Here is a 144,179-nt window from a genome sequence, read left to right as displayed (position 1 = left end):
TCTTGCTAGTCACCCTCCTTTTGTAGCTTGTTCCATGTTTTGCGGCTGTACAGCACAGTATGAGGTGTGACCTGGTAGTGTTAGGGTGCTGATGTGAGCCTTGACCCAGTTCTCTATTACAGGACTGGTATCTACATTCTCCATACTGTGTGCGTTTACACTGCACACATCTTGCTGTTTATACATCTGTCATTGGGTAGCATTACATCTAGGTTCCTATCCCTTGTAGAACCTATGAAGGTGGGTTTGTGTTTTGAGACTTACCTATTCAGGGCATGCTGTGGGTACTGACAGCCTTTGCCAGTATCCATGGGGCATGGCATGATAGGTGCATGCCACCCCTAGCAGGTGGTGCATCATGTCAAGCTCGCATGTCTTCCCAGCCTGAAACACATTGGCTCCCTTTGACTAACTGCATTACTTCAGCCAGTTATTGCACTTGATCATCCCATCGTCATTTTGTGGCTTCATGCTTGGTGAGGGTGGATGTTAGTCAGGGTGCTCAGGTGTGCATATAGTACATGGTGTTACATTACTTAACACATGGCATTCATGCCTCAGGTGGTGCTGCAGGGCTGCCTCTGTCGGATGCGCATATTACACTTCCCTGTACATGTTTGTGAGCAGGTCATGTCATTTTAGGCATCCATGTTATTATTTGAGTGAGTCAGAGGGGGTATCATTCCCAGGGTTCCTACTGAGCCAGTGTATGTGCTATGCGTTGCCTCTTTGCCAAGGCCAGGGCATACTGGGCACGCCTCCTTCTGCCTACTGGGGCAGGCTCAGGTTGTTCCTCCTCCGAGTCACGCTCTGCCTGTGATGGCCTTGGCAATGGTGGGGGGCTGTTTGGCCCGGCCCTATGCTGGTCCTGCTGCAGCTGTTTTCGCAAGATCATATTATGTAGCATAGCACATACCATGACAATTTGGGTACATGTAGTTGGTGTGTACTGCAAGGCTCCACCAGATGTGTCCAGACACCGGAACCGTGACTTGAGCAGCCCAAACACACGCTCTATTACATTACGTGTTTGTGCGTGTGCCTCATTATGGCGTTCCTGTTCAGGTGTGTGTGCATTTCTGATGGGTGTCATCAGCCACGGCTCCAGTGCATAACCTGCATCCCCACTAGGTGTCCGTGTGGGATGTCCCCATTGGCAAATGTCTGGTACAGCTGCGTCAAATGCCAGATGTGGGAATCGTGGTAACTCCCAGGGCAGCCAGCACACACATTCATTATTATGCCCTGGGCATCACACACGACCTGGCAGTTGATGGAGGGAAGCCCTTGCGGTTAATGTAGGCCCTACCCGCTCACCGGCTGGTGCTTTGATGCGTATGTGCGTGCAGTCTATTGCACCCAGTACCTCAGGGTATTCCGCTATTTGCTGGAAGAGACGCATATTGCTGGCCAATACCTCACGGGCATTGGGGAAATATACATGATCACCGACATGTGCTGACATGGCATCCAGGAACTGGTGCAGTACCCTGGAGGCTGATGCCTGTGATATCCCCATCATATCGCCAGTTGGTCTCTGGAAGGTACCTGTTGCTAGTATTCTTAGGCCAACACATACCTTGGTTTCCACTGGGATGGGTTCCCCTCTGTTGGTTCTGTGTGTGAGGCGTGGCCTGCACAGCTCAACAATTTGCTGCAGGAGCTCTCTGTCCACTCTATAGCTCTACTATCTCCAGCTCATGTAACCCGTGGTAGGTGACCCTGGGCCTGTACACTCTTCTCCGTCTCCTCACTGTGGGTTGTCTGGCACCATCTGCATTGTCACCACCCTCAGCAAGTCGCCTATGTCTCATTATGACAGCTATGGCAGCCCCTAACATTTCTGCTCTGAGTTCAGCTTTTTCAGTTTTCACTTCTATTAGCTTACTCCTGTCTTGCAGTGTCTCTTAAGGGAAACATCCTGCACTACTGTTTGCAGAGTTTTAAGTGCTGGGCTGGGCTACTATTCTGCCTGTGTAATTGCCTGCTTCTAATTGTTTTCACCTGCTAGCTTCAGCAGTTATCCCTGCTAGCTTCCTATTAATTCTGTTGCTTCCTTTTTCCTCTCTGTTTCCTCAGGGGGGAGCAACGTGCATACCATCAGAAACACGCTCACAGTGGCTTACACGCGCGCACACATGCTTACACGGTTCAGAATCTACTTATTCGGGTTAAAACGCGCGTACACCCGCGCAAACACTGTTACACGTCTGCCAACAGCCTCCAACATACTCAGCCTGCCCTACACGCGCACACACCCGCGCAAACAGTGTTAAACATCTCCCAACACGCTCCCACATGCTCAGTCTGCCTTACACGTGCGCACACTGCCCTACTCGCGCTTCATGGCGCACACACGTGCGCATGCATGCCCAGCAAGAAACTTTGGTGTAGGTAACAGTGTACACCTTCCATTTCTTGACTTTCCATGACTTATCTAGTGGCACACCTCTTTCCATGATCTGTGCCTGTCATCTGTCATGTTACACTGGCCTCCAATGAACTGCATTTCTTTCTACCATTCCCCCCTGTGATGTCACCTATCTCCTACTCTATTCCTCCCCTTATGTATCTCTTACACTACTCAGACTGTGCTCATTTGCTATGTGACTGTGAGATTCAGTATCCTAACCCTCATTTACATGAGATTGCCTACTAATGCTTAGTTACATGTCTTAGACTCAGCTTCCCCCCTTAGCAACCACTACACGGTGGCCATGTTGTTTTTGGTCTGCTGGTCCCTGCATTGTCATTCCATGTATTGCATGAAACCCACATTTGTGGGTTTATAACCTTCATTTTCATGTTTTATACAGCGCAGCCCGTTTGCGCGGGGCTGCGCTGGGTTTAAAAAAAAATTATATTTTTATTATTTTGGCATCGGGTTATATTGCCAATGGCCACATATTTGGCCATTGGCATGCTGCCTGAGTCATATGCACCCTTTTTTTGGAGCTGACATGGCTCCGTTGTGGAATTTGCAGAAACGTACTCAGTTGTCAACTGAGTACATTTCTGCAGCTAAAACGTCTCTTACACGGACTGGTTTCTGCTTTGTGGATCGCTAATATACCTCATTTGCATACCTTTCGGATGCAAGTGAGGTATTTAGCATGTCCACGCCCAGTCCGTGTAAGAGACGTTTTAGCTGGTCTCTTACACGGAGTTTAGGGCTGTTCCTGGATCGCGAGGCTTGCGTGGAGTGTTGCACTTCTCTTACACTCCGTGCAAGCCTTCGTGAATCCTGCCCATTATCTTTTTAGCCCTTTTTGGCTGTAATTCATTGTTGTATGCCAGGGAAAATGATTTTAGTCCATCATAGTAGGTTTTGCTTCATTCCTATAGCCTTTAATTTTCTTAACAGTCAGAAGCGGAAACAAAATTAAGCCGTAAAGTCTTTAAACTTTACATCTACTGGCTTACAAGTATCCTATTGCTACATTATCTATGTCAAAACATTCATTGCTTTTAAGTGATATGATTCAGATATCATAAAGTTTCCTTGTTCTATAGCCACCAAATTGCTATGCTCTAAAATACAATTACCTTTCCTTTAAGGTCATTTTCAGACTCATTTAACAATTTTCATAACAGAAGTCAGACTTAGTAGTTGTACTAGTCTACAGTTTTAAGGATCCTTCATTAAGTCTATCACATGAATAGAGGATTAAGCACCACATGTTTGACAGTGTTTGAATGAAAACAAAATGATAAATAGGCACAGCACTGGTAGAACATTTCTGAGATGAAATGAAAAGCTGTTGAATTATTTCGAATCTAGGCAAGTTATTCTGCATGCACCCTACTGTAGTGCATAAACTGCTTTCTGAAAAATGGTAATCTTTGCCAGCTACAACCGAATTTGACAGTTTGACTTCCTGGTTTCCCACACTGTTTTCTCTCACCAGAATAAATACTTTTGGGGGGGGTCCTCTGATGTGTCCCTTTGCCATGTGTGTCTAATTGTTTTGGACATAAAGACCTATTGGGCATTAATCTATGAACAAACCTCTGACTGGAAGAGAGGAGAGCTGGTACTATCAAACTATAGCAAGCAGCATCTTTCCATTAAGCCCTACCTCTCTCTGATGTATAAGTCTAATATCACCTTGGTGGGTGTGCAATGGTGCCAAGAAACAATTGCTCAACCTCTGTGGTGACACATACCTGTTTGCCTACCTAGTTACGATAGCAGTAAATTCTCTTCAAATCCCTGGTATAATCACCAGGGCTTGTGAAATGATGGTACAGCATACCTCAAACCTTCCCCTTAAAAGATAGGTAAGCAATGCCTTGCCATTGTTCTCACACCCGGCTAGATTAATTAGGTACTGGAGCTGCTAACCATATTCTAAACAGAGTGATAATTAGAACATTTCCCTTCTTTCCTCAGTTTTTATTTATTAATAACATTTTGTCTCTGCAAGCATACTGAGTCCATTCTGCAGTTAAACACAGTAGTCTAAATTGATAAATGCAACTTGGGGACACTATGGCATGTCTTTTGAAGCTTCTGTTGCTGATTTAAAAGCTTTTATTAGAAGTACTGTAGCATATTAAAATGTGCTGCAATTAAATGCTTCAACAGTTCTCATTTTAAAGATTGATTTGGTCCTTTGCATGTCAGTGAAGTGAGTCTTTCATTTAATCTGTTTGGTCAGTTATGATTTTATAACTTCTGATTTTGCAAGTCATGTGTAGCAAGAGGGCATTTTCACAGTAAAAGCAGCAGCTGTGTTATTGGTGGTTCTGAGACTTATGCGAACAGTACTGTTGTTAGTTGTGCAATCTAGCCAAAAAAAAAAAAAAACAAAAATAGAGCATAGTATAGCTACATACCTGCAGCTAGGGGAAATATATCCCATACATGCTGCAGTAGCGTTGTCGCCTCACAGTAAGATGTTGTCCTGTTTGACTCTCAGCTAGACCGTCTTCTGTTTGGAGACATGCATGAATGGGCGTACCTTCATTGAAGGTTCTGCATCAGTGGCGGCAACTCGGTACATAAAAATCTTCTGCCAATCATTAGCGGACCGGAGTTCCGCTGTGGCGACCCCTAACCGGGAAAAGCCGAAAGACACAACAACAACAACAACTCAAGTATTGTATTAAAGTTTCACATTTTTATTGATTCATATAATAAAGGTTAGACAGTCTTCTCTTTAAAACTGATTCCATTAAGCACTCATATAACATTGTTTAGTCACATTAGTTGTGAGCTACTGCTGTTTTTTACAAAAAAAAAAGAAAAAAAATGCCACATTCGGAATATTTTCATGCAATAAGGCATTTGTTGGAGGATCCATTTAAGAAGTATCATGCCTAAAATTAATTTATTTCCCTAGATCAGCTATGGTTCCACACTACCTCTTTTGGGAGACAAACAACAGTTTCCTTCTTTTCTTCGCACTGTAAGCAATGTCACTGTTCAGGTGGTTGGCATCACTCAACTGATGAAGCACTTTAACTGGACATGGATTGGCATTCTAGCTTCTGATAATGACATAGGAAGAGATGGCAGTCAAGATCTTTTACAGGAACTTGCTAAAAGAGGCAGCTGTGTAGCTTTTGTAGAAATGCTACCTGCTTATAATTCAAAGAGCAGACTGCGTCAAATTGTTGAGAAAATCAAGGCATCATTAGTGAAAGTGATAATTGTCTATGCAACACAACTGTACCTTACACCATTGATGGAAGAAGTCACATTGCAGAATATAAGTGATAAAGTCTGGATTGCCCCATCTTACTGGGTAAATTCTTTAATTTTCCATGTCAAGGACTACTGGAAGACATTAAATGGCACTTTAGCTTTCTCGAGGTATAATCCAGAAATTCCGGGCTTCCAGGAGTTTGTGCACAACATTATTCCTTCATCTGCAACTGATGATATCTTTCTGGCTATTTTCTGGGAAACAATTTTTCATTGTAAGTGGCCAGTTGCCCATATCACAACTGTCACAGTAGCTGAAAACTTAGGAAATGCTGCAACATTTTGCACAGGTACTGAAAGCCTGAAAAAGCTACAGATGTCTGTATATGAGTCCTATACCTTCCAAGAAGCAAGCTGCACATACAATGCCGTGTATGCTGTAGCCCATGGACTGCACGGTCAATTATCATGTGATTATAAGGATGTGCCATCGCAGAATGAATCTAGTGTTGGTGTTGCAAACCTTCAACCATGGCAGGTAAGAAAACAGAAAACAGAATTGATGTATGTGAAGATCATGGCTATATCTGTTATGAAATGTCATAATAAGATGTAACAGCCGCATTACTTTTGCAACCTTTTGTTGACCAGGTTAGTCCCACCTAGCTCATGGTCTCATTTCAGGGAAGCCTTGAGGTGACATTTATGCTACCAGTCGAAATTTGGTCAAGGCATCAGGGAACTTCTCCTACTTTTTTGAATAGGTGCTGTGGGATCATTTATATCCACTAGAGCTACCACCAACTCAACATAATGGGAATGCACTTTAACATTTCATCCAAAGAATGACAAACTCAGGAGTGCAGCACCTCCTTTATGTTGCACTAAAATATTAGTAATCCACCTACCTGGTGTAGGAATAGAACTGACAGTTTTTTGTACCAAAGGCAAGTGTACTACTTGCAGTGCCATTGACACAGCAACAAGTGTCAACATGTTATAGTTCCTCACATTTAGTTAAAAGCCTGATATATAATTATATAATACATTATATTGTTAAAGATTGATTATACTAAAAAGATAAGCTAAACAGGCAACTGTATATAAAGGTAATATCATTTAGATATTATTGGCATGTCAGTAATACAGTAAATACTGCATTGTGAATGGTACAATGTATAGGGCTATGGTTGTAATACCAATGCTCAGATACTTAGTTGCACTTACTGCAGACTAATGTTCAATGTTGGAATAATTGGTAATGTCAGGACTCATCCCCTATGACACATCTCATTACTTTCTTGGAAAGTGAAACAGAAGCATGGTATTCTTCATACAAAACTTGTAACTGCAACCATGCTTAGAACATTATTCTTGCAAACCCTTTCTTTCAACATTTGTGTTCATCATTAGCCTTTGAAACAACCATCCTGAAATCAATGACACACATCAATGTGCAAGCTAGGGAGCCAGGTTACTAAACCAAAAGCTTTCTACAGTGTTGCAGATCACAATTTTCAGACAAAAAGTATTTTGAACATCCAGATAGCTACTCCAAAACATGGTCAGATAAATGTCAGCTTTCTACCATTAGAATTTGGTATTTTCAGCACTTGAGTCAACTTTTTAAAGTAGAAACTCAATAGAGTCTGCAGAAGCAAGAACACAGTAGAAGTACATCATGAAATGCATGCTTCCTTATACGCCCCTTGTTCTGTACTATGACTTTAAAATAGCCATATGGAAAGAAAGAAAGAAAGAAAGAAAGAAAGAAAGAAAGAACTTAAATAAGACAAACAATACTAGATTCTATAACTAGTTCATAAGTCAAACTAAGATGTCATATTTATGAAATGTAATACAACAAGTCTCTTTAGGTATGTACAGACAAAATAACTACTTAGTAATGGGTAGCCATGTCTGAGGGAAAGCTAACACCATTTTTAATGCGTTGAATCCCTGCAAACAGACTAAAAGTGACCAGTGTTCTAACTTGGTTAAAAAACTTAATTTCTAAATAAATGTGGTTTGGACTAACTCTTGACTATGTTTGACAACTAAGCCCAAATCAAGTTAGTTATTTCAAATGTGCACACTTTTATTGGCACATGCTAACATACCATATACTGTAAGTCTTAGCTGAATATTTATATAACATGCATGCATTATTTCCCTTCCCCATTTAAAAGGTTAAAGGCCTTTTTAAAAAAAATTAAAAAAAAAAGTTTTTTTTTTTTAAAAGAAAAAAAAAAACCAAATTTAAAAAAATATTTTGTTTAGGGATTTTGAAATTTTTTAAAATTTTTTTTAAAAAAAAGAAATAAGGCCTTAAACAAAAAAAAAAATTTTTTTGTTTTTAAATTTTTTTAAAAAAAAAAAGGGGGGTTTTAAAAAAAAAAAAAAAACAAAAAAAAAAAAAAAAAAAAAAAAACAAAAAAAAAAAAAAAAAAAAAAAAAAAAAAAAAAAAAAAAAAATAAAAAAAAAAAAAAAAAAAAAAAAAATTTTCTTTGTTTTTTTTCTTTCTTTTTTTTTTTTTTTTTTTTTTTTTTTGCCAATTTTTTTTTTTTTTTTTTTTTTTTTTTTTTTCCATTTTTTTAAAAAAAAAAGGGGAAAAAAAGTTAAATAAAAAAAATTGTTTTAAATTCTTTAAAAGTAAACCCCTTTGTAATTTAAAAAATTATAAACAAGTCTTTTAGGTATGTCGGCAAATTTTAACTTTTAAATTTTCAAATTTAAAAAAAATTTTTAAAATGTTGAATTTGCAAACAAAAAAAATTTCCCAAATGTTTTACTTTTTTTTAAAAAAACAAAATTTTTCTAAATAAATTTTGTTTGGAAAAATTTGACTTTTTGACAAAAAAAGGCCCAATAAAGAATTATTTAAATTGAAAATTTTTATTTGGTTGCAACAAACCAAAAATGAAATTTTTCTATATTTTTAAAACAGCTTTATTTAAAAAAGGGAAGTTTGCCAAATATTTTTCTTTTTAATGTTTTGCATATTTAAAAAAAAGCTCTTTGGGTTGAAAAGTTAAATTTGTAAGAAAAAAAATCAGGACCTAATTTTTAATTTTTTTTGGGGAAAACAAGAAATTTAAGTAAATTTTTCTAAATAATTTTTCCTTTGACTGTTTAAAAACAAGAAAAAAATAAAAGCCTTTTATTAGGGTTTTTGTTCGGTTTTAAAATCCCAAAAATAATTTACAATTTTTAAGTTTTTAAAACAAACCCAGGATCCTTATAAAAAAAAAAAAAACATTTTTGGGTCCTGTTTTTATTGGGTTGGAGCCAAGAAATTAGAAAATTTTCGCCCCTCAAAAAAAAAGGAAACCCGTTAAAATTTGGATTTTGGGACTTTAAAAAAGTACTATAAAGAATTTTAATTGATTTTTCTTCAATTAAAGGAGAATTTATTTGTAAAAGGCCCGACTTCCAAAATTTTGACATGTTTTTGTCAAGGGAGCAAAAAAAAAAATATTTTAAAGGGTTCCCCTTTTTGAAGAAAAAAAAAAAAATTTACTAATTTTTGAAACTCTTAAAAATTTTTAACTTATAAAAGGGTTAAATTAGAAAAATATATTAAAAGCTAAAACTTTCATAAAGATCACAAAGGTTTTGTCCATGAAATTAAAAAAAAGATATAATCTGAAACTATTAGATGCTTATTAAGGAAATATTTCCTTGTGATGAAAACTATATTTAAAAAATGCAACATTTTTCAATCTATAAAAGTGATTTATTTACAAAATTGAAAATCTGCCTGGAAGAAAAGTCCATTAAAATATAATCAAAACCCAATTAGGTTTGACGACTATTCTACTGGAACAGAGGAAAAAAGCTTGGCCATTAATAAAACTGTTAAAGCAGAATAACATTAAAACTCAGCTTGTCTTTCCTGCCAGAATAAAAATTCTATATCAAAATGAAATGAGGTCATTAAATACCTTGGAAGAAGCCACTGCCTTTATTAAGAACAATAACATTATTTCCTTACCTGAAGATATGGAATGGGCAGCTACATGATTGAAGAGGGTTACTGATAAATCTTCTTGGACTGATGTTAAAAAAAAAAGCAAAAAAAATGAGTCAAAGATTGCTGTTCCCACTAAATCTCTCAAAGCATCTACTGCAACTTGACTCTAATTTGTTTTATACTTACTAAATATTCAAATAAGGTATATCATGAAAGCATTTTTTCTTTTTTTTTTTCTTTTTTTTCATTTCTACCTTTTATTCATATACATATTAAATAATTTATTTATTCTTTTTTCATTATTAATAATAATAATAATAATAATAATAATAATAATAATAATACAATATTTTTTAGTTTTGAGTGTTATAACTATACAGTAAACTGTCTCTGCTTTTATGATCTTAAAATGACATGCTTTAGTTCAAATAACTAATAGTCTTTTTGCTATGCTAAATGCCTTTCTGATTTGTTGTATAGGTATAGTCACTGCTCAGATCAATTCACCTAAATTGTTTTTGGATGCACTAGATAATATGTCATATTTATGATTTACTATACATCAACAAATTTCTTCATTACACACACTTTGCGATTGTTTAGAGGGTAAATCTTGGTACCTGTATGAACTGGAAGCTATTTGCTGGCTTTTGACATAAATTGGGTCTCTCTCTGACATTTGTATGCCTGTATGCTTTATGGCACTAGGCTTTTAAATGGTTGCTATTTATGATTTATATAGGGTTTAATGTTACAGTTACTGTCTGCTTCCCATTCGCAACATACTTGCTTTATTTAATATGAATTCGGCAGAGAGACTGTGTTTCCTGGATTCTTGAAAGTATGTCTCCTCATATGTTCATGTAGTAGTAGCGGTTTACTGTTAACTGTCCATAGTTGTGCGAGTGTCTCTAAGATATGGACTGTTCGTGTTTGGTTTATCTGGTGGGAGCCAGTGTTACAGAAAATGATTTTGTGATTGAAAATAGAGAGTGATGACATGGATTTAATGGTCTGTTCAGCCAAATAAAATAGGTGCACCAGCTGGGCTGTGAAAGCCTTTATGCAATGGGAGAAGTATGTTTTTAGAATTCTTCCGAAAAGACTGTGATTGGATTTTGTTGGTTGTATAGGGCTAAGTTATTAGAGAGGATATATGACACTGATGTTTTTTATGTGTGTTGTATTGAGTCTGGAGATGGTTTGTTGAGTGTTGGGTGCTAATTTAGTGATTAGAGCTATCTGACGATCAAACCTTATGTTTGTTGCTGTAAATGAGCAGACTTTGTTATTCATTTAGAGTGGGGTTAGGAAACTATGCTGTGTAGTGTTTTGAGCAGGAAAATATTAATATGTAGCTTAAGAAGTGAAGCTTTTGCACTTAGCTCATGACATTATGCATTATCTGCAACCAGATCGTATTTCATTACATTTAGTGTGTACATGCAAGACTAATTGTGGATGTCAAGACTCTGAATGGTCAGTACAGAATAGTGGGCTTTTTCCGTATGAATTACGAGTTACACTGTCTGCAAACATAGTCAATGTTTCTGTTCAAAGTGGTGACTATATTTTTGTGGTCAAATATTTACAAAAATGTTATTTTTTCCTGCAAACAGTTAATTATATGCTCTATTTATAGTGAAAGTACTGGAATATTTATAAATAGCTCTTTATGAATAATAGCCAAAGTTCATATAGATTCATTTAACTCTGTATTTTTTCATATATATCTTTTATTTATTTTTTTACCTATGCAGTTAACAAGTGTTTAGTATAGTCTTAAACATATGCAGGAAATGCTTATGGCTAATGGCAATAACTGTAAGGATCCTGGAATAGAATACTATACTAAACCCTGGGCAATATATGTGTAAATAATTTGGATTTAATTATAATGCATTTAACATGATGAAGTTTTTACTGTATCATAGATACTATTTTATGTCTCAGATGTCATGTTCTCAGTAATTATAAAGTCATGGGGCAGGATTCACGAAGGCTTGCACGGAGTCTAAGAGTAGTGTAAGACTCCATGCAGCCTTCGAGATCCAGGAACAGCCCAAAGTCCATGTAAGAGACAAGCTAAAACGTCTCTTACATGGAGTGGGCGTGGATAAGCTAATCACCTCACTTGCAGCTGAATAGCATGCAAATGAGGATGATTAGCGATCCAGGAAGCCCAGAACAGCCCGTGTAAGAGCCGTTTTAGCTGCAGAAAAGTACTCAGTTGACAACTGAGTACGTTTCTGCAAAAACCGCAATGGAGCCATGTCAGCTCCAAATAAAGGGTCCATATGTGTCAGGCAGCATGCCAATGGCCAAATATGTGGCCATTGGCAAGGTAACCTGATGAAAATATATTAAAAATATAATTTTTTTTTTCGGCGATTGCCGATGTTTAAACCCAGCGCAGCCCCGCGCAAACGGGCTGCGCTGTATAAAACATAAAAACGGAGGTTATAAACCCACAGATGTGGGTTTTATGCAATACATGGAATTTCAATGCAGGGACCAGCAGACCAAATACAACATGGCCACCGTGTAGTGGTTGCTAAGGGGGGAAGCTGAGTCTAAGAGATGTAACTAAGCATTAGTAGGCAATCTGATGCAAATGAGTGTTAGGATACTGAATTCCACTGTCACATAGCAAATGAGCACAGTCTCAGTATTGTAAGCGTTACAGAAGGGGGAGGAACAGAGTAGGAGATAGGTGACATCACAGGGGGGAATGGTAGAAAGAAATGCAGTTCATTGGAGGTCAGAGTTACATGACAGATGTCAGACAGATATCATAGAAAGAGGTGTGCCACTAGATAAGCATGAGAAAGTCAAGAAATGGAAGGTGTACACTGTTGCCTACACCAAAGTTTCTTGCTGGGCGTGCATGCGCATGTGTGCGCGCCATGAAGCGCGAGTAAGACAGTGTGCATGCGTGTAAGGCAGACTGAGCATGTGGAAGCCTGTTGGTAGCTGTTTAACACTGTTTGCGCACGTTTTAACCCGAATAAGCAGATTCTGAACCGTGTAAGCATGTGTGCGCGCATGTAAGCCACTGTGAGCATGTTTCTGCTGGTATACACGCTGCTCCCCCCTGAGGAAACAGAAAGGAAAAAGGAAGCAACATAATTAGTAGGAAGCTAGCAGGGAATACTGCTGGAGCTAGCAGGTGAAAACAATTAGAAGCAGGCAATTACACAGGCAGAAGAGTAGCTCAGCCCAACACTTAAAAATCTGCAAACAGCAGTGCAAGATGTTTCTCTCAAGAGACACTGCAAGACAGGAGTAAGCTATTAGAAGTGAAAACTGAAAAAGTTGAACTCAGAGCAGAAATGTTAGGGGCTGCCATAGCTGTCATAATGAGACATAGGCGACTTGCCGAGGGTGGTGACAATGCAGATGGTGCCAGACAACCCACAGTGAGGAGACGGAGAAGAATGTACAGGCCCAGGGTCACCTACCACGGGTTACATGAGCTGGAGATAGTAGAGCGCTATAGAGTGGACAGAGACCTCCTGCAGCAAATAGTGGAGCTGTGCAGGCCACACCTCACACACAGAACCAACAGAGGGGAACCCATCCCAGTGGAAACCAAGGTATGTGTTGGCCTAAGAATACTAGCAACAGGTACCTTCCAGAAACCAACTGGTGATATGATGGGGATATCACAGGCATCAGCCTCCAGGGCACTGCACCAGTTCCTGGATGCCATGTCAGCACATGTCGGTGATCATGTATATTTCCCCAATGCCCGTGAGGTATTGGCCAGCAATATGCGTCTCTTCCAGCAAATAGCAGAATACCCTGAGGTAGTGGGTGCAATAGACTGCACGCACATACGCATCAAAGCACCAGCCAGTGAGCGGGGTAGGGCATACATCAACCTCAAGGGCTTCCCCTCCATCAACTGCCAGGTTGTGTGTGATACCCAGGGCATAATAATGAATGTGTATGCTGGCTGTCCTGGGAGCTACCATGATTCCCACATCTGGCATTTGACGCAGCTGTGCCAGACATTTGCCAATGGGGACATCCCGCACGGACACCTAGTGGGGGATGCAGGTTATGCACTGGAGCCGTGGCTGATGACACCCATCAGAAACGCACACACACCTGAACAGGAACGCCATAATGAGGCACACGCACAAACACGTCATGTAATAGAGAGTGTGTTTGGGCTACTCAAGTCACGGTTCCGGTGTCTGGACACATCTGGTGGAGTCTTGCAGTACACACCAACTACATGTACCCAAATTGTCATGGTATGTGCTATGCTACATAATATGATCTTGCGAAAACAGCTGCAGCAGGACCAGCATAGGGCTGGGCCAAACAGCCCCCCACCATTGCCAAGGCCATCACAGGCAGAGCGTGACTCGGAGGAGGAACAACCTGAGCCTACCCCAGTAGGCAGAAGGAGGCGTGCCCAGTATGCCCTGGCCTTGGCAAAGAGGCAACGCATAGCACATACACTGGCTCAGTAGGAACCCTGGGAATGATACCCCCTCTGACTCACTCAGATAATAACAGGGATGCCTAAAATGACATGACCTGCTTACAAACATGTACAGGGAGTGTAATATGTGCATCTGGCAGAGGCAGCCCTGCAGCAGCACCCGAGGCATGAATGCCATGTGTTAAGTAATGTAACACCATGTACTATATGCACACCTGAGGACCCTGACTAACATCCTACCCTCACCAAGCATCATGCCACAATATGACAATGAGATGATCAAGTGCAATAATTGACTGAAGTATCGCAGTTAGTCAAAGGGGATCCAATGTGTGCCAGCCTGTGATGACATGCTGAGCATGACATGATGCTCCACCTGCTAGGACTGGCGTGCACCTATCAGTGCAGGCCGTATGGATACTGGCAAAGGCTGTTGTTACCCACAGTGTGCCCTGAATAGGTAAGGCTCAAAACACAAACCTACCTCCATAGGTATCAGAAGGGATAAGAATAAGATAAGGGATAAGTCGAAACACCAAGATGCATGCAGTCTAAACTCGCCCAGTATGGAGAATGTTGATATCTGTGCTGTAACAGAAAACTGAGTCAAGGCTCACAACAGCACCCTAACACTACCAGGTTACACCTCATACTGTGCTGTACAGCCTCAAAACATGGAACAAGCTACAAAAGGAGGGTGAATAGCAAGAATTGTCAAGGATAACCACATCCCCATGTTGGTACCACAACAAGAAGCAGCATGGACTAGCCATGGTCAAGTAACAGTGGCTAAAACTGCCCCCCAGTTTATAGCCTGCTACAGACTACTGTCCCAACACCAGGAACTGCACCTGGCCTATGCTGGAATACATGAATATATCAAGTCCTCCAAACCACATTATATTGGGTGACTGAAAATACCCAGACATAGACTGGGAGCATTATACTAGCTCCAACACTGTAGGACAAAAGTTCATAGAATCCATAAAACAAAATGCCCAGGAACAACGTACCACTCCCACAAGAGGGTAAGCATACTGGATGTGATAATCAGCAACATGGGTACTGGATGGCAAGACGAGAAGTGTATTGCTCACTGGTAAAACCAGACCATAGAGTAATCACACTGGATATACAAATCCTGACCACAGTCCCTGGCCAGAAAACCACAGTGGAAAACATGTGTAAAGCAATATTTGCACTCCTCCAAACTGATGTGGAATCCATTAAAGGTCCTGTGCAGGTGCAAAATATGGGCCACACCTCAGAACCTGTAATACAGCCATTCCATGAACACTGCCAGGAATGCTTGGATTATGCAATCCTAAATTAAAACAAGACACAATGTCATACACGAGGCATCTGGCATGGTGGACACCAGCCATAACCAAACCATGCAAGAGAATGAGGAAGCTACTACATGATAGAGCAAACATAAACAATGAAGTAATCACTGATCAGTAGTATGGCAATAAAATATGTCCACACATACAATCCACTAAGGCCAGCCACAACAAGTTGAATCTGTGAATCCTGAGGCAATGTTACACCTGCCCCAAGTACACAGACAACCCCCAACTCCACCCAAGAAATATGTGAGAGATGCAACCATCTATCCAAACTGGAGGCTGAGCTCCCTCAACTCAGTACTCCCAAAACTAGTCAGGAGGAGAAGGTAACCACACACACCACAAACACAGTCCCACATAGACCTATCACAACTGCAAACCAAAGACATAAACACAGAAAAACATTCCCGGAGGCACAAATTACAAACACAGCACACCAACAGAGGCCTCTAAAGCAGACACCCAATCAAACAACCTCCAAACATAGCACATGCAACACATAGTACACAAAGCTGGTGTGCAAAACAGTCACAGGCCAGAAGGAGAAACAACATGCCTGATACAGTTGTAATAGGTGACTCCATAGTCAGACACACTGCTGTCCCACACACCAGACTGAACAAGGGAAAGGGTACAGTAAGCTGCCTGTAGGCTGCCACAATACGCCACATAACACAAGTATGCAGGTCACTCCAAAGCAAGTAGAAATATGATGCAGTCATAGTCCATGCTGGTGTGAATGACCTGAGATGTACATCCCTAGACTACATGAAAAGAGACATAGATGAGCTCTCTGATTATGTAGTCCAGGCCGGTATGACACTCACGGTTTGCAGCATCCTACCCTTACCAAGAATAATGCCACAGTACAAACACGGAATGATCAGTCATAGCAAGTGGCACACTTACTGGTGTCATTCCAAGGGGATCCAATGTCTGTCTGCTTGGGATGTCATGCTTGACAAGCCACGCAGCTGTTCCTGGGATGGCTTGCACCTGTTACCCCTGGGCATCTGGATATTGGATAAGGCATTTGCCACCTCCATAGAGCCTTTTGTAGGCAAGGCTGAAAAGACTAACCCACCACCCTAGAAAACATAAGTGTAAAGAAACATAAGGGTAATGCTGACCAATGCCGGATGTGTAAACCCCAATATGCATGCACCCAAGGCCATCCCCAGCATGGAGAACATCGATGTCTGTGCAGTGACAGAAACCTGCTGCAAGCCTCCTGACAGCACACCAGCACTACCAGGTTATACCACATATCATGTGTCATGGCCTCAAAACCTGGAACAAAACATAAAAGGAGGGTGAGTATCCATATTCAGCACAGACAGCCATATGTCCAGGTAACTGACAATGCACAAGGCAGTGGAGTCCACCCATGTGCAACTAACTGTAGGCAAGACTGCTGTACAGTCTGTAGCATGCTACAGACCACACTCTCACACACAGGAACCCCACCCAGCCGTCCTGAAGACACTGGACAGTATGAATGTCCCACCAAATACCAAACAAGGTACCACAAATTACCACATAGGTGGTAAACCATTATGTATGGAAGGAGTAATCAGGGACCTAGGGACACAAGTGGACAGTAACCTGTTATGTGACACTCACATTGCCAATGTGGCTAGGAAGACTGTCTACATTGGACACCGTATCATGAAAGGATTCACATCTACATCAACAGAGGTCATTGTGCCCCTATACTGTTCTCTTATCACACCCATAATCTAGTACAATGCCTCATATGGGATGTACCTTACCTGACACCTGCAGCAGTTAGAAAGACCTCAAAGGTACCTCACCAAGAGGATAAAGGGTCTCAAATATATGTCATATGCTGCCTGGCTGTAGACACCCCAGCTGAATGCAGTCACATACTGCCTACACAGAGGCATTGCATGCCTGTTGTACAAGGCCATGCCCAACACAGGAGTAATGGACATGCTCCACCCCAGAAAACTCAAAGCCATCGGAGCTGTGAGAGTGAGAGATGTCAACCTCAACAAATAATGAAATAGGATGTGCTGGAGGGATAGATACATAATCCAGAGGCTCCCCACACCCTGGACCAGAATCCCACTCCATGTTAGGCAGAGCCCCTCACTGACACTCTTCAACAGGAATCTTGCCAAGTGGATGGATGATTGTAGAGTTACACTGGGGGTCTTCACTGTGTCATGTCCAGACAGAGGCACAGCAAAGCAAATTATAAATGGCCATAATATTCACATAGCAAGGGGTGGCAAAAGCCACACACACTCTGGCTAGGCTAACAAATGCCCTAGGGTGGATAGCCTAGTATGAACCTATGAACCTATGAAGATACAAATTGTACAGTACACTAAGGATAATCCCAAGGCTTTCACAACTGATGGTAGGAACCGTGTTGGGAATTCACAGATATGCTCTGAATCACACAAATATCACAAACAACATACCAAACACACACACATATTGCCAACATACATCCTGACAGGTGCAGTGCAAACCCCAGAATGCAGAATATCTATCCCAGCAGACTGCTGGCCCCCTGACATTGCAGATGCTGAGGTAACAGCCAGCATCTACAAAGCAAAACACACAGCAGCAATGGTATGAGATGGTGTCCTGGGCTGAGTCCAACATGGACTCCAAGACGAATGGAATGCCAAATCACACTACTGCTCAATGTCAGCCTTACCACAGGATATGTACCCAAAGAGCAGTGTACAACAGTGGTCCTTCTCAACAAAGGTGTTTCCTGAATGGATACTGAAAACTACCACCCCAGAATCCTGAAAAGCTCGGTCTGCACAGCTATGGAAAGGATCAGCATGTACCGCAGACATAAAGATATTGGGGACCTACTGACACCAGACCCTACCCAGTGTGGCTTTCTTAAGTGCAGATCCTGCCCCTAAACATGTTTGACTCAATTGAAACAGTCACTAAGGTCATTGATGAGGGCAATGTGGTCCACACAGCATAGCTGGACCTTGCAAAGGCTTCTATACAATACCCTATGTGTTCATTATAGATAAGCTCACCAGCTTAAATATAAACCCGTATGTCAGTAGAGGGGTTGCAAACCAGACCAAGGACAGAACAGACATGGTCAGACATGCTGCAGCCATGTCAGACTACAAACCAGATATAACTGGCATCCCACAAGGCTTGGTCCTGGGATCTCCCTCGTCTGGTATATATGTCCCATAGGTACAGGCAAACATGGAAGGACTGTGTCTGAACATGTTTGCAGAGGACTACAAACTGCTCACCATATATGATCCACCAGCTGACACAAGCATCCCACAAAAGGGCCACATAGAAACAGACAACTGGTGCCATAGCCATGTCAGCAAGCTAATTGCAGAAAAGTGCATAGTCAACCCCTGTGAATATACAGTAAGTGCCCACCAATTACCACATAGGTGTTAACCCATTACGTAGTTAACATGTAATGAGAGACCTGGGGACACAAGGTGATAGATATCCTGCATTGGACAAACATGTGCTGTAGTGTTTACAGAAACGTACCATATACCCACCTAATCATGAAGGTTGTCAGCTCTAGATAAGGGGAGGTCATTGTGGCTCTGCAGTCATCCTTCATCAGCGTTACAATTGACTACAATAGCCCCTGTGGGATGTACCTCAGCAGACACCTCCATCAACCGTAAAGTCCCCAACAGTACCTCACCAGGAGTATCAAAGAGCCTGCACAGATGCCATGTGTTGCCTGTGTTGCTGGTATCAATAAACATGCTGCACCTTGTACAATCTGAATGGCAGTGAGTTATGCACATGAGAGACCTGAACTCCAGCACTGACTTACATAGAACAAGCTGTACTGCATGATCCATAACACAGAAGCCACCCCCACCCATGAGTGAACTCCCAGTACAGGCTACCCATAGAGTCACTTATCGATTTTCCACAATAGGAATCTTGATGAGTGGATGGGAGATGGTAGCTTTATCCTGGGTATCACTGTCATGTCACAGGTAGACAGAGGCACAGTATACTAACCATGACATATGTCATGGCAAACTCCACTTACAATGTGTGTCGAAGGACAAATACACTCTCCGACTAGCATTAGACATGGACTAGGGTACATTGCTAGTGTTTGCAAATGTACACCTATGTTGTGGAATACACTATCAATGTTGGACAAGCCTGGTTTAAGTAGTTCATATCTGAACAGAATGCAACATGGTCAGATGTACACAACTGGCCCCTAACCAGGCTGTTGTGCTCACTATTGAACTGTAAAGCAGTGATAGCACTAAAGCCAAGGATACTGTCCACCACAGTCAAAGTACTGAACCAGTACACTATACAGTACTACAGTGTTAGGTCAGTGTGAAAGGATGTTGACAACTGTATGCAAAGTATCCCATGCAAACCCTGCAGGCACAGTATAATCCTGTTGTGTTCACACACAAAGCAGTTGTACAGTAACTACACAACATGACACACAACATACAACCATAAATGGGTGATATTTGTTGAAGTTCACACTCATCTACAAATGTGGTGGGCTGCAGAGTTCAACATATGGAATGCTCACACTGGGCATGCTCACACACTTTGATAAATGAGACATATGTCAGACAACATGCCATGGGAAGGCTGAACTGGGCATGCTCACACACTTAGGCTAAATCTCAGTTTAGCAGTTGGCCACACATATCTGGTATTTTTACGTGTTATTCCAGGAACCAACCACATTACAGCAGTCTGCCCAGTGCACACAGTTAAATGACTACAGAGACATACGTGATATAGTGGATCCCTCCCATATGCAAACATCTTCTACAGATGCACAAGTTGTTCATACAAACAGGGAATGCTATGGCAATAAAGACGTGCAAACAGTCTATCAGCAACAAATAATGTGCATTTGACAATTAAACATATGGGTGTAGAGGTCAACACTAGGCTGTTTGCCCTAGGGAATGACAGCTTAGCTAGAGTGTGCTTGGCATCTGCCTCCCCACAGGATGCACATTCCCCTTTCTAAACACCGATGATGTCAGCACCCTATAAGTACAGCAGGAGAAAAACAACCTCCTAGTAATGTGAATAGCGCGCTCTGCTAATGTGTCCGTCTCAAGTGTCATAACATAGTTAGGTGGGGGTTTGAATCCTGCAAATGGCAAGTGTGTGTGTGTTTGGCTGAGGGGGGTTAGTGTGTGTGAGGGAAATGTCCCTTTTGGCAACTAGGAGAACAGACTACAGGATGCACATTCCCCTTTCTAAACACTGATGATGTCAGCACTCTATAAGTATAGCAGGAGAAGGGTAACCTCTTAGTAATGCGAGTAGCGCGCTCTGCTAATGCGTCCATCTCAAGTGTCATAACATAGTTAGGTAGGGGCTTGAATCCTGCAAGTGTGTGTGTTTGGCAGAAGGGGGTTAGTGTGTGTGCAATTATGTGTGAGGGAAATGTCCCTTTTGGCAACTAGGAGAACAGACTACAGGATGCACATTCCGCTTTCTAAACACTGATGAAGTCAGCACTGTATAAGTATAGCAGGAGAAGGGAAACTTCTCACTAATGCGAATAACGCGCTCCACTAATGCATCTGTCTCAAATGTTATAACAGAGTTAGGTAGGGGTTTGAATCCTGCAAATAGCAAGTGTGTGTGTTTGACTGAGGGGGTTAGGGTGTGTGTGATGGAAATGTCCCTTTTGGCAACTAGGAGAACAGACTACAGGATGCACATTCCCCTTTCTAAACACTGATGATGTCAGCACTCTATAAGTATAGCAGGAGAAGAAAAACCTCCCAGTAATGTGAATAGCGTGCTCTGCTAATGAGTCTTTCTCAAGTGTCATAACAGAGTTAAGTAGGGGTTTGAATCCTGCAAGTGTGTGTGTTCTTGGCAGAAGGGGGTTAGTGTGTGTGCAATTGTGTGTGAGGGAAATGTCCCTTTTGGCAACTAGGAGAACAGACTACAGGATGCACATTCCCCTTTCTAAACACTGATGATGTCAGCACCCTATAAGTACAGGAAGAGAAGGGAAACCTCCCAATAATGTGAATAGCGCACTCTGCTAATGTGTCCATTTTGAGTGTCATAACATAGTCAGATAGGGGTATGAATCCTGCGAATGGCAAGTGTGTGCTTTTGGCTGAGTGCGGTTAGTGTGTGTGAGGGAAATGTCCCTTTTGGCAACTAGGAGAACAGACTACAGGATGCACATTCCCCTTTCTAAACATTGATGATGTCAGCACCCTACAAGTACAGCAGGAGAAGGTATGTGGCATGGGCAATGACTGAGTCATATGTGTCCATGCCTCTGACCGACCTGCATGCTTGTGTTATGCGGTGGACCATAGTGCCCCACAGGCATATCACTGTGACTTTCACCTTGTCCAGCCTGGTGAGCATGACCATACTGTACCGGACAATAAAGGTAGCTAACACAACTGTGGCAGGTGTGTTGTCTAGCCGTACAGGCTGTGAGGGGCACACAGGATTTGTGTGCTATGTGTTATGTGTGATGTGTTCAGGCATAAAGTATGCCTGTGTGCCAGCTGCAGAGGTGTGTGCTGCTCAGGCAGGATGCTATTCTAAGGCTCCACGAATGGCCCAGTGTGTTCACGTGCTTGTATTGCTGTCAGTGTAGGTCTACATCAGACTGGTATTGTAGTCACTGTAGTATTGCATGCCACCTGACAGGTTATGCCAGTACTGGGTTCAGAGTGCTTAGTCCCCAGTTAGGCTATGTGGTTCCATCTCATACATGTGTTGTACGTCCATGTGTAGGGGAGAGGGTTGACTGTGTACATGTGGCAGCTGTGACATTGCCACATGACCCACATATTCCACAACTGTAGCATAGAGGTGACTGACAACTGACCTTTGAACATGCTACCATAGAATTGTGATTGCCATGGTGATTAACAGCACATAGGGCTAATGGGGAACAAGGTACATAGGTTCATAGGTTCATAGCGTCATACTAGGCAATCTGCCCTAGGGCATTTAAGAACCTAGCCAGAATGTGTTTGGCTGTCGCCATCTAATGTAAATATATCTTGCCATGCCCTTTTCCGAGGTTAGTATACTGTGCCTCTGCCTAACAGTGACACAGAAGTGATACCGGGGTAAACCTACAATGTCCCATCCACTCATCAAGATTCCTCTTGAAGAGAGTCAATGAGGGTCTCTTCCTAACCTGGACTGGGATTTTATTCCAGAGTGAAGTGAGCCTCTGGGTTATGAATCTGTCCCTCCAGCATGTCCTATTTATTTCAGTGCTGAGGCTCAGGTCTCTCAAGCGAGTATCCCGATGGGATTTGGATATTCTCAGGTGCAGCATGCCCATTAATTCCGGGTTTGACATGGTGTTATACATTAGGCACAGATCGCCTCTGAACAGGCGGTATGCCACTGAGTAGAGCTGGGGTTTATTTAACCGGTCAGCATATGGCATCTGTTTGAGTCCTTTGATCCTCTTGGTGAGGTACTTGTGGGGTCTTTCCAGTTGCTGCAGCTGTCTGGTAAGGTACATCCCGACAGGGGGATTGTACTCAATTATGGGCCTGATGAGGGATGAGTAAAGAGGCACGATGTCCTCCCCTGATGTAGATGTGAATCCCTTCATGATGGGGTGGGCTATATACAATGTCTTTTTAACCACTTTGGCCACATGGTTGTCAAATGAGAGATTGCTATCAACTTGGGTCCCCAGGTCCCTAATTACTTCTTGTGTACATAATGAAGTACCACCTATGTGGTACTTTGTGGGCACTTTGTTTTTGCCAAAGTGGATGACTATACACACTCTTGCATTCAGCTGGAGGCCATGGCTCTGGCACAAGTTGTCTTTTTCTATGATGCCCCTTTGGAAGATGCTTGTGTCGGCTGGAGAGTCGATTATGGCAGCCAGTTCGCAGTCATCTGCATATTTGGTCAGCCACAGTCCTTCCGTGTTGGCCTGTACCTCCGATAAATATATACCAAACAAATGAGGTCCCATGACTGAGCCTTGTGGGACACAACTCGTAACTGGTTTGGAGTCTGGCATGGCTCCAGCAATTCTAACCATGTGGGTTCTGTCCTTGAGCCAGTGTGCAATCCATCTAGTGACATAGGGGCTTATATTTAAGCTGGTGAGCTTCTCTAGAATGCCCGAGTGGGGTATTGTTTTGAAGGCTTTTGCGAGGTCCAGGTAGGCTGTGTGAACCACCTTCCCCTCGTCAATGGCCTTGGTGACTGTTTCAAAGAAATCAACCAGGTTTGAGAGGCAGGATCTGCCCTTAACAAAGCCAAACTGGGTATGAACCAGTGTCTGTAGGTCCGCAATATCTATATCTATGTGGTCCATGATGATCCTTTCCATAGCTCTGCAGACCAAGGTAGTGTGGCTTATGGGGTGATAGTGTCCAGGATCCGTTGAGGCACCACCTTTCTGTAGAGGGACCACTGTTGCTGTACGCCACACTTTGGACACATATCCTGTAGTAAGGCTGGGATTGAACAGTAGGTTTATGTTTGGTAGTAGCACGTCTTGGTGGTCATGTAGGACACAGCCCGGGACACTGTCTCGTCCCATTGATGCAGTGTGTATTGCTTTGGAGAGGGCGGCTCTTACCTGAGCATATGAGATGTCAGGGGGGCAGCACTCTGCTGGGATACATATTTGCCCTTTCAGTGTGGAGGGGGGGTGAGAAGTTTGCACTGAACCTGTCAGCTAGAATGTTGGCAATGTGTGTGGGTTTGGTGTTTCTATTGACATTATGGACTACCTCTGAGCATATCTGGGAATTACCACCCAGGTTCCTAACATAACTAAAGAAAGCCTTGTGATTATCCTTAGTGTCCTGTGCAATTTCTGTCGAAGCTGGCCTTAGACAATCTTATGAGTGCCTGTAGTTATTTGCTAATACTGATCAGTGATGCCTTCCCTATTTGTGAATTTGCTGTATCATTTGGTAGCTTCGTCCTTCTATTGTGTAGTTTGTTTATGGCTGGGGTCCACCAGACAGGACGTCTGCCTTTGGAGGATTGGGTCTTGGTTTTATTCGGGATCACATGATCCATGCATTCCAGAAGGCGTTCATAGAATGCGTTTATAGAGGAACCTGCGGTCTGGTCTGTAGTTTCAACAGGCCCGGGGGCTTTGAAGGTTTCCACCTCAGTTTTGAGGAGTGTAAATTTGCTTTAGAGAAGTTGTTCACTGTGGTGTTCTGGGCAGGGGGTGGGGTCGGGATGTGATTATCCAGTGAGATTAGTTTATGGTCCGATCTTACCAGTGAGGGATACACTTCTGGTCTGGAGCATAGAGTCCCCATGTTGGTGATGATCAGGTCCAGTATGTTTCCCCTTCTTGTGGGAGTGGTAACAAGTTGTTCCATAGCATTTGAGCTCATATATTCTAGGAATCTTTGGCCTAGGGTGTTGGAGCTAGAGTCATGCTCCCAGTCCATGTTTGGGTAGTTGACGTCGCACAATATAATGGTGTTTGGAGAGACCTTCATATTTCCACTGTTCACAGGATGGCCGAGTGCAGTTCTTGGGTGTGGGAGGGTGGTCTGTAGCAGGCTATAGCCTGGAAGGCAGTCTCACCCATTGTTAGTTGCACATGGATAGTCTCTGATGCTTGGTGCTTTGCCACCAACCTGGAGGTGTGGGTATCTTTGATGAATATCAATACTCCCCCTCCATTTGTGGTTCGTTCCACATTTTGGGGCTGAAAAGCATGGTGTGAGGTTAAACCTGGTAGTGCTGGTGTGCTCTCAGTAGCCCTGAACCAGGCATCTGTTACTGCACAGATATCGATGTTCTCCATGCCAAGGAGAGTTTCGGGTGCATGCATCTGGAGGTTTAGACTTCTGGCGTTGGGTAGCATTACTCTTAGTTTCTTATCCCTTGTGATACCTATGAAGGTGGGTTTGTCATTTGAGCCTTGCCTAACATAGGCACTATGGGGGTAGCAAGAGCCTTTGCCAATATCTGAAAGCCCAGGGGTGACAGGTGCAGGCGGTCCTTGCGAAGCAGGTAGTTCAACAGAAGATGAATATGTGAAGGTGTAGTGCCTGTGATTAGTTAGCAGTAGCATATATGACTGCTCACGTGGACACATGCCAGGTAAGTCATATGCACTGTGTCACAGGCAATGTACATGTGAACAGGACAAACAGTGACATCCTGTCAAGTGAGACATGGACATACATATAGTAAGCTATGCAGATGGCACTAGGAGTCCACAGAAGCTCTATAACTATGCATTGCAGGTGTGATCAGTATTCCAGGGTAATTGCAAGCAAACATGCATGCAAACAAAGCTACAGTAAACAGGGCTGCATGTAGTCCATTGTACAACAAACAAGCTGTACCAGTTCCAGTAGGTAACACTGCAAATATGCAGGCACTATGCACATGTACATGGAAATACACGGTACAGATGGCTAGGGTCCAGTCTCAGCGCACACAAGTGTACAGACCATGTACTGTCAGGATGTACAATAACTGGATGGAAACCCATGTGCTCATACCTGCAGTAATACACATGTCAAATAACAGACACTGAGCCTTCACTCAGTGGTTCCATACTTAGTAGGATGTATGCTACCTGGCCTGCCACCACAGTATCCCTGACATATATGGGGACTCTCCCTCCTGTGACAGTTAGTTTTGTGTGTTGGGGCTGTCTAACATGGTATGAGATGTGAGCTTGCAGTGCTGGGGTGCTCTTGTGTGTCCTGTAACAGTCGTGTAGTACTGCACACATATCAACATCCTCAAACATCTGCATTGCAGAGTCCAGTGTGGGCAACATGCCACTTGCAGTTTACATGTCCATCATTGCATATTACTACATTCATTACCTTATCCCCTGTGCTACCTATGTATGTAGCCTTCTGTTGACATCATTACCACCAGTATGCCAACATGTGCAGATGATACACTATGGTACTTACCATGGGTGTAGACAACAGTACATGACAATCACACCCTTACTGCATCAGGCATGCTGTGATATACCCACAATTAATTCAGCACACAGTACTGTTAACAACATGATACTATTACTACACATCTATGTGGTCACCCTGTGCATCAGCAACATGTTAACCTGTACCTGCACAGTTGTTACAGATTGCAAGAGGTGGCACAGTTTCATCATATGCACAGGGTGTGAACTTGGTATGCCTGAGTCAGCCACCGATACCACCGATTGACATGTATGTGTATGTGTGTTGGTGAGGGACAGCAGTAGAAGGTGGGGCAATGTTGATGCAGTGTGTGCATGTATGCAGCAGCCCTAGGTGTTGTCAATTCACATGTGTGTATGGATGCACACAGTTCCACCTCATGGCTGCCATATACTGGTGTTTGTGGACAGCCACAGACTGTACCTGCCAGGTCATACAGATCAGTGTCTCTGGCCATGGACACGGTACCTGTGCCTTGCAGGGGTGCTACGGACCATATCCGGTACCAACCCAGACTGGGTACTGTCATCAGAAGCAGGTGTTCGTTGACTGGACACAGATCCCTGTTGGGCCTGGCCAGAGCCACGTGCATGTGGTCTCCTGGGGCGGTCTGATGACAGCACAGACCCAGCATTGCTGGGGCTGCTGCTGGCACTACGGGGGCGGCCGCAGCCCTGTTGTCGTCCGCGACGACTGCCAGCTGCTGCTGTTGCTGGCATACGGCCACGTCGACGCCTCAACCGCTAACCATTGCCCTGGCTCATGGACATGTAGTTGTGGAACCGGTCTAATATGTCCCCACAACGTCTGTCTATGGCATCGGTGAAATCACGGATGGCAGCCGCAATGTCACGCATACTGTCAGTCAAGGCTGTGCGACATGCTGTCAGCTCCCTCAGACCCTGTCTGGTGTACCGTTCCATACGTGACTGTGCCTGCATGACAGCCCAAAACATAGCTGAGGTTGTAAGACCTCTGTGGGCACGTCTGACAGGGGCAGTATGCCCATGGATGCTCCCACGAGAATCCCTGGACATCTGTCTGTGTGGTACCATCTCTGGGCCATGCCCATGGCTGCTGTGTGGGGAGGCATGTGCCACAGATACCACATTACCCTGGTCAATGCCCACTGTATGCTGTCCATCACCTAGGGACATTGGTGACAAAGGGTGTATTGGCAGGATAACTGTGCGCATTGATGGGGTCGACAGCTGTGTACTGTCAATCGGCTGACCAATGGCGGACCCTGGCATACCTTCCTGTGCCATTACACAGATGTCATCATTATCAGTACCCATGGCACCTGATTCAGGTTCCCTGCTACATGACACCAGAGCAGCACCAGAACTTGTGGGAGGGAAACAGGAAACACAGTTTACAATGTCTACACATTACCAGTGATGCACACATGCACACATGCACAGGTGCACACATGCACACATGCACACATGCGCACAGGTGCACACTTGCACACATGCACACATGCACAGGTGCACACATGCACAGGTGCACACATGCACACATGCACACATGCACACATGCACAGGTGCACACATGCACACATGCACAGTTGCACACATGCACAGGTGCACACATGCACAGGTGCACACATGCACACATGCACAGGTGCACACATGCACACATGCATACATGCACACATGCACACACGCACAGGTGCACACATGCACACATGCACACATGCACAGGTGCGCACATGCACACATGCACAGGTGCAGACATGTACACATGCACACGTGCACACATGCACACATGCACACATGCACAGGTGCACACATGCACACATGCACAGGTGCACACATGCACACATGCACACATGCACAGGTGCACACATGCACACGTGCACACATGCACAGGTGCACACATGCACACATGCACAGGTGCACACATGCACACATGCACAGGTGCACCCATGCACACATGCACACATGCACAGGTGCACACATGCACAGGTGCACACATGCACACATGCACACATGCACACATGCACAGGTGCACACATGCACACATGCACACATGCACACATGCACAGGTGCACACATGCACAGGTGCACACATGCACACATGCACAGGTGCACACATGCACACATGCACACATGCGCTCATGCACAGGTGCACACATGCACACAGTTTCACACAATTGTACAGTACTCAGTATGCGTGATATCAACACACAGACACAGACACACCTACATGCATACAAAGAGCACTACTAAGTGTGCCAAATATTACTATTACTATCAAGACTATTACAGGAATTGTTAATGCACACTCACCAGCATGGATAGGCTGCATTGCTGTTACACCAGAGGGACCTGCAGACGTGAAGAAACTAATGTCAGTGGGCACAACTGTGCCATTGTTACTGAGTATGATACAGGTCAGTAGTACAACAGTCGCCTTTCACAGGTCAGCTGCTAATATTGAGGATATTACACTTGCACATTAAATACTATGGTGACAGCTACAAACCAAGGACACACCTCACACATGCATTAACTACCAGTGTACACAACAGTCAACTATACATATGGCATATTACCTGCACGTTCACTGTCTTGCTGCTGCTCCAGCCTCCATCATAATGCATGTCTGCTGCTGTTGTTGTTGCTGGCGGACTGGAGCCACTACACTCATGAGTAGTCCCTCCAGTCTGGTGAGTGGGGGATGTGTAGCCACCCCACCACCTGTGGCGACCTGTTGCCTGTGGATATCCGACGAACGCTGATGGACATGTGTGATTAAATCACTGCAGTGATGTCGCACCTGCTCATATGTCCTATTATGCATGCCTATGTCATTTACCCGACGGACCAGGTCTTGCCACAGTGCAGCCCTCTCCTGCTGATTCTGGTTGGTGCGGAAAAGAGTATTGCATAATCCCGCACCAGGCTCTGGTGTATCTCCTCATCCTCAGCTGTGGAGTAAGTGGGATTCCGGGTGAGCCATGTACCTGAGAAAGAAAATAACCTGATATCAGCAATATATGTCAGCAGAATTTGGCACACATACTACACATGCTACTCGACTGTTATGATACAACATATCTCACATATGTAGCATCTGTCTGTCTATTGGTGGATACACATGTAGATGGCCAGGTATCAGTGCTCAGCCAGCAACTGTGCAACAGTACCTGGCACACTCCATACGACATACTACCAAACCCCAGCAGTCAGAACACTGATTCAGGTCAAGAGCACCCCCTCACTCTGGGGGTTTGTATCTAGGTACTGTATGGCCTACATCATCAACTACTGTGAGCTGACCACACACTGATTGCCCTGGATATACATATCCCACCTCCACCACCAGCACAAACGACTATAGTGAATAACATTACAGATGCAAACTTTACACTTTGTAACAGTGACATGGTATCCTTTCAGCCCACTGGGCCAGTGGCAGATACAACCCACAATGCTGGCCCCTACACAATTGCTTTCTACAGACATCTCCGAGAATGCATGGATCATACAATCCCATATATGACCAAGACACTCTCCACAAAGGGACAGAATCCTGTCTGGTGGACCCCAGCCATAGACAGATTGTATTACAGAAGATGGAAGCTACTGCAAGACAGAGCATAATTCCATAAAGGGAGGGCATGTCTGAGCAGCACTAGTAAGGATCTATTTTCCATCATACAAACATCCATGGGCAACTTTGAGAGGGAAATCAAGAGGGACACTACAGATAACCAAAAGGCCTTCTTCAGTTATGTTAGCAACCTGGTCAGAATCCATCCTCTATGCCCATAGTTAGTACACAACAACAAATATTTCACTGACACCACAGATATTGACAACATTGTGGCAGACAGGTTCAGTGCAGGTGTCACCCCGCCTTCTCCCCAAAATAAGACATAGTTATCCCAGCTGACTGTAACCTCCCTGTCATCACAGATGTCCAGGTGAGAGCCGCCCTCAGGAAAGCAGAATACACAACATGAATGGGACCTGATGGTATCCCCAGTTGCATGCTACATAAACTCTGACAGGAGCTAAACACACATATAGAAGTGCTATGTAACACTAGCCTGACTACAGGATATGTACCTGTACACTGGTGCACAACAGCAGTGGTTCCACTCCACGAAGGAGGCACCTCAACATACCAATACAATACAACACAATACATTACATTACAATACAATACTATACAATATGCTATTGCCCCTGGGACTACAGCAGCGTATTGTTCTGCTACCCTGACCATTGTGACACATATGGTGTGATGGTACCTGCTGCTGTCACACAGTTACACAGGGTGACTCATATGGCATATTACCTATCTGACTAACATTCAGCAGGGGTATGTGTGACATGTACTCATGGGGAGTCTTGCTTCTTAACACTGTGTGGTTTATTGCAGGGTATGTCTTATCTGTGGGTAGGAACTTTTACCTCCACATGTGCTCTCTATTGCAGTGGCATGGACGACACATAGCAGTCATTTAGGTTGTGGATGGTGTGAGATGTTACTATGGTTGTTGGACATTTGTCATGGGTGTGACTTACGTATGTAAATCCGGGAGTGGTAACCTCTATGTGGGTAGTATATGTGTACTCTGTGGTGTTGTCAGTCACTGTGCATTGGTAATGTGTTTGAGTGCATTGTCACAGTGTTGTACTTGTCACTGTGTCCTTCTCCATATCTGTAGCTGTCATGCGAGGTCCATACCATGGCATCCATTATGTGGTGTGGAGGGGTACACCAACCTACATGTCCATAGCTGACACACCATGTCTGCTGACACATACCATGTGCAGGTATTCCAGGAATAGTGTGCCACTGTGAATATCATTGGGGCCACTATTGTACACATTTATGACCCTGTTCACCCCTGACACATGCAGTGGTGGGCAGCCAATCACATATCTGGTGGTTACTGGTGTAGGTGATTTGAAATGTGGTATGGTACTCCGGTTTTGACACTGGTGTTCACTAAATGCCTTTGTCACCAGGCACCTGTTGCAATACATCTGTACACATGTGCCTCACTCAGAATTTATATACATCTCTCTCTCTCTCTCTATATATATATATATATATATATATATATGTATATAGATATATCTATATGTATATATATATATATATATATATATATATATATATATATATATATATATATACATATATATGTCTGTATACATATACACATATATATATTGATGTACATATATTGCTATAGATGTGGAGAGGGGGGACACAGAGGGGGTGAGAGTGACAGAGGGGGTGGGACAGGGTGTGTTGAAGGTCGTCATATACAGTCATACCTGTAGATAGTCAGATCAGTCTGTCTATGTATATGTATCTACATATATCTATATCTGTATGTGTGCATTACATATATATGTTTGTACATATTCTATCTATCTACATCTGTCTATGTATTCCTACATCTCTCTCTATGTATGTATACATATATGCATATCATATATATATATATATATATATATATATATATATATATATATATATATATATATACACATACATAGATATGTTGACATACATACGTATCCATATGATAGACAGGTATATCAACATGTTTGTCTACCATACTGTATACATACACTAACATACTGCTAAACATACATAACTGTGAAACCTACTTTGTACATTGCACTACAACCTACAGTCAACCAACATTGATATGTGCACATAGATGCTCTCACATACAAATGTATGTACAGCCTTCACTGATAGTTGCTGTATGTCCCCTGCCCTTTACACATCTTCATATACATATGGATACAGATCAATGACACATATGGAGGGTTCACAGTATGTAGACCTTTATAGTATTACTTTACATTACCTGTGTTTGTCACAGCTGCTTGTGTTGTTGTCTGGTTCTCTCTCCTGCTGCTCCACTTCCCAGTTGTCAGGTTTCAGGTGGCTCTTGCTGAACAATTTGTTTGTGTCTGCTTAATTGCAATTTTCTCTGTCTCTGTCTCTGTCTCTGTCTCTGTCTCTCTCTCTCTGTCTGTCTGTCTCTCACGTCCTCCTCAGGGTGCAATGAAAGTACTGCATGTGTGGACTGGGAGTACAGCATACTTTTGTAGGTACCTGCATATGCCCATGTGATGGCCTCTGCACCAGTTGTTAGCCAGCATTTGCTAATTGCATGCAGCCAGTTGTGTACTGATTGCAGTTCTCACTGTGATTTCAGAACAGTGCTATAAAAAGGTATGTGAGATAGGAGTAGCCCTTTCAGATTTTAAGGGCAGGGACCATGCTGTTATGCTGTGGACAATGTTCTGTGAGTGTAAAGGTTGGTATCTCTCTCATATTTCCATTCCTCCTTTCATTTCTCCAGTTTCCTGTACTAACTGTGTATGTACACTGACATCTACAACTACTACTACTGTTAATGTGTGTGTGTGTGCTTTCCTTTCACTTTTGCTTGCACTTTGTTGCTAAGGCTTCAATATTTGCCCTTTACAGTCACTACTTGTATGCCTGCTAGGTGTCCTGACTGTAGTGTGCTGCTGTAGTTTTCCTATTTTCCATGTACATTCACACCTTGGAATGCTTGCTATATCTGCTAGGGTGTTACAGCATGCAGTGTGGTCTGGCCATGGTGTGGGCCTTGACATCTATTAGGGTATTTGAGTATGCTGCTGAGCAGGCCCCAGAGACTTTCAGGTTCTTCTGTTATCTGCCTCATGGAATGGTACATATCAGTGTGGTACACCCATTAAATTGTCTGGTATGCTGCAGTTGTGACTCTGGGTTAGCATGAGCATATGTATTACTACACTTATTCTGCCATGCAAGTGGTGAATACTTTCAGGACTCCATAGTTACCATTGCATGTGTTGTTACACCTTTCTGCCTACTGTTTGTACAATTCACATGGAGTCTGTGGGGCATCCCTATAAGTCATTCACTGTTGCTATGTCTAGGCTCTTAACTATTCAAATATGGTGGTGTCAGACCTGTCATGTGTACAGATATTTGAAGGTTATCCACATTTCTGCCTCATATTTTGGTCAATATCTCATGCACAGCTTTTTCTGGCAAATCACTCTGGGCTCAAGTCAGAATATAGTGACAAACATTCAAGTTTCAGACTTCATACCCTTCCAAACATCCCAGAAAATGCAGACCCTGTTACTCTCTGAACTGTCTGCGTTTGTTGTAACATTATTTGTAATGTGTCCCTGGTTTTGGGCCTTTGCTCCACATATTTTATTACTTTGTCTGGATATGTTCCTGTAAGAGGTTGTGGGGTATGGGCAGTGATTATCCTGCTGTGAGTATGTGTGTGGCTTGCAAGGTGCTATAGTGACATTATTACCTACTAGCTACCAACTAGCATGGCTGTTTCTGTTCACACACTACTATTATGGAAATCCACTAGTTTTGATAGTAATTCTAAATGACATGCTTTGTGTACTACACATCTATATTCCCTTTACATTCATTTCTACTATTACATGATATATTTATTTTAGCACAGTGTTCTTGTATAAGAGTCATGGCTTAGTGGTAAGTTATGCAGACTACTGTTTCCAAGGTCCTGGTTTCGGGACTGCCAGTGGGATTTTATTTTGCTTCTGAATTGACTACAAGACCTGTCAATCAAAGTGACTAAGGCACTTTTAAGCAGTTGTAACCGGGTTAGCGCTGGTTTGCGCGGAGCTCACACATGCGCACTGGCGTTCAGCTCCGCGCACACAAGTGCACACCCGCTTACAACCGCTTAAACGTGCTTACTCTTGCACACACCCGTGCTATTTTCTTTGAAAGAAATGAAAATGGGGAGACAGGAAAGTGGTGAAAAAGGGGTCACAAAGAGGGTAAGACAGTAGGGAAACAAGCTTGGGTTTTGCAGGAGGGATGTAGGTAAGGCCCATAGCTGCCCATTTCTTCATCAGCAACAGCTGTGCATATGTTTGTAATTTGGTGTGACATTTGATACCTTCCACCCCTGAGAGAGGTGTAAGGACAACAATAATACTTGTTGTACAGCCAATTGTAATTGATAGTTTCCATGTCTGGTAGACATATGTGCTGAATGGGCAGCTATGTATGCGGCGTAATTTTTTTGTGGGTACAGAGTGCCCTTTTTTTTTTTTCAGGTGAGAGTGGTATGTCAGGTGAAGGAAGTCGGTACAGCTGGGGAGGTAGGTTGGATAGGTAAACAGACAAGACAAACAAGACGCATACAGGGGCGGTGTATGACACGTGTGGGGGGGTTACACAATTGACGGGTACAGAGGTTTGGATATCCAGAGCCCATGAGCCCACAGATGGCAACAGTGGAACTGATATCCCCACCCATAGGCAGTTGCCACTGTTCCTTCACTGCCCAGGACGGGGCTGTGCTGGGGGCTGTGTAGGCCGGGCAACAGGCATGCCAGTAAGTTGTGCCACCCATGCCTCAAGCTGGCATAGGGGCTCGAGAACAGAGTCCCGAATCTCCCTACGCACCACAGTCCGGACGCTACGGAGGGTGAGTGGTGGTTCTCCTCTGGCCACACTTGCAGAGGGGGGGCGAGCCCCATCCCCTGCAGCACTTCCACCCGCAGGTGGCACAGGGCCACCGGAGGAGGGTCCAGACTGGGCACTAGTGCCAGGTGCACTCGCCAGCTGAGGTGGGAGAGGTGGGTCCGCTGAGACCCACCTTCCCTGTCGTTCTATGTTTTGCATTATGTCATGACAGTTTGGGTTAGTAACATACAATACCATTCGCAATTAGTTGTAACAGCATGCATTAGTATTCCCATTAACCAAGCACCCAGATATTCACACCATTGAACAGCAAGCATAACACATGCATAATTTGAACAGCAATACACAGTCCAACAACATGCAGGGTTGATTGATGGCAACAGGCCATCAGGTTTGGATGTATGAACAGGGCAGATGCATCAACGGACATGCAAATATTTAGGACCCATCAGGACAAATGTCCAGGGGTGTTAATTGTGATTGCACATACCATTTTCACGTGGAATGGATTATATGTGGTTATAGGCTGGGGTGAAGAAAATATTATTAACACCTTCGAATACCAATACATATGCTGTACATTTCTAATAGCTACAGATATATACACACTACTGTTCTAACTACAGTTTCCTATATGATAACTACTTCACTTTGGTGATAGGACTATTCATGCTACATCAATATACATTTTATTGTTATTCATATACGTTCATATCTGGCTTTGTTCAGCAACATCATCCTGCTACATTTGCTTTATATAGCTATAGACAACTGTGGATGTTTGATATTTCAGACAATCATACTATCTGCATATTGCAGACTGAGAGCAACATATCCAAATTTTGGGATACACATTCCAGCTGCAGCAACACTTTGGACACATTTTGCAGTTTGGTTCTACTTGTCACATTCATTTCATTCTGTACTGACTGCAGTATACTTTATACAGGGGTTATTACTACTTTATTGGTGGATTCATGACTATTTCTCACACCCTCTCACTTGTTTTCATTTTACTATTCAGGATGGTACTTACTTCTAGGTTTTATTGACATGTTTTACCTGTAGTTATTACAATCCTTTCCAGCAGTCTCACTTCTGTCATGTTTCAGTATTTCAAAAAACAAAACCAACACTTGGTGGAGAAAGGCGACAATAAATATCCAGAAGTATTCCAAACTCAGGTTTAATATCTCAGGTAAACGCAAGTAAAACACAGTAACACTCGTTTTCGTTACAAAGGTAACTTCATCAGACAACTTAATCAATTAACCTCTCACTTTATATACTAATGTCAATTAAAATGCCTGATCTAAACAATTAGATCTTAAAGAAAAACATCATGAAAATACTATGAAATTGATGTTGATGGAGTATATATATATATAAAAAATATATACTGAAAAAATATGTATAAATAAATACAAAAATATAAAAAATATATCAAAAATTTATTAATCTATGGAGATTAAAAAGAACTGGATGTTCTAAAATGAAATAAATAAAAAATATAAAATATAAACACATATTTTGCAAAATACATTATATAAAATATATCATAGCCTATATAGTAATAGCTTTTAATATTAATATACGCTTGATAGATATATAGTCATTTAATCCAGGCTCTTTATTAGCTTCCAACATAATTTGCCAAGAGGTCTCCCTCTGTTCTAATATTGTCTGCCACGGCCCACCCCTTGGATCCTGATGAATACTATCCAGCACAAAAAATAAATATTTTGCATTAGGACATATAGATGTGTGTTTGAACAGAGCATTGGTATTATTTCCTTTTAGTATGTCATATGTATGCTCATAAATTCTGCGTTTCAAAGAACGCTCAGTCTTTCCCACATAATATGCCGGGCAGATGGTGCACATAGCCAAATACACCACCCTTTGACTGTTACAGTTATAGTATGCTTTAGCCTTGATAGTTCAGTTTTTGGCAACAAGAAATACTTGTTCAGCATGCACAATGTATGAACATTGTGCACATGACCCACATTTAAAAGTACCTTTATGTGGTCTAGTAGAATAATATTGGAAGGGACCCTTTTCTAATATGTTCTTTATGCTGTTCCTTCGAAAACAGACCTCATATCTTTACCATGTAAGTTACACAAATCAGTGACTTCAGAAAAGGTTTCCCATTCTTTGGAAATAATGTCCCTAATATTGCTGGAATTAGAACTATACTGTGTAATGAAAGCCTTGGTAAATTCTGACTGATTGATTTCCTTGGTTGAATTGTTGTCACTCTTGCCTAACCCCAAAATTGGCCGAAACCTATCCTTTCTTCCATTTTTGACTTGTTCACAAATGTTACCTATGAAATCTCTAGGATAGCCCCTATCTAGAAATAAAAGACATAACTTATCACACTCTTTCAAAAATTCATGTTCATTGGACGTCATTCTAGAAATCCTAACGTATTGACCTTTGACGATCCCTCTCTTTTGGTGCATAGGATGTAGGCTGCCGTAGTGTATGTAGCTGTTAGAGAACGTCAGTTTTCTATATACAGAAGATCTAAATTTGTTGTCATTGTCAATACTAAGCATGACGTCCAAGTATTCGACCCTGTCTACAGAAACATTGTGTGTGAATGTAAGAAAATTGGTTGTAGTAGTTAAATATTCCATAAAGTCTGCAATAAGGCCATCTGGTCCTGTCCAGAAAATACAAATATCGTCCAAAAACCTAAAGTAGGCTACCCAGTGTTTACTAAAAGGACTGTTGAACACATATTTGTTTTCCCAGACTGAAAGTATTATGTCCGCATAAGTCGGAGCACAATTCGCTCCCATGGCCACCCCTGATGTTTGTTTGTAATATTCACCCGAAAAGTGAATAAAATTATTATACAGAACCAGTTCCATCAATTGCAAAATGACAAAAATGTCATTGTTCTTGGCCTTGAGACTAGATGTAAGGGCTTCCTCTAGCCACAATAGACCTGTATCATGGGGTATCACAGAAAACAGGTCCACAATGTCTATAGTCAAAAACTTTAAACTGGGAGTCCAAAGTTCAGGGGTAATCTGTCTAAGGAATTCCCATGAATCCTTGAGCAAATGAGTAGTTTTAGGCCATAAACCTTTAAGTTTATAGTCCAAGAATTTAGAAAGCGGAGAAATTTTAGACCCTTGGGTGGCCACAATAGGTCTCATAGGTGGGTCCTGTATATTCTTATGTGTTTTAGGTTCACCGAATATAGAGGGCACCCTGGGCTGGGAATTGTCCAAAAAGATGTAAGTGCTGTAGTCTATAGCTTCTTGATCCAAAAGATCTTTTATGGCCAAGTCAATCCTTTGATGGGCTATATTTATTTCACTGAGAGAAACTGAACAATATCTAGCCACATATTTTAAAATCACGTTCATTTTACCCTCATAAATAACTTGGTCCATGATGACTTCCTCCCCCTTTGTCCGGCTCCATAACCCTGATGTTTGTGTTTTGTTTAAGATCGTACAACAAAATACTCTCAGGGGTAGTTAAATTAGGAGTATATCTAGCCTGTCTACAATGACGCCTGACTTTTTGTTCTATCATGTTCTCCAAGTTTTTAAGTTGAGGGTGCAAAGGGGGGTTGTATATGCTACTCCTGTGTAGTTCATCATGTATGGGAAATTCTACATTTCCCATTAAATGCTCAAGGTTCAATTTCCCAATAAAGAGTTTGAGATCAATGATAACTTGGGTAACATTGCTACTCCTGCTTGGAACATATTTGAAACCTTTTGTAAAAAGTTCAAAATAGGTATCATTAATATGTAAAGAACTGTAATTATAAATAGTGTATCCACCCTTTTGACATATAGGGTCTGTGTAGCTGGTGTTTTCAGGAATGAAATCAACCTCAGTATTGTCTATTCCCAAAACTGGGCCTGAATTGGGAACTGGTTCCTGTTGTTCCTCGATGTCTCCCCATATGGGTGGCGCTGAGGGGAAAAAGACTGCTCAGTGTGTGTTTTACGCTGGTTTCTTATTCTTTCAGATCTCCTGGGAAGTGGATCTAGTCCCTGTATCTGAGATGTATGATTATCATTGTTAGAAGAAATAACATCTGTATTGTACACTGGCTGATATTTTTTATGTGTTCTTCCTATACTGGAAAATGGGATGGGGTAAGGACACCCTTCCTCATATTCCCTGATGTCCCTGTGTAATTTCTTATATTTTCTTTGCAAAATTTCATCACATTTGTTATCCACTTCCTTCCTAATCTGATAATATCTTTTATTTTCAAGTTCAACTTCAAACATAAGATCAGAGGTAACAGCTGTATTGTATTTAACTATATCCTGATCTAACATAGCAATTTCCAAGTCATTTTTCTTTACTATAGCTCGCACAATGTCCAAGCCGCATTTATCAAAGGCTTGTATAAGGTCAGTGTGAAATTCACTGCCAGCCGTAACATTGTTCGGATACTTGAAGACCCGTAGGCCTTTGGGAACAATATTCTTGTTGAGACATTCATTGAGGTACATGTTATCCAACTTCAAACTACGGTACCTGTACAATGAAGTCTCGAGTGCAACCATCGACTCTCGGAGAGTAAGGCTTTTATCAGTCCTTTTACTCTGGTTTCCGTGATGTTTGAAAGTGGGAATGTCCTGATACCAGTCCTGAAAAGTAGAAGGTGGCGTGGTGCTGCTCCCTGTTTCATCGTCGGTACGCCGACGACCCTCACTGCAAGCCTGCAGAATATGTGGAGTGTTTTGAAAATCTGTAGCCGTTGAAAAACGACCTCTGCTGCTGGAAGAGGGCAAGGCATGCCCCGGTATAGTAGTAGGATTATTAGAAATATTGACAGTTTCCGTATTCGGAGCCTGACAAGGTTTGTTGAGAAGCTGTTGTATACCTTATCCTAAAGGCAAAAGAATGTCAAGTAGTTGACTGAGTTGACCAGTCAACTTGCGTATTTCACCTACTTCAGTACGTAAGGTGGGTTCCAGGATATCGGCGTTGGTATTCTCCTCCAGAGCTTCCATGAGAAAACCAAGAAACAAAACCAGAAGCAAATGTTGGTAAAATAGCAAAACAAAAAACAAAACCAACACTTGGTGGAGAAAGGCGCCAATAAATATCCAGAAGTATTCCAAACTCAGGTTTAATATCTCAGTTAAACGCAAGTAAAACACAGTAACACTCGTTTTCGTTACAAAGGTAACTTCATCAGACAACTTAATCAATTAACCTCTCACTTTATATACTAATGTCAATTAAAATGCCTGATCTAAACAATTAGATCTTAAAGAAAAACATCATGAAAATACTATGAAATTGATGTTGATGGAGTATATATATATATAAAAAATATATACTGAAAAAATATGTATAAATAAATACAAAAATATAAAAAATATATCAAAAATTTATTAATCTATGGAGATTAAAAAGAACTGGATGTTCTAAAATGAAATAAATAAAAAATATAAAATATAAACACATATTTTGCAAAATACATTATATAAAATATATCATAGCCTATATAGTAATAGCTTTTAATTTTAATATAGGCTTGATAGATATATAGTCATTTAATCCAGGCTCTTTATTAGCTTCCAACATAATTTGCCAAGAGGTCTCCCTCTGTTCTAATATTGTCTGCCACGGCCCACCCCTTGGATCCTGATGAATACTATCCAGCACAAAAAATAAATATTTTGCATTAGGACATATAGATGTGTGTTTGAACAGAGCATTGGTATTATTTCCTTTTAGTATGTCATATGTATGCTCATAAATTCTGCGTTTCAAAGAACGCTCAGTCTTTCCCACATAATATGCCGGGCAGATGGTGCACATAGCCAAATACACCACCCTTTGACTGTTACAGTTATAGTATGCTTTAGCCTTGATAGTTCAGTTTTTGGCAACAAGAAATACTTGTTCAGCATGCACAATGTATGAACATTGTGCACATGACCCACATTTAAAAGTACCTTTATGTGGTCTAGTAGAATAATATTGGAAGGGACCCTTTTCTAATATGTTCTTTATGCTGTTCCCTTTTCGGAAAACAGACCTCATATCTTTACCATGTAAGTTACACAAATCAGTGACTTCAGAAAAGGTTTCCCATTCTTTGGAAATAATGTCCCTAATATTGCTGGAATTAGAACTATACTGTGCAATGAAAGCCTTGGTAAATTCTGACTGATTGATTTCCTTGGTTGAATTGTTGTCACTCTTGCCTAACCCCAAAATTGGCCGAAACCTATCCTTTCTTCCATTTTTGACTTGTTCACAAATGTTACCTATGAAATCTCTAGGATAGCCCCTATCTAGAAATAAAAGACATAACTTATCACACTCTTTCAAAAATTCATGTTCATTGGACGTCATTCTAGAAATCCTAACGTATTGACCTTTGATGATCCCTCTCTTTTGGTGCATAGGATGTAAGCTGCCGTAGTGTATGTAGCTGTTAGAGAACGTCGGTTTTCTATATACAGAAGATCTAAATTTGTTGTCATTGTCAATACTAAGCATGACGTCCAAGTATTCAACCCTGTCTACAGAAACATTGTGTGTGAATGTAAGAAAATTGGTTGTAGTAGTTAACAGTTTAGGGTTAGTAACATACAATACCATTCGCAATTAGTTGTAACAGCATGCATTAGTATTCCCATTAACCAAGCACCCAGATATTCACACCATTGAACAGCAAGCATAACACATGCATAATTTGAACAGCAATACACAGTCCAACAACATGCAGGGTTGATTGATGGCAACAGGCCATCAGGTTTGGATGTATGAACAGGGCAGATGCATCAACGGACATGCAAATATTTAGGACCCATCAGGACAAATGTCCAGGGGTGTTAATTGTGATTGCACATACCATTTTCACGTGGATGGATTATATGTGGTTATAGGCTGGGGTGAAGAAAATATTATTAACACCTTCAAATACCAATACATATGCTGTACATTTCTAATAGCTACAGATATATGCACACTACTGTTCTAACTACAGTTTCCTATATGATAACTACTTCACTTTGGTGATAGGACTATTCATGCTACATCAATATACATTTTATTGTTATTCATACACGTTCATATCTGGCTTTGTTCAGCAACATCATCCTGCTACATTTGCTTTATATAGCTATAGACAACTGTGGATGTTTGATATTTCAGACAATCATACTATCTGCATATTGCAGACTGAGAGCAACATATCCAGATTTTGGGATACACATTCCAGCTGCAGCAACACTTTGGACACATTTTGCAGTTTGGTTCTACTTGTCACATTCATTTCATTCTGTACTGACTGCAGTATACTTTATACAGGGGTTATTACTACTTTATTGGTGGATTCATGACTATTTCTCACACCCTCTCACTTGTTTTCATTTTACTATTCAGGATGGTACTTACTTCTAGGCTTTATTGACATGTTTTACCTGTAGTTATTACAATCCTTTCCAGCAGTCTCACTTCTGTCATGTTTCAGTATTTCAACAGGGATATATTTCACACATGTGAGTTGCTCATCTTCTGCAGCTGTACTTTTCAGCCTGCTGCAGGTTGTGCACTGTGATATTATAGGTGGGGCATCTTTATTTCAGAATTTATTTCATACATTTTCATTGTTCTGTTTTGGATTTCGGACTGCAACACAGTTTTGTAATCAAGTAATACTTGCAAACACTTTTACACTGTTACTTGCACATTTTATGAGTTAGTGACTACACTGCATTCTTTTGCTAACTGTAATACTTTTATATTTCTTTATAGTTACTGGGTGTGGATTACTGACCTGTCTGGTGGTGCAACCGCAGCAGCCTATCGCCATAGGCTCGTCGGTTCGCAGAACGGACACCTGCAGCTGTAATATAAATGGAGTAATATTGGAATACACATCTCCATAATATCAGCTAATTTAATTTCTTAAATACATAATTAAATGTAACTTACTCAGTAGTGGGGCGTTGGGCATTTGCCGGGCCTCCTGTATCCAAAGGTTCAGTTGGTCCTGCTTGCATCTCTTCAGGTCCGCATGGTGGTGATGGACCTGCTCACCAGTCCTTGGAATCCCTGTGGCACTGGTAAGATCATGAGCCAACCGTTCCCACGCCTCAGCCCTATATGCTCCCACAGGACCTGGCCCTGCATGAGTTGGGCCTCATGATTGTGGACTAGGAGCCAGACCATGTATCTGGACTCCTCAACGCCCCACCTCTGTGCTCGAAAGCAACTACCCTCACCTACACCTGACATTCTGGCTGCAAGTCAGTTCTACAATCGTTTATGCTGTGTATTCCCACCTATGGGGCTTATATATGCCGTTTTTCCCACACTTCTCTGTGATTGGCCATTTTGGAATTGTATCCACTTCACAAGACCTGCTTTGTCATGCTCCACTTTCTATTCATTCCTATATATGTGCTATTACTGCACTCCTGAGTACAGCTGTTGTAGCTTAGTGGTTCAGTACCTTGACTATGGTGCATGGTATCCTGGGTTCGAACCTGGCTACTGCTTTTTATATTTTCTGACTGTCTAGACAGGCTAGGGGGTGTGTCTGTGTAAAGGCAGTTTTGTTACAGCTTGCTCAACGTTGCCCGTTGGTTAGCTTGTTGGCGCGGTGCGTAGCTCCACGCAAATGGGGTGCACTGGTTTAAGCCTCATTTGGCTATCAGCATGCATAGTAATCTCAGCTCAGCTAGGGGCACACAGTTTGAGCATGTGAAACCACTGCTCAGCTACGGGCACTTATTTTGCACCTGTTAAACCACTGCTCACCTACAGGCAGATACACTCACCTTGTTAAACTGTCGCTTAGCTATAGGCACATGTGGCATTTTTTTATTGTTTTGTTACCTCACATTTCTTCAAAATAAATGGACTATTTCATTACATTTTACATAAAATGTGATTTTATATGTGTACATGTTTGTCAGGGACTTGTTTCGTGCTTATTTTGCTAAAAATAAAAGTTGGTGTTGTGGGGGCTCAAACCATGAATGCCTGCTTTTCAGCCAACATCTCTACCGCTACACTATTGCTTCTTGGCTTACTTTGCGTATTTAGTTCTTATATGCTTTCCCACTGACTGCTAACTGTAGCTGCGCTACGGGCACACCCGCGCAAACAAGCGCACTCATGGTTAAACATCTTTACAATTAAAAAAAATATATAACATGTCAATTTATATATTTTATGTTCATAGTCTGTGGGGGCATGTGTTGTGTTGTGTTTATTCACATTTCTGTGGACTCTGTTGTGGGTGTTTACTCTGGGCACTTTTACTCTTCTGGGAGCGTGTCCGCTTGCAGGGCTCGGCCTACGGACAAGCCCCCTACTGTCTTACACGGACCGTGTTAGACTTAGGTGTGATTCAGCATGCTCTCATGAATATACAAAGCATGCTGACATCACTCCGTTTAACTGCAGCCTCCGTGTAAGAGTTATAACTCTTACACGGAGGCTTCGTGAATCCTTGCCATGGTCTTTAGTATACTAGTGTCTTTGTGAAAGGGAAAGAGCTCAGTAGTGTTTATAACTTGTGATAACATAGCAAAGAAGTTATGGGTTTCACTATTACCCTATTATCATTTTAGATAAACACACCTAACTATCTTAATACTGCCCTTTGAGTTTTCACTTTTAAGAGCTGCTATCCATAGTAAGTCTTATATAAAATAATGGTATCTAATATTTTTGCCATATTAACAGACACCAGTTTATTACTATTGATTATTAGTCATTCATTTAAACACTTGATATTCTATAAGTTTAGGAATTAATTAAAGTCAAGTATGTTCTATGGAATACTTCTAATAACCTATGTTAACTTCATTTGTGAATGTTATACACTCAAACTATGTACTAATACTTAATTCTTGTGATGTTTTCTAAGTGGGGAGCTGCCATGATAAGAATTTATAAACAGGGCAAGTGAATATAAATACTAAATGATTTTCTGAATTTGCTTTGTCATTCCAAATTTTTTATTAAAACCAGTTCAGATGATATGCTTAGGTATATTGGGTAATCATAACACTTAACAACATCTGCATTATATTGAACTCAGTTTTAATAGATATGATAAATCTACTCAGATTGTTAATATAACTGATGTTTCTTTAAACTATTAAGCACTGAAATTCAGACTACATATCTTCTAATATGTCTCTTGTTTCCTTAGTGAATAATTACTGTAAAATGTTACTGTTTTAACAATATTGTATGTAACTATTATTTCTAAAATCTAAGAGGAATCAATATCTGATTAGTTGTTTATTACTACTATAATTCTTTTAATTTATAACATATTCTCCATTTCTTACTTTGATTTCATGGGCTTGAACAAACAAGGGTTGATGGTTGGGATAGTTAGTCTAGCAGATTTAGTTTTGTTTGCTAGACTAGGAATGCATATCATTCCATGTACATGGTGTATTAAAGTTTATATAAGAGTTAAATATGCTATTTTTTTATTATTTAACTGTTTCTCTAGTTTTAAAATGTCTAATGTTTTTTTTTTTACTTTTATCTTTCATGGGAAAAGTTATTTGGATTGAGATTAATAGAAATCTAACAATTGATATTATGTTGTCTAATCAAGAAGAAAATTATGTATACAGGATTCTAATAATACAAGTACCTCTATTATTTGTCATCTTTAAAGAATCCTGATAGGGATTTAACTTTGATATCCTTAAATACTAATGGCCTAAACAATCCATATAAGAGAGCTAACCTAGTAAGGTATCTTAAACTAAACAAGGATCAAGTGTTTTTTCTCCAATAGACTCATTTTAAAATGAATGACACATTTACATGGGATCCTAATAGATACACAATACTAGCTCAATCTTCTTATAAAAACAAGACCAGAGGAGTAACAATTCTATGGAAAAAGACTTTTTTAAATCCCCAAATTATTTATAAGCATGTAGATAATGATGGGCTCATGGCTTTAGTTATACTTAAGATTAATCATAGAATTTGGACCCTGGTTAATTTATACTGTTTCCCAGGTATGGGGGTTAGACTAGCTAAAAACAATTTAGACTTTATTGCAACCACTTCTAAAGGTAATATTACACTTGGAGGTTATTTCAATTGTATCACAGATACAACAGAAACTACAAATTGGAAATCTCCTAGGCTATCGTCCTCAGCCAAACAATTAAAACATGGACAGAAATGTTTAAATTAAAGGAGACCTATAATGCTTTGGGACCAAATTCTTTACTTTTCTCACACCAGGCCTATAGGCATGACTCCCAAACTAGAATGGATAAAATGTATATCTCTCAAGATCTTTATTCTAAAATTTTGAGTTTTTCAATATAGCCATCTTGCTTTTCATATCATAACTCCCTTTTATTAGTAATTCACTTAGAATTCAGTGCTAGTTATTACTTCAAGGATTCCTTCATATATTACAAAAAATAAAGATTGTAAATCTTAGATAACTTCTGAACTCCAATTCTTTCTAGAGACTAATTACAAACCTGAAACAAACATAATTATGATCTGAGATTCTCTTAAGGCCTATTTATATGGGAAAACCATTAGGTGGTATGAAAATAAAATCAAAGAGTGGGACTCAGAGTTACAGCAACTCCAAAATCAAATCTTAGCTCTTAAATCTAATAAGAACTTAATTGTTATGGATAATAATAAGAAAATAGAAAAAGCAAATAAAAAATACAATGAAATATTATCTCATAAAACTAATTTAGCTATGGAAAGACTTATATTAAATTCGTATATTACTTCTCCAAAGCATCTCCATAACATATATATGAAAGTTAAGATACACTCAAACATTAATAATATTGATAGCATCTTTCATAAAGGAAAGAAAAAAAACTATCGGACATAGGTGACATTCTGGGGGCTTTTAATTATCACTATGCAGAACATCATAAAGATAAAACAAATACAAATGAATTTAAGAAATTATAAAATATAGTTTCCAGCATAAGAAGAATTCCTGAGGAATTAAAGCTAGATTTACAAAAAACTATTTCACAGAAGGAAATTATAGACAGGATTAAAAGAAATAAGTCTAATAAAGCATCTGGAATAGATGGCTTAGTTTTTGAAATTTATAGATTGTTCCCCTCTTCTATAATCTCTCTCCTACATAAAACCTTTTTTGAAGTTCAAACATTAGCAAAAAATCCTCATTCTTGGAGATATTCTCTAATTTTTCCTATATTAAAAGGGAATAAAGACCCTAATCATTGTAACTCCTATAGACCAATTTCTTTGTTAAATAGTGATTATAAACTATTTATGTCAATTATGGTCAACAGGTTGAAAATACCCATATCTAAAATAATTAAGGAAGACCAAACTGGTTTCATATATAATAGGCATACACAGGATAATATTAAAAGAGCATTAACATTAATAGATTATCTCAATAGAGGAAACCATGAAGCATCGAGAATAGGTCTAGACGTTCAAAAGGCCTTTGACTCCTTAAATTGGGATAATTTAATCAAAGTTTTACAGTTACTTGATATCCCCTCCCTTGTTTATAACACTTATAAAGAAAATCTATGAAAATAATCTAGCCTATGTCATAATAACTTCCTTTACTTCCAAAGCAATCCAAATTACCAGAGATACTAGACAAGGATGTCCTATGTCACCTATCCTATTTGCTGTAGCCATAGAAATAATTGCCATTTTAATACGTAACAAACCAAAGATAAGAGATATAGATATATATGATCAATATAGTTCCAAAATAATGATGTTTGCTGATAATGTCCTACTTACTTTACCCAACTCTAAAGAAGTGTTAGGTGAAGTGGATGTGGTAATACATTTTCAAAAAATCTCAGGACTCTTCTTCAACAAATCAAAATCAAAATATTTATTATTAAATAAAAAAAGGAGATACAGGTATCAGTTAATCATATTATTGGTAACCAAGTTTTACCTCTAGACTATTTAGGAATAGTCCTATTAAGAATATAGGGGACACTTTAAAGTTTAACTATGCCAAAACTATAGACTTAACCAAGACATTGATAAACAAATGGAATAATATGTTTATAACATTTGAAGATAGGTTACAACTGATAAAAATGGTTTTGTTACCTAAAATATTATATACAGCACAGGCTTTTATACCTCTACCAGAAAAAAAAATCTTAAAGAAATTACTTCAATTTTGATGAAATTCTTATGGTACCCTAAAATAAATAGAGTGGCATATACTCATCACATCAGAAAATGGGAACAAGGGGGTTAACATTCCTGGTGATTGAAACTTATATAAAGGCATCTATAATTAAAATAGTGATAAATTGGATAAATCCTAGATATTCTTCCACTTGGAAACAGTTACATTCCATAATATTAATGAATGAAAATTATTTATCAAAAATGCTTTAGTAACTGATAAAGATAAGATATGGCACTATTTAAGTTTAAACTTACAATATAATACAACAAAATTAACTAAACTAACACAGATAGATCATAGTTTTTATGTTTTTAGGCAATTCATTAACACAAACTTAGATATAAAACTGTGGTATAGATTTTTAATACCATTTACTATTACAAGAGACTTCCCTGATAAAACACATAGAGAGGTTTTTGGATCGTGGGAAAATAGGAATTTATTTTGTTGGCTGCGATGTATAGAAAATCAATAAGCTTTGAACACACAACATATATTGTCAACCTATGGGCTATCTCCTAATGACTGGTTAGTTCTACAGAGTATCAGAGCATACACTAAGGATCTGTGTAGAACAGTAAATAACTCATCCTTCAAAACCATACCGAAAATAATAATCTGGATTTTTGAAATCCTATATAATAAAACCAATATTAAGAATGAATTATCATATCTATATAACATTTGAATTGTTTATAAGACAACTCCTAAAGCTTCTTAATGTCAATATCTAACTAAAAAGTTTCAAGTATCATTATCAATGGAAGACATTAACATTTTACTTTCAGTCAAACTAACTTCCCATTCACAATTCTGGAGGATTTTTCAATGGAAATTTCTACACATATCCTTTTTGACACCTGAGAAACTTTCAAAAATAAACTCACCAAACAACAAGTTATGTTAGAGATGTCACCTGGCTACTAATGCAATACTGGTCACATGTTTTTTATAACTGTCATCATCATCTTCTTTCGGCTGTTCCCATTAGGGGTTGCCACAGCGGATCACCTGTTTCCATTTCTTCCTGTCCTCTGCATCTTGCTCTGTCACACCAACCACCAGCATGTCCTCTCTCACCACATCCATAAACCTTATCTTAGGCCTTCCTCTTTTCCTGTTACCTGGTAGCTTCATCCTTAGCATCTTTTTCCCAATATACTCCTCATCCCTTCTCAGCACATGTCCAAATCAATGTAATCTTGCCTCTCTGGCTTTGTCTCCAAACCTTCCAACCTGGGCTGACCCTCTAATATACTTATTCCTAATCCTGTACACCCTCATCACACCCCGTGCAAATCTTAACATCTTTAACTCTGCCACATCCAGCTCAAACTCCTGCCTTTTTGTCAATGCCACTGTCTCCAACCCATATAACATAGCTGGTCTCACTACCCTCTTGTAGACCTTCCCTTTCACTCTTACAGGTACTCATCTGTCACAAATCACCGCTGACACTCTTCTCCACCCACTCCATCCTGCCTGTACTCTCCACTTCACCTCTCTTCCACACTCACCATTACTCTGAACTATTGACCCCAAGTATTTAAACTCATCCACCTTCGCCACCTCTACTCCTTGCATCCTCACCATTCCTCTATCCTCCCTCTCATTCACACACATATATTCTGTCTTAGTCCTACTGACCTTCATTCCTCTTCTCTCTAGAGCATATCTCCATCTCTCCAGGGTGTCCTCCACCTGTTCCCTACTCTCACTACAGATCACAATGTCATCTGCAAACATCATAGTCCATGGGGACTTCTGTCTGATCTCGTCTGTCAACCTGTCCATCACCATTGCAAATAAGAAAGGGCTCAGAGCTGATCCTTGATGTAACCTCACCTCCACCTTAAACGCATCCGTCACTCCCACCGCAGACCTCACCGCTGTCACACTACCCTCGTAAATATCCTGTACCACTCTTACATACTTCTCTGACACTCCTGACTTCCTCATACAATACCACAACTCCTCTCTAGGCACCCTGTCATATGCTTTCTCCAAGTCTACAAAAACACAATGCAACTCCTTCTGACATCCTCTGTACTTCTCCATCAACACTCTCAGAGCAAACATCGCATCTGTAGTGCTCTTTCCCGGCATAAAACCATACTGCTGTTCACTAATCATCACATCCCTTCTTAATCTGGCTTCCACTACTCTTTCCCATAACTTCATGCTGTGACTGATCAATTTAATCCCTCTGTAGTTACTACAGCTCTGCACATCACCCTTAGTCTTAAAAATCGGTACCAAAACACGTTTTCTCCATTCCTCAAGCATCCTCTCACTTTCCAAGATTTCATTAAACAATCTGGTTAAAAACTCCACTGCCATTTCACCTAAACACCTCCATGCTTCCACAGGTATGTCATCTGGGTCAACAGCCTTTCCATTCTTCATTCTCTTCATACCTATCCTTACTTCCTCCTTGCTAATCCATTGTACTTCATGATTCACTATCCCTACATCATCCAACCTTCTCTCCCTCTCATTCTCCTCATTCATCAACCCCTCAAAATACTCTTTCCATCTCCTCAACACGCTCTCCTCGCTTGTGAGTATGTTTCCCTCATTATCTTTTATCATCTTTACTTGCTGCACATCTTTCCTAGCTCGGTCCCTCTGTCTAGCCAATCGGTACAGGTCCTTTTCTCCCTCCTTAGTGTCCAACCTTTCATACAACTCTTCATATGCCTTATCCTTAGCCTTCACCACCTCTCTCTTTGCCATGCACCTCATCTCCTTATACTCCTGTCTACTTTCTTCATCTCTCTGACAGTCCCACTTCTTCTTTGCCAACCTCTTTGCCTGTATACTCTTCTGTACTTCCTCATTCCACCACCATGTCTCCTTGTCATCCTTCCTCTGTCCCGATGTGATACCAAGCACCTTTCTAGCCGTCTCCCTTACTAGCTCTGCTGTAGTTACCCAGCTATTTGGTAACTCTTCACTGCCATCCAGTGCCTGTCTTAACTCATCCCTGAACTCCAGCTCACAATTACCCTTTTTCAATTTCCACCATTTGATCCTTGGTGCTTCCCTCACACTCCTCCTCCTCCTCTTCTTGATCACCAACATCATCCTACAAACCACCATCCTATGCTGCCTAACTACACTTTCTCCAGCCACCATTTTACAGTCTCCAATCTCCTTTAAACTGGCCCTCCTACATAAGATATAATCCACTTGTGTGCATCTTCCTCCACTCTTGTATGTCACCCTATGCTCCTCCCTCTTGTTAAAATACATATTCACCACAGCCATATCCATCCTTTTCACAAAATCCACTACCATCTGACCTTCTGCATTCGTTTTTTATAACTGTACTAATATTAAAACATATTGGAATGAGATTAACAATTTTTTTCAAGCAATTTATACAGGTATATTTGTTTTGACAAAGCTTTTAATTTTATTGACTGTAATTAATACTAATCATATGAAGAAAGATGACCTGTATTTGTTGTGGACAATGTTAACAATGGCCAAAAAATGTATAACCAGAAGATGGAACTCTAATGTAGCACCCACAATGGAGGAATTCCTATCATCACTGAAGAAATGCATACTAATGGAGAAAAGAACTTTTCCTAAGCCATTGGTTAATAATCCGTGGGGGAAAGTTTTGAATTTGATTGATACCTTACAGCTGGAATCAAACTCTTCCTAACAACTATAGTCAACATATTAAGTTATTATTTATTTACATATATCATTATCTACATCCTTTTTGTTAGTCTGAATGTAAATATGTAAATAATTATTGTGTTATTCCATCAAAATAAAAATCATTTGAGTAAAAAAAAAAAAGGGATAGAAAGTTGAGATAAACCATAGCAGAAATAAATAAACAATCTTTTATTCATTTATGTTTTGTTTATGTCTATAGAAGTATTACATTTTGAAAAATGAGTTGTAGTAAGAAAACAAGTTAACTTGTCTCAGGAAAAGTGGCATGAAAGGAAAAGTTGTAATGCTAGCTTATGCATAACTGAAAGATAAATCTGTGGAGCTTTGCCATTTACATTATTCCAGGATTCTCAGAGGCTAAATAGAAACAAGTGTCTCCTGCAGACATAGGAACTTATTAATCAAGGGCTAATTTTTAAGATGCAGAGATCATCAAACATGACCCATTTGCTGAATAGCAGTAGCAATGTAAGTAAAAAGATTGCAGTTCTGTCAGACTGCTTCTTATAACAGGAAGGTATAGGCCTATAAGGAAAAAGTGAGTGTTCTGGCAGCAGTGATTGATGAAGTGTTCAGAATCATTAAACAAGTAGAGATGAAAGGTATCAAACCCAGGACTAAAGGGTGAGACTCATTAGCTTATAGCTTTCATCTTCTATACTAAACTCTTGAACACACAGAGTTCTTTAAGGAGGAATTGCAAGCCTAAATAAACAGAACTCTTGTAACAACCATTGAGGTGCAGGTAATTGGGGAGCACTGTATTGTTCTGACCCAGGTTCTGTACAGTTCTGTGGGTGCTGCTGATGGAATGTCTACACTCTACACTGCAGTCTTTGGAAGTTATATATAAAACAAAACATGTGTTTGAATGCGTCTAAATAGTAAATAAAGAACACTGTAGTTCAATAGCATAAGGTTATAGACAGTAATTTAATGATATATATTATACAAAACATGGGAATGTGTTTTGGAATGTAAAAATCTGAAAATATGACATGCGACTATAATGTATAAGTAAGATGGAATGCAGGCATATCAATGTGACACTAACAAAAAAATCAGTTACTGGACTACACTACTAACTTCATGGTATATGAAGTGAAATCAATGCAGAGTATGAAACATGGAATCCTTATTAGGCCTATGGACTATTTGCTGTCCAAGGAAGCAAATACAAAAAGCAGATGTCCAGGCTATAGATGTAGCAAATAGTTGTCATCTCACAGCTGGTTTAAGTCTGCTGTGATGGTTGTTAGACATTGAATGAATTGTGAAGCTACTGCTCTATCTGCACGGGACATAAAGATTGCCATATTTCATCATGACATCTTCCTCTGTTAAAGAAAATCCAACCCTTTATTCACATATCATGCATTATGTTTACTGAATCCCAGCATCGATCCCTTCCCTCTTTAGGAAACTGAATCAGTGCTTTGATGTCCTGCAGTGACTCTTCCAGACAAAGCAATGTTGACTGATGCAAGGTCCACTGCATGTGGAACCACTCATGGGCTACAGCCTGAGATGACACAGTGCAGATTCCTATAATTTCAATGCTGCTGCTGCTAATTATTGTTTGCTCTTTTTACTTCATTTTGTAGTTCTTGTATTTGGATATGTTTTTGTTAATAACTTGTTTGTGTATGTACTTCACATAGATATCCTTAGTCACTTTACATAGTACACAGATTATAAACAAGTTGTATTACTCCACATTAGTGTTGTCTGCATACATTATTTGAAATGCATTTTTTATTACTTTTCCTGTACATGTGTTATTTCTCTGAACTTAATGCCATGCTAAACCTTTTCAGTTCAGAGTGTCCATTCCGAAATTAAATAGCTTATCAATCAAAAGTATTGCACTTTAGCTGTTGGGTATCTTAAGTGAATGAGTTGAGCATAATTGGGGTTTACACCTTGCATGAGTGGTGCATGGGGTTTGCTCAGCAATGAAAGAAATAATGTCCTAATCATGTCAGACAAGCAAACAAGTTTATATTTTTATTTTTACACAAACACCTGGAACCAAGAGTGGACACTGTTGCAATAAAGGCTGTCTTCCGAAATCACAACACCTCCAATAACTCCACCGATATACAAGGCTCAAAACGATAAAAATCCAACCAGTGATAATACAACAAAAACTTTTATTGTACACGTTGTTATTCACCGATTACGTATTGTTGTTGCTGTCTATACTACTGCCTTTAGCCACTGTTCAATAGATTCTATTGATTTTTATCGTTTTGAGCCTTGTATATCGGTGGAGTTATTGGAGGTGTTGTGATTTCGGAAGACAGCCTTTATTGCAACCGTGTCCACTCTTGGTTCCATATTTTTATTTTTATTTCTTTTTAGAGAATCTACTTTTTTTCTTGAATTACTGTGGGTTACCAGTAAGAAGCTCTTCGGCCAAGAGCTGAAATGCGTGTGATGCACCAAAACATGCTTCTTTCAAACGAAGCAGTATTTTCTCTGATCCAGTGGAGCACTTACCTTAGAGTTGGTTATGTTAAGTTTTTAGATAATGCAGGGTGGAGCAATCTGCATAATAAATGAATGAATGAATGAATAGATAACTAAATAAATAAAGTCTATACAAATCATTTTTGTGGCTAATCAATTTGTTGTGGCTTCTAATGATAGATTTTTCAATAAACTGTCATGGCTCCTGGGATCACATCAGTAAACAAGAATATTGTGTTTGGTCTGTCCTACTAGTAAACAAAGATAATTAATTAATAGAACAGGAACAGTTAAATAAGATTTACTACTATTTGTTTTTAAAGAAACAATTTTTGCATTAATGGAAGATCTAAACTCCTGTGCAAGGCATCACTTCATGAGCACCGTCCATTAAACACTGCTTTTTAGAAAAGATGTATATTCTGTGACTACAGGGAGTGAGGCATTTTACAGTGAATTGTTGGTGCTGCATATCATATTTTGCCTGATTTAAAGAAATTTTAGACAGTATATGTGAATACTCTGATTGAAGTAGCAGAGGTAACAATATGGGTGCAGGTGCAGCTTTTGTCAAATACTAAGAAGGCAAATTAAGTTCAAATTATTGTTATCAGTAAGAAATGTTCTTTGTAGTGATAATAGTCTGTGGATTCATAGTCTTTCAATAAATGCTATAATTTATTATTAATTCACACAAACTCAAAATGATATTTTTTGATAAATGTTCACAAACAAATGGTCATATCTTGGAAAATGTACAACACAGTCATGTATTTTGAGAACACTTTGGTTAACCAGACATAAGCTTTCGCATGACAGCAATATAATATTATCTGAGTGCATGTTTCTTTAGATATTTACAGAAATATAAAATATAGGCTTAGTTATACAATTAACAATACAAATAACACAGAATATCTCTCAAAATGTGCAACTTAAAGTGCAAATATCAAAGACAGTTTTCTTCAGCAACATCTAAGGTTTCACCAGATACCATGAAGCAGTTTGTAAGTTGCTTGTTTTTTTTAATATTAAATACATATGGAAATATTGCCTATTTTTATAATTACTAACAAAGAACTTAACAATATTGCAAGTACACTGTGATATAAATGGACATTGATGATTGATTTTACTGTCTCAAATCCATGGTATTTTACACCATTCTCCTCAATAGCTTGTAGGTCTCTCAGTTATAAAAGTGTGATCATAAATTTGAAAATATGAATAATAAGTGGCAAACAGTGATTCATTTCTCCACTGAAGGACATCCTAGATTAATAATCTTAGTGTATGTTTGTTAATGAATCCTTGCCTTTTCTAATATTGCCTGTCATTAGCTGGTAAGTCACTTACGTAAAGAAGCAATAACCAAAAAAGACCTGGATACCAAAAGCAGCTATGGGTTTTAACTGGAAGTACACAAAAAGGCACAATAGGCATGAGTGAGTTAAAATACCCTCCTCAACATATCACAAGCTAGAGAGCATGTGTTTTGTACTATATGTCTTGTATAATCACCAGGTTTTGTATAATCTCAAAACAGACACAGCAGGTGGATCACAGCTGCACAACTGACAGTCACTAGGCTAAAACAAAACAGTTTTGGAAAGACAAGATAGCCAATGGAAAACAAAACAAAACAAAACAAAACAAACAAACAGAAAAACATTAATGTAGTTTTTCTCCATTTGTGCTGGGGCCACCCTGAATCTCATTTTACTAATTACAATAGTGCTGTGGTGGTGGTAGTGATGATGGTGGTTTCACTGTTATCTTGTTTTAGATTCTAGAGTTTTTCAGCTAAGTAACTCTCAACAATCTGGATTCACTACCGCATTATCAACAATACTTGTATGATGCAATTTTGTTTTTGTAAGGCATGCCAGAAAAAAAGATGTTTCCAAGCTAATAAGAAATTGCTAAATTAACTGTCAATACCGGGAAAAGCCGAAAGAAGAAGAATACGTGTGTTGCTGAATTACGAACTTTTGACATCTATTTTAGTTTCATGATTGGTGTGCAATCTAATCAAATCTCTGCATGCTTGTTTTATACCTTCAGGTTCTCAGTTTTATAAAAAGTGTCCATTTTATGAATACAGCAGGGCAAGAGGTATATTTTGACATGAATGGTGATATGCCAAACCAGTATGACATCCAAAACTTTCAGTTTTTCTTGAATGGGACAAGTCGGAATGTAAAAGTAGGCTTCTTCAAGTCATGGGCCCCAACCGATGAGCAGATTCAAATAGATACAGCAGCCATTTTGTGGAATGATGGTGCTACAAAGGTTAGTGCAGCTGGTTAATAACAGAGAAATATTATTTTACATTGTTTGTGTTAATTACCATATTCTGTCTATATTTGCATATATAGTTGCTGTGAGCATTGTGGGTGACTAAAATGAAAGCGCCTAGATACATATTTCCCAATTCTAAGTTACTGAAATATATTTTTAAGCTTTCAGTACAATGAACTGGTGAATGATGAAGTGCTCAGTAGTATGTCAGCCTAATCCATGCAGATTACTGCATTTCCCATTTGCTTTTTCTTCTTCTTGCAGATAAAAAGACATTCCAGTTGTAGATGTACATTAAGGCCAGAGTATATTTTAATAAAGAGTACATAATTTCAGGCACTAAATGCATTTACTAACTGATAACATTCAAGAAAATACTAAAGTAGTTTTACAAGTGAACTACCTACTAAAATAACTTTTTATATTATAAGGGTTCATTTAATTAGTTAGGATCTCATCTGTGTTCATCATATATATATATATATATATATATATATATATATATATATATATATATATGTATTGCTTTATTTTTCCTCTGTTTTTCCAGAATATTCTTAACAGCAGCTGTATGGGATGAAATAAGCAATAATTTCAGGTGTCAATTCCCAAATCCAATACCCAATCTGAGAAATTTCCTAAGAAATGATAGACGGGTGTATCAAATGTATTTATAAACCAAGTATATTTAAATTGCCTAAAAGTTCTATCAGTCCCAAACTCAGTTATAAACAATTCCTTTTTTATTTGGTTTTAAAACAACAAATAAACAAATCATCAATTATAAAACAAACAAATAACTATTTACATAGGCCCATAGCTGATCAACACATCAATGTTATGCATCAACTTCTTCTTCTGGCTTTTCCCAGTTAGAGATCGCCACAGCGAATCACCTGTCTGCTCATGATTGGCAGTGGAGTTTTATAATGTCAAGTTACCAGCCCAGCACCCAACCTTCCACAGAAGGCACACACACACACAAGCACTCTTACCTAGGGCCAATTTAGAGTGTCCAATCCACCTACAGCATGTCTTTGGGATGTGGGAGGAAATTGGAGCACCCTGAGGAAACCCACACAACCACAGGGAGGACATGCAGACTCCGCACAGAAGGCACCCCAGCCGAGGATTGAACTGGAGAACCTCTTGTTGTGAGGCGACAATGCTAACCACTGCACCACCATAGCCAACCTGTTATGCATCAACAACAATTAATATTTTTCAAGCAAGTCTTTAAGTTTAACCCAAGATTTATGTGTAATATTAGAAGTTGTAAAATACTAAACAGACCAGCCAGAAGCTAAAGGTCCACTAATGCAGCAATTATATTAAACAAAAATATAGCAATGTGGACCACCAGGCTAAAAGATAAAACCTACTTTGTGTAATAATAAAAGGTTTTATCTTTTAGCCTGGTGGTCTACATTGCTATATTTTTGTTGAATATTAGAAGTTCTCATCTTTATATTATACAATTCAATACTTCCAACAAAGTTTGCCATACTAATAAATTCGGGTCAATATTAGAACATCGAAATCTCACAATTTCGAATGTTCTAACATCAACCCCTTTTCAGCGAATGCTGACAACATTGAATGTACAGACCAGCAAATTTTTTCCTAGGGAAAAATATTGCTCTTCTGAAACACATACACACAACACAAGCACACCAAACAAAAAGCAATCCACACACATACACCTTAAATCTTTCAGCTAACCCTACACTAAACTGTACAAACACCACTAACTATCCTCTTACCTTAACCCAAACCCTAACCCTAAGGGGTCTATATTAGAACATTGAGGTTGCAAACCTTCGAATGTTCTAATATTGAACCCTATGCAGCAAAAGCTTAAAATATCGAAGCAACAGAAAAACTAATTTTTTCCTAGGGAAAGAATTTGGTTGTCCATTTCTATTGGTTCGGTATTTCCAGCGCTGTGGTGGAAACATATGGGTTGGGTTCAGGTAATTGTACGATTGTGTGGATGTGAGGGTTAGGGCAGGTTAGGTGAGTTAGGGTTAGGGTGCAGGTTAGGTATGAGTGCGATTGTGTGGACGTGAGGGTTAGGGTGGGTTACGTGAGTTAGGGTTAGGGAGCGAGTGAGGTGAGTGTGTGATAGTGACAGACCTTAGGGTTAGGGTTTGGGTTAAGGTAAGTGGATAGTTAGTGGTGTGTGTATAGTTTAGTGTAGGGTTAGGTGTAAAATTTTAGGTGCATGTGTGTGGATTGCTGCTTGTTTGGTGTGCTTGTGTTGTATGTGTTTTGGAACAGCAATTTTTTTCCCTAGGAAAAAAATTGCTGTTCTGACAGTTCGAGATTGTAAGCTTTTGCTTACATAGGGTCGATTAATCACCGTTTGCTTTTTTAAGCAGTCGGTGATCTAATAAAGACCCACTCTAAGGTCCGACACTATCACACACTCACCTTACCCACGCCCTAACCCTAACTCACCTAACCCACTCTAACCCTCATGTCCACACAATCACACACATACCTAACCCGCGCCCTAACCCTAACTCACCTAACCCACCCTAAATCTCACGTCCTTGCAATCTTACACATATCTAACCTGCGCCCTAACCATAACTCACCTAACCCATGCCCAATCGCACACTTACCTGTACCCGATCCGTAACTTTCCACCACAGTGCTGAAAATAGTGCAACAACAGAAATGGACATCCAAATTCTTTCCCTAGGAAAAAAATTGGTTTTCTGTCATTTCACTATTTTCAGTGTTCGCTGAATAGGGGTCGATATTAGAAATTGTGAGATTTTGATGTTCTAATATAGACCCAATAAATTCAACACCTAAGGGTGTAACTTTACTTTTCCATTTTTTAGTAATAACTATTCTAGCTATAACAAGTATAGACCAAAGAAGAGACACTTGGGTTTTTGGAATTATCTCTGGAATCAGAGCATTGAATAAAGATAAAGATTTAGAAATATCATCATATAATTTATCTGACAGTAGAGCTTGAATAAAGTTATTAATTGCTTTCCAAAAAGGGGAGATGACTTGACATTCATATACCATATGTGTCCAATAAGCTATTATTTAACAATCACATCTCCAGCATTTATTTCTATTTGATTTATACATAATAGTAATTTTGTTAGGAGAGATAAAAGTGCTGCATAAAAACTTTCAAGTGAAAGTTTTCCAATATAATGAAGATGTAGTTTTATCTGTATATTTTAATAATAATTTATTGTATTCTTCAGAGAAGACTTCAATATTACTGTTTGAGGAGTAGTTTCAGTAGGAAGTGTCTAAATATGCAAAATCTAACTTAAGAATTGTATATATGTGTGACAAATATGGTTTCTTTTTCATTGTAATATTATTGATATTTATTAAGAATTCCAATAATTTGAGAACAATTTCTTATCTAGGTCAAATATATTATTTGCATCTGTATTCACAAAGTATCAAATATTTGTAAAATTAACCTGTTCTCAGAATCTTGATTGTATTTGGACATTATATTTTCAACAGTATATATATCAGTACGGTTTAAGGACTGATGTCAATAAATTAAATTGCTTTGTTGCTTCAATACTAGCATTTTGCTGAAGTTATGAGTTTCTAAGCAGTCATTTGTATATACAATTTGAAACATAGAAAATATTAAGTATTTAATACAATGGTTAGAATATGTGAAATTTTGGAAAGAAGAAATGGTGTTATTTAAACAGTGAATTTGAAAAGAGGGTATAATACCATTTACATTTCATAACTATATAAAACTATTAGGTACTATTTGTTTATGACTGTTTTTATATATTTATTATCTACTAATAATATTTCTTGTATTTGTTTCCATTTTGAATCATAAGATAAAGAATTTATCCACAACACTATAACTTTTACAATTGTTGAAGTAACGTGCAATTGAATGTCAGGGAATCCTATTCCACCATTATCCCCACTTTTTTGTGCCAATCAAAGGAAGCTCTTGGTTTATTAGGATGAAAAAAATAAATATATATATCTGGGTCTACTTGATATGGTCGACATTTCACAATGTCGAAATTCATATCGCCGAGACTATATGATCGACATTTGAAATGTCAAACATACAAGTAGAATAAAAAAACAAAAACAAACTTACCTTAACGCTGCTGGCAGGGGGGCTTTGCCCACCTGCACCCCCATGGGGGGCTCTGGCCCGCACACCCCCCGGAACTTAAATACACCGACTCTGAGATCGCACTACAGTGCAGAAGTGGAAATCTTTCCATTCCGCAAAGTAGGGAGTTGCTGGTTCCCCATGGTCAGCATTTAAAATGTCGATCATATGGTGTCGGCCATATGAATGTTGACATTGTGAAATATTGACCATTCGAAGAGGACCCAAAAATATATATATATATATATATATATATATATATATATATATATATATATATATATATATATGTGTGTGTGTGTGTGTGTGTGTGTATATTATATACGCATATATAACAATATGAAATCTTCAGCTATGGACAAAACTTTTAAAACAAATAAAAAATTACTTGATGATATAACCCTAAAACATTATTCCTACTTTGTTGAAAATGATGAACAAACTACCTCTCAAAGTCCCTATTACACTAACACTGATTAACTCATGCTTCTCATTCATATTAATGTCTCATATTTTTAGTATGCATCATCTTGAAAAAGCCAGTCAGTGAGTTATTATGAATAAGAAGTTAAACTGGTGTTCAGAATCTTTATTATAAGTTCACCTTTCCCTGTACCTCATATTATCTCCCTGATCTACTATAGGGAGGAAGTCAGTTGTTATTTTTATATTTATTAATTTATAGGTCAGATGAGTTTATATTTTTCTATTTTATTTACTAAGTGTAAAGTTGTTCATAGGAGCATAAGTTCATAAATTAGTACCACAGTAAGTCTCCTTGCAGGCTATTCCAAGCCCAGCCAGTTAGCCCATGTGAGAATTAAGCCCCACACCTTGTGCCTATAAGGTGAGCACCTTAACCACTATGCCAACCTCCCACCTTATAGGCACACTTATATTCCTTAACTATACACATATTTACTTATTCTGGTCTCTTTCTATTTCTGTTTGTATACTATGTTTTGTACTATTACTATATTCCTAGGTTTTATATTTTAGCTATAATCTTAATGTAGAGTGTCATACAATAGGACATTTGTATTTCCCTTATATATTTGATACTCTTTAGGCTAGTACTACTGTTAGAATCAGTCATATTTTTTCCTTAAATGTTTTGTCTAATAGTATCTGAACAAACATCTGAAAAATCTTCCCTTTAAAGATTCAAACTTTCCATAATAAATTGTTCTGAGATATTATATTTTGTTATCATTAAAAAGAGACATTAACAGAGAAACACAATCCTAAAATTTTTATCAGAAGTATCATTCTGTATGCTAGTATATAAACTAGTACTTTGATATACTGCAAGCATTCAGAAGGTTTAGAATGCAATTCATTGTTTTTTGATGATGATCTAACTTGTATTCATTGATATCTTTTAACATATGAATCAAAATATTATGATTATTTACTTTTAGACAGGAAGAAGTAACTGGTGGCCATGGTGGTGCAGTGGTTAGCATTGCCACCTCACAGCAAGAGGTTCTCTGGTTTGATCCTCAGCAGAGTCTGCATGTCCTCCCTGTGGTCATGTGGGTTTCCTCCAGGTGCTCCAGTTTCATACCAAAGACATGCTGTAGGTGGATTGGATACTCTAAATTGGCCATAGGTGTGAGTGTGTGCATATGTGTGCCTTCCGTGGAAGGTTGGGCACCAGGCTGGCAACTTAACACTGTAAACCTCCACTGCCAATTATGAGCAGGCAGGTGATCCACTGTGGTGACCCCTAACCAGGAAAAGCCAGAAGAAGAAGACACAAAGAAGTAACCTGGACAGTTCTTAGAATTTTTGAACTCCCACAGCATCATAAAAGTGCTCATGATTTTAATTAAGCTGCTTCAAGCTTGTCCTCATGACAAGGGCTAGCAAATGAACAGTTTATCAACTACACCACACAAAAACATGTACTAGTGAATTTAAGCTACCTCTACTTTATACATCAGTCCCTCAAACCATTCCAAATCACTAACAAACCAACAAAAAACATTTCAAAGTATGTTAACCACTAAAAAGCTACTGTATTTAAAGAAATAACATTTAATGATTCAGTAAGCACTATTTGTATGAGATGTTTAATATAAAGCAGCCTGTCATTTTTAAATGAGACATAGCATATAAACATGCATTAAAAGAATGTCAGTTATTTGTGATCCAGGTTTCATTTGTAAAAGTGTGAATGTTACTCTAATTATCTGATAACATTCCAATAATAACTTTTACATATGTAAGAAACTATATTTTGTATACTTTGTTTATATCATACTATAACTTTCCTGAGCACTATTGCATGTCAAATATACTATCAGTGTCAAGCATTCAAAACTATGTAATAACTGACAGTGGTTTAGAATGCAATTCATTGTCTTTTGCTTATTGTCTAACTTGCATTTGTTAACATCTTAGCATGTGATTCAAAACATTATGATAATTTACTTTTGGATGGGAAGAAGTAACCTGGACAGTTCTTAGAATTTTAAAACTCCAGCAGCATCACAAAAATGTTCATGCCTCTAAGTCATTTCAAGCTGATTTTCATGATAAGGGCTTAAAAATGAACAATCCATCAGTTGAAATTCACACAAAAACACCCACAAGTGTATCCAAGCCACCTCCATACAACACATCAATCCCTCAAACCCATCCAAACCACCAAAAAAAAAAAAAAAGCAAATAAACCTCAAAGTATTTCAACTACCAAAAAGCCATTGCACTCAAAGAAATACCATTTAATGATTCAGAAAGCAATATTTGCATGAGGTGCTTAATAAAAAGCAGATTGTCATTTTTAAAGGAGACATAGCATATAAACTTGCATTAAAAGAATGACAGTTATGTGTGATCCAGATTTAACTTGTAAATGTGAGAGTTACTATTTGATATCATTCCAATAGTAACTTTTATACGCGTGTAAAGCTATATTTTTATACTTTGTTTATAATAATATATATAGCATATCATTCATGGGTGCTATTGCATGTCAGGTACACTATCAACACTATCAATAGCACATCAATGGACCATTTTAAGAAACAATAATGTAACTTAACATGCCTCTTTAGTGTCATTTGTTGCATCTTATATTTAATAATATATTACTCAACTATGCCAAGATACCTAACATAATTTTCATCATAATAATGATTAACATTTAATAAGATAAATAGTTCAACCTATTAAACTCTAAGTGAAAATAAGTGGCTATAATTCCATATATAGCTAAAAGAATCAAACTCTAACATTTTAGAAAGGGAACTAGTAACCATGTGAAGTAGGGAGATAAATAAATAATTTACCTTGTAAAAAGTAATATGTAGCACCTGCTCATACTTGTTCAAGCACTTATTTAAATTAATAAGAATTCATAACCATGAATACATTGATTTTCATTTGTCCTTTATTTTTTACTGGTTTGTCTTTTATTAACCAACCATCTCTTGTTGCATTTCTCTTCAAAAATTTGTTAGATTCCAGTCCATTTCTTTTGTTTGTTTTTTTTCTAGGATTTTATTTTTCTGTATAAAGTCCTTTGCATCTTCCAAGATGTAAAAATCTTCTTTCCTTCTGGAAGGTGAATCCTTACTTTCACTGAAAACAAGATTTGTGATTTAATATTGTTGTTCTTTAAGCTTTTAACAAGTGGCACACATGCTTTTCTCTTGGACGTCTCTAATATATTATAGTCATTGTCAGCTCTTATAGTATTTCCTTTCATTTTAACTGGATAATTAGTCCATGCAGCTTTTAAGACTAAATCCTTATCTTGACTTGAGAGAAATCATACAATCACTGACCTTGGTGAAGGTGTTTTTTAGAGATGAGTTAATAAGTGATATATGTGCCCTTTCAATGCCAAAGGAAAAAGCTTCAGGCAGGTTCAAAGTTTTAGGCAGCCAGGTATTAAGGAACTGAATCATACTGTCTCCTTCTTCTTTCTCATAAATCCCATAAATCCTGATGTTACTCCTTCTAGATCTGTTCTCTAAGTCTTCTATTTTATCCTGGAATAAGTTGTTTTGTTTCGGAAGAAATTCAGTATTATTCTCATTTTCAAGTAAGTTTCCAACAAAATCAGACATTTCCTCTTCTATACTCAAGATATGTGATGATTGTTGTTTAAGAAATTCACTCAGCACTTCAACTTGTTTTTTACATTCCTCTTTAAAATTGTCCATTTTGCTTTCTGATTTATCTGTCTTTACAGATAACTCACTGATGTTACTTAGTACAGCCTCTATGTCTATTTTCATAGTACTGTCATAGACACTGGACTTACAATGGCTCATTCTAAGACACTTAGTTCTTTCTAGTTTTATTGACAGGAAAAAACAGTTAAAAGAGATTCAAACTTGATTTTTTTGTAGCAAATCTTTCAGCAGATGTTCAACTATTAAACCATTAAGTTTTAAAATGTTCCATTAGTGTTTTTAGTACAAATCCTGTCAGAGATGTTAAAATGAAGTGGAGTTAAAAACAGTGCTGTTAACTGCTCACCATTTTATTCGTGAAGGTTGCTCCTTCACTGGATGACTGACACAGCCTTCATCCTATTTACATTGTCTGGCATGGCTTGAACTGCAGTGAAAGTGTGCAGTTCTCATATTGGATAGATCGCATTTGAAGTGTGAGGAATGAGATTCAGAATAGTATCTATAGTGGTAAATAAAAGTTGTTTTATGTTACCTGTTTGTGAAAAGTCACTCAAGTTATTTTACTTTGTAAAATTGTTCATGTATATTTTGCCATTTAGTATACATTTAACTGGCAATTTGTCTGTTCTCTATGGATGACATAACAGTAGAATTGGTATAGTCTTCAGTTGTTCTGACATACCAAATGTGATTAAAAGAGGCAAACAAAAGTATGAAGGTTCATTTATAAAGAAACTATGCTTTGGTGTAAACTAAAAATGGCTTTTCAAAGGAAGAAAATTATATGCTTTTTTCCAGCACTTTTGTGATGCATGATGGGTACCAGAACCACTGATCCAGGTAGCTAGAAACCGCCTAAGCAGTCATCATAATCTTCATCATCATAAAGCATATACTACAAGAACTTACACTATCTCCCTCACCATCTTGTTTCCAGGTCCCCCATGCTGTGTGCAGTGAAAGCTGTGACCCAGGATATAGGAAATCTATTCGGAAAGCACAGCCCATCTGCTGCTTTGATTGCATCCAGTGCACTGAGGGGAAAATGTCTAATCAAACAGGTGAGCATTGCAAAGTATAATCTGGTTTAATCATTTGCTGGTAGAAATACATATACATATACATATCTATCTATGTGTGTGTGTGTGTGTGTGTGTGTGTGTGTGTGTGTGTGTGTGTGTGTGTGTGTGTGTGTGTGCGCGTGCGCGTGTGTGTGCGTGTGTGTGTACGTGTGTGTGTGTGTGTGTGTGTGTGTGTATGTGTGTGTGTGAGTGAGTGTGCATGTGTGTGCATGTGTGCGTGTCTGTGTGTGTCTGTGCATAAAATCTAGTTTAATCATTTTCTAATACAAAACAAAACAAAATAAAACACTGCTACTGGTATCCATTAGATGAAGCACTGTTATTTTGCCTGCCCTTGTATGTGCTCTCCCTATTGGATATTTGTTTCTATAAAGGTGTTGCATTATTCATCATCTCTCCTTTATGTTTTCCCGGCCTGTGCCTCACTAAGTAGTTACTGCAACCACAGTTGAGTTCAAACTTTGCATGAAGCTATCATCTGAACCTATACATACCATTGGCACCAACTGATTTTTCATAGGAGACCTTTTTATGGTTCACATGCAAGTTCTGTAAAATTAGGCTTTTTTTCTATTAATTTTTAACAATTTTCATTTAGTCTTCCCTCATTAGTCTCTTTTTATGCTTTGTTGCTCCTGATATAAAACTTCAAATGGTTCTTTTGAAATCTGATGCTCTGGTTCCTTTTCCATTATCTGGTAGTGTGAACAGCATTACTATCTTTACAGCTTCTATCACCACAAGCATTCATGGGATCTACTTCAGTACCTTGAATACAATTTGCCAGAACACCACTACCTGGCTGCTAAACTCTTGAGTCAAGACATGCTCTCTGCAGTGAGTTTACAATTTTTTCCAGGTTGCAAGCATTCTTGGAATCCCCATTGTGTGGGTTCTGACACCCCACTCCAGGACTATAAATATACTGCCTCCAAGTATGCACAAATGCAGGAGAAAGCATATTTACAAAGTCTGTGTTTACAAATTTTTCACACATCAATACATAGATGAGTATTCAGCTGTGAGCAAATGAGTTGTGTTCAGCTGAACTTTAAGTAAGTAAAAGACATTAGCATTCATAATCCAGAATAAATTTGACCAACTAAAGAAATTCACTGGTTCCTTGTATTCACATAAACCCTTACTTCCAGTTCCATTTTTTATAGCATGCATTTAGTAAATGTACCATTGTACTCCATGGCACACTTTGAATCATCTTTAAGGCCTGAACTGTTCCATGTGATACATTTGGTCCATGATTTTGGCACTAGCAATTTATTTAGGATTGCTAAGTCATTTGTGGATTCAGTGGCTGCTCCTAACTTGCAGATGTCAGCAAACTTAATCAGCCAGAGCCAGAGTTGAGTATAGAGTAATAAAATACAGTGTAACAAATGCAATATGATAAAGGGCATGTGGAATTCTATGTGATAATAAGCAATAATTTTGCGCAACCAAGTGTTTTGAGTACAATGTATATTTTGACAGATGTGTTATGTTTTTTCTTGCCTTGTCTGTGTTATTTTATTCATTCTTTTTTTCATGTTTTGTAAGTTCTATGTTGGTATTATAGAAATTATATTTTTCCTGCAATGCTCAAGGGGTATTTATATTTTCTGAGTTGTGGGAGTAGCTAGAAAATAGTACCTGTGTGAAGATAACAAAGAGAAAAGTATTTGTTTCTTTAAAAATGCTGCCAACACAGACGGACGTGAGAGGACTCAGGATTTTTTATTTATTTGTGTATGTACATCCTTTTTATCTTGTTTTTAACTAGTTACAATGTCATTTGTATTTAAATATTTCTCTTAGAATTTCAAATTTTCTTCAATGAGGCAATAGCCACACCTCATGCTTCTTTCTGTAAGAACCATGGGAGACAACCTCCTCATCTTTCGGCTTTTCCCGGTTAGGGGCCACCATGGTGGAACTCTGGTCCACTAATGATTGGCAGTGGATTTTTATGGTGCCAAGCTGCCAGCCCGATGACCAGCCTTCAAAGAAGGCACACCCATGCACGCACGCACCTACCTGCATGTCTTTAGATGTCACTCAACCATGGGGAGGACATGCAGACTCCACACAGAAGGTGCTCTAGCCGAGAATCGAATGGGAAAACCTCTTGCTGTGAGGCGACAACGCTAACCACTGCACCACCTTGACCACATAACCATGGGAGACAAACTGCTTGTAAATTGTAAGAACAGCTGGAAACTAATTGTATTTAAGGTAACCAGAAAACAAATGTCACAGTTATTTTGACAGAAATGTAGAGGGCTCATCTAGTGTTTGGTGCTGGTCTCCAAATCCCTTAAATCCGTGAGTTGGTGTCCCTCAACTTTAAGACTTTAATCTGAACAGCATAAAAAAAAGATATGTGTTTTCCAACCTGTTGGTTCTCCTCACCTCTCTTTAAGGTCCAAGCACTGGGTGAGATGTTGCACACTCTTCAAGGGAAAAGCAGAAAAAAATGTCTTCTACTTTAAAATGGTAGAAAACTGCACAAAACATTTGTAGCCATACTTCTCAACTGTACCGATTTTTCCAGAATGTCCAGATTTTTGCCTCACATTTGTGGTCTGCTTTTCATAACATTGTGTTCTTTTTTGGCAAATTAGTGGCAAATAATTAAAGACTGAAGTTAGAAAATAATGATAGATATTTGACATTCAGACTTAATACTCCAGAAAATTCATGGTAATGCAACACCTGTTATTCGAACAACTCCCTAAATTTGTAAGAGCAATATTTAGAAATTGTCCCTATTTTTTGGCCCTTTGTCCCACTTTTATTTATGGCTTTGTCCAGATTTCCTGCTCTAACAGTTTGAGAGGTATGTTTGTAGCAAGCTGTTTGCTACAACTTTCATCACACACAAATCATTGAAGCAAGTGCTTTGTTTTAGTCCTGAGACTCCTAAACACAAAAATACGAAACAAGCAGAATCTTCGGTAAACCACCATGGCAGCCAAGAAACTTATGGAAATACTGTTGAAACTATTTATTATCTAAACAAAATCATATAATCCAGTTCGATAAATGCTTTCTGCTTTTTAGCCTTCCTCAGGTCATATACTTAGAACTGTATCATTAAAATTAAAAAAAAAAATGAATCTCCAATCACTTTTTACTTCACGCATATGCCCATACTATGGAGCCAATCATTTAACGTTAAATTTCCTTTCAGGAGTCCAGTGATACCATAGTAAGATTCTTATCCAATCCAATCAAAAAGTAACCAGTAGTGATGTATTGGCCGTAGCTGCCTCTTTTCTTGGCCAATCAAAGTCATTCAGGAAGTCAATTCTTCTAAACACAGTGGGTTTCATAATAAAGCGCATATTTGTAGCACAAAAATGTTCTGCTTATATACTATTACCCATACGAACTGGTTATAGTCATAAATTAAACCAGTGCATTTGTATCAATAGGCCATTGTTATTGTACAGCTTCCTTCTTTTTGCACTAGTCAATTCCATTCAATAACCAATAGTTAAACACATGCCAGAAGGTAAAAGTCTATCCAGTCCAATCAGAAAATCAATATAATAACCAATATTTGTGTGTTGTTGAGACCTGCCTCTTTTCTTGTCCATTCAAAAAAGACTCAGAAAATCAATTTCCTAAAACAAAGTACATTTCCATAATAAAGCACAGTTTATAACACAAAAATATTTCACTTATATATTATTGCACATAAAAAACTAGTAATGGTCTTCATAGGGCAGTAGATAAATCAATCCATTTATATCCAAAGGTCAATATTATTATTCTGTTTCCTTCTTTTACATTCAATAGCCAATGACATCACACATGCAAAAAATGCCTTCTCTTTTTGACCAATCAAAGGGGTCAAAGGAGCGAGTTTCTTGAGATGCAATAAATAGTGATTCTCTTGAACATTCACCTCAAGAAGTTTCTGATGCATAACATCTCTTTTTGAAATCAGTTTGTCAGATGTTTAGTCTTTCATTCAAAGGATCAATAATAGTTGTAAAACCATACGATCCATTTGTGACCAAAAGTCATTTCTGTGTACAAACTGCTCTCTTTCTTATCCAATCAGTTTCATATTCAGGGCCAAGCCACTATTCTATGTTATATGACTCGACGGAACCACGTTATTTCAACCTGTAGATTAACAGATACCTTCTCTCTTGACCAATCAAAAAGATCAAAAGAGCAAATTTCTTGGAAAGCGAGGAATATTATTCCTTCTAACCTTTAATGCAAGTTTTCAAGAAACCGCCCATTAACACCATAGGAATATTACACATATATAATTCACATAGGTATCTCTTCTCTGGAACCAAAGATTTTTAAAAGTTAATTAAATTATAATTAAATTCTTTTGTCTTTCATTAATTTTTATCTTTCATTCAGAAGCTCAATAATACTTCTGAACTGATCATCCCATTTAAGATAGAATAGTTGTTCCTAGTCGGAGAATACTTTCTTTTTGACCAATCAATATCTTATAAAAATCCAAGCCTCTTAGTTGCAACTAATGGTGTTCCTTCTATTCTTTAATATGGGTTTTAGTGGGCCAACATTATTCAACCCTGGAGGGCGATTCACTCGCATGTTAACAATCCAGTTAATTTCAAGTAACTGTCCTATTACGAGAACGTCCCCTTCTCTTGCTGTTTGGGCTACTACCTCAATAGCCTTAAATCTAATGTGATGATTGGGTTTTTTAGCCACATGCATCACCAGTGCATTGTTCATATTCTTATTACATATATCTCTTAGATGCCTTAGTATTCGGTCTTTGAACCTTTGGTCAGTTTTTCCAACATAAAATGCACTGCATTATTGACAAGACGCTAGATAAACAAGGTGCTGAGTATTGCAATCCGCATACACATTAAAGAAATGTCTTATTAGTGCATGGATGGACAAATGTGTTTACACTATCCATATGATCACATGCTTTACATTTCCGGCACCTAAAAGTGCTTTTCCTATTGGATTGTACGGGCTTAATAAACCCATTTTAGTTGCATAGGAGCCTTTTGATGTTTTTCTTGTTCTTGAATACAAATCTAGAAGTCTCTCCTATTATATTTTTTATTTTCTCATCAGTAGTTAGAAGGGGCCAGAATCTTTTAATAATATTGCAAATTTGCTTATTATCAGTGCAATAAGTCAATGCTCATCTTAATTGCAATTCCCTAGTTCTTGAAGAGGGCCCATTTGTATGTAATGGACTACTCTGTTGGGAAAAATGCAGATGTCCTTTTTCTTTCCTGATGTCCTTACATTCCGTTCTCATGACTAAGTTAGAATCTTTATATCCCCCTTCCTTTAGATTCTCATAATTTTAACTGCTCACTTCTGAAATCTTCTTCATCCGTACATAATCTTGATATCCTTACAGTCTGATTCTCAAAAATGTTGTTATAAATATGTCCTGGATGCATGCTTTGTCTATGTAAATAGTGGTTCTTCCAAGTAGATTTCCTATAAATGCTGGCATTTATACCCTCTTTCGGGTGTATCCGAATCTTAACATCCAGAAAGTCAATAATTTCTTTTGAATAGTTAGCTTTAAACTCTAGGAAATCAGTGCTCTGATTAATGAAATTTATAGAGAATTTTAGGGGTTTACTCTCTCCTTCCCATAGAATAAAAATGTCGTCCACAAAACAACCATAATATACTAGATGTTTTAACATCACTTACAACTTGGATACTTTTCCATTGAGCTAATACCAAGTTTGAATAACTATTAGCACATGGGGTGCCCATGGCAACTCCCCATGTTTGCAAATAGAAAATATCACCATATATACAAAGAAATCACAAAGCAGGCTGGTGTTACAAGAAACAGGGATACAATTTATTCTTAAGCACTTTCATCACAGATTACAGTTGACTTCTTCAGAAAAAACAGAGTGCCTCCACCCCACTCCTTAAATACTCATTACAAACACATTACAAACCAATTTGTAAAAAACACCATAGGCATTTAAAGGTACAGACTCCCTGTTTGCTCAACAATTATACATGCAAGATAAAAACAAACTGACTATAAAACATGATTCAACATGTACTTTAAACTTAGTATTTTGACAAAAAAATCATAAAGTGAACAATTAAATAAAAAAGCAACGATTAAATGAAAAAATCAACAATTAAATAAAAACAATCAGCTTTTAACCTCAAAAAGCTGGTTATTGAAACCATTTCATTCAACCCTGGAAAAATATTGGTGTTGACCCTTAATTGCCATAACAGTTCTTTGTATTCAAGCCAGTAATCCATAGGACCTCCTCTCTCATCCATAGTCAGCTGTTCAAGAACTGTGAGTTTAAAATTGTGACCTGGGTGGGTATTGACGTGCTTGGCCAGTGAATTGTTTAGGTTAATTTTACTAATGTCATATAAATGCTGGTAAATACATGTACGGAAGGCATTTTTGGTCTTGCCTATATGAAAACAGGCACACTTCTGACAAATACCAGCATATATGACATTCTTACTGCTACAGTTGTACTTATACTGAAATTTTACCCATCCATATCCATTAAGAAAAACACTGTCACCTTCCAAAATATATTTGCAGTGAGTACACTGCTTGCATTTGGACATTCTCCCTAATGCTCCAGCCGTATTGACACCTTTCCTCCTCTCTAAGATATTTTTAACACTGGTATCCTTTCTGTACACTACCACAAGGGCTTCCCTTACTCTCTCTCTTATGGCATTGTCTCCTGCCAAAATAAACCAGTTCTTGTAGACAATGTCCTGAATCAGTGGGAACTGAGGGGTGTAAGTTAATATAAAACCATGGTGAAAACGACCAGAGGATGAATCCCTGCTCTCCAAAGGAGCACACAATCTGGAGATGTCAATCCCTAGTAAGGGATAAAAATGTCCCTCAAGTCTCTTCCTAGTCACTTCATCAAGAAGAGGTAACACAAATTGCTCAGGATAACCTCTTTGTACTGACATATTCAATAAAACTTCCCTTTCTACATAAAAATCATAGATCCTGCTAGTCATGCGAGCCAACCTCACTCCCTGCCCCTTAACCAGGGAGCATTTCTGATGTACAGGATGCCCGCTGTCATAATGAAGAAGGGAGTTCAAATAGGTTGGTTTTCGATATATAGTAGAATAAAATTGTGCAGAGGTATAATCCTTGCTAATCCTGATGTCCAGGTAACTGATAGAATCGACATGAGTTTCCATAGTGAATTCCAGAAATGTAGTGCTAGAATTGAGGAATAAAAAAAATTCATCCAACTGGTCGTGGTTACCTTTCCATAAAATCAGGATGTCATCAAGGTAACGTCCATAAAACTTACACCATGACATCCCTGTAGATGGAAAAACTATGGAAAGTTCCCACTGAGTCAGGACTATGTTCACAAAAACTGGGGCACAGGCTGCACTCATAGCCACACCTGTACTCTGTTTGAACAATTGACCCTCATAGATTACAAAACTATTCTCCAAAACAAGTTCCATCAAAGTTCTCAGAGTCAAATTTTTGGTATGTGAAAAATTGGTATGCTGACATAAAAAAATCATAAAACATATCCACTCCTTCTGTGTGAGGTATTACATTAAATAAATCCTTCATGTCTATAATGGAAAAAATAATGCCATTGCCAGCGTATTCCTGTTTTATTTTTTTGAGACAATCCCAGGAGTCCCTGATGATATGTGAAAACGAACTTAAACAGTTCTTTAACTGTATGTCTAAGAACATAGCTATTGGGAGAGTCTTAGCTCCTTTTGCATCCACAATTGGTCTTAAGGGTGGTTGTGAGATATTCTTGTGGATCTTAGGGATCCCGGAAATAGTGGGAATCCTCGGGTGCTTTTGCATACAGTAGTTGAATTCTACTTCTGAAATTTGGTTGTTCAAAAGTAAATCTATGAGGACCATATCAACATGACTGTATGTAATACTGAGTTCATTCCGGGAAACCTGCTGGTACCCTTCCCCCAATAAGTGACTTAACATACTGTCAGTGTATCTCTCTTGGTCCATAACCACTAATCCTCCTCCCTTGTCCGGTTTCATGACCCGGATGGTTTTGTTGTTTGATATACTATTGAGTAAGGAGGTTTCCTTCTGAGTAAGGTTATGTGGTATGGTGCAAGATTTTTTCCTAACAAGGTCTCTGATGTCATTCGAGCATATACTTTCAAACAGCTGAATTGAAGGACATAAAGGGGGATTTGCTACACTGGCTTTTCTACATGTCTCAGCAGTACTGTGTACCTGATTGCCATCACCCAGAGTCACATTAAAATTCAATTACCTGGTAAACAGCATTACATCAAGCAATGCTTTTTCTAAATTAAATTTCCTCAAAGGCACAAAATTAAGGCCCTTCTGAAAGAGGTTGGCCCATTCTTTAGTAACCAGGGTACTGCTCAAATTGGTTTGGAATGTGTTTGTAATGAGTATTTAAGGACTGGGATGGAGGCACTCTGTTTTTTCTGAAGAAGTCAACAGTAATCTGTGATGAAAGCTCTTAAGAATAGATTTTATCCTTGTTTCTTGTAACACCAGCCTGCTTTGTGATTTCTCAGTTTGTGTTACTTAGTTGCATATATACAAAGACATTGTTTCCCAGGACAAGTTCCGATAATGAACAAACTAAATCAGGATTAACATTATTATGCCTCATAAACTGGTCTATAGCTCGTAACCCATATTCATTGGGTATTACTGTACAGAGGCTGGTGATATCCATAGTCATTAGTATAAAATTATTAAAGTTGGTCATCTGACGAGTCTTGATATGTAAGTCTCTTACAAAACTTCCTGTATCCTTTAGCACTGTAGGTGCCATAGGTAAAATTCTTTTTAACTCATTCTCTCTCTATATGCAGATAGTGGTTCAGTAATCCAATGCCTACCAGCTACAATGGGACGTAATGGGGGGGTCATAATAATCCTTATGTATTTTCGGTAAACCACTTATATTTGGAATCATAGGATGAGCGAGATCAAAGAAGTCATAAAGATCTTTACTTATGCATTGATCCATAAGTAGTTAATATAAAAAGTTGCAAAACGCATTAATTCTCACATCAACTTCTTTCTTATTCAATCTCTTATATGTATGTTCATCTTCAAGCATTCTCTGCATCTTATTATTATACCAGTCCACATCCATAACAACTATGCATCCACCCTTGTCAGCTGGTTTGATAACCAGTTGAACCATTTGCTTTACTTGTTTCAATGCTTCCTTTTCCTTAGCTGTAATATTATGGAAGCATCCTTTGTGATAGTTGTTATATCTCCTCAATTTTTCCACTTCATCCTCACATAATCTGGAGAATAATTCAACACCAGGGTGGTTGACTGAAGTAAAATTGCTAGGTTTTTTATATTGAGTGGTCCTACTGACATTATCTCCCCCAAAAATAAATTTCAATGACACATTTCTGCAGAAAAGCCTAATGTTTGTCATAAACTAATTTAAATCAGATGGCAAGGCTGGAATAAAACTTAAACCATGTTCCAATAAAGAGATTTGTTCAGGACTTAAATCAAAATGTGAAATATTTACAACTAAGTGAGTATCCTCAGCATTTATAGTGTCAATTTCTTGCATTTGCGTTCCTGACCTGTGTTCTCACATTCTTGCTGAATGTTTGCTTCACAAAAACCGGTAGCAGCCATTTTACCGGGGCATGAACAGCTCTGTCTTTAGGTCTAGTTACGATGTTCAAATTACTTTCTGTTTCATTTCCATGGGAGGCATGGCTGGGAATTGACATGCTGGTACCAGCTTCAACTAAATCAACACTTGAGATATCTATTGAAACAGTGTCTGTCCTAGTTGGCATTTGTATAAAATGCATGTTTGTATTAGAATTTACTGATTTATTCACCATCCTATTACTTTGTTCAAAATGCATTCCTAGAATTCAAGTATCTGCTATTATGGAACTTGTTCTATCCTCTATTGATATTTTCATCTTTAGGCCATTCAAAAATATGGCCATTCTTGAAATCCTGATAGTCACGGGCCAATGTTTTGGTCTTTTGTTGCCTTCGCTTATTATCATAAGCATTTAAATTCACTTGCAACAATTCCAACTTATTTAAATGGGCATCTTGAGAGACATGTTCCAGTTCAGATTGCTTCATTGTAATAATGGTGGCTATATATTCTTCCTCTGGTCGAAAATAATCTATCAATAGACTCATATACTTCTGGCTTGTTTCCAGATTTATCGCTTGCCATTTGGCAAGTAAATCAGGATAAACATTTCCATAGCTAGGTAGACATTTCACTGACATGCCTCATGGCATTATTTTATGATGGATACAGGCTTCCAAGTGGAAACACTGCCATTGCAATCTTTGAAGCTTATAGATTGCGTTTTCCACTTCATGATAAATACTAAAGAGGTCTGTTTCTCCCGTAGGATTTATATGCATATTCTAATCTTCATTGCTCAAATTAAGTTATTAATGGATTCATTGGCTCACCTGTAGGCCAGTTATAGTATAGCTCCTCAGTTTATCCTTGTTGAGTATTTGAGCATCGGCCATGTGCAGTGTAAAAGTCCAAGCAGAGTAAAAACACCTATACACTGCTGAAAGTCCCGACAGAAAGTAAAACACAAAACAAGCAGAATCTTCTGTAAACCGCCATGGCAGCCAAGAAACTTATGGAAATACTGTTAAAACTATTTATTTTCCAAACAAAATAAAAACAAAATCATATAATCCAGTTTTGTATGTAGATGGTGTGCAGTGCCATGTGTGGATTTAGGTGTAATGTCAGGTAAGTGAGTGTTTTGTAACAGTTTTGGGTGGAAGTTTGAGTGTATGTGAGTGTGCTGATATGTGTGATGTGTGTGTGTGTGTGTGTGTGTGTGTGTGTGTGTGTGTGTGTGTGTGTGTGTGTGTGTGTGTGTGTGTGTGTGTGTGAGGGACTATAGGGACTATAGAGTGTGTGTGTGAGTTTGCTTTTGTTTTCTGTTTGTGCGATCTTGGAGCTTGCCCCCCCCCTGCTTGCATATAGGATAGGGTTGCGTGTTTGTTTGTGGGGAGGAAGGTGTGTGTATCTGTGTGTTGTGTGTGGAGTATGGAAGTTGCGATTTTGAATTTCGCTTCTGGGTTTGCGATCTTTTAGGCTTTCCACTTTATGGGTTTGAGATTCTGAAATTCGATATTTCAGGATTTCAAGCATATAAAGTAAATCCATATATATATATATATATATATATATATATATATATATATATGTATATATATATATATATATATATATGTATATATATATATATATATATATATATATATATATATATATATATAGATATGTGTATGTATCAAGATAGATAGTTAAGGAAAGATATATATTGGTAGGTAGTAGACCAAGATATGAGACATTATTGATCACTAATATGTGATTGATGTTACTTGAACAAAAGGATTCAGATTGTGGTATATCAGACCATTTTCACTACACTGAGGTATGGTGGTCTTGGAGTTTGTGTGTGTGTGTGTGTGTGTGTGTGTGTGTGTGTGTGTGTGTGTGTGTGTGTGTGTGTGTGTGTGTGTGTGTGTGTGTGTGTGTGTATACATATATATATATATATATATATATATATATATATATATATATATATGTATGCATGTAAGTAGCAGGGTTTGTTAGCACATACAACTATGTCAATGAATTCTACTGTAAAAAATTATTTAAAGTTGTTTTAGCTAACTTTGAATGCTGATGTCTGTATTTCAGCTCAATCTTTTGTGCACACACTTCTGATTGTCAGTCTCTTATCTGGCATACTATTGCAATACAGTTTATGTGTGTGCTTCTGCATGTGACTGTGCATGTGTATTTATGTATGTGTCTAAGGGTATCTACATGTGTGCAATAATACATTTACATATGGAAAAATAGAAGTCAAATTTTGGAAAAACAGCTGACTATAAGCATGATAATACAACCTAACTATGGACTGCTAAGACATATTATAGAATATTGCAGTTTTGTATGCTCCATATTGTATTCTGCATTATTAATTTCTAGGTAGTATTATTTTAAAGACTGCAAAGTACACCAAACAGAAATGACAAACTATTGCTTTATATCTGCCAATTACTGTTAGCTCATTACTGAGACTTTTCTTAAGGTCCTTCTGCTAAACTTTGCCCAAGCCTCTTCTGTAAAATACAGAGTTCATCTTTGAGCTAGACATTGATATGGGAGGACTTTTCATAGGTAAAGAGGACAGGTTTACAAAATGAAGGTCTGCTTATTTATTTTTCATAGCCAGGTATGTTGGCTAGTCTAATAAATATCCCATTTTCACAATGGTGACCGAGGCTCAGCAAGTATTCATAGTTCATGGCAAGCATGCAGATAAGTGTACCATATTAGGGCCAAGAGCCATTGAGCATAACATTTAGTTAAATTAAAACAAATGATGACGTTTTAGGCCATGACATCACATATCTAATAAATTAGCAATGCACCAGCTTAGTAATAAAACATAAAAGGCATTGGGAGGGAAGCTTAAATGTCTTATTTATTTATTTGTTTGTTTTTAATCAGGAAAGTGAACTGGTTCTTGATCTCTTTCAAGCCATAACCCTGGCCACAGAGGCAAAGGGAAAGTCAACATAATTATGGGCAATTTAGTACAACCAATCAAAAAGCAATTTTTACAAAGTAGGAAAAAACTAGAGTATTCCAAAAAATCTCACAGACAGAAGCACAGCATGTAGTCTATACACAGAAGGAAAAGGAGATCAAGACTTCATCCAGACCCTCGACCTGTGAAGCACAGATCTCAGCATTAAATTACCATCTTTCCCAAAATATGACAATATATACTGTACAGGAAATGGTAAGATAATGATAATTTGGCAAATTAGAAGCAGATGGTTGAAAACTAGGCATAGGAAATAAGAAAAAAATTGCTGTGTCAGTGATTCAGGCATGTTGCATCTATGAGAACTGGAAACTGTGACAGATAAGAAGGGATGAGTGTGAGGATATGTCACATGGACAGTAGTCATAGCAGTAGCTGCTGATCTCAGCTATGAGGAGATATTTCAGAAAGGTGATAAATTCACATATAAGACAGGAAATGCCAAACACTAACCAGAGTAGCAAATTGCTGCTAATACACTTGCACTATTTTATCTTTTTCATGCAAGGAAGAAGTTATGCTAGTCAAAAAATGTAGCAAAATTAGTTTTTCCTCCTTCAACTCCTATATGTTATAATAACTGGGAGTGTTCCAGTTTTGTAAGGATAACACTTACCTCTGTACAGATTTAAAAATTGCAGCTGAGGGATTGTGGTATAGAAAGAGATTGTGAGATGAAATAGATGCTAGACAATATGGGAAGAGGAAAAGCTTTACAGTGGGCATTGTCAAAGTGCAGCTAAGAATGATACTCTGCAACATGAAATAATAAAAGGGAAAAAAAACATTTAAAAATTATAATTCCTACACAGGGGTTTATTGGGTGGAGTGGGGATAAGAAGTATCATGCATGAAATTACCAATAGACAATAGGCAACATAAAAGAAAGTGGTGGATGGATGATAATGCTGTATAACAGTACAATCCCAAGTAAGAGACAAATTAATTAAATGAATGCTGTATCCCTAGCAGGAAGCATTGCATCTGCTAAGTGAAATATAGTTGAATGTAATATAACAAATAAGGGCTGGAATGTGGAAATACATGGATTAGGGTGCATAAAAGGGACCAGCAGAGCAGAACTGATTGGTGGTGACAGATCATCTTGGATAGTATAAAGTGCACCATGGAGGAGAAACACTATGTCTAAGATAAGGAAGGACAGTCTAAGATACTGACCTTGAGTCTTGGACAAGGGAACAGGGATAACTTGAAGATCTTCAGTAGAAAGACCAGCAGACTCAGGAGTAGGCTTCCTGCAAGTGCAAAGGAGGAATACTATAGTTACTAGAGAGACCATTAATTGTTCAACAACAAACTAGGCAGTCTCCTTATTACATACATTATGACATGATGACTTCCAAAGTTATGGGATCCACAAGAGAAAAAAAAAAACTCATCTCTTTAATATTACAATGAATTAAGGAAAGTTAGGGATCCATAAATTATGTCAGTAGGCAAGTAGGTGATCAACATCCCCAACAAAATATTTGCCAGCTTTGGTTTCAAGCATAGCCTGCATATCTAGGAACAATGTTGAAACTACACTTTGACCATATTAAGTTAGGCAGCTTAAGTACATTCTCTACAGTAATAGTGTACATATCTTTTTGAAAATACAGAAAACATTAAATCTGTATAGTTGGCCTGTTAAATAAATATTTGCAATATAGCATCATTGCATGACACTACCTTACTGAGAAAAATGACAGAAACACAGAAGCCATATTTAAGAATTAACCGCACTCGTGTCCAGCAAAATAATAGCTGGATAGTTTGCACTGTTTACTTTTATAAGCACAGGTCAGTTCAAGAACAAAAAAAATTACTTCTCCATTAGCTAAGGTAGTTAAAAAAATAAGGAACTAAACTAGAATAATGTGAATTTGAACTTTCGCAGGAATATCCTCTTGCTTCAGCAGTTGAAAAAAACATTCAACCAAAACTAGATAGTCCATTCTGATATGTGAAGATCTTTTTCAAGATAATGCACTATTAAAACAGAAAAAAAGCATCTGCACTGCATCACGGAGTCTTTCTAATATTAATTGGCTATAGTTTATTCATTCTGTCTGAAGAACTTGTATTATACTTAGTCCAATGAGAACAAAGTACCACAATCATTCTGTGCAATGACAGTTAACATGCTAACTGATCTTCCTTCAGCTGAGGCTATCTGGAATATTCCAGACCAGTTATCTTACCCCTAGAATGTGGACATAGAGTAAGACAAACCACACCGAGCTACATTTGAAGGGAGAGTAACCTGATCCCATGTCAATGCCAACTGCTGCATTACTTCAAGTCTATGTCTTTTCTTTTGGATTTAGACAGCAAACTTGTTGTTGCCCTTGTAGGATTTTCTCACTGATTGCCCAACATCATTTCTTAGGGTGAATAGAACCAAACTTCTCCAAATGGAATATTTTGCTTTCTCTGCAGGAAAATCCAGGTACCCTCATGAAACAAACAAAAAAAAAACATTGCTCAATACAAAACTGTTGCCCACGTTTATATTCTTTTAATGCATGAATAGCTAGAAGCTGCACATTGCTTTTCTCCACTGTTTCTTTGGAGAAATCTTAGTCAAAATTAACCTTCTATCCTAAGAAGTGTATTTCCTTTTTCTCCCCATGATGTCAAGAAAACTTTTTCTTTTACAAGTGGGATAGCAACTATAAAGTAGAGGAAAGCATGAAATAATATGCATGCTCAATTAACAACTTTACCCCTGGATCAAGTCCCAGTATGACTGAGATCCAGGCCTCCAAGAAACGTTCCTTATTCCCTTGTTCAGCTCCTTCCTGCAGCCTTAGATGTGCACTTTTATTGTGACATGTTTTACTCTTTGTCAACTAATTTAATACTAATAAATAATAAGTTAATATTAATACAATATAATTAATAATTAAAAAAATACATTTGTTAATTGAACTTATAATTTAATAGTTGAGTGAAATCCAGCAAAAAGAAAACAAAAGAAAAAGATGTTGCTGATGTTCAATCTTGGCTACTTTCTATGATAAATCAGCTGTAAATGAGTTGCCATTTACTCCTTAGAAATGGACATTTTAATTTCCTGCATGCAATTCCTTTAGTTAGATTACAATGTGTCCATACAGAACTATTCCCTTTCAACAGAGTCCAATATATTTCATACCTTCACGTTTACATTAGTTGGTGTATGCTCTGATATTTGATGCAGTAGAATCTGGTTGGTCTTCTTCAGGTAGCAAATTAAAAAAAAACTGTTTTCAGATTTTTGTCTTGGCATCCTTGCTTGCCATTTTGGAGTTATATGGGTACATTCCTGGTATAATCAGAATGCCAAGGTAATTTAAAAGATTCAGTTCTAAATGTTTAATTGTCTCATACTTCACAAGAGCACTTCTTCAACTCAATCCCATCTAAACAGAAATCATATGAGTTTACCAATATAAAGGGAAACTATCATAAATGTAGTCTGTATAAATGGTGGAAGTATTGTAGCAAAAATGAGAGATTGTTGGAACGCAGTTAATGACTCAGAACCAGATGTTGTAATAGTCACTGATTGGTGGCTATGGAGTTTTAAGCTGCAAATGCACAAGCTACATTAGCATTACTGATCCTAGAGACACTAAGGGCAGGATTCACGAAGGCTTGCATGGAGTGTAAGAGACGTATAACACTCCATGCAAGCCTCGCGATCCAGGAACAGCCTGAAACTCCATGTAAGAGACCAGCTAAAACGTCTCTTACACGGACTGGGCATGGATATGCTAAATACCTCACTTGCAGCTGAAAGGTATGCAAATGAGGTATATTAGCGATCCACAAAGCAGAAACCAGCCCGTGTAAGAGACGTTTTAGCTGCAGAAATGTACTCAGTTGACAACTGAGTACGTTTCTGCAAAAATCACAATGGAGCCATGTCAGCTCCAAATAAAGGGTGCATATGTGTCAGGCAGCATGCCAATGGTCAAATATGTGGCCATTGGCAAGGTAACCTGATGCAAAAAATAAAAAAATATAATTTTTTTTTTCGCAGCACAGCCCAGCGCAAACGGGCTGCGCTGTATAAAACATAAAAACGAAGGTTATAAACCCACAAATGTGGGTTTTATGCAATACATGGAATGACAATGCAGGGACCAGCAGACCAAAAACAACATGGCCACCGTGTAGTGGTTGCTAAGGGGGGAAGCTGAGTCTAAGACATGTAACTAAGCATTAGTAGGCAATCTCATGTAAATGAGGGTTAGGATACTGAATCCCACAGTCACATAGCAAATGAGCACAGTCTGAGTAGTGTAAGGGATACATAAGGGGGAGGAATAGAGTAGGAGATAGGTGACATCACAGGGGGGAATGGTAGAAAGAAATGCAGTTCATTGGAGGTCAGTGTAACATGACAGATGACAGACACAGATCAGGGAAAGAGGAGTGCCACAAGATAAGCATGGGAAAGTCAAGAAATGGAAGGTGTACACAGTTACTTACACCAAAGTTGCTTGCTGGTCGTGCATGCGCACGTGTGCACGCCATGGAGCACGAGTAGGGCAGTGTGCGCATGTGTAAGGCAGACTGAGCATGTGGGAGCGTGGTGGTAGATGTTTAACACTGTTTGCACTGGTGTGCGTGTGTGTAGGGCAGACTGAGCATGTGGGAGCCTGTTGGCAGACTTGTAAGACTGTTTGCGCTGGTGTGCGCGCGTTTTAACCCGAATAGGCAGATCTTGAACCGTGAAAGCATGTGTGTGCACGTGTAAGCCACTGTGAGCGTGTTTCTGCTGGTATGCATGCTGCTCCCCCCTGAGGAAACAGAAAGGAAAAAGGAAGCAACAGAATTAGTAGGAAGCTAGCAGGGAATACTGCTGGAGCTAGCAGGTGAAAACAATTAGAAGCAAGCAATTACACAGGCAGAATAGTAGCCCAGCCCAGCACTTAAAACTCTGCAAACAGCAGTGCAGGATATTTCTCTTGAGAGACACTGCAAGACAGGAGTAAGCTATTAGAAGTGAAAACTGAAAAAGCTGAACTCAGAGCAGAAATGTTAGGGGCTGCCATAGCTGTCATAATGAGACATAGGCGACTTGCTGAGGGTGGTGACAATGCAGATGGTGCCAGACAACCCACAGTGAGGAGACGGAGAAGAGTGTACAGGCCCAGGGTCACCTACCACGGGTTACATAAGCTGGAGATAGTAGAGCGCTATAGAGTGGACAGAGAGCTCCTGCAGCAAATAGTTGAGCTGTGCAGGCCACGCCTCACACACAGAACCAACAGAGGGGAACCCATCCCAGTGGAAACCAAGGTATGTGTTGGCCTAAGAATACTAGCAACAGGTACCTTCCAAAGACCAACTGGTGATATGATGGGGATATCACAGGCATCAGCCTTCAGGGTACTGCACCAGTTCCTGGATGCCATGTCAGCACATGTCGGTGATCATGTATATTTCCCCAATGCCTGTGAGGTATTGGCCAGCAATATGTGTCTCTTCCAGCAAATAGCGGAAAACCCCAAGGTAGTGGGTGCAATAGACTGCACGCACATATGCATCAAAGCATCAGCCGGTGAGCGGGGTAGGGCCTACATTAACCGCAAGGGCTTCCCCTCCATCAACTGCCAGGTCGTGTGTGATGCCCAGGGTATAATAATGAATGTGTGTGCTGGCTGCCCTGGGAGCTACACGCACAAACACGTAATGTAATAGAGCGTGTGTTTGGGCTGCTCAAGTCATGGTTCCGGTGTCTGGACACATCTGGTGGAGCCTTGCAGTACACACCAACTAGATGTACCCAAATTGTCATGGTATGTGCTATGCTACATAATATGATCTTGCAAAAACAGCTGCAGCAGGACCAGCATAGGGCTGGGCCAAACAGCCCCCCACCATTGCCAAGGCCATCACAGGCAGAGCGTGACTCAGAGGAGGAACAACCTGAGCCTGCCCCAGTAGGCAGAAGGAGGTGTGCCCAGTATGCCCTGACTTTGGCAAAGAGGCAACACATAGCACATATACTGGCTCAGTAGGAACCCTGGGAATGATACCCTCTCTGACTCACTCAAATAATAACAGGGATGCCTAAAATGACATGACCTGCTCACAAACATGTACAGGGAGTTTAATATGCGCATCCGACAGAGGCAGCCCTGCAGCACCACCTGAGGCATGAATGCCATGTGTTAAGTAATGTAACACCATGTACTATATGCACACCTGAGGACCCTGACTAACATCCACCCTCACCAAGCATGAAACCACAAAATGACGATGGGATGATCAATTGCAATAACAGGCTGAAGTAATGCAGTTAGTCAAAGGGGAGCCAATGTGTTTCAGCCTGGGAAGACATGCGGAGCATGACATGATGCACCACCTGCTAGGGGTGGCATGCACCTATCAGTCCAGGCCCCATGGATACTGGCAAAGGCTGTCAGTACCTACAGCATGCCCTGAATAGGTAAGTCTCAAAACACAAACCCACCTTCATAGGTACCACAAGGGATAGGAACCCAGATGTAACGCTACCCAATGCCAGAAGTCTAAACAGCAAGATGCGTGCAGTGTAAACACACACAGTATGGAGAATGTTGATATCAGTCCTGTAATAAAAAACTGGGTCAAGGCTCACATCAGCACCCTAACACTACCAGGTTACAACTCATACTGTGCTGTACAGCCGCAAAACATGGAACAAGCTACAAAAGGAGGGTGACTAGCAATTAATGTCAAGGATAACCACAACCCCATGTTACCACAACAAGAAGCAGCATGGATTAGCCATGGTCAAATACCAATGGCTAAAGCCACCTCCCAGTATATAGCCTGCTGCAGACTACTGTCCTAATACCAGGAACAGCACCTGGCCTATGTCGGAATACATGAATATATCAAGCCCCCCAAACCACATTATATTGCTTGACTGAAAATACCCAGACATACACTGGGAGCATTATACTAGCACCAACACAGTAGGAGAAAAGTTCCCAGAATCCATAAACCAAAATGCCCAGGAACAACGTACCACTCCCACAAGAGGGGTAAGCATACTGGATGTGATAATCAGCAACATGTGTACTGGATGGCAAGATGAGAAGTGTATCCCTTACTGGTAAGACCAGACCATAGAGTAATCACACTGGATAGACACATCCTGACCACAGTCCCTGGCCAGAAAACCACAGTGAAAAACATGTGTAAAGCATAGGTTGCACCCCTCCAAACCGATGTGGAATCCACGAAAGGCCCTGTGCAAGTGCAGAATATGGGACACACCGCAGAACATGTTATACAGGCATTCCATGAACACAGCCAGGAATGCTTGGAGTATGCAATACAAATAACAACAAGACACAATGCCATACACGCAGGCATCTGGCATGCTGGACTCCAGCCATTACCAAACCATGCAAGAGAATGAGGAAGCTACTACATGACAGAGCAAACATAAAAAGGGAAGTAATCACTGATCAGTAGTATGGCAATAAAATATGTCCACACATACAATCCACTAAGGCCAGCCACAACAAGTAGAATCTGTGAATCCAGAGGCAATGTGACACCTGCCCCAAGTACACAGACAACCCACAACTCCCCCCAATAAATACAAATATATGTGAGAGATGCAACCATTTATCCAAACCGGAGGCTGAGCAGCCCCAACTCAGTACTGTCAAAACTAGTCAGGAGGAGAAGGTAACCACATACACCACAAACCCAGTCCCACATAGACCTATCACAACTGTAAACCAAACACATAAACACAGAAAAACATTCCCGGAGGCCCAAATTACAAACACACCACACCAACAGAAGCCTCCAAAGCAGATCCCAAGCAACCACAACCTCCAAACATAGCACATGCAACACATAGTACACAAAACTGGTGTGCCAAACAGTTACAGGTCAGAAGGAGAAACAACATGCCTGATACAGTTGTAATAGGTGTCTGTATAGGCAGACACACTGCTGTCCCACTCACCAGACTGAACAAGGGAAAGGGTACAGTAAGCTGCCTGTAGGCTGCCACAATATGCCACATAACACAAATACACAGGTCACCCCAAAGCAAGCAGAAATATGAGGCACTCATTGTCCATGCTGGTGTGAATGACCTGAGATGTACCTCCCTGGACTACATGAAAAGAGACATGGATGAGCTCTCTGAGTATGTACCCCAGGCCGGTATGACACTGGCCGTTTGCAGCATCCAACCCTCACCAAGAATGATGCCACAGTACAAACACAGAATGATCAGCTTTAACAGGTGGCACAGTTACAGCTGTCAGTCCAAGAGGGTCTAATGTCTGTCTGCTTGAGATGTCATGCATGACAAGCCATGCTGCTGTTCCAGGGATGACTTGCACCTGTTACACCTGGGCGTCTGGATACTGGATAAGGCCTTTGCCACCTCCATAGAGCCATACGTAGGCAAGGCCAAAAAGACTAACCCACCACCCTAGAAAACATAAGTGGTAAGAAACATAACGGTAATGCTGACCAATGCCAGATCTGTAAACTGCAATATGCATGCCCCTGAGGCACTTCCCAGTATGGAGAACATTGATGTCTGTGCAGTGACAGAAGCCTGCTGCAAGCCTACTGATAGCACACCAGCACTACCAGGTTATACCACATATCATGCGTTATGGCCCCAACACCTGGACCAAAACATCAAAGGAGGGGGAGTATCCATATGCAGCACAGACATCCATACGGCCAGGTAACTGACAATGCACGAAGCAGCGGAGACCACCCATGTGCACCTAAGTGTAGTCAAAACTGCTGTACAGTCTGTAGCATGCAACAGACCACACTCTCACACACAAGAACCCCACCCAGACATCCTGAAGACACTGGACAGTATGAATGTCCCACCAAATACCAGACAAGTACTCACAAATTACCACATAGGTGGTAAACCATTATGTATGCAAGGAGTAATCCGGGACCTAGGGATACAAGTCGACAGTAACCTGTCATGTGACACTCACAATGCCAATGTGGCTAGGAAGACTGTCTATATTGGACACCGTATCATGAAAGGATTCACATCTACATCTACATCAACAGAGGTCACTGTGCCCCTGTACTGTACCCTTATCAGACCCATAATCTAGTACAATGACTCATATGGGATGTACCGTACCTGACACCTGCAGCGGTTCGGAAGACCTCAAAGGTACCCCAACAAGAGGATAAAGGGTGTCAAATATGTCATATGCTGCCTGGCTGTAGACACCCCAGCTGAATGCAGTCACAGACTGCCTACACAGAGGCATTGTATGTATGTTGTACAAGGCCATGTCCAACACAGGAGTAATGGACATGCTCCACCACAGGAAATCAAAGCCATTGGAGCTGTGAGAGTGACAGATGTCAGCCTCAACACATAATGAAATAGGATGTGCTGGAGGGACAGATACATAACCCAGAGGCTTCCCACACCCAGAAACAGGATCCCAATCCATGTTAGGCAGAGCCCCTCACTGACACCCCTCAACAGGAATATTGCCAAGTGGATGGATGATCGTACATGTACACTGGGGGTCTTCACTGTGTCACGTCCAGACAGAGGCACAGTAAAGAAAATCATAAATGGCCATAATAGTCACATAGCAAGGGGCGGCGAAAGACACACACACACTGGCTTGGCTTACTAATGCCCTAGGGTGGATAGCCTAGTATGAACCCATGAACCTATGAAGATACAAATTGTGCAGGACACTAAGGATAATCACAAGGCTTACTTAACTGATGGTAGGAACCATGTTGGGAATTCACAGATATGCTCCGAATCACACAGATATTACAAACAACATACCAAACACACACACATATTGCCAACATACAACCTGACAGGTTCAGTGCAAACCCCCCCCCACAGAATGCAAAATATCTATCCCAGCAGACTGCTGGTCCCCTGACATTGCAGATGCTGAGGTAACAGCCATCATCTGCAAAGCAAAACACACAGCAGCAAAGGTATGTGATGGTGTCCTGGGCTGAGGCCAACATGGACTCCAAGAATAATGGAATGTCAAATCACACTACTGCCCAATGTCAGCCTTACCACAGGATATGTACCAAAAGAGCAGTGTACAACAACAGTGGTCCTTCATAAAAAAGGTGTTGCCTGAATGGATACTGCAAACTACCACCCCAGGATCCTGACAAGCTTGGTCTGCACAGCTATGGAAAGGATCAGTATGTACCGCAGACATAAAGCTATCGTGGACCTACTGACACCGGACCCTACACAGTGTGGCTGTCGTAACTGCAGATCCTGCCCCTAAACATGTTTGACCCATTTGAAACAGTCATTAAGGTCATTGATGAGGGCAATGTGGTCCACACAGCGTAGCTGGACCATGCATATGCTTCCTGACAATACCCTACGAGTTCAGTATGGATATGTTCACCAGCTTAAATATATACCCCTATGTCAGTAGAGGGGTTGCAAACCAGACCAAGGACAGAACTGACATGGTCAGACATGCTGCATCCATGTCAGACTACAAAGCAGATATGAGTGGCATCCCACAAGGCTTGGTTCTGGGACCCCCCCCGTTCTGTATATATGTCCCATAGGTACAGGCCAACATGGAAGGACTGTGACTGAACATGTATGCAGAGTAGTACAAACAGCCCACCATATCCGACCCCCAGCTGACACAAGCAACCCACAAAAGGGCCACCTAGAAACAGACAACTGGAGCCATAGCCATGTCAGCAAGCTTATTGCAGAACTGTGCATAGACAACCACCGTGGAAATACAGTAAGTGCCCACAAATTACCACACAGGTGTTAACCCATTACGTACCTAACATGTAATGAGAGACCTGGGGACACAAGGTGATAGATATCCTGCATTGGACAAACATGTGGCTGTAGTGTTCGCAGAAACATACCATATACCCACCCAATCATGAAGGTTGTCAGATGTAGATAAGGGGAGGTCACTGTGGCTCTGCAGTCATCCTTCATCAGCGTCACAATTGACTACAATAGCCCCTGTGGGATATACCTCAGCAGATACCTCCATCAACTGTAAAGTCCACAACAGTACCCCACCAGGAGTAGCAAAGAGCATAAACAGATGCCATGTGTTGCCTGAGTAAACAAACTGCAGCTCTACACACTGCCATACTGCCCACCCAGAGGCAAGCTGTGCCTGATGTATGAATCCATGTCCAAGCTGGAATCAATGAACATGCTGCACCTTGTACAATCTGAATGGCAGTGAGCTATGCACATGAGAGACCTGAACCCCAGCACTGACATACATAGGACAAGCTGTACAGAATGATCCATAACACAGAAGGCACTCCCACTCTTGAGTAAACTCCCAGTACAGGTTAGCCAGAGAGTCACCTATCGACACCCCTCAAGAGGAATCCCGATGAGTGGATGGGAGATGGTAGGTTAACCCTGGGTATCACTGTTATGTCAGAGGTAGACGGAGGCACAGTATACTAACCATGACATATGTCATGGCAAACTCCAGTTACAATGTGTGTCGATGGACAAACACACTCTGTGACTAGCATCAGAAATGGCCTAGGGAACATCGCTAGTGTTTGCCAATGTCCACCTATGTTGTGGAATACACTACCAATGTTGGGCAAGCCTGGTGTAGGTAGTCCATATCTGAACATAATGCAACATGGTCATATGTGCACAACTGGCCCCTACACAGTCTGTTGTGCTCACTATGAAGATGTCAAGCAGTGATAGGACTAAAGCCCAGGATACTGTCCACCACAGTGAAAGTACTGAACCAGTACTCTATACGGTACTACAGTGTTAGGTCATTATGAAAGGATGTTGACAACTGTATGCAAAGTATCCCATGCAATCCCTGCAGGCACAGTATAATCCCTGTTGTGGCAGACACAAAGCAGTTGGCCAGTTAGTACACAACATGACACCCAACACACAACCATAAATGTGAGATATTGTTGAAGTTCACACACACCCAAATATGTGGTGGAATTCAGAGTTCAACATACGGAAAGCTCACACTGGGCATACTCGCACACTTTGATAAACGAGGCATATGTCAGACAACATGCCATGGAAAGGCTGAACTGGGCATGCTCACACACTTAGGCCATATCTCCGTTTAGCAGTTGGCCACACATATCTGGTATTTGTACGTGTCATTCCAGGAACCAACCACAACATGGCAATCTGCCCAGTGCACACAGTAAATGACTACAGAGACATAAGTGATATAGTGGATCGCCCTCATATTCAAACATCTTCCACAGATACACAAGTTGTTCATAGGAACAGGGAATGCTATGGCAATAAAGACCTGCAAACAGTCTAACAGCACAACAAATATTGTGCATCTGACAATTGAACATATGGGTGTAGAGGTCAATACTAGGCTTGTTGCCCTAGGGAATGACAGCTTAGCCAGAGTGTGCTTGGCATCTGCATCCCCAGTACAGTAGGCTACTGTGCCACTGTAAAGTAAGTCACATAAGGCAATGTGTGAGGCTAGTGAGCTGTGCCTCTGTCAAGCAGGGGCACAGTGGAGATCCCAGGGTTTGAATGTGCTAAGCCACAGCCATGTTGTTGGTGTGTGCTGGAAGAGGGTTGCTGAGGACCTCTAACAGTAAGTGGGCATCAATAACAGACTGAGGGGAGCCCTATCTGCATTGTCTGGACAATTCCACTGTCAACACTGTGTTGTGATGATTATGTGGGAATGAAGTGTCATGCCGGTACTGTTCACAGATGTCCTCCCTCTGTGGGCTACAGCTCTGCAATGTATTAGCTCACTCTGTCTGTTGGACGGCTCATATATGGCTGGTGTACACCTGACAGGTGTCTTGTTGTGGAGCAGTCATGGGTATATGTGGGATAGCATGATAAATGCAAACCTTACACATGCTCATAGAATGCAATTGTCAAGGATTATGCAGAGTGGCCAGTATAGTCCCCAGCATGGGTCCTTTGAAGTCATCCACCCCAGTCTTCACAAGAGTAGAGTCTGCTTGTGCTAAATACAATTTGTTTGCAGTGACAACCTTGCCTGGGGGTGGGGATGGGATATGGATGTCCAGGGAAAGGTGGGTATGGTCAGATATCAACAATGGTGGTCTACCTCTGGTGTGGAACAGTGAGTACCCATGTTGCAGATGGACAGGTGCAATATGTATTCCCCCATGTGGCTGTGGTGAGTGGTTCTGCCATAGCACATGGACCCACAAATTGTAGTGGCTGTAGGGTAAAGTGGTAGAGGCCTGAGTAGTTCCCACACACAATATGCCTGTACCTGATGTTAACAACTGGAATGGTGTATGTGAACACCTGCATATCCCGGCACTGTTCCCAGGGAAGCAAAGTCTGTGTCCTGGATGTGGGAGTGGTGTTCTGGACTGGTTGTGTTATGTGTTACAGGTCCTGTGGTCATGAAGCATGGTATAGAACATAACCTGCCAGTGCGATGTGCATATCTGACCCTGACGTAGGTGGCTGCAAATGCATATATATGCTATCCCCCACCTGACAGGTAGTACTAGATGTACATACCTCTGTAAAAATAAAGATGTCAGTACCCTATAAATACTGCAGGTGCAGACCAAATGCCCAGTAATTCGGTTAGCATGCTCTGCTAATGCGTCTCCCTCAAGTGTCATAATATAGGTAGGTAGGAGTTCGAACCATGTTAATGTTCAGTGTGTGTGTGTGTGTGTGTGTGTGTGGGTGAGCGGGGTTGATGTGTGTGCAAGTCTGTGTGAGGGAGATGTCCCTTTTGGCAACTGTGAAAGCACTCTACAGGATGCACATTCTCCTATCTAAGCACGGATGATGTCAGCACCCTATAAGTACAGCAGGAGAAAGGAAACCTTCCAGTAATTCGAATAGCGCACTCTGCTAATGCGTCTGTCACGAGTGTCATAACATAGTTAGGAAGGGGTTTGAATCCTACAACTGCCCAGTGTGGGTGGGGAGGGGTTAGTGTGTGTGCAAGTCTGTATGAGGGAGATGTCCCTTTTGGCAACTGTGAAAGCACTCTACAGGATGTACATTCCCCTATCTAAGCATGGATGATGTCAGCACCCTATAAGTACAGCAGGAGGAGGGAAACCTCCCAGTAATTCGAATAGCGCACTCCGCTAATGCGTCTTTCTCAAGTGTCATAACATAGTTAGGTAGGAGTTTGAAACCTGCAAGTGTGTGTGTTTGGATATGGGGAGTTTGTGTGTGTGCAATTCTGTATGAAAGACAAGTGCTTTTTTGCAATCAGGAGATCACACTACATGATGCACATTACCCTTTCCAAACACTGATGATGTCAGCACCCTATACATACAGCTGGAGAAGAGACACCTCCCAGTAATCCGAACAGCGCACTCTGCTAAAGCGTCTCTCTCAAGTGTCATAACATCGTTAGGTAGGAGTTTGAAACCTGCAAGTGTGTGTGTGTTTGGATGTGGGGAGTTTGTGTGTGTGCAATTCTGTATGAAAAACATGTTCTTTTTGGCAATCAGGAGATCACACTACATGATGCACATTACCCTTTCCAAACACTGATGATGTCAGCACCCTATAAGTACAGCCAGAGAAGAGGAACCTCCTAGTAATCCGAATAGTGTGCTTCGCCAATGCGTTTTTCTCACGTGTCGTGACATAGTTAGGTAGGGGTATGAATCCTGCAAATGCCAAGTGTGTGTGTGGGGGTAGTAGGGTGTGTGTAATTGCAAGTGTGAGAGAACAGATCCTTTTGGCAAATACTACAATACACCAGATGCTGCATATTCCCCCAGTAAACACAGGGGATGTCACCACACTATCAGCACAGCCAAACAAGGCTACTTGGCCAGTAATGCCAATAGTGCGCTCTGCTACTGGGTCTATTACCATTGTCAGAGTACAGATAGGTATGTTTTGGAAACCCACAACTGCCACGTGTGGTTGTGTCACACATTATGACCTTGTGTGGGTCTTTGTGCATAACAATGCATGCCATTGCCTAAACCAGCAATGGCAATGCACACATGATGTATGTGTGTGACACATACACATAAATACCTGTGACCTGCAGTAGTTACCATGTCTGACACGTGCCTTGAGTGGATGAATGGTATTCGCAATGCATAACAATATGACTGTGTCTTACTGTGCAGGGGCCGCATGCGGAATGTGTCTATACAGTGTGGGTGTATATGGTAAAATACCTACAGCAGGGGATACACATCTGGTCTGGGCCATATAGTCTACATGTAGTCGATGTACAGGTGCTGCATGTTCCCACCTGTTGTGGGAGTGGTAACATGTTATTCCACTGCAATTTAGTGACAACATGCTGGGAGCCTTTCAGCTAGTGTGTTGTAGCTACAGTAATGCTCACACACAATGTTTGGCTGGATGCAGTCCAGCCATATAAAGACATTTCCTGAGACTGTCATATTGCCAGTGTTGTTATGGAGGGTAGGTGGGTTTCCTGTGTATGGGAGGGTTGTGTGTGCCAGGCTATGAACCAGAAGGCAGTCCGACACACTGTTAGCTGCACATGAATAGGCCCTGATGCTTTGTGCTGTGCCAACAACCTGGAGGTGTATGTATCTGTTGTGCCTTGGGATACCACCCCCCTGCCCATGTGTGTTACATGTGTAGGGGACGACAGGCATGGTATGAGATATAACCTGGCAGCGATGGGTTGCACCTGTGAGCCATGAATCAGGACTCTGGTACTGTACAGACATTGCAGTTCACCGTGCTGAGGACAGTGTCCAGTGCATGCATCTTGCGGTGTACACTGCTGGTGTTGTGTAGCATCACTGTTAGTGTCCTATCCTGTGTGATACCCGCGAAGGTGGCTATGTAATCCATGTCCTGCAGCAAAAGGCACTATGTGTGTATCAAGGGGCTTCGCCAATATACAATGGCCCATGGGTGTCACGTGCAAGCTGCCCCTCGCAAATCATTGTGGCTTCCCTAGCATGTAAGCACACATTGACAGCCAGTGGATACCCTATGAATGACATTGGAGATTGAGCAGAATGTAGACATAGAACACCCTTCCTACATATAGTGGTAGCATACCTGGTGCGGGTATGATGGCAACCAAGATCAGGCTCATACTGGCCCGTGCCACATGCTGAGAGATCCCTTCTATGTTCCCTATCATGTAGTCCAGGGAGATATGTCTCAGGTCATCCATAGTGGCATGGTTAATGACTGAGTCATATGTGTCCATGCCTCTGACTGACCTGTATGCATGTGTTTTGTGGTGGACCATAGTGCCCCACAGGCATATCACTGTGACCTTCACCATGTACAGCCTGTTGAGCGGGACCCCACTGCAGCGGCCAAGAGAGGTACCTGACACATCTGTAGCAGGTGTGTTGTGTAGCCCTACAGGCTGTGAGTGTGTGGCACACGGGATGTGTGTGCCATGTGTGGCATGTGCTCTGTTCTGACGTAACGTATGCCTGTGTGCCAGCTGTGGAGGTGTGTGATGCTCAGGCAGGATGCTATTCTGAGTCTCCAAGTATGCCCCAGTGTGTTCAGATTGCTGTCAGTGCGGGTCTATGTCTGACTGGTATTGTAGTCACTGTAGTATGTCATGCCACCTGACAGGGTATGGCATTACTGGGTTCAGAGTGCTCAGTCCCCAGATTGGCTATGTGGTGGCATCCCACACATGTGTTGTACGTTCCTTGCCAAGGGTGAGGGTTGACTGCATACATGTGGCCGCTGTGACATTGCCACATGACTCACATAAACCACAACTGGACCATAGAGGTGATTCACAGGTTACCTTTGCACATGCTACCATAGTAGTGTGATTGCCATGGTGATTACCAACACATAGGGCCAATGGGGAACAACATACTGAAGGTGTGTATGTGTGGGTGTACTGCTACTGATTTCATAGCACTGGCATATATGACTGCACACATGGGTAAATGCCAGGTAAGACATGTGCAATGTGTCACAGGCAACGTACATGCGAACAGGACAGACAGTGACGTTCTGTCATGTGTAAACTTGACATACATATAGTACGCTATGCAGATGTCACTAGGAGTCCACAGAAGCACTGTAACTCTGCATTGCAGGTGGAAGCAGTGTTCCAGGGAACCCCAAGCGAACATGCATGCAAACAAAGCTACAGTAAGCAGGGCTGGAAGTAGTCCATTGTACAACAAAGAAGGGGTAACACTAACAGTAGGTAACAGTGCAAATATGTAGGCACTATCAACATGTAACCAGGAATGCACAGCTCAGATTGTCCGTGGTAGAACTGATATTATGTCATAGTTAATTGTGATTTGGATTACATTGGTACTGCACACATATCAACATGCGCAAACATCCACATTGCATAGTCGTTGTGGGCAACTTGCCACCATTACTGTACATGTCCATCATTGCGTATCACTACTTGCATTAGCTTCCCCCCCTGTGCTACCCATGTATGTGGCTATCTGTTGACATCCTTACCACTTTGGTACGTACTATGGGTGTAGATAACAATTCAGGACAGTCATACGGTTACTGCATCAGGCATGCTGGGATATACACACAGTCATATCAGCACACTGTACTGTTACCAACATGATACTACTAATACACTTCTATGTAGTCACCCTGTGCATCAGCAACGTGTTTACCTGTTCCCGCAATGATGTTGGAGATTGCAGGAGGTGGCACAGTGTCATCATATGCACAGGGTGTGGATTAGGTATGCCTGAGTCAGCCACTGATACCACCAATTGACATGTGTGTGTATGTGTGTTGGTGAGGGGCAGCAGTACAGGGTGGGGCACTGTTGGTGCAGTGTGTGCGTGTATGTGGTAGCCCTAGGTGTTAACATTTCGCATGTGTGTATGCACGCACACAGTTCCACCTCATGGCTGCCATATACAGGAGTTTGTGGACAGCCACAGACTGCACCTGGCAGGTCATACAGATCAGTGTCTGTGGGCATGGACATGGTACCTGTGCCTGGCAGGGGTGCTACGGACCGTATCCGGTACTAAGCCAGACTGGGTACTGCCATCAGAAGCGGGAGTGTGTTGACTGGACACAGGTCCCTGTTGGGACTGTCCAGAGCCACTTGCACGTGGTCTCCTGGGGCATTCCGATGACAGCACAGACCCAGCATTGCTGGGGCTGCTGCTGGCACTATGGGGGCATCCGCGGGCCTGTTGTTATCCACGCCAAATGCCAGCTGCTGCTGTTGCTGGCATACGGCCACGTCGACGCCGCAACCACCCACCATTGCCCTGGCTCATGGACATGTGGTTGTGGAACTGCTGTAATATGTCCCCACAATGTCTGTCTATGACATTGGTGAAATTACGGATAGCATCCGCAATGTCACGCATACTGTCAGTCATGGCTGTGCAACATGCTCTTAGCTCCCTCAGACCCTGTCTGGTGTACCTTTCCATACACGACTGTGCCTGCATGACAGCCCGAAACATAGCTGAGGTTGACAGACCTCTTTGGGCACGTCTGCCAGAGGCAGTATGCCCACGGATGCTCCCACGAGAACCCATGGGCAACTGTCTGTGTGGTACCATTGCAGGACCCTGCCCATGGCTGCTGTGTGGGGAAGCATGTGCCACAGATACCACATTACCCTAGTCAATGCCCACTGTATCCTGTCCATCACCTAGGGACAATGGTGACATAGGATGTACTGGCAGGATGACTGTGCGCAATGATGGGGTTGACAGCTGTGTACTGTCAATTGGCTGACCAATGGCGGACCCTGACACACCTTCCTGTGCCATTACACAGATATCATCATTATCAGTACCTGTGGCACCAGATTCAGGTTCCCTGCTGCAGGACACCAGAGCAGCACCAGAACCTGTGGTAGGAAGACAGGAAACACAGTTTACAGTGTCCACACAAGGTTACCAGTGATGCACTTATGCACACATGCACACATGCACATGTGGACACATGCACACATGCACACATGGGCACAGGCACACATGCACACATGCACACATGCACACATGCACACTTGCACACATGCACACATGCACACGTGGACACAGGCACACATGCACACGTGGACACGTGCACACGTGGAAATGTGTACACATGCACACGTGGACACGTGCACACATGCACACATGCACACATGCACACGTGGACACAGGCACACATGCACACATGCACACATGCACACGTGGACACAGGCACACATGCACACATGCACACATGCACACATGGACACAGGCACACATGCACACATGCACACATGCACACCCTGCAGTATACACACAGAGCACTACTGAGTTACACTAGTATTACTAGCACTATCAGGACTATTATAGGTATTGTTAAAACACACTCACCAGCATGGATGGCCTGCCTTGCTGTAACACCGGAGGGACCTGCAGAAATGAGGAGATTAATGTCAGTGAGCACAACTGTGCCATTGATACTGCATATGATACAGTGCAGTAGTACACCAGTTGCCTTTCACACGTCAGCTGCTGATATTGCCAATATCACACCTGCACAATTACATACTATGTTGACAGCTACATGCCACGGACACACCTTACACATGCATAAACTAACAGTGTACAGAACAGTCAAGTGTACATATGGCATATTACCTGCACACTCCATGTCATGCTGCTGTGTGGATCCAGCCTCCATCATGATGCAGGTGTATTGCTGTTGCTGTTCTGGGGCTGGAGCCACAACACTTAGGAGTAGCCCCTCCAGTCTGGTGAGGGGGGGATGTGTGGCCACCCCACCTCCTGTGGCAACCTGTTGCCTGTGGATATCCGACGCACGCTGATAGACATTTCTGATTAAATCACTGCAGTGATGTCGTACCTGCTCATATGTCCTATTATGCGTGCCAATGTCATTTACCCTACGGACAAGGTCTTGCCACAGTGCAGCCCTCTCCTGCTGATTCTGGCTGGTGCGGGAAAACAGTATGTCATAATCCCGCACCAGGCTCTGGTGTATCTCCTCATCTTCTGCTGCAGAGTAGGCGGGATTACGCTGACGCGCCATGTCCCTGGAAGAGAACACAAACAAGATATCAGCAGACTATGTCAGCAATATATGGCACACATACTATACATGATACTCAGCTGTAGTGATATACTACTACTCCCATATGTAGCATGTGTGTGTCTCTTGGTGGATACACAAGTACATGGCCAGATATCAGTGCTCAGCCAACACCTGTGCAACAATGCCTGCCACATTCCATACAACATAGTAGCATGCCCCATCGGTCAGCACACTGCGCAGCACACTGCGACAGGTCCAATTCACAACCTCACTCTGGGGGTTCATACCAAGGTACTGTATGTGGAACACCATCCACTAGTGTGATCTGGACACAAGTTACTCGACCTGGATATACATATCCCACCACCACCACCAGCACAGTAGACTACTTTGATATGTATGTGATTAGACAGTTATTCACTTGTTAGGACTGAGATGGTATCCATGCAGCCCACTGGGCCAGTGGAAGCCACAACCCACACTGCTGACCCCTTTGCGAATGCATCCCACGGACATCCCAAAGATTTCATGGAACATGCACACACATTTCTAACCCAGACCCTATGCACAAAGGTTAGGCATCCTGTCCGGTGGACCCCAGCCAAAGGCAGATTGTATAACAATAGAAGGAGGCTACTGCAGGACAGAGCAGATTCACATTAAGGGAAGGCATCTGTGGTCAGCACTGGTAATAAGCTACGGTCTCTCATAACAACATCCACGGCCTATTCTGGGAGGGAAATGGCCTTCTTCAGTTATGTTACACATATGGACCAAATGCCTCAGATATGCTCTGAGTTAATACACACCTACTTAACATTCACCGAACACACAGATATTGGCAACATTCTTGCAGACAGGTTTGGTGCACATATGCCCCTCCTTCTCCCCCACACTTAGAAATACTTATCACAGCTGAATGTAACCTCCCTATCATCTCATATGTCCAGGTGAGGGACGCCCTCAGCAAAGCAGAACACACAGCATCAATGTGACCTGATGGTATCCCTGGATGTGTGCTACGTGAACTCCAAGAGGACATACAACCGCATATAAGACTGATATTTAACCTTGGCCGTACTACAGGATATGTACCTGAACACTGGCATACAGCAACAGTGGTCCCACTCCACTAAGGAGGCACCTCTACAGACCCTGGGAACTACTACACTATAAGCATAACCAGCCTGGTCTGCAAAGCTATGGAATGATTCAGTATGGGACGCATATACAGCAATATTGGGAACCTGCAGACATTTGTTCCCGGCCAGTTTGCCTTTGTGATGGGCTAATCCTGCCTTTTGAACCTGGTTGACCTTTCAAAACAGTCACTACAGCCATTGATGAGGGCAACGCAATCTATACAGCCTACCTGGACTTGCCTAAGGCCTTCAACACAGTACTCCATTCAGGCATCATAGACAAGCTCATTAGCTTACATGTTACTACATATGTCACATGATGGGTTGCACACTGGTTGACATACAAAATCCATAATATCGATATTGTAGGAGCCATGTCAAACTAAATGCCAGTCACATGTGGTATCCCACAGGCCTCTGTCCTAGGACCCCTCTTGTTTGGCATTTATTTCTCAGATGTAAAAGCAAACATGTGCTGGTTGTGGATGACAAAGTTCCCAGATGACTGCTAACTAAGCGCCATAGTCGTTACACCAGCTGACACACACATCCTACAGACAGCCCTCACTGCAACGGAAAATTGCTGCCAGGATCATGGCCTAACACTGAATGACATGTAATGTATAGTCATCCCCTGTTGGTGGAACTACGTGCACACAACATATCACATGGACATACCTATAGATACAGACCTATGACACATATGGAGGGTTCACAGTATGCAGACTATTAACCTGTTACTTTACATTACCTGTGTTTGTCACAGCTGGTTGTATTACCACTACTACTGCTTCCTGCTGCTGCTGGCACGGCTTGGTACTGTCACTGCTGACAGCTTCAACTCAGTGTGTGCACCGTGTGTTGTTGTTTGTGTTGTTTTTTTTTCTCTCTCTCTCTCTCTCTCTCTCTCTCTCTCTCTCTCTGTCTGCCTCCAGAGAGTGCAAGGAATGTATTGCATGTGTGGAGTGTGAGTACAGGATGCTTTTGTAGGTATCTGCATAAGTCCATGTGATGGCCTCTGCACCAATTGTAAGCCAGCATTTGCTAATTGCATGCAGCCAGTTGTGTACTGATTGCAGTTCTCACTGTGATTTCAGGACAGTGCTATAAAAGGGTATGTGAGATAGGCGTTGCCCTTTCAGATTGTAAGGGCGGGGACCATGCTGGTATGCTGTGGACACTGTTCTGTGAGTGTAAAGGTTAGTATCTCTCTCATGATTCTGGCTGTGTTGTAGATTCACATTTCTCCATTCCTCTCTCCTGTTTCCTGTAGTAAGTGTGTATGCACACTGACACCTACAACTATATATATATATATATATATATATATATATATATATATATATATATGTAAATATACATACATTTATATATGTACATTAACTGACATTATTACCTGCTAGCTACCAACTAGCATGACTGTTTCTGTTCACACACTACTATTATGGAAATCCACTAGTTCTGACAGTAAGTCTGAATGACATGCTTTGTTTACTACACATCCTATATTCCCTTTACATTCATTCCTACTATTACATGATATATTTATTTTAGCACAATGTTCTTTTATAAAAGTCATGGCTTAATGGTAGGTCATGCAGACTACTGTTTCCTGGGTTCAGGACTGACAGTGGGATTTTATTTTGCTTTTGAACTGACTACAGGACCTGTCAATCAGAGTGACTAAGGCACTTTTAAGCAGTTGTAACCAGGTTAGCGCTGGTTTGTGCGGAGCTCCCGCATACGCACTGGCATTCAGCTCCACGCACACCCACTTACAACCGCTTAACAGTGCTTACTCTGGCGCACACCCACGCTATTTTCTTTGAAAGAAATGAAAATGGGGAGACAGGAAAGTGGTGAAAAAGGGGTCACAAAGAGGGTAAGACAGTAGGGAAACAAGCTTGGGTTTTGCAGGAGGGATATAGGTAAGGCCCATAGCTGCCCATTTCTTCATCAGCAACAGCTGTGCATATGTATGTAATTTGGTGTGTCATTTGAAACCTTCCACCCCTGAGAGAGGTGTCAGGACAACAATAATACTTGTTGTACAGCCAGTTGTAATTGATAGTTTCCATGTCCAGCAGACATGTGTGCGGAATGGGCAGCTATGTACGGGGCGTAATTTTTTTGTGGGTACAGAGTGCCCTTTTTTTTTTTTTTTTTTTTTCAGGTGAGAGTGGTATGTCAGGTGAAGGAAGTCGGTATAGCTGGGGAGGTAGGTTGGGTAGGTCAACAGACAAGACAAACAAGATGCATACAGGGACGGTGTATGACACGTGTGGGGGGGTTACACAATTGACGGGGCGGATGTTTGGATATCCAGAGCCCATGAGCCCACAGATGGCAACAGTGGAACTGATATCCCCACCCATGGGCAGTTGCCACTGTTCCTTCACTACCCAGGACGGGGCTGTGCTGGGGGCTGTGCAGGCTGGGCGACAGGCATGCCCGTAAGTTGTGCCACCTGTGCCTCATGCTGGCATAGGGGCCCAAGAACAGTGTCCCGGATCTCCCTACGCACCACAGTTCGGACGCTACGGAGGGTGAGTGGTGGTTCTCCTCCGGCCACACTTGCAGAGGGGGGACGGGCCCCATCTCCTGCAGTGCTTCCACCTGCAGGTGGCACAGGGCCACCGGAGGAGGGTCCAGACTGGGCACTAGTGCCAGGTGCACTTGCCAGCTGAGGTGGGAGAGGTGGGTCCGCTGGAACCCGCCTTCCCTGTCGTCCTATGTTTTGCATTATGTCATGACAGTTTGGGTTAGTAACATACAATACCATTCGCAATTAGTTGTAACAGCATGCATTAGTATTCCCATTAACCAAACACCCAGATATTCACACCATTGAACAGTGAGCATAACACATGCATAATTTGAACAGCAATACACAGTCCAACAACATGCAGGGTTGATTGATGGCAACAGGCCATCAGGTTTGGATGTATGAACAGGGCAGATGCATCAACGGACATGCAAATATTTATGGCCCAACAGGACAAATGTCCAGGGGTGTTAATTGTGATTGCACATACCATTTTCACGTGGAATGGGTTATATGTGGTTATAGGGTGGGGTGAAGAAAATAATATTAACACCTTCGAATACCAATGCATATGCTGTACATTTCTAATAGCTGCAGATATATACACACTACTGTTCTAACTACAGTTTCCTATATGATAACTACTTCAATTTGGTGATAGGAATGTTACTGCTACATCAATATACATTTTATTGTTCTTCACACACATTCATATCTGGCTTTGTTCAGCTACATCATCCTGCTTCATTTGCTTTATATAGCTATAGACAACTGTGGATGTTTGGTATTTCAGACAATCATACTATCTGCATATTGCAGACTAAGAGCAACATATCCAGATTTTGGGATACACATTCCAGCTGCAGCAACACTTTGAACACATTTTGCTGTTTGGTTCTGCTTGTCACATTCATTTCATTCTGTACTGACTGCAGTATACTTTATTCAGGGGTTATTACTACTTTATTGGTGGGTTCATAACTCTTTCTCACACTCTCTCACTTGTTTTCATTTTACTATTCAGGATGGTACTTACTTCTAGGCTTTATTGACATGTTTTACCTGTAGTTATTACAATCCTTTCCAGCAGTCTCACTTCTGTCATGTTTCAGTATTTCAACAGGGGTATATTTCACACATGTGATTTGCTCATCTTCTGCAGCTGTACTTTTCAGCCTGCTACAGGTTGTGTACTATTATATTACAGGTGGGGCATCTTTATTTCAAACTTTATTTCAGACATTTTCATTTTTCTGTTTGGATTACAGACTGCAACACACTTTTGTAATCAAGAAATACTTGCAAACACTCTTACACTGTTACTTGCACATTTTATTACTTAGTGACTACACTGCACTCTTTTGCTAACTGTCATACTTTTATATTTCTTTGCAGTTACTGGAAGAGGATTACTGACCTGCCTGGTGGCGCAACCACACCAGCCTATCGCCATAGGCTCTGCGGTTCGCAGAACGGACACCTGCAGCTGTAATATAAATGAAGTAATATTGGAATACACATCTTCATAATATCAGCTAGTTTAATTACTTACATACATAATTAAATGTAACTTACTCAGTAGTGGGGCGTTGGGCATTTGCCGGGCCTCCTGGATCCAAAGGTTCAATTGGTCTTGCTTGCGTCTCTTCAGGTCCACATGGTGGTGACGGACCTGCTCACCAGTCCTTGGAATCCCTGTGGCACTGGTGAGATCATGAGCCAACCGGTCCCATGCCTCAGCCCTATATGCTCCCCACATGACCTGGCCCTGCATGATTTGGGCCACATGATTGTGGACTAGGAGCCAGACCATGTATCTGGATTCCTCAATGCCCCACCTCTGTGCTCAAAAGCAACTACCCTCACCTACGCCTGACATTCTGGCTGCAAGTTAGCTCTACAATCGTTTATGCTGTGTATTCCCACCTATGGGGCTAATATATGCCGTTTTTCCCGCACATATCTGTGATTGGCCATTTTGGAATTGTATCAACTTCACAAAACCTGCTTTGTCATGCTCTACTTTGTATTCATTCCTATATATTTGCTATTACTGCATTTCTAGGTACTGCTGTCATGGCTTAGTGGTTCAGTACCTTGACTATGGTGCATAGTGTCCTGGCTTTGAACCTGGCCACTGCTTTTTATTTTTTATGACTGTCTAGACAGGCTAGGGGGTGTGTCTGTGTAAAGGCAGTTTTGATACAGCTTGCTCAACGTTGCCCGTCGGTTAGCTTGCTGGCGCGGTGCGCAGCTCCGCGCAAATGGGGTACGCTGGTTTACGCTTCATTTGGCTGTTAGCATGCATATTACGCTCAGCTCAGCTAGGGGCACACAGTTTCAGTGTGTTAAACCACTGCTCACCTACGGGCACTCATTTTACACCTGTTAAACCACTGCTCACCTACGGGCAGATGCACTCACCTTGTTAAACTGTAACTCAGCTATAGGCACATCTCGCATTTATTATTGTTTTGTTATCTCACATTTCTTCAAAAGAAATGGACTATTTCATTACATTTTACATAAAATATGATTTTATATGTGTACATATTTGTCAGGGACTTGTTTTGTGCTTATATTACTAAAAATAAAAATTGATGTTGTGGGGGCTCGAACCATGGATGTCTGCTCTTCAGCCGATGTCTCTACCGCTACGCTATTGCTTCTTGGTTTGTTTTGCATATTTAGTTCTTATATGCTTTTCCACTGACTGCTAACTGTGGCTAAGCTATGGGCACACCCACGCAAACGAGCGCACTCACGGGCAAACATCTTTACGATTTAAAAAAAATATATAACATGTTCATTTATATATTTTATGTTCATAGTCTGTGAGGGCATGTGTTGTGTTGTGTTTATTCACATTTCCATGGCCTCTGTCGTGGGTGTTTATTTTGGGCACTTTTACTCTTCTGGGGGCGTGTCCGCTTGCAGGGCTCGGCCTACGGACACGCCCCCTACTGTCTTACATGGACTGTGTTAGCCTTAGGTGTGATTTAGCATGTCCTCATGCATATGCATGACATGCTGACGTCACACCGTTTAAATGCAGCCTCCGTGTAAGCCATGTATCTCTTACACGGAGGCTTCATGAATCCTGCCCTAAATGTAGGGGAGGAAGTATCCTGGTACGTGGTAAGGAGAATTTAAAAGTAGGAACTAGGAAGATTGCATCCACTATTCAAACATGAACTAGTAGAGCCTATGGTCCTTGACTTTTATAAGGACCATCTTAAGTTTTGTTTGATAAATACATGCATATCTAAGGCAAACAAAAAACAAGCAGATGAAATGCTAGAATAACTATTTTTGATACCTTATTAAACCTGCAGTGTCTTGTAGAGTGTGAGCTGGTGGTACATTCCAGAAGTGGGGGGGGGGCATTTTTCATTTTTCTATAATGTTCTTTAACCATGGAGTTGGTATATGTAAGGAAGGATGTAATGGATGCAGCCCCGCCATGCAATAATGAATTTTTTTTTTGAGTTATGCTTCCTGATAAAAAATAATCAGTGATATGTAATTTGTGATATCATTAAATGTAGGAAAACCTGTGACAACGATATAAGGTTAGGGCATGCATTCCTAATGGGACTGTGAAAAAGGACATCCTAGATCACCTTGAAAAATCTAAAGACATGAAGGAGATTACAAATAGCACTGTTAGACTGAAGCAATATTTGACATGATGCGACTTCAATACCAAATGTGACACTGTGTTTATAAGATCTTACCCTCACTGACAAGGGCAGATTATGTGATACTAGAAAGTAATTGTCTGTCAAAACATATGTATAATAAATTGCTGACCATAGAATAACAGAAACAAAATATGCCATTAATATTCCAAAAGGAAAGAAAGGATACAACCAGGAGGCTCTCAATAAAAACCTGCCCAAGCATCAGGGACATCCAAAGCATAAACGCAAGCAAACTCCACCCCCCAACACAACCAAATTACACATAGCCCACAAACTCAGTGTGCCACTCAACCACAGCCCATAAGGCATAACAACGTACCCAACACTCTAGTCATAGGTGACTCTATAGTCAGGCACACTGATGTTCCACTCACTAGACTAAACAAGGAGAAAGTTACTGTCAGCTGCCTGTCAGGTGCCAGGATCCGCCACATAATGCATGCACTCAGGTCACTCCACAATAAGTACAAATATGACACTGTCATTGTCCATGTTGGTGTGAATGACCTGAGATGTACCTCCCTGGACTACATGAAAAGAGACATGGAGGAGCTCTCCGATCTTGTATCCCAAGCAGGTTTGACCCTAACCCTGAGTAGCATCCTGCCATTACCCAGAATGATACCACAGTACAAGGACAAAATGATTGACTTCAACAATTGGCTAAGCTTCTGGTGTCATTCTAAGGGGATCCAGTATTTGTCTGCCTGGGACGACATGATCGACAATCCACGATGCTTTGCCAGAGATGGCCTGCACCTGTCGCCCTTAGCATTCCAGATACTGGCTAAGACTCTTGCCACCCCTATAGTGCCTTTTTTAGGCAAAGTTCAAATGACAAATTCACCACCATAACAGGTACAAGCAAGCAAAATCTGAGGGTAATGCTACTCAATGCTAGAAGTCTAAACCTCAAAATGCACTCACTCGAGGCACTCCTTAAAATGGAGAACATTGACATCTGTGCAGTGACAGAGACCTGGTTCAAAGCTCCAGAGAGCACCCCTGCATTACCAGGCTTCAATTCATACCACACCTTTTGGCCACCTAACCCAGAAAGAAGCACTAAAGGTGGAGGCGTGTCCATATTCATTAAGGATATCCACACCTCCAGGCTAGCTGCACAGCATAATGCATCTGAGATTATCCAAGTGCAACTAACTCTGGGCAAGACCGCAATCCAAACTGTAGCTTGCTACAGACCCCCCACCATGCCCCAGGATTCACACTCCTCATTTCTTGATACACTGGAAAGTATTAGGGTACAACCCAACACCCTAACAATGGGCGATTTCAACTACTCCACCATTAACTGGGAAAACTACTCATGTACCAACTCTTTTGCTCAACGTTTTCTAGAATTCATAAATTCCAACGCCTTGGATCAACTTATTCACACCCCCACCAGGGGCAGCAATATCCTAGACCTGGTCATCACCAACATGGGAAACTGGTGTTTCACACCAGAGGTCAATTCCTCATTGGTCAGATCCGACCACAAGCTAATCAGCCTAGACATCCACATCCCACCCCCAGCCCCAATTAGGGAAACCATGGTAAAAAACTTCTCAAAAGCCAACTTCACACTTCTTAAGACAGAAGTGGCAAACTTCATGACACCCATGCAGACAGACAATAGAGGTATGACTGCCGAATCCTACACAAATGCACTTTATAAGCACTTACACGAGTGCATGGATCATGCTATCCATAATAGAACCAAGATGTTATCCTCCAAAAAAAGGAAGCCAATCTGGTGGTCCTCTGCCATAAACAAACTCTACAACAGAAGAAAGAAACTGTTGCAAAAAAGAGCAAAATCCTATGACTGGAGGAACTCCCTGGTCAACCTCAGTAAGAAGTTGAGATCCCTCATAAAATCCTCCAAAGCTAGTTACGAAAACAAAATTGCCACTGACTCTAAAGACAACCACAAAGCATTCTATAGCTATGTCAAGAATCTAAATGGGAGCACTCAGATCTGCTCTGAGTTACAGCATAATGGCACTAAATATACAGAACCAACTGATATTGCCAACATCCTAGCAGATAGGTTCAGTGCTAACTTTACCCCCCTCTCACCCCATAGAGGGCCCATCTCTATACCGGAAGAATGCAAAGTTCCTATAATCATGGCTGCACAGGTAAAAAACACACTCTCCAAAGCCAAGAACACAGCATCCATGGGACCTGACAGTATCCCAGGCTGCGTTCTACATGAACTACAGAATGAACTGGCACCCTACCTAAGTACCATGTTCAATCATAGCCTCACCTCAGGCTTTGTACCCACTGAATGGTGCACCGTGACAGTTATCCCACTCCACAAAGGGGGAGCCACGATGGACCCCGGGAACTACAGCCCCATTAGCCTGACGAGCCTGGTCTACAAGGCCATGGAATGTATCATCATGGAACTCATAAACAAAGACATTGGTAATCTCCAAACTCTGGACCCTACTCAGTTTGGATTTGTAAAAGGCAGATCATGTCTCCTAAACCTGATTGACTTCTTTGAAGCAGTCACCAAAGCCATAGATGATGGTAAAATGGTTCACACAGCTTATCTAGATCTCGCCAAGGCTTTCGACAACATCCCCCACTCTGGAATTATAGATAAGCTCACTAAACTAGGTATAAATCCCTATGTCACAAGATGGGTTGCCAACTGGCTCACGGACAGAACCCACACTGTGAAAGTAGCGGATTCCAAATCCAACATCAGACCAGTGACAAGTGGAGAACCACAGGGTTCAGTCCTGGGTCCTCTCCTGTTTGGTATCTACTTCTCTGAAGTGCAGGCCAACACAGAATGTCTTTGGCTAACAAAGTTTGCAGATGACTGCAAACTAGGAGCCATAATCGAAACTCCTAATGATGTGGACAAACTACAAAAGGGCCTCACTGAGACAGATACCTGGTGTCAAATCCATGGCCTGATGCTCAATGCCAAAAAGTGTATTGTCATCCCCTTTGGTAAAAACTCTGTACCCATGAACTACCACATAGCTGGTAGTCTACTTAATGCTGAAAATGTGATGAGACCTTGGGACACAGGTGGACAGTAGTTTCTCCTTTGATAATCACATCACCACAGTGGTCAGGAAATCCTTCTATGTGGCTCATCTCATCACAAAAGGATTCTCATCCAGAGAAAAAAGAGGTCATTGTTCCCCTCTACTCATCACTCATTAGACCCATTATAGAGTACAACGCCCCTTTTGGTATGTACCTCACAAGATATCTACAACAACTGGAAAGACCACAGAAATACCTCACAAAGAAGATTACTGGCCTCAAACAGATGCCCTATGCAGACCATCTCAAAAAACTCCAGCTTTACTCTGTCGCATATCGCCTACTTAGAGGCAATCTCTGCCTATTATACAAAGCTATGTCAAACCCAGAACTGTTGGACATGCTCCACTTAAAGAAATCCCATTCCCTAGCTACATGCTCTAGGGACCTAAACCTTGTCACCACAATAAACAGAACATGCTGGAGGGATAGATTCCTGTCCCAGAGACTTCCCATACTCTGGAAAAGACTACCTATCTATGTCAATCAGAGCTCCTCATTAGCACTCTTCAAGAAAAATCTTGATGATTGGATGGGAAATGGGAAATTCACCCCGGGGATCACTTCTGTGGCTCTGCTCAACAGGGGCATAGGAAAATAATTTTCTTGGGTGGCGAAAGCCAGGGTACATTTTTTGGCTAGGATTGTATGGGCCCTAGGGCCGATAGCCTAGTACCTACCTATGAACCTATGAACCTATGAAGAAACATTTGTAGAAAAGAGTGAGGTAATGCAAAAGGAAATCAAAGTATTGAATTGGGAAAATGATTATGAGAAATCTCAGTATGACCCAGGCAACAGGAGTACTATAGGCTAAATTAAAAAAAATAAAACACAAATTATCTACATACATACTGAAGGTAGTATTAAAAATTATCATTCAGTGTTTCTAAGGAAACAGACAATCAAATAAATTAAAAGAATAAATATTCACTGGGGTTCATTATAACTTGTGTAGGCTTCACATGCAGCGTACACGATTTAGGCATGTTAGCACTCATTGAATATGAACGCTGCTCATCATGCTTATACATTTACAAGCACCTTACAGCCCAGTAGCAGTGTTTGTGCTCATGAAAAGATGCAGGGAAACACAGGCACAAAATGTAAGCTAAATGGCTTTCCTGTAAGCAAACCTGTTATGCCAGCACATTCAGACTGCTAATACGTAGAAAGGCTATACTGGTTACAAGAATTAAGATGCAGGAGATTTGAAATGGGGAGAGGGTAATACAATAGTACTAGTGCAGGCATAAGTAAGAGAGGAGGATAAATGGAGAAAATATACTCAGTTAATACAGTCTAATGTGATTATGTCACAAGTAAACATTTTAGGCATAAATACTTCCATATTGATGTAATAATAATTAATCCTGTTCACAATTCTTGAGCCATGACCATAACTAAAAATGGACATACTAACAATGGATGTGAGAGGAACACATGGCAATATTGTAACTAAGGATAGTAAATGTTACATTAATGTTGATAACATGCCAAGTTGCAATAATATTTAGCAAGGACTGTGGATACATTAGGGGCTATTCACATAGACCACAGTTATTGAATACAACATGTACATACAGGGAATGTATGTGAGATAACTGACAGTACTGCTGCATTCTCTGCTTCATCATGTATAAACAAGAAGAAATGAGCCCTTATGCTGTTTCGTCATACACAGCAGAAAAGGACATTTTCTGCCATTTGTTGCCATTTGGCAACCATAGATGGTGGAAAATTACCTTGAAACTTGTATTAGACAACGATGTGTTGTATATTCATGTACATACTAAATAATAATATAAGAACACTAAAAATACACAAGTGATAAATGACCACTCAGATATGATGACATTTTAATAGTTCAAGGTCTCTGTTTGTAAATGGAGAACATTTGCTATATGATTATGTTGGGCATGCCCGCAGGAAATTACAGTGAACACTGCCATAACAGCATGTAAACAACACAACCACAAAAGAAAATCTCCAAACACAGGCCCAAGTACAATTTATGATGATCTTACATCATGCCATACGGTAATACATGTTATGTAAGTAGTCATGTCCTACAGTGCTCTTCGTTGTGAAGAAAAGAATAACAGTAATACATAAATGTTTGAATGCAGATATGCAATACAGAGCATTATTATTTGGAAATTAAGTTATTCCTGTGAACATCATCTGTATCTTACCAGACTTGAATGCATGCCAAGACAGATATCAGAAAGTTATGTAGCAACCTCTGATACCACAGAAATAAGTATATTGTGTGTGTCATGACGCACACACTTGAAGGGCTTATGGCACTTTCCTACTGTAATGTGTATGGATCCCCTACCTTGGAGAGTGATGCCTTAATAATGTTGCCCTTTGACTGTGCCATAATTACTTTCTTTGTCTAAGCCAGTCCTGTGGGACACATTTATCTGACAGACAGATGTTAGCAGATTCAAACCACCTGCTTAGCATACTACACACTTTACAGATCTGTGTATTGACTGCATCTGCCACAGAACAAAGCAATGGAGCTTGTCACAAATAAATGAAATGAATGTGTTAAGCAAGTAAGGACATTTGATGATAATTTGTACAATAATATGTCAGAATGATGACACGGAGGTAACTATGTTAATGTTCACACAACTGTGAGCATTACAATATCAACATTTCTTGGCCAAGGAATCTGTTTCTGTTGTTTTGTATACACAGTGTCCCAGAATTGTAACTCATGGTATCTGTGTAGATATGCTATGCAAGTCATTACTGAATGCATGTGCCACAGCAGCACTCACACAATGACAGTCACAGAACAACTGTTTCACTGCCAGGATATTACCAAAGGAATTTATATTTTTTCTCCAAAATGAGAATAATACCTTCACGCAGTGTTGTTTGTGCAGTGTCTATACACTCATACGGTGTTGCCCTTTGCTGGAATTTAACAGCAAGCTCTGTAAGTCTACTAGCTAATGACATATATGAATCACCTGTGCCACAGTAAAAGTTGTAATGTTGTAACACAGTTCTGAGTGTCCACCTGTGTGAAGTCATTACATCTTATAATTGTGTTGTAAACGATTTGTATGAGATAAAAGGGATAGGGGTGGCACCTCCCACTGTAACTGTACACATTATAAAAGTCATGGATTTTATTCATGCATAACAGCATAAGGACACACAATGTTTACAGTCACTCAGTGTGGGTTTTGAACACCTGTGTGATGACTGAAGCTACATGTGAAGAATGAATGCACCACGGTGCAAGTATTCCTAAAATTGTGAGATATTTGTGCGCTTGAAGCTGTGACATCATGTTATTGGTGCAAGGGATATATGTGCCTGTAATTTCTATAAAATACTGTTGATAGATGTCTATTTCTCACACAACATTGTTTGCTGTTAGGTATACCCAAACACACATGATGTAGTCATCACTCTGACAGGAGAATGGCAATCATGCACAATGTGTGGATAATCATGGATTCAAACACATGCCTGAGAAATGAGCAGAAATTCTTTTAACAGAAATCCCTAGCTATACATGTACTCAGCAGATAACTGGGTGATAACATTATTACTTGCATGCACATTTACAGCGATACTGACACAAGTGAGTCAAAGTAGTAATGGTTATATTTGAACTGACTACCTAAGATCACAAGATACAGAACACTATGTGAATCACACATGCCACATAAGATGCTGGTTTACAATTGTGACAGTGCATATTTGAATAGATGACATCACCGCTGCTTCATATGGTGATCTTCTAAAAAGGAAAGACAGTGATTAAAGAGCACATTTGAAACCTCCTTCATATTTATTTATGCAGTCTAGAAAGCATAGTATCAACAGCCAGTGCCACAGGATGACATACTACAACTGTGATGTACTTCATTTTAAAAGCTTGATGTAACCATTGTGTTTCAAAAACTGAGTATTGTCTGGGGGTAATACAAATTTATAGCGTAGTCATCTTCCAGTGAAAATATGTCTCCTATGTGGAACGTTACATAGGAGGCATTATCACTCAGTTAATTGTACATGACTGGTCACACAGTCACACTAGTTAATCAGTGTTGGACCCAAGCCCACTACCTATCTAGTTTCACAATTTAGAAAACACAATATTAACCACAAGCACCACAGAGAAATCTGAATTTTATAGTGACAGACTGCATTGATGAGAGGATGACCTCAGTAGTGTATTACAGCAAACATGTTTGTGGTAATGATGGGATAAAAGGAGGGGAAAGATGACCTCAGCATTATGTAAAAGTTAACACGTCTGTGGTAAAGATGGGATAAAGGGAGGGGGAAGCCCACTCCAAGGTTGAATTCTTCCCTTGGGTGGTAATAGATGCAGCCCAACTCTTTAGGAAACTATACATACCTGACATTGAAGTCACACAAAAGTCTGGTACTGTGAGATTTAAACTTCATACCTCTCAATTTGTACAATCTAGACAGCAGAGCACTATCTGTAAGTTACACAGGAGAAGTCTGACTTTTATAGTGGAAGACTGCTCTTATGAAACAATGACCTCAGCAGTGTATTGCAGAGAACATGTTTGTGGTAAAAGTGGGATAAGGAGGTGAGAGACTCCTCTCCCAGGTTATATTCTACCCCTAAGTGGATGCAGATACAGCATGCCTATTAAGGAAGCTATATGTATCTGACATTTAAGCCAAACACACACAAGTTTAACACTGTGAGAACTGAACCTCCTATGTATCCATTTGCACAATTTGGAGAACACAATCTGTGTTGCAAGTGCCACATGAGAAGTTTGACTTGTAAGAGGAGAGAGAACGCAATTTTGACAGGATGGCCTCATCAGTTTGTTGTAGAGAAGATGTTTGTTTTAAAAGTGGTGTAAACTGAAGAGGGAGCTGTCTCCAATATTTTCCTGAGTGGAAGTGGAAACAACACACAATTCTTGAGGTTTTACTTACCTGCCAATAGAACCACACACACACACACACACACACACACACACACACACACACACACACACACACACACACACACACACACACACACACACACACACATGTTCACCACTGTGTGATTCAAACCACCTAACTAGTTACACAGTTTGGAGTACAGTTTATTTACTGCAAGCACCAGACAAGAAGTTGGAATCTTAAGGTGAGAGAGTGCACTTTTGACAGGATGGCCTCAACAGTGTGTTGCAGCAAAGATGTGTCTGTTAAAAGTGTGATAAAGTGCACAGGGAGCTGTGGTCAAAGTTAAAGTTTTCTCCTGAGTTGAACTGGACACAACACATACATTGTTGAGGCTTTACGTACCTGTCACTAGAACCATACACACACATATATACAAGTTCAACACTGACAAATTTGAACCACATACCAAGTTATACAATCTAGAGAACACAGTATGAATTGCACCACAGGAGAAATCTGACTAATAGTGTGAAAATTCACATTTGTAAGTATTAAAACTTCACTGTTTGGAACATCAACTATTGTGTATCATAGGTGTTGGGAGAAATGCATGTGTCTGGACAGGCCAGTGTGTCAGCACTGCGCTCCATGTGATTATATACTTTTTAGCTAAAATCTATATACTGTCATTCAGGTACATTGCATTATTGACAGGGACCTGTACCTTTATCAATGACAATTGTAAAACATTGGATTATCAAGAAAGCATCAAGAAAGTTCATCCCGGGATGATTTCATGTCAATAGTAACCACCTGTTGTGTCACTGTCAGATGTTTTGGCTCATGCTTTCAAAATGTGCATTGACAATCCAGAAACTACCTAAATATGACAGTGTACTTCTGAATAACAGTGATAGATTCTGGGTGAAAGATGTCTATTAACTGACTGCATTAACTGAGTTAACATCACTGTGAAATCCGATACCTTGGTTTCAAAATTCCAGTAACACATACAGAAGTAGTACAACTTACTCACATAATTCTTTGTTTGAATTTTCTATAAGTCTCTCCCTGAAGCACAGTGCTAGCAAGATCATTAGCACTTCTGATAGCAAAAGTGTTAGCACATGTGTAATCATATCTTCAGGTGCTAAACTTAGAAAGGGAATTTTCAGTACCCGGAGGTACTCTGTGCCGACCTTCATGCAAATAAGCAGTATTTGCATGCAACCAAGCTAAATATGATGGAATCCAGAATAGATGTGTGTTATGGTCATATTCATCATTTCATGATATACGCTTTTGTCATGACAGTTGCATGCTTTCAATTCTGATATGTGTGCTACAGGTGTACTATGAAACAACACATGGTGGACAAAGCATTTCATTGCTAGTGGAATCATGGCTTAAGGAAACAATTTTGAATCATGGAAGTTTACTGATGACACGGAAGGGGTGGGAAGAGGTAGACAGTTTGTGACAGGCATATATATGAAGACATTATTTTATGGTTCATTTCTGCCCATATTTATATTTGTGTTGTGTTACTCTTCAGTTTATCATCATAATTATTCAGGCAAGTACTGTACAAGACAGTGTTATTAAAAGGGAGTAAACACATTAATACATCAGCAGGATAATGATGTGTTAAGAAAATGTGTAGCCAACATGCAACACAGTCACAAACACATTGGCATATATATCTGGATTTGAACCTTGACAATATTCCAAAACAAATCTACAGACCTAAGTATTACCCAAGTATACCACATAGGAACTCCTACTTCACAAAGTAAAAATATAAAAACAGATTGAGGAAAAGAAGAATGTATGTATTACTTTTCATTGAGCTCGTGACCATTGTAAAATCCCATAATGTGTGCATTACATCCAGTAGCATAACAAATATGAAAGAGTAAAAAGTGATGATAGAGAAGTGGGAATATATGGAGACAAGGACAAAGACAGAGACTGAGAAAAGTTGTTATATTTTTGTGGGGCACTTTTTAACATCTTTAGGGTGTGTTACTTTATGTTTTTCCTGATATCTGCATCTGTCATGTTAAATACAATCAAATGTTTCCTGTAGGGAACAAGAAGGGATCAACAAGTGGAAACATGATTAAGATATAAGCAGGAGAATGGCGGGTTAATAACATATGTAGATAACACTTACACACATAATAGTAATATAAATAAAACATTAACTATGACTTTCATGTATTTCTGGATTAGAACCCCTGACACTTTGCCAAAAGCATTTTACATTCATGTAAATTATATCAACACAGGCATGTGAATTATATCAACACAATGTACAGGAAATGCTTCTTCACAACTTTAATTTTACTAGCCTGAAGGACAGTCACAAAACAATGATGCAAGGGAGAATGTAGGCATCAGACATCATTACAATAATGAAATTTTGAATATTAATTAAGGTATACATCACAGCCATAAGCATACTAAATGATCCCATGCTGAATGCCTCCTAACAATACTTGAAATTGAAACATTCTGTGTGGTGTACATTCAACTATTCAGCCTGCTGAAGAGAAGCTTAGCCTGATGGTACATAGCTAAGCACAGTAGCATGAAGGGCACCATAGTAATGCAGATGAAGGCAAAAAATTCACAAGATTTTTACTAAGAGTTGTGTGTTTCCATTTATCCTAAGGTACATGCGATGCTTGGTATGAGGCATTATGCAACTGCTGAGGGGACAGAGTGATGACATAAAAGGGTGAGCAGACATAGACAGAGAGGGAGGCAGGGGGAAAGTCAATTATGACAGATGCATGATAATGGTGGCACAAAACAATATGTAGGCAACAGATACACATAAAGTAGTGTACTAAACAGTCAATAACAGTTTGCAAATGCATGGATTAGAATCCTTGAATGTATGTAAAACTCAGTCTACACATCTGGGCATTATCTCAGCATACTACAAAGGAACTCTTACTTCACAGTTTAAATCACACAATTGAAGGTACAGTGACAAATTACTGAGGCAGAAGTGGTGAGGAGAGAGACAAAGAGATAAGCAGCGACAGTGTTGTTTAAGGTACATTTAGGACCATCTTTAGGGTGTGTTACTATTAAGGTTTTCCCCTCATTGTTACTCTGTCATGCTCTGTACAATAAAGTATTTGCTACAGGCAGTAAGAAGGGGTAGGAGAGTAGGAGCAACATTAAGGCAGAAGTAGGATAAGGGTGGTTTACTAAGTTTCCATGTTGGGGATGGAATGCTTTTGCAAATGCTTTCTTACTGCACTATTCAAATGTTATGTCAATGAAATGTAACTGGAGATAAAAACAATAGTTTGCAGTTAAACATATGCTATGAATCTAAAATGTCATGAAATAATAATTTGCCATACAACTGTAATCAACCTCATGACACTATGCAAATACATCAGTTTACAGAGGAATTATATCAACTCATCATGTAGGAATGTGTAGCTCATTACATCTAGCAGCCAAAGAACTGTTAGAGTAACTGATCCAAAGTACTTCATTTACTATATGCTTTTATTCAGTATTCCTAGAAAGCAGCAGATTTAAGCACATTGGCACAAAGTGAACATTGGTAGTGTGGTTGAAATTAAAATCTTCAGCTTTTGCCATAGACAGATAAATGGCATTCACTGTGGCTCAGCAGTGGTATGTGATGGTAATCACCTTGAAAATGCTGAGGAGAAAAATTGAAAGGTTTTGAAAATGCCATTTCTGGTCACATGCTGTGTGTGATTCTATCCTTTCATCAGATTAAACATGTGAAAAGGGGTTAATAGGACAGTGCTGGAAATGGAGGGGGTGGCAAGCAGATAGTAGGACACAGGGGAAAATACAGAAATTTGCAGGGTGGTATTGAGAGAACACCATAGCTATCTACTTCTTCACCGCATAAAAAGTAGCATTGTGAGCAGATGCTCATGGCTATGCAGAGTCACCACACCATGGATTGGTAACAAGAACAGAATACTGTTGTATATCCAATTGGATTTAATCAAGTGTGGCAAGATGACACATAGGTGAAGTGGAGAGCTATAAATGGGCCATAGTTTTTTTGTGGGATAGGTCCACACTTCTTTTGGTGAGAGAGGAATAATGGGGAATGTGATTAGGACTGAGAGGGTCAGAGAAGTAGGGTAAGTTAGGTTGCAGGTTTAGACATACAGGACATACAATACAGATAGAGATGGTGACAGATGCAAAAGGATAAGGGACACCATGATTGGGGATAGGTAGATGACATCAAAGTTGCATCCACATCTAGCTTAAGAACAATGAGAATTTAGTCCTCTACCAAAGAACAGTCATCACTGTCTCCTGTGTCAGTTGTACGGGTCAGTGCTATAGATGGCATTGTTCTGGCAATATGGTGCAGAACCTTTTCAATTCTGCCGATCTGGCACTGAAGTCCCTCTCCATTTTGACCTCCACCATCCCTGTCACTTCCTTATGGGTGACAAAATTACAACCTCCACTACTACTGCTCCTGAGGGGTACTACTGCACCAGCAGCCATGGCAGAGCAACCTGATGCATGTAGGGCAGACGTTGTAGAGACAACCCGGACACGATATTTGCAAGGTGTCTTGTGTGTTTGTGCTGCTTGTGGTGGTTCCACTGTAGCCACCTGTGAAGGTATGGTGGGCTGCACTGCAATGGTTGGTCAGGCTCTCCGTACTGATAGTCATTTTTCTTTCAGCAAGATAAAAAAATATATATATATATATATATTCATATCCATAACCACATAAGTATATATATATATATATATATATTTAAGACTTTTGATCGAAAGATCAAACGACCGAATCCATTACCACCAAATACACTTTAATGAATGTGCTTTCACCGAAAAAGCGCTTTCGTTAAAATATGTTAAAATGAAACATAGAATCTACATGAATGCCCCCCGATGTGTGGGGCTGCACCCCCCACACCCCTCCTACTTTAATATTCTCACACTGAGGTCGCACTACAGTGGGGAAAAGAGAATTTTCCCTTACCACACCATAGTACGACCGAAACAACAAGCACACTTACGCGAAAGTGCTGCTTCAGTGAGCAGCACTTTCGCACAAGTATGCTCACCAATTTCAGATTCGGTAAAAGATGCATTCGAGCATCTGTACGTGACCTATATATATATATATATAAATATATATATATATATATATATATATATATACACACTATCTATTACTTTTTCATTTCAATACATAAACCAATATGAGAAATAAATATGTATACCTTTTCCACACCCAGATATGCTGGGAAGGCATTAATTTGTCATAAAATCAATCAATCTCAGTGGTGTGATATGATGAATAAAATGATATATTTAACTATGCCACATCAGATATATGCTTTCAAAATTAATAACTGCATTTACAAATATTGAATTGTTAATGTAATGAAGTATTGCAGTTAAAATCTTGCAAACAGCATTCCTATAGAAAAATGAATGTCTGTTTCTGCCACATTGGATTGATTAATCATCATGCAATTTCTCTACCTATGGTTTTGTTAACATATTCTGTGATTTTGCCTTGTTTTATGGGTCTACACTAAGCGTAGAGCCATTTAATGAATACCAAGTAGTGCACCATGCACACGATAGAAGCACTTAGTGCAGCCATTCAAGAATCTGGGATATACCTGACCTAAAGCTAGGTATCAAAGAATATATTAGTAGAAATTTTAATTTTTCCTTAGACAAATCAAATGAATGCTAAAGAAGGATAAGCAGACAAAAGGAAGAGAAGTAATCAATGAACACTATGAAAAAAATAAAATATTTTGGTCAAAATTGTTGAATTACTTTAAAAAACTGGGGTAGTACAATACATTGTGGAAATAAGACCAGCAGAACTTGATAATAAAGTGGTTGCCACCTCACAGCCAGATGTTTTCTGGTATGATTCTCAGCTGGGATGCCTTCTGTGTGTAGTCTGCATCTCCAACCTATGGTTGTGTGGGTTTTCTCTGGGTCCCCCAGTTCCCTCCCACATTTCCAGATAAGCTGCAAGTGGATTGGACACGCTAAGCTGGCCATAGGTATGAGTGTGTACATGTGTGTACCTTCTGTGGAAGGCTGGGTGCCAGGCTGGCAACTTGATACTGTTAAACTCCACTGCCAATCATTCTGCGGACTGTTGTTCCACTGTGACAACCCCTAGTGGGAAAAGCTGAAAGAAGAAGAACTTGATAATAAGGTAAATAAACCAAGTTGAAGACTTTACTTCATGTACATAATGACATACTTTTTGGTGGTAAAATTATAAAGTTACATCACAATATTTTATGACAGTGTGTAACTCATTACTAGAAAATCTCCATTCCTTAAGTAAATCAAATATTAAGGACACTTAGAAGTTCAAAATCCCAACAACCTCACTGAATATGTTCTAGAATGCTCAAAACGTATCTAGTGAGCATAGCCCTATTCTGGCTCAAGTATATATTTGGAGTGTAAAAGAGTGAGCTCTATCAAAGGAATAAAAAGACTAACATCATACCAATGTATAATGGAATGGGTAACAGTAAAGAGACAAATGACATAGAATTATTAGTCTTCTAAGATAGTTTTCAAAAGTATTACAAATATAATAAACAGTAGGCTGTAAAACAAACCAAATTAAGACAGTAATATTGATTAGAGCGGACACATTTATAGGAAAGAAAAAGGTTTATCCACAGTATCAAACAGTCTATGTCTCTCGCAGTGCCCTAGACATGGAAATACATATAGATAAAGTCTTCAGCTAAGTGGACTATGACATACTAATCAATAAACTGCTATAGTTATATGAAAACCTAGTACTTATTGATTGCATTTTAGATTGGCTGAAAGATAGGAAAATAAGTGTTGGACCATTATTATTCACTGATTATCTAAGTGACACAACCATGAGGAATCTGATGACCAAAATATGTAGACAATTAGAAAATAAGAAAATGTATTACAAAAGATGAAAATATATTCAGTGAGCAGTTCCTTAATTCCCTGTAGAACTAGGCAACTCAGAACATATCAGAGGTAAATTTGATGAAAACAGCTGCCAGGAGAACAGAATGTATGTGGGGAGGTTTAGTACGCTACTAGGATGATTATAATTAACTGAAGTCAAGCTACATAACGATCTGGGTAGTGACAGCTGCTGAGATAAAGTTATTTCTTATATAGATCCATCTTCTCTAAAGCAAATAGAAATCTAGCATGATGCTGAGGTCTGTGACTAACAAAAAAAAACATACCTCATAAAGCTCCTTTATACTCTGCTTATATCTCTTCTTTTAGAGTACAGAAATAATATGCCATACCATAACACTAAACATACAGAAGAGAAATAGTGTAGGAAGACATTTCCCACAGCAACTTGGCAATCTAAGTGGAATTTCATATAAAACAGGCAGAGGTAACTTGGCCTGACTTCTCTGTTTTATGGATTATTCAGAAGGAATGTAATTTTAGGTTATTGAGTCATCAAGGGTGAATTTGTATGAGAATATCTCATTCTCAAAAGAATACAATATGTCAGGGTGGTCAGGAGAATGGTTGCCACATGAGGACAAGCATTTTTATAATAGTTCAATGGAAAATGGTTTAGTCAGAGGATAATTTATCAGTTGGATAATCTATCAAGTGTTGGACAAGATTCAACTGTGAACTAATTCCACACTGGACAATTATATGGGGACTCGGATATATGCTTTAGATTAGAAAAGGGAAAGGAGAAGCCATTTTGGACTTCTTGTTCTGCTTATTTAATCTGATCTGATTTGGAATGATATATCATGTACACATGAGTGGCTCAAATAGCAAGTACATGTGACCATTGATCTCCTGCTTCATACAGTGATACCACCAGGTGGTACTTCCTTGCCATCTTCTGTGCCACAAGGGAATGCATGGTAAACTGGGTATCATGTTCTAGCCATAATACCAAATACAGGACTTTTACTTGTCAGGTGCTCCACCCAAAAGCACCAAGTTCTTCAATGCAATATTGAAGTGGAGCTATTTCTATCTCAGACAAATCACCTTGTACCAACTACAACAGGCAGGAATTTCCTATCCCCACAGTGTAACAAACTGACCTGAGGAAAATGGGCTGGCATATGATGCTATCAACTAAGGTGCTTTCTGTCACAGAAGGTGCCCTGCATTTAGCTCACACAAGAAGTATCCTAATACTATTTTCCAATCTGTAACTGGTTGGGAGAAAATGTATCTAGAGAACAGGAGTAAAGAAAAAAGTATTTAAGAAAGTGGCAGGGACACCATAATTCTGATAAGTGGGTATGCTGTTGGATCATGGACTACCATCAATGTGGCATATGTTTGAAAGGTGGCTTAACCACTTGAAGGGGTCCTAATGAAAGACACATATATCAGACAGGTGGATGATGACCTTTGCTCAAGCTGAACAAAATAAACATTTCTAGATCTGATGCATTCACTGCCTGCCTCCCATCCCCGCCCATAAGTAAAATAAATGCACGGACAATGTCAAGCATTAAGAATACTGCATCACTCAGTAACATCTGGCCATCATGGCCCATGCTGTGGAGAGTCCCCTACCTTATCTATCTGTGATACAAACCTTGTACTATATAGTACCTGTACAATAATTGTCTTGCAAAAATAATGATGCATAGTATGGACTCACAAGTTTACAATAAATATAATTTCTGTCATAACTCACACTAATTCTGTAAGCACATACATATTCTTAAGTTAATATTATTAATGAACATGCTAAAATATTGGTGTTTCATTTAATTTTAATCTATGAGTGATATAGGTAAGTTCTGAATAAAGCCCATAATCATTACATTGAACCCTTTTTTATTTTTATTTTTTTTGCTTATTACTGTGTTGAAACAATGAGATTTATTAAGCTATGAGATAATTCCTTTTAGATATTAATTGGTAAACTGACTAAGTTCCTACAATAATTTGGTTATTTTTCCCTCTACCAGACAGTAATGACTGCATAAAGTGCCCAGATGATGAATGGCCAACCAATGAACAAAGCAAATGTATTCCAAAAATCATTGAGTTCTTGTCTTACAAGGAACCATTTGGGGCATCATTAGCTGTTGTCAGTATCTGCTCTTCTGCCATCACTGCTTCTGTTCTGTGCATCTTTGTTAAGTTCAGAGACACTCCAGTTATCAAGGCCAACAATCGTGACCTGAGTTATCTGCTGTTACTTTTACTCTTTTTCTGCTTCCTCTGTTCTTTGTTATTTATTGGTCATCCTGAAACAGTAACCTGTCTAATGCAGCAAGTTGCTTTTGGTTTAATTTTTACTTTCAGTGTCTCCTGTATAATGGCAAAAACAATCACAGTCATTGTTGCTTTCACTGCTTCCAAACCCAACAGCTCCATGAAGAAGTGGGCTGGAAAACAAATACCAGGTTTAGTGATTATCTTGTGTTCCTTAGGCCAAATTATAATATGTACTACCTGGTTATCTCTGTATCCACCCTATCTGAATGACAATATGAAAATAAGACCAGGAAAGGTTATAGTTGAATGCCAGGTTGGGTCATCTGTAGCATTTGCTTGCATGATGGGATATATGGGATTTTTGGGAATGCTGTGTTTTGCAATAGCATTCCTGGCAAGGAAGCTGCCAGATACCTTTAATGAGGCACAAATGATCACCACTAGCATGTTCATTTTCCTCAGTGTTTGGACATCTTTCATCCCTGCTTACCTGAGTACACAGGGAAAGTACATGGTTGCTGTGGAAGTGTTTGCTATCTTGGCTTCAAGTGCTGGGTTACTGTTTTCAATATTCATTCCTAAATGCTACATTGTGCTGCTAAGGCCTGAGAAGAACACCAGGAAACACATAACTGGAAAGGCAAATGACAGAGCAAACTAATTCAGCCATCTACTGGAGTCTCCAAAAGGAACATTTTATTGTGTTTTGTATGCATAGTAAGAGAGACATTAACTTCTTTTTTACGGGATTCTGTGCACTTTTATTTAGAGAAGTGAAGTATAGGGCATTTGTTGTTACATGAAATATGTAACCTTAATTTTAATTTCATAGTTATAATTTTTAGTTAAAATAAAGCTTAATAGACTGGTACTAAAGAAAAGAATGTTTTCACAGATGGACTTACATGTTTATCAGTGCCCTTACCCCACTGAAAACAAATTTTCAAAGGCTAGTAAGTTCACTGTTGTACATTACCCAATGCATTCTGAGATAAGAAGGAAACAGAAATGAGTTTCTCATGTAGTTCATGCCAAGCAGTTGACCCCATGCAATGCAGAACTTAATCCAGATGTTTAACTTACACATGTTCCCACCTGCACAGTTTGATTAGGATCTGGGTTGTAAGATGGAGCTGTAACTGTTAACTACCTACTTGTTTAACCATGGTACAGATTATTTGTCAACATGTCACTGCATATTACACACACTAGCCTAGCTGCCTATATATTGTATTTCAGATTTAGTGACTGTTTCAAGATTCATACACCAAGTGGGTCCTTAATATCTCATAGTATTGTGGCTTCTGTTATTTTATTATCTCTTTATGGCACTGAACACAGTATGATGGAAGTTTCATACTGGAAAACTACATTTTTATAGCCTATAGCTATGAGTACCTAATTATGTTTGTGGAACAGAAATATATTTTATAAAACTCACACCATATCTCATTGTACCTGTTGTGACTGGGTTGCTTCTGCAATTAGTTATCATGGAATAAACTCTAGGGTTCTCAGCCTTTGATAAGACTACTATCAATGTAGAATATGTTTATTGATGTTGCTGACTTGGATTCAGAAACAATGCAGCTGCTACCACCGCCTTCCATCCTCCAATAACTATGCATGAGAGATGAGTCCGCTGCTCAATAACAATGAATGTGGCAAGAAAGGTTGGTATTATAAGCAGCTCATTCCATAATCTTGTCATAGTTGCAACATGAACCTGTGAAAAGAGCATGTGTGAGTGTGGTTCTTCTGCAGGAATTGAAAGCAGCAGTAATGCTCATCCATAATGCTTGATTGAGCCCAGAGACATACCTCTCAACCTCTTAGAGCAAGAAATCTGGACAAAGCCATGAAGAAAAGTGGGTCAAAGGCCCAAAAATAGGGACAATTTTTAAATATTGCTCTTACAAACTTAGAAAGTTGATAGAGTAACAGGTTTTGCATTTGCATGACTTTTCTGAAGGGTATGAAGTCTGCAACTCAAATGTCTGTCATTATTTTCTAACTTTAATCCTTAATGATTTACCACAAAACCACAAATTATGTTAAACAGACCAAAAATATGAGGCAAAAATCTGGACATTCTGTGAAAATCTGTACAGTTGAGAGGTATTCTACAGGACAATCTTGTGCACAGAGATTCAGCAACTGAAAGGTGTATGGCAGCCCCAGTGGGTCATGAAGCTTGTGCTGTTATCTCTTGTTTGTGCACCTCATAGGGCATATGACCCTACAACCCTCTGCCCTTCTAGTATGCAAAGCACATCAGTTACAGGCTGAGCAACAGAAGCAGTGAGATAAATGGAATCAGGCAAATACACAGCTGCAGAATGAAAGAATAAAAGAGTCAACGACGACTCCTCAGGACACCACCATTGGGGTCTAAACTGTTGTCCTTATGAATATTATGTTGTAAGCTTCATCTCATCAGCTGCAGGAATGCCAGAGTCACTGTATTAGTAAGAATGTCAAATCAAGGACAGATAAAACAAGTGAGAATAATTACTAAATACAAAACATCCTCACAGTGTGATATGGGCTTACCAGAGTCAAAGATGTCTATTACACTTACTTTGCATTGTTCTGTTATTGGTACCCTCCTCACAAATCATTGCTTCAAATGATATTTTAAATATTAACAGAAATAAATTGCATACCTTCTCACTTACTGCATCAATGATTTACACCTCCATTCTGTATGTCTGTGTCAGGATAAAATGCACATGTGTTTCTGAAAATATCAAGTCTAACAGTGCTGAACTGTATGTCTGTTAAACAATGACTGCACCAGATACATCCTCACTAGGTGGATCTGGGAATAATTACTTTGGCCTGAATGTCTGTGCCAGGATAAGCTGATGTGCTCACTCTTTAAAATGAATGTCAACAATGGATGCCTGTGGCAAACAGTGACTTCATTATATACATCCCTGCAAGGTGACTCAGATCTATGTCTGGATTATTTATTAAACTATGTATCAGTGTATAACATTTGCATTTCTGTTAAAGTATGCATGCATGTATATGCCTGTGTGTGCATGCAGTTTGAGCTGTTTCATCTTCTTATTCACAACATTTCTGATGAATTAATGTAACAGTCTCAAAAATCTTATTTCCACATTGTCTTTAGCTAATAATGATATGACATTTACTTTCTTTTGAAATACATGTTTAATTCAATTGTGTTTTTCTGTGTATGAATGTATGCATGTATGCATGTATGCATGTTTGCGTGTGTGCGTGTGTGCGTGTGTGCGTGTGTGTGTGTGTGTGTGTGTGTGTGTGTGTGTGTGTGTGTGTGTGTGTGTGTGTGTGTCTTATCTGTTGCTTAGCAGATATATAGAATTCTAGAAACTGTGGCAGTGTAGGCAGACACATCACCTGCAAATTAAAAAAAAAAAAACAGTTTGAAATGACTAGGAGAAAATGAACTGAGGATCATGGTATAATAATGTGGGCAACTGATGTCATCATAACAAGCTATGAGTACTTAATTATGTTTGTGGAATAGGAAGGTATTTTATAAACTCACACCATATCACATTTGTGAAATGTATCCGCCGTGATAAGGTTGCTTCTGCAATTAGTTATCATGGAATAAAATGTAGGGTTCTCAGTCTTTGATAAGACTACTATCAATGTAGAATATGTTTATTGATGTTGTTGACTTGGATTCAGAAACATTGCAGCTGCTACCACCACCTTCCATCCCCCAATAACTATGCATGAGCTCAGTAACAATGAATGTGTCCAGAAAATTCTGCATTATGAGCAGCTGATTCCATAATCTTGTCATAGTTGCAGCAGGGACCTGCATAAAGAGCATGTGGGAGTGTGGTCCTTCTGCAGGAATTGAAAGCAGCAGTAATGCTCATCCATAATGCTGAACCCTGACGGTCAACAGCACAATCTTGTGCGCAGAGATTCACCAAGTATATATATATATATATATATATATATATATATATATATATATATATATATATATATATATATATATATATATATATATATATATACACATATAGATATAGATATATAGATATAGGTAGATGTATATATATATATATATATATATATATATATATATATATATATAGAGAGAGAGAGAGAGAGCGAGATGTATATATGCAGAGAACATAACTTTGGAATGTAGGAAGGGAAATAAGATGAAGCTAGGAGGGTACAGTAGGTAGCAGGGCCACACAAACAAACATATAGCACAGACAAGACTGTGAAGGGAGGTGGTGACACAATCAGGGATAGAATACCTTGAAGAAAGGGACATTAGACACATAGATATAAATGTCAATGAATTTTAGATAAAAGACATAAACAACACATAACTGGTGGGTAAGCAGATACAACATCAGTAGATTCTGAACAAGTTACCTTTATTATAATGCAAATGTCAGGAATCAAACACCCTACTGTAGCAATAATGTGCACTCCATATGGGACATGAATGCACAACCCTCTGTACCTCTAGTATGCAAAGCACATAATCTACAGGCTGAGCAACAGAAGCAGTGAGCTAAACGGAATCAGGTGAATACACAGCTTCAAATTGAAAGAAAAAAGAGTCAACAACAACTACTCAGGACACCACCATTGGGGTCTAAACTATTGTCCACAGGCATATCTGCCATTTTAATACTTCATGATGGAAACTCTTCAGAACGCAACAGCAGTACCCTATATTGTACGTGCTAACTGCTGCACAATGATATTCCATTTATGTGCAGTAATTGTGTGGCTAAGGCAAATTTGTGTAATGCATGATAGTGGTTGTACTTAAGAGTTTCCCTTGTGGAACATGTCATCTTAACTCTTTGCTATACGATGACCATTGCCAGTGCTCAGCCATTGAAGATGGTCACCCAGGGTGCTTGTCATGAACTGCTGCACACAGTACATTTGCAAAAGAGAAGCAATATGCAAGCCATACAGTAGCTGGGCATGTGTGAGGTTTGTTTATCTATATTTTGGCCCTTTTAAAGGATGGAAATAGGAGTACAAAAGAGGAAAGCAAGAAAACGAGAAGCAGGCAGAGAGTAAAACAGACAGAAATTAAGCAATTAAGGGGTGAGCAGGATAAAGGCAGGGAAGTTGGGGTGATTTTTTGTGGGAAAAGTTCCCATTTTCATACTTAAAGAGAAAGTTTATCTCGGAAGGAAGGAAGCAAAGGATGCAAGAAGAGGATAAGAGTGTTAGCTGAGGTAGCGGGGAAGACAAACTTGACTGGCAGGGTATGTGGTAACATAATGAGGGAGGGGGAGCAAAATGGTGAAGGAGACAGAATGAAGACAATCTTGCAGGGAGGAGTGAGCAACCAGCAGGGGTAAACATGTACACAAAAGGGAGTGGCATACTAGGATGGGGGCTAGGATGTGGTGTTATTTTAGCTGCAGTCTTTGGCAGCTGAGATCCAATGGGAGAATACTCACTACCCCTGGTACTGTCACCACTTGGTCATGTCACCAATGGTGCACACAGTGCTGAATAGGAACACAACTTAATGAGTCACCAAAAGATATCTATATCTGGCCAATATGAGCATCTAATCTCCTATCAGTAACTTCCCCTACAATGTCTGCCAGTTGATAGTGGCTGGCAAAAGTATATCCTCCTCTAGCACTACTGTTTGTAGGTACAGCTATTCTAGCATTAAGTGCATGGCTGCCTGAAGCAGGTGGTAAAGGTAGGGCACAAGGTGTGGAGGTGACTGTGGCAGCAGGCTGGGACACAGATGTGCTCAGTGCTTCTGGTGGTGGTGCTGCTGCCACCAGGGGTGACAACTGGCCTTATCAATGAGACAGGTGCAGGTCATGATGCTGCTGCATATAATAGCATAATAAATGAACAAAAACACAATATCAAACAAAACAAGTAACTAATAGAAAGGATAGTAACAAAGAATGTACAGAGAGAGAACTCCAAAAAACAATGAATGCATATAGCTGGTATGTACTTGTGCTATGATTAAGTTACATCTAATATATATGAATTAACAACAAAGATACCTCCTATGTTAACATCTATGTTAGTATACACAGGTGAGAGAGGAACCTAGCATGAACCCAGGAGCAACATTTTAAAAAGGCAAATTATTAACATAATGAGCTACTCGGACAGAGTAACGGGGTCTACAGTCCAAGATGCAGTAATAATGACTGAGACAAACCTACATATGCAAAGAAAAAATGCTACTCAGATATAACTGTCACTCACAGGCTATAAGCTAAGGAAACAAGAATACTGACAAAGATTTCCCATGACAAATACATCCACCCACTCAAACATTGTTACTCATACATATTTCTCTTATCTAATTCTTTAAGAAATGTAATGAGATAGAAACCTCAACTAAAAGATTGATAACATAAATGGTGGTAGATTGAACCTACAGTCTTCTTCATAAAGTATATATATATATATATATATATATATATATATATATATATATATATATATGTTATTCAAGAGATCAGTCACTAACGTTATTCCATTAACACACAGAGTTTATTGTTAGAATTATAGACCCCCCCCCCCAGGGGCATGACCTATAATCATGCATGAGCAGTGCTACTTCACAGTAAGATAGGTGTGTGTACAGCATTGAGGAGAATGAGTGCAATGGTTAGTAACTATGCTCTTCACTCAAACTGTGTGATTCAGAAGTAATAATGACTTTTGCTCTAATTAGCATAATCATCATGCCCAGCCAGGTGATTCTGCACGAGTGTGACAGCAGGCACAGAGCTCAATCACACTATGGAAGAAACTGTAGAACAGCTATGTTTGAAAACTAAGAAAGTTGAATGACCTAAGTTATGATCAATCAAATTCAGAGCTCTGCTTTTACAACGTAGGTGGTTCTCTTTACAAGTCTATCTTTTGAAGTATTGCTACTTTGCACTGCCTTTAGTACATCGCACTACCTCTCAACTGTCCAGATTTTCATAGAATGTACAGATTTTTGGCTCATATTTTTGGTGTGTTCCTATAAAATTTGTGGTTTTCTGACAAATCACTGGGATGACCTGAGGAATGAAGCCACAAAATAATGATATACATTTGAGTTTTAGACTTCAAATCATTCAGAATATGTATGTTAAAACAAAACTTGTTACTCTAGCAACCTTCTAATTTTATAAGAACAATATTTAAAATATGTTGCTCTTTTTGGGCCTTTGTCCCCCCATTTTGTGGGGTTTTGTTCAGATTTCTTGCACTAAGAGGTTGAGAGATACGATTGCATAACTCTGCTGACACTGGTCATTCTCAAAGAATTTTAAATTAAAGGCCTTCCTAAAGAGCTCACAGGACACACAGAAGCACCTTTTACTTTCATACTCCTCAGCACTTGCATACTTCCCTGTGAAAGACATTGACTCGTGTTCCATTACCCAACTGTGCAAATGATGATAACTGTGCCCTACCCTTTGTACATTGTTACACAGGTTGTTTATGTCTGATGCACAGTGTGGCCAGCTTATGCATAAGTATGGACAGGCTGGTGTTGGTTTTGCATGCATCAGTTTTATTGTAGTATATCTGCTTTACTCACAAAAACTACATTCTGAAGCTATGTGCAATCCACTGCCTCTTTGCCAGTACAATGACTTTTTGCTCCTACCTTTGTCTGGCATGAGCGTCCCCTGCTGCTGTCTTCCCCACTGATTCTTTATCAGACCCAGCCACCACTGCCTCATGTGCTGAGGACTGCTGCCCCTTCAGGTTCCCACCCTGCTGTAACTACCTCCTAAGTGCGATATTGTATTACACTGAACACACTGACAGTATTTTTGCAAATGGGTCATACTGCAGGGCACTACTGAATGAACACTGACAGTGAAAGCATGCCCTTAGCAGCCCAAATGCACACACTTAATAATGTTTCTTGTCTGTGATTGGGCACAGTTATTCATAGGTGAGTAATGGGCTAACAGCCCTAGGTGGACATTTTTAGCCTAGCCACAAGTGTTACACTGTGTTTGAAACACTGGGTTAAATTTAAGGGTTAGATATAGGCTTGGGCATGAGTGGGCATACATTTATAAGCTGCCTTTGTCCATAAGAGATGCAGGTGCTAAACCAGTGGTAAATTTCTGATGGCGCATTCACTGATCTAAGTTAGATTTGAATTGGGTGAGGGAAGAACTCTGCTTCATATAGATGGAAGCCTGTTCTACAGAAGGGATAGTGTCTGGGACACATACCTGTCCCTCCAGCATGTCCTATTTATGTTGTGGGTGATGTTTAAGTCCCCGTATTGGGTAACTCTGATACTATTTTTTGCAGACGTGTAATAGTTCCATCAGAGTGGGATCAGAGGATGCTTTGTAGGCTAGACATAAATCACCTCACAGCAGTCTGTAGGAGACTGAGTACAAGGAAAGGCTTTGAGGTAGTTTGTGTAGGACATGAGGAACCTTTGTGGGCACTCCAACTGTTGCAAATGCCTGTTCAGATACATATGAAATTGTGATCTGTAATTATTGATTGGTTTGATAGGGGCAGAGTGTAGCAAAACAATAATATCCTTGGAACTAGATGACATACCTTTACTTATAAGTTGTAAAGTGTAGAATGACTTTCTTGCCACTGTAGACACATTGTAGTTAAAGGCCAAGTTACTCTCTATAGGAATTTCCAAATCCCTGACAATTGAGTCTACTCTTAGTGGTGTATTATCAGTATGATAATTTGCAGGGATGGCCGTCATTCAATAGGGTACTGTTAGACATTCCTTGACATTGAGATTAAGACTGTGGCTGTGGCATGAGTTATTTATCTGTGTCAAGCCTTCTTGAAGGGTATTTGTGTCTTTGTGGGATTCTATGACTGCACCTAGCTTGCAGTCATCTGCAAACGTGGTACACCAGAGGTCCTTGATGTTGGACTTGATCTCAGATTAGTAGGGAATGAAAAAGGGAGGCCTCAACAATGATCGCTGAGGGACTCCACTAGTGACTGGCCAATATATGAAGGTAGAGTCATCTATCTTAACTTCTTGGATCATATCTGTGAGACAGCCAATTATCCATTGGGTGACATATGGGTTTATGCCTAATTTTCTGAGTTTGTCTAAAATGCTTAGGTGAGGTATTGTGTTGAATGCTTTGGTCAGGCTGAGGTAGGCAGTGTGCACCATTTTGCCCTTAACCATACTTTAGGTGTCCTTCTCAATATATTGTGGCATCATCCTTGGGGAAAGTAGAATGCTGCTCAATGCTGGGCTGATGCTGGCCTTGGTCCCATAGTGCATTAGCTCCATCATGTCTTTCTTTATGCTGTCCAGGGAAGTACATCTCAGGTCATTTACACTCACATGTGCTATGACTGGCTGTTACTGGTACCCATGATTTTCTGAAATATGTAGTTGCAGGATATGGCAGATTCTGGTCCTTGAATATGTAATTGACCAAGACCCACTTCTTATTAAACCTGGTGAGAAGGACATCTGTGTGTCTCACAATGGAGTCTCCTATAACCAAAATAATATTTTTATGGACGTGAATATTGTAGTATTGTACTTTTGACGATAGAGTAGTTTGTACAATGTATTGTATTGTTACAGGAATCTCAATTCAGTCATGCATTTTGAAATACCAGGATTTTGTGTATTAATATATATATATATAAACATACAAAAGATGTTCAACAGTATGTAATATCACAGGAGTGTTGCCCCTTTAAGATGTAACTGTCTTGTAAGGTTGTTGGCGCCAAAATGTATTTAAATACAATTGTAAGGTTTTAATCATGGTTCTGAGGAAGTCTGATGCTGATCAGACGAAAGCGCTTAACCTATTGTTGCTGCTATTACCCTGGTGTTTGGTGTTTTTAATAATTAAACGGAGGATTATCTTATACTGTTGGTGTCCGAGCTTTTTGGATACGTTTTGCTGACGCCCTCTCTGGAGCATCGACATTTGGTACGATTTGCATTCTTTGTTTCTGTGGTTGCCCTATCCAGATGGCGGAGTCAACGGATGTATCCCAGGCTTCATTGGACAAGGATGAGTTGGTATCACTTAGGTCGGAAGTGACGGCGCTTCAGTCCGACGTGAGTAAACTACTCACGTTGGTAAGCAAACTAACTGAAGCTATCAGTGTGGGAGCTGCGACTGCAAGTTCTCCAGTTACTACAAATTTGGTGCATATCCAGGGGAATGCATCATCTTCTAATCTTGTGAGCGATGTGGACGCTATCCCTAATGGGCAAGGGGAGAAACCCCAATTAGACACAGACTGTTTATCAGTCAAATCTTCCGCTATGAGGGACATTAATTTGTCTCCAGAGGCAGAATTTACGTTTGACTTCAGCCTTTTCAATACGGACAACGAAACTAGAAGAACGGGAACTAAACCCAAGTCTAGGGAAGGCTGTAGGACTTACTCTAACGCCATAAGAACAAATGATGGTTTGCAAGGTACGGACTGTAATTTTGCCATTTCTGATACAGTACGTGATAAAGATTCTAAAGGTCGTTTTACAAAGAAAACTTTTAGTATGAATAATATTGACGCATTTCTTAATGATGAAGTCAATTTTAAAAGAGACGACTGTTATAGTGAACATTATCTGAAACAAGGAAGGCACTGTAGCACAACTGTGGACAATATCAAGTCTAAAATTGTTTTACTTGGTAAAAAACTCATTCAGGTTAAAAGTATTAAAACCGACAGTGCATACTTGAAGCAATGTTTGAATTTAAAAATTGTGCCTAAAGGGTTGAGATTTTTTAAGCTCCCTTTAGGAATTGATTATAACAGTACCAATATGAATGATTTTAACAGTATGTTCGATGATTTTGGTTTCGTGTATATGAGAAAATTGTTAAAATGTAATGAGGTGAAGGTAGTGGGACTCACTAAAGATATAGAGACATTAAATGAGGATATAATAAAGGATGTAAACTTTGAACAATGGGGAGACTTGTATCACAGGCAGTTTTCCATTGCGGAAAACAAAATTACGCTTATATTCAATAGGAAACTTAGAAAGATAGACAGAGATGTGGAACTTTATAAAAATAATAGAGCTTATGTTTGGCCCAATGTGAACAGGAAAGAAACTCCCCAACAAGAGAAACATCATGTATTTAATGAACAGATGGATAGGAACACCCACGATACAAATTTTCAAGGGGGGAGATTTTTCCCTGCCCCGAAACAATACAGGAGGCAACATTATTAGTTGGAGGCTCTAGTGACAAAGGTCAAAAGTCATGCAGAGAAACTGAGAATTCTGTTACCACATATGAAGGGAGTAGTTTTCCTTTAATTAATGCAGGCACTGGTACACCTACACTCGCAGAATTACATCCAATTAAACAAATTATTCATTCGTTCAACGGGTTCAATGTGTTTAACTATACAGATATAGAGGTTACACAAGGATATTTTTCTTTGTTTACCAAGGGTATGAAATTTATACCAACCAGTCGATTTAACATTGTGGACACTATTAAAGAAGTTAAGTTATTTAGTCGTAGGCTTAATTTTTCTTTTTTATTTGACAATAAAGAACAGGCCCAGAGTACGACTGGTATTAACACCTATAGTAAAAGGCTTACGAAAAAGAGTGTGGTGGTTCATACATATCACCCACAAGTTCTTCATTATGAGAAACTAGTGTGTAAAGATTTATACAAACTGTACAAAGATATTCGAGTGAAAAAAGACTATACTAACGTATTTAAGGACAATTTAAATACAGAAGAAAGGGAATGCCTTAGATATATTAGAGAAAACCCACATATTAGAATAATGAAACCCGACAAGGGTGGTGGGGTAGTTTTATATAATACTTTGGACTATAATAGTGAAATTTTTAATATTTTACATTATTCAGGTAACTATGAAGTCATTTCAACTAACCAAGTTCATATTGGTTATAAAAGAATAGATTTGGCCATTGAGGAATACCTGTTGGACAATAGAATAACGAATGAAATTTATCAGTTCATCAGGGTAGAGTTTCCAAAAATGGCCACAATCATAGGAATACCCAAAATACACAAAGATTTAGAACACCCTCCTTTTAGGCTGATAATATCAGGTTCACTATCAAAGACATTTAAAATTGGAGTTACCATTGATGAATGGACAAAACATGTTTATCAAAGGGTTGATCATTTAACTAAGGATTCCTGGGACTTTTTGGGAAAGCTTACACATGACTTATGGAGAAAGGATGTAATTTTCCTTACAATTGACGTAATTGATTTATATTCTAGTATACCTAGAGATACTGGTCTTGAATATTTCCACAACAGTCTATGTAAGTTTTCCAATTTTAGTAATGACAGGGTCAATTTAATTGTCGATATGATGGGACTAGTCCTTGATCATAACTATTTACAATTTCAAGGTGAACAGTTTAGGCAAACTAAGGGTGTGGCTATGGGTGCATCCTGCGCCCCTATTTATGCTAACATGGTTATGTTGGAATGGGAAACAGAGTTTGTTTTTAAAAGTGGATATTTTAGTAAAATACTTCTGTACACTAGATTTTTAGACGATTTGTTCATTTTGTGGAATGGTTCATTAAATGAGATTACTGAATTTATAGAATACATTAATAACACCACTGAATTCTTGAAATTTACACACAGTGTTAATAGGGTGGGAATTCCATATTTGGATACCTACATTAGTAACAATGGTACAAATTTTACATCTAGTATACACAGGAAAAGTACCTTTTCTAATGATTATTTAAATTTTAACAGCAATCATCCCCCTTACATTTTTAGTAATGTATTTAAAGGGCAGTGTATCCGTGCGGCCCGTATGTCCTCTGAAAAGGAAGTTATGGAAAAAGAATTGATAGGAATCCACGGCATGTTTATGAATCGTGGTTATCCGAAGGACATGCTAGATAATATTACTCAATATGTTAAAGGTGAATGGGGGAAAAATATCTGCCCCTTTTAGGTGTCCCATTTATTAATACTAGTGGAAAAGAAGGACTAAGTGACAAGCAAGTGTGTGTCATTAGATTCAACCCCTATTCCAATTTAGTTAAGGAAATTTTAAACAAATATTGGGATATACTTATGTTTACTGAGACTGAGGGTAGACAAGTGAGCAATTACCCTAAAACAGTATATAAAACGGCACAGAATTTGAAATATTTGTTTGAACATGCAAGGGTTAACAAGAAATCAAATAGAGGCACACAAAAATGTGGAATGTGTAGACAATGTAATTTTATTAATATCAGTAAGGATATTAAATTAGATAACGTTTTGAAGACACATATCAAGACCCATACTGGAAATTGCAATACACAAAGAGTGGTCTACCTGTATATCCTGTTCGGCCTATTATATAGGGAAAACCGAAAGGAAGTTAAAAAACAGGATATACGAGCATTTATATAAAATTCAGAAGCAAGATATGAATAATGCATTGAGTAGACACATTTGTGAAAAAGGTAACACCCACAGTTTTAAGTTTGCCATCATTGACCTAATGGAAACGATTAGTAGTGAAGGTAACTGGAAGATAAGACTATCAGCTCTTGAAAGTAGATGGCAGATATTCTGTGATGCAACAACCAGTCCTGGGTTAAATGACTTCATTAGCATTAAACCATTCTTACAGTTGAACGCATGAGTACAGCATTATTAGTTAGATGATCTGTGTAGTAGTAGACAGATACCTTACAAAATAGCTTGATACTGTGGTTTATTTATTTTACACTTTTTCTAAGCTTAGTAATTTAGGTATAGAACCCCTATTCACAGATTATTTGTAATATATATAGTTTTTAACATTTTTATATTATTATATTATCTCTTTTTTAATATTTATATATGTAGTTCAGAAAATTTATTATACTACCCTCCCTTGAATATGGATTTCTTTTAGTACATAGATATTTATTTAGTTATACAGCCTTATATCATCAGTCACCTAGGCAGTACCCACTATAGTTCTTCTTTTTTAGGTAGAATATTCTGCCTAAGTAAGTTATCTGTAAGACATGTTAGTATTATTCTACAAATTCCATCTCACAATATACGGTCATTCTTTGTATTATGTACATTATAAATTTTCATCGTTTTTATGCATACGTATTTTTATATATTTTTATACTTCATTAGTGTTAGATGAGCATTCTATTGGTAGTGGATGGAATAGGTTGGTCAGTGTTACATGCACTGAGTTCAAGTTTATTTTTATGGACGTGAATATTGTAGTATTGTACTTTTGACGATAGAGTAGTTTGTACAATGTATTGTATTGTTACAGGAATCTTAATTCAGTCATGCATTTTGAAATACCAGGATTTTGTGTATTAATATATATATATATAAACATACAAAAGATGTTCAACAGTATGTAATATCACAGGAGTGTTGCCCCTTTAAGATGTAACTGTCTTGTAAGGTTGTTGGCGCCAAAATGTATTTAAATACATTTGTAAGGTTTTAATCATGGTTCTGAGGAAGTCTGATGCTGATCAGACGAAAGTGCTTAACCTATTGTTGCTGCTATTACCTTGGTGTTTGGTGTTTTTAATAATTAAACGGAGGATTATCTTATACTGTTGGTGTCCGAGCTTTTTGGATACGTTTTGCTGACGCCCTCTCTGGAGTATCGACATTTGGTACGATTTGCATTCTTTGTTTCTGTAATAATAATAATAATGGTTTGCCTTATTGGCTTAGAGGTTCAGGCACCTTGTGATTTGGCTGAATGTGTTGTGGTGGGTGTTGTTTTTGTAGAGTGCTAATGAGGTTGCTGAGGGCACTTATTAAAGTGCAGCACCTAGGAGGCCTCTGAGGTTAGGGAAGATTACATTTAGGAGCCTCAACATATGTACATCTATGTGTGTGTGTGTGTGTGTGTGTGTGTGTGTGTGTTTCTGAATGTCTGTTTGGTATTTTTGGTGTTAGTAAATGATAGCCTTGCCTCCAGTGATATTGTGTAAGTACATCTCTCACATACCATATCAACTTGTTTAAAGATTATGTGATTGGCAGTAAATATGAGACATTTGCTACATTGTTACAGGATGCTCAAGTCCACCAAGCTGGCTCAGAGGTAGTAAGGAGGTGAATATCCATGATTAGTAATCCTTATCATATGATTTACAAGGGGATGGCACAGCAGAGGTTTACAACTGGATAGCAGGGATGCTGGATGCTGTATGAGTCAATAAACTACAATGAAACTAAGTAAGATAAAACTCTAGGACTTACTCCTAATGTGCAAATTATTTGCTCTCTACACATCTAAGTACTAGGGGAGAGAGGAGATTTCAGAGGTATTTTATAGAAAAAATTTCAGTAAGAAGTGCCTGCATCTGTACAAAGTATTGTAATTAAATGCTAATGATGACACATATTTGAAGCAGAACACTCAGATGTGTGGCATGCGCACCAAGTGGTTGGAAGCTCTTTGAAAATGAGCCACAATCTGTTTGATTTTGTGGATTTCTTACGGGAGACATGAGCCAGGGCTCCAGAGTATATGCAGCACCACACACAAGATGCTGCTGTGGGAAGTCACCCCTCACAAACTGTTGGTACAGTTCACAGTTGTGCCATATGTGGGAGTTGTTATAACTGTATGGGTGGTCTGCTCACATACTGTAAATGATATCCTGCACATTACAGACCGCTTGGCAGTTGATGGAACAATACTTTTGTGGTTTATGTACTTACTTCCCAGTTCAATAAGTGGGGCTTTATTTCAATGTGGATATAGTTTATGATCCCCAGTACCTCAAGGAAATGGATTATGGCATAGAAATCCTGAATGGGATTCACTTTGTCCTCTGGGGTTTAAGGGAAGCACCACCTTCCACATGGTGAAGCATGGCATGCAGAAAATGATGAAGTACTCTTGTATCAGATGCCTCAGATACCCAGACTGTGTCTCCATTAGACCAATGAAAGGTCACTTTAGCTAATATATCCAAATCCACACATTTGTTAGTATCCACTCAGATAGGTATTCATTGGCTCCATGCAGAAGAGGTCATCACATTTCCACAATTTCTTGGGTGGTGTCTTGATCTAAATGGTACCATTCAACAATGTTGATGACCTTGGGGTGTACAATGTCATGCCCTGTTGTGCACAGCAGCAGCTATAGCAGTCTGTTGTACTAATGTAGCAGCAACCCCCTAACATTACTTTGTGATTTCTCCAACTCTGATCATGAGTGTTCAGTTAACTTCAAATTTATTGCAGGTGCAGTCCCATTGTGCAACATTTATACATTTCTGTCTTGCTCTACCATCTTATTTTGCCTCATTAGCATGCACACAGAGGCCTATTTTAATAATATTGCTCATTACCATGTCATTATATGGCCAATAGCATATGTCACGCATCTTATTTTTCTGAAATATACACATCTTCTGCATGGCAACTCATTGTACTAATTTGCTTACCATGGTGTCACAATCCCCTGGATTCATGAAGCTCCATGCAAGAATAAGGCTATTCTTGCATGGAGTGGTTCATGTCCTTTTAGGATAGCAGAGTGCCTTGCATATGCACAAAGGCACTCTGCTATCAAAACTAAATGGACACGAACCAGGAACGAGCGCAAGGGGCGTGTGTCAGTAGTCCCAGCACTTGAAACATGCTCCCTTCACTCTGAAAGTGCCGTACAGCACTTTCTGACATGGATGAGTGTGAAACTATATAATATTAGAGCCTGGCTTTTATATTATATAGTAAATGAGTGTCCGCAGACACTGAAATGTAAATAGCTAACATTTCAGTGTCCGCAGACACTGAAAAAAGAAATATTGCAAACACCTGTAGAAGGCAGCAGCCTTCAAGTGTACATCCCTAAATGTATGCGCTCTTGCCCTACATGCATGGAAGCAGTAGGGCAAGAGGAAAGGAATAAAAAAATCAAAAAATATATTTTTTTCATGAAATAAATCTGAAGTTTAAGCGCCGCACAGTTTTTTTGCGAGGCGAGCCACTATGCTAAGCCTGGCTGAAATCCTAAAAATGATAGACAAGTGCTACTGTGATAGAAAACATCATTAAACTGCTGTAGCGTAGTGGTACTGCCATGGTAAACCCTGTAGAACATGCTTGGTTGGAATCCCCCCACCGGCAAATTATTTAACAAACTTTTAAGGAATGTGAATGATAGATGTCAATCATATGGCTCACATATAGCACAGCAGGGGTGGGAATATGTAAAATATAAATGTAAAAAACAATTTATAACTTTAATGAAAAAAAATGATTTAAGCAATGCTTTACTAGTGTAGGCATTGCTTACCTGCATTCAGCTCTGCTTAGCTGGTGTAAGGATTGCTATGCAGATTTGTGCAGAGCTAAGCATAGTGCAGCATATTAAAACCGGCCAATCATGAAAAGGTACAGGAAAACTGCCCTATTTAAACTGCATAGGTTGGAATACAGCCATAGCCATTTGGGATTGCACACAGTAGGACAAAAATGGCTGGTGTTGGAGAAGGTGTGCACTTCTGAGTGCAACGTTGGGGCATCCAGGAGTCCAGGGTCATGGCTGGGCTCCTAGTTAAAAGCCATGATGGCAGGCTGCTGCAGAACCAGTACCAGGGTTTGCAGTACAAAGTGGAGGCCTGGGTCAGGCTTGCATGTGATCTCACCAGTGCCACTGGCATACCCTGGACTGGTGAGCAGTTACGTCATCACCATAATGACCTGAAGCGAAGGAGGGGTCCACTCTTGGACCAGTGGATCCAAGAAGCATGAGTGCAGGATGTCCCACCTATCTGTAAGTATACAGTCTTATGCATCTCTAACCAAGTATGGAAAAAGTTCAACTTGTGACTGTGCAGATGTGATTAATGTGTGATGTCTCCCCATACAGCTGCTGTGGAGAGGTACCAGAATGTGCAGACTCATGTACAGCAACTGGCCCAGCTGCATCGGCAGTATGGTAAGTACAGAATACCCTCAACTATTAGCAGTAAGCAATCAAAATTATAGTAATGGTAGTACTACTTGTATATATAATTGTACTGTAAAAGTCAGGAATAAATGCCTGTGTCAGGTTGCCAGTGTTACAATGGAGTATTCCCAGCTGCTATGTAAGACAGTTATCAGTAGCAAACAAGGTACAATATGCAGGAGAGGAATATTAGAATATGTATGATTGTGTCTGAGTGAATCTGCCAATAAAGTGCCATGTCAGGGCTGCTGTAACAGTTAGAAATGAAAAGCATTCCCCTGTGCAGATTATGCAGGAATAGTAATTGTGGAGTTTTGAGCCGTACATAGATATGTATTTCAAAACTAATAAAGGTGATCCCAAGCACTGGTGTGTGTCATCTCACTTGTACCTGATAAATATAAATATGTATGTCCTGCAGAATGCATTAACTGAGGTGAACTAATTTAGCACTGCTTGCTTGCATACTTTAGAATGGGCATGTCAAATAACTCTAAAAAAGCAACAGTACATATTCCCATCAGAATGTGTTTTACTTGTTTGTCTGCCATCATTGTCCTGTGTTAACCTTTTACTTTCAGCTGTATGCAGATGTGAATGTACTGACAAATGTATAAGGCTAACAGGTGCAGACCTAAAACCTACACTGTGTACTCAGGAATCTAAATTGCAGTATGTAGTTGTAAAACAGTCAAATGTGCAATCCAGCTAATGTGCACATGTTTCACAAACAGTGACACCAATATCTATTATGTATGCATAAATTGTACTGAAAATGGGAACCAAATAATGCAATGTGATAATAAAAGTACTGTGCACAAAAATATATACTAGATAGAAATGTCACAAGCAAAGCACAACACTTCCCCAGTAGCTCAGTCTGATAAAGACTAAGCCTCTAGTTCAACTTTGCACACAGCACGGTTTGAATCCAAGGACTGCCACAAACAGCTCAGTCTGGTTCTGCAGTTTTAAACTGCAATCTGAATAGAAAAAAATAATGTACTGCAACACATACATTTTCCAGACAGGGCACACAGGTAAAGCAATCCGAATAGAAATACTAGTATGATGTGTATAACTATGAAATATGTACAATTGCTTTGTTGATCAGCCCCAGTCCCACAAATAGATCCAAGCTAAACATCCACACTCTGCAGTCTGGCCCAGACAAGCCCCTCAAGTGTGACGCTGTCATGGATAGTTTCCCCAGTTGACAAGAAACCTGCACACAGAGAATGTCATAGTAGATGTATGTGAAAGACACAACACACACACTCCAGGGCCTGCAACTAATATGTGAATCTGAAATATGTGTGGAAACAGCAATGTAATGTGCACACAGTTCATCTGGACAGGCCCACAGGTAAAGAAAGTGGTATAGCAACAGGTCTGATGTGTAAAAATAAAATAAGGGTACAATTGCTGTGTTGATATCTACAGGTGTTGGTGTGCTGTAGCAGCCCCATGGCCCAAGTAGAGTGTAAGTGTAGTTAGAATGTTCAGTAGTGAATAGTACTGTACTGACAAATATACTTGATAGCAGTTGTCAATTGAATCTGTTCCCTTCCCCCACCACTCAACTGATCCAACCATCACACTGAAACCAACATGGGTATGTTACTAAACAAACCTCTACTGATGAGACCGTTGTTCCATTTGGTTTATCATTGTTTAAACTGTGTGCATACTAATATCCCCTGTTGAATAATCATCTTATTGCCTGCCTGATATACCACTAACTGGCATGCTGTTGCAACCCTGAATGCCATTCCATATATGCATGGGTTCTGTTTGCTATGGCACTGTTATAATTGTACTGATTTGGGTTAATGGGAATATCCATGCATGCTATTTTGACTAATGTTGTGTTGTGCATGACTAACCAATATTCATTGTTAATATCCACACCATAGCACATATGGGAAGCAGATCTCAGTGGATCCGCCTTTCCCACCATACCTGGCCGAGGCACCAGGTCCAAGCATGTCTGGGACCCAACCCAGGCCTCCCTCATCTGCTGGAGCTGAACCACCCTTGGGTGGAACTGCTGCAGGGGATGGGGCTTGCCCCCACCTGCAAGTGGGCATGGTGAGGACATTGTCACCCAGGATGAGGTCTGTGGCATGGTGCGCATTGTCCTCCAGATGGAGCTGGATGACCGCCTGAGCCAGGTGGAGGGCAGGCTGTCACAGTTAGAGGAGTAGGTGGCCCCTCCAGTTCAGCCCCCAGCACAGCCACCCTCAGGGCTGTGAAGGAGTAGTGGTAACTGCCATTGGGTGGGGACATCAGTGCCACTACTACCATCTGGGGGGCTCATGATTCCTAACCACCCTCCCTGTCAAGGTGCTTATCTCCCCATGTGTCATAATATGCCCCTGTCTGTTGTTGTCTGTCTTGTCTGTCTGCAAATGCAACCTCTCCTACCAAAATTCCCTCACCACACTTACCAGGAATCCTTCCTTAACATCCCACTCTCACCTTAAAAAAAAGGGCATCTGTCCCACAAAAAAAACACGTCCCATACATAGCTCTGCATTTTGCCCAGAGACATGTACCCAGCACACAATCTAACCCTACCAATCATCTGTATTGTATGATGCCCACACACCTCCCTGTAGGGTATGAGGCTCCAAATTCTAAATCACCCACATTGAAAGCAGCTGTTGCTGCCAAAGAAATGCAGAGCTATGCTCCTTTCCTACACCCATCCTGCACATCCCTACTTGTTTCTCCTCTTGTTTGTCCACCTGCTTGTCCGAATTTCACCACATTTCCATCTTCCTTTTTTCTTTATTTGAAATTAGCGTGGGTTTAAGTGGCCGTAAGCGGCCGTAAGCAGGTGTAAGCGAAGCTAAGCTCATGTAAGCATTGCTTAGCTCTGCACAAACCCACATAAACCTGCTTATAACTGCTTTAATGTGCCTTAATCACTCTGTCTCCTACAGCTGCTGTTCTGCCCAGGAATAAAATAATCAGCCCTTGCAAGTCTCAAACCCAGGACCCTGTACATTATAGCCAAAGTGATTTACC

The 144,179-nt window shown here is 40.1% G+C and overlaps 1 protein-coding gene across 1 annotated transcript; it reads left to right on the top strand.

Moving 5' to 3' along the window:
- Window positions 1-52,191: 52,191 nt before the first annotated feature.
- LOC122814120 (vomeronasal type-2 receptor 116-like) lies at window positions 52,192-123,864 on the top strand. Its single transcript, XM_044086736.1, has 4 exons — window positions 52,192-52,221; window positions 56,290-56,517; window positions 65,759-65,882; window positions 122,951-123,864. The coding sequence occupies exons 1-4, from the start codon at window positions 52,192-52,194 to the stop codon at window positions 123,862-123,864; spliced, it is 1,296 nt and encodes a 431-aa protein (XP_043942671.1).
- The last annotated feature ends 20,315 nt before the right edge of the window (window positions 123,865-144,179 follow it).

The sequence above is a fragment of the Protopterus annectens genome, chromosome 10.part0 (genome assembly GCF_019279795.1).
Source record: "Protopterus annectens isolate FY-2018-M chromosome 10.part0, PAN1.0, whole genome shotgun sequence".
In the NCBI taxonomy this organism is placed as follows: Eukaryota; Metazoa; Chordata; order Ceratodontiformes; family Protopteridae; genus Protopterus; species Protopterus annectens.
Note: the sequence above shows the minus strand (reverse complement) of the source record. Positions and strands in the feature narration are given on the sequence as shown.

Excerpts from the sequence above, each read along its gene's own strand:
- LOC122814120 (XM_044086736.1), top strand. The coding sequence starts at position 52,192 with ATGACCCATTTGCTGAATAGCAGTAGCAAT. Across the intron at positions 52,222-56,289 it reads TGCTGAATAGCAGTAGCAAT|GTTCTCAGTTTTATAAAAAG; the intron begins GTAAGTAAAAAG and ends TTATACCTTCAG. Across the intron at positions 65,883-122,950 it reads GAAAATGTCTAATCAAACAG|ACAGTAATGACTGCATAAAG; the intron begins GTGAGCATTGCA and ends TCCCTCTACCAG.